We start from the raw sequence: 121896 nt of genomic DNA, 5'->3' as shown, positions 1-121896 counted from the left end.
CACTCCATAGCCCCCTGCTGACTCCTCAGCCCCTATATTCTCCTTGACCAGCAGCCCCTCAGCCGCTGACCTTCCTGCTCATGACGGAGCATGTTTTCAGCTCCAGCGCTTTATTTCTCACCACTTGACAGATAATGGGCAGCAAGGGAATGTGTGGGACAGTGCAGGCTTGGTGAGGTGGAGGGGTGTGTGAAGCCAGCCCGGCTCCAGGCCTGGCAGGGAGAGGGGATGCACAGGGGAGGTGATGGTGGGGTTGGTCACACTGATAACATTCAGGTTCTGGAACACAGAGGTGACACGAGGGGAGCGCAGCTCCACTTGGGAATTGGGGAAGAGCTGTGCTTGTCAAGTGGCAGCAGGACACGGATGCTGCCAGAGCATCCTTGTGGTCCAGCCTGGCTCCAGCTCCTCATTTCAGGCATGAGTGGAGCAGAGCATCTCTCCCCTTTTGGAGATACAGGTTGAGCTCGTAACATCTTCACTGATTAAAGGGATTAGCTGAGCTAAAGGGGGCTGGTGCTCTGAGGCCGAGGGCATGGGCTGGAGCACAGGAGGGACCACCATGAGCTGCCTAAGAGGAGGAGCCACAGTTCTGCAGGGAGAGGCTGCTGTGAACTGCAAAAAACCTGGAGGAATAATCTCCCCAGCACTGCTTAGCAAACAAACACTGTCCGGGGCACAGGTGAGGTGGGGAGGGAGGGAGCCCCATGTCATGTCTTTCCAGACACACAAGGCAGGGGAGAAGCGTGGTGCCGACAGCCCTGCGTCAGCATCGCACCATGGCTGGGGAGGATGGAGCAGCCAAGCGTGACCCGCTGTGGTGCCCGCACTGACAGCATTGACAGCACAGCCAGGAGTTCAGCTGCACGGTTTCAGACCTCCAGGCTGAAAACACAGGAAAAAGGTTTAGGTAACATTTTAGGGAAAGCTTTATGGAGGCACTAGGGGAGGGTACCCAGGGGTGCCCCAGCGGGCTGGGTCCTGGATAGGGTTAGATAAGGTTGGATGGGCTGACGGTTTGTACCCAGATATAGGATATTGTCCATGCTTACAGCTCCTGGCCTCTTCCCTGCACCCCAACAAACAGCTCATACTCCTGATGGGAAGGTGCTCCCACGGCTTGACCGCATCATTCCTCCAGCCTTTGGGCAAGTAAATGTGCCCAGCTCTTTTTGCACCAGGCTGTGGGTTGTTCATCCCCGCATTTAAATGCTCTGCACAGTCTCAGGTCTTTATTTTTGATCTAAAACCTGCAAAATCACATTGTCCCTGCTCATGTGGGGTCTCGGGAATTGCACGGCCTCTTTGCAACAGCCCAGAGCTCAGAGAAGAGGGTGCTTATCCATTTGTACCCATAAATCACCATCCCTGGTCCCAAGCAGAGCCTTTGCTGCCTCTTGGCTGCAGACACAGGGAATAAATCCTCGGTATTTTCCAAGCACTTCTCCTGCCCAGTGCCCAAGGGAGGGTTTGTGCCATGTACCCTGCTTGTTTCTTGTATCTCTAAGCACCCTGTTTGTTCATTCACTCCTGGTGGGAAGAGAGGGGAGAGGAGAACCTCAGAGCACCCAGCTCTGCCCTGGGGTGGGATTTCAGGTACCTGGATGCAGGATGCAGGGCCAATCCCCCCGCAGGGGTGCAGGGCAAGCATGAGTCACAGCCGGGATCCTGGCTGGGGGAAGTAATACCCAGATACCCGGGGTGGGGAGGCCAGGGAGCCCATGTACTCACAAAACTTCATTTTGCTGCTGTGCCATTTTGAAGGTACTCGATCCCACCAGATTAATTCCTCACAGCCCTCAAAGCCCCCGGCTCCAGTCTCAGATGCACTGAGGCTTCAACATGTGCATGAAATGTGAGGAAACTGTTGCTCTTGTTTCCCCAGGTTCAGCAGTGAAGCTGAATGAAGATGTCACACTGCATCCCCAGCCACATCCTGGGCTACTTGTTCCCAGTGATTCCTCCATTCAGTGCACTGGTTTTCAGCCAGGTCCCAGTCTCGTTCCTGGTCGGGATGGGGCTGGCCTTGGGTGTCTCCAGGGATGGGTAACCTGCCCCTGAGCTCCTGCCGTGCTCCAATCCACCAAGGCTTTCTCAGGAGGCTTCTGACAGCCCGATCCAGGACCTGCCTGGCAAATCCGGGGACAGAGGAGGTTTTTTTTCTTGGATGAGCCAGGACACTGGGATGGCATCTGCAGGTCACTACCACATCTTGCAGGAGTATCCAGGTTTGGGGGTCCCACACAGACCCCACTGCAGGAACTGAGGGGGTGAGTAAAGCGCAGTCCTGGGCAGCCTGAGCCAGCATGGAGCCACCTCAGCAGGTTGGGACCATCCTACCCCATGAGACCCACAGCACAGCTGGCATGGGCTGTGGGAGCCAGCCTTCCTGCCAGAGGGGCTGTGGGGCTAATCCAGGATAATCCCATCTTTGGCTGCTCTCCACAGGGAAGCCCTGGGGTTTGTTTGTCCACCAGGACTTCTCTTTTCCAGTAACTCCAGTGCAGATGCCCTGGGGTTGGTGCCATCCTTGCACCAGACAGAAGAGGCTCGTGGACCCTTGCTGTGGTGGGCAGCTGGGGTGGGGAGCGTGAAAGCCTGGGGAGGAGCAGGATTGTGGTGGCTCCTTCCTGAGGTCATGGGGCTCTGACCTGGTGTACCTTGTGACCTGTCCCCATCCCCTTGGTAGATCTGGAAAGGCAGAAGCGGAGCTGGACCCTGAATTTGTGGCTCAGGGAGACTGTGGGGTGAGCCCCATGGGAAGCTGCTGGGGTGCCCAGCCAGCACCCACCATCCTCCGCTGTCCAGCTCAGGGCCATGCCCATGCTTGGTGCTCATGTCACCTGGGGCAAAAGCCACCAGCAAAGCTGCCTGTGCCCAGCCCAAGATAGCAGCAGCAGCACCACCAGCAGCAGCAGCACAGGAGGGGTTAAGGAACAGGCAGCACTGACCCAGCACCATCTCAGTGCGGTTTCCTTCAGATGCCCAGATCTCTAAGAGGGGGAGAACAGCAAGCCAGAAAGATAAGGTGGCAGGAAGATGAAGAACAGGCTTGGAGCTATGAAATACCCCAACATAGAAACAAAAGGGAGGCTCAGCCAGGGCGGGAGAAGACAGCGGGGCCAAAGCACCCCAAGCAGCACCCGCTGCCCCAGTCCTACCCCTGGGCTTGCACCCCAGCTGGCACAAGTGTCTGTGGGGGTCCCTACAGGTCCCCAGCCCTGCCATGAGCCCTTGAATAGGGATGGGAGGGTACCCATGTGGGGTCTGCAGGGCAGGAACACCCCAACCTTGATGGTGGCTCCTCTGCCCCCAAGGAAGACTGTGGGCTGAGCGGAGCCCCCCAGCTCAGACACCTTTGAGGCACCAGGAGGCCACTCAGCTCAGAGGGGGTGGGCAGGGCTCTATGCCTTCCTCCAGCAGCTCCAGGCAGAGACACAGACACCATCATCCCTTTGGGAACTTTATTTCCAGCGTGCTGCTTGCTCTGCCCAGCAAACCCCTCTCCTAGTGTTACAGGTGCTGCAGCACAGGTGACCGACAGTGGCCAAAGTGCAAGTGATGTCCCTAGGAGCCAGGGCCAGGGGTGACATCCCCAGTGTTGTCCCACTGCAGCCATGGCCCCAGAGCCAGCGGGCTGGAGAGAAGCAGGGGAACACGTGTGGCCCTGGGGCAAAAGTCCTGAGTTACAAGTTTTTCTGTGCCAAACACCCACACGTGCACCCACACGTGCACCCATACACACACATGCACTTACATGTGCGCGCGCACACACACACACACGTGTACACACAGTGCTCAGCCCTTGGCTGAGCGTGGTCTCTGTGTCCAGAACGTGGCAGCATGGTACAGTCCATCCTGCCGATGCTGGGGCAAGCCCAGGTCCCTCTGCGGTGGCCTCAGGCCATCTGGTCAGTGCTGTGGAGCTGAGCGATGGGCGTCTGGCCAGGCACTGGCTCCTCCACAAAGCCACTGCTGTCGGACTGGCCACTGCTGGCATGCAGCATGAAGCCTGGAGCAGGGGGACACAGGACATGGGGACACGCGCTGGCACCAGGCACCCACTGGGCTGGCAGCCCCACTGTCCCCAGTGCCCCTCAGGAGGGTGGGGAACCCCCACAACTTACCTTTTTGGATCCTGATGGAGGGATGGAGGGACTGGACAGCTTCATTGCAAGCATCACAGTCGTCATCATTATCTTCCTCACTGGCGCTCAGCACCTGCAGGCAGGAAACGGCAGGGCGGGGTGAGGAGCTGCACCAGGTGAATGTGTCGGTGCACACGTGTGCATGAGGAGCTGTACTGGGCGAGTGTGTCAGTGCACACATGCATGAGGAGCTGCACCAGGTGAGTGTGTCAGTGCACACATGTGCATGTGCAAAAGTGCGTCAGTGCATGTGTGCACCCATGCATCCTCCTGTGTGTGTGCAAGGATGCTTGTACATATGTGCAATGATGCTTGTGCATATGTGCAAGCCCACACAGGCAAGCATGTGCGTGCAGGAGCTGGCCATCATGCCCATGACCCCAGCTCCCCCTTGCAAGAGGCTCCATTTGATGCTCTAAATCATTCAAACCTTAAAAGCCTGAGAATGCTCTGGAGACATTTCCTGCTCCAACTCCTTCCCACCCCGCGCCAGCTCACCCAGCATCACCCGCCAGCTGAAGGGACTCCCTGTACTGCTGCCCTCTGCTCCCAGCCCTCTCCAGCCCCCAACCCTTCTGCACCCATCACCTGGGCATCACCCCTCACCTCCTCCATCTCAAAGGAGTCCACCAGCTCCTGCCAGCTGCGACAGTGGAGCAAGGGGCCCTTCCCAGTGGGCTGCAGCCCCAGTGAATCACCCTGCTGCCGCCCAGGATCCCTCGGAGTACCCCCCTGGAATCGGCCCCTGCTCCACTGAGTCCAGTGGCCTCCAGCTCTTGGTGTGCCTGAGCCAGGGGAATGTACCCCAGTGGGGTCCAGGGGGTCTGGGTGGCACCCATGGGACCCTGCCATCCTCATGGAGGAGGTCCTCCAGGAGCCAAAACCAAAGCTGGAGTCCCCCTCAGATCTCAGCCCCTCTGAGCACTCGGGGGTCACCCACATCTGGCTGGCAGGGGGAGTCAGGGGACCCAGCGTCGTGGACAAGGTGGCATTCACCCATGGGGCAGCAGCATCCAGCCTGTGGTCCTCCATGGTGACCTGTGCTGCTCCCGCCAGGCACAGAGCATCCCCAGCCCCCTGAACCACTGCTGCAGGGCTGCCAACACTCCCCTGGCCATGGGGACAGGACCGCTCCAGGTGTCCCCACACAGCACCCACCAGTGCCCCTGTTGGGGCTGGCTGTGGGAATGGCTCCTGCTCTGCTCCGCAGCATGCTGGGGCATCCACACCACCTTGATGGGAACACACAGGGACACCCTGCACCAGCCATGGTGGTGGCAGCATTGGGGGACCACCCTTTGCTCCCCACTCGTGCTGCACCATCCCTGTGCGCCCACCCCTTCCCCAGCCCTTGAGGACATGGGCTGGGTCGAACCAAAACCTCTCCTCCCGCACCCGCTCCAGCACCTCCTGCACCACCTTCCCCATGGCACTGGGCTGGCTAGTGGGCACGGTGGGCACCCGGCCAGTCCCACGCGGGCTGTCCTCATCCCGCGGGGACATGTAGAGGCACATGGTGGACACAGCCTTCTTCAGACGCTCCACGGGCGAAAGGGTGCTGGGCTTGTTAGGGGTGATGCAGATGTCGGGGACATCTGGATAAGCCCAGGAGAGGTGGGAGGGGGAGATGCGCTGCACAGGGGTCCGTGAGACATAGGAGTAGAGGCAGAAGAAAGCATCTGCTGTGGCAGCCAGAGCCTGGACCTGCTGGAAGCGACCTGGGGGGGATGGGAGGAAATGGGGGGATTGGGGGTGGCTGTGGGCTGAGGGATGCCCGGTGAGGCTGGGAGATGGGGCAAGGGGCTGCAGCAGGGGTGGGGTGGGCTGGCTATGTTCTCCTAGCTCACGCATAGGGAAACTGAGGCACAGGAGCATCTTTCCCACCACCCCGAAGGGGAAAAGCCCAGCCAGCATGGTGGATCCCACTGTGGCTGTTGGCGTCTCCCCAGGCAGGGGGCTTGGGGACTCACTAGCCAGCATCAGGCAGGGGTCCTCCATCTCCATGCGCTGCACTTGGGCCTTGAGGAAGAGCTGGAAGTTGATGCCTTTGGCATGGGAAGGAGCTGAGAAGAAGCGTGCAGGGATGCGGGCCACAGCCCCCGGCTCACTCTGCACAAAGCCCAGGTTGTAGAGGATCTCCTCAGCATCCGCCTGCCACCACTCCAGGACCTCGGAGATGCTGCAGGGTAGGGGGCAGCCCCAGCTCAGCCCCACAGGGACCAGTCTCATGACAGAGTGACCTGACACCCCCCACCAGAGAACCCCCACCTCACTCCTACCTGGAGCTGGTCTTGGTGGTGAGGCTGGAGAGGGCACTGGATGCCATGCTGTGCCCCAGGTTGAGGTGCTTGTCCTGTGGAGCTCTGCAGCAAGGAGATGAGCAAAGGGGATAATGCCAGCAGGATGCACAGGGACAGTGCCCCCAGCCTCACTGCCAGCCTCCCCTGGGACCCCAGACCTCACCTGCCTGTGACCTTGTCGCTCCCTGGGAGCAGAAGAGCTGGAAAAAGGGAGCAGAGAGGCAGCAGGAAATGAGACGGGGTATTTTGGGAAAGGTCCCACACTCACCACCCTGGGAGATGTCCTTCCTGACAGCTACAGCCTGGAGCCTGTGGGGACACAGAGCTTGGGGACAGCCCAGCTCCACCAAAACCCTCCTGGAGGAAAAGCTACCAATGGTGGCTGACCCCCCAGGTCTGCTCCTGCCTGTCCCAAGACCCCCTGCCTCTGCCCGGACAGCCTGGGGACACCCCAGCACACCCAGGGGTGGCTCGTACCTTCAGCTCCCAGGGTCAGGTCATCCTCGAAGCTGGTCCCATTGCTCCCACACACTGCAAGAGAGAAAAGCTTTGCAAGGTGCAGGCACAGAGAGCTGGGGACAGGTCTCAAGGTCCTCAAAGACCCCCTGCTCATCACTCTGCATCTTGCATGCAGCCTATGGGCTGGGTGGGCTTTGGGGACATGCAGGGACCACCAGCCTCAGCCCCCCAGGAGAACCATGGTGGCAAAGCTGACATACCACAGGGGCCCGGCAAGCCCATCTCCTCTGGCAGGACTTCCCCCGATGACCTGCAAGAGAGCAAGACCCCAGTCACATCCCCATGCCCCTGTGCTGGGGGGCTGGAGGTGGAATGGGAGACCTGAGCAGAGGTGGGGACAGGGACACAGACGTTGGGGGACAGGGTGAGAGCAAGGAGACAGTGGCTGGGCTTGCAGGCAGGTGCTCCATGGTGGAATGCTCAGGAGAGGGGGGTCCCCTCAACAGACCCCCAATCCCAGACCCCTGTGAGACACTGGAGACCTCCCAGCATGGTGCAGGGGGGCGATGCTACCAGCCTGTTCTCCCAGCCCAGCCAGGGATTTTCTGGATGCATCCATGTGATGCCAGGCACAGGACTGACACCCCACGCTGGTGGCCCTGGCATGTAGCAGAGCCACAGCCAGGTGCCACCTGCGCTTCCTGCATGGGGGCATGCAGGCAGTGGGGAGGGAGTGACACCGCCATCCCACTGACACCCATGTGCCTGCTCAGGTGCAACTTCCAGGAAGGGCCAAGTGTGACCATGGTCCCACCACCCTCCCTGTCCCCGCAGTGACACCAACATTGTTGTGGGAATGGCGTTACGGCACAGGCACCCCCAGGGCTGCCCCCGCCTGCCGCCCAGCTCACCCACACTCCTGCAGCCACATCTCTATCTTGCTGGAGGGGTTTCCTGGGTGAGGGACAGAAACACCAATGAGATGAGCCAGCGCACAGGGACCCCCATCCCATCTGCAGCCCAGGGCCTCCCCAACCTTCGAGGAAGACATCGTCCAGGTGGGGTGGCTGTAGCTCAGGGACATCCTGCATGGCTGCGGCCGCCTCTTCCTCCACCGTGGTGGTCCGCCAGCACCGGCTTTGTCTGACCCATGCACGACGCTTCTCCCATGAGGAGGGGCTCAGCAGCGATGCTCCCTCCATGGCTGCAGCACCAGACAGGCCAGGATGGTACCTGCAGGGACAGGAGAGCCGTGAAGATGAAGGGTCTCCTCCAGCTCCTGTCCATGGTGTGGGACTATCGGGTGCTCTACAGGCAGGTGCTGGGTGGGCTCTGGGAAGCCCAGGGCTGCTCAGCCCCTGGCCAGACATTTCCCTGGGTGCCAACACTGCACCAAGGGGCTGGAGGGGGACGGGGATGGAGCTGCCGGAGGGAATGGAAGATCTGGTGGGGCTGAGATAAGGCATACAGAGCTGCACCACAGCTGGGCATGCTCCAGTACAGATGATGCAGAGCTCCAGAGTGTGGACCTTCCTCGCTGGCAAACGAGTGCCTCTCCCCCCAGCTCCCGTAGGGAGGTGGCTCTACATCCATCCCCAACCTGTCCTACAGCCCCTGAGCAAAGCAGGGTACCATGTCCCCAAGGAGTTCCCTGTTCCTGAAGGACCTGAAAGATTACAGGCTCCCAGCATCCAGCTCCTCCATGGCACCCACTGAGGACACCTGGTCCTTTGTCCTCTACCCTCCCCAGCACAGGTCCTGGCTGGGGACAGGGACACCCCCCCAGCACAGGCAGAACCCCACAGCACCCCTGCAGCCACAGGGGATGGGGTTCTCAAGCTGTATGCCTGCTCCAGCCACGCATCCCCTTAGCTGAGCACAGCCAGAGCAGGAGCACCCCAGTTCAGCAATCACCCAAGCATTGCTGGAACAGGAGCATCCGTCGAGCCGTCTCCTGCAGCACCAGCATCCTAATCCAGCCGTGGCCCACTGCACAGTTCATCCCCCACCCAACAGCACCTTGCCACAACCCTGCCAACAGTCCCCAGCAGAGGGAGGGCACCCTGTCACCATTTCCCCATTTCCCCTCTTGCCAGGCAGGGTGCAGGACAGGGTGAGGCCCTGGGCAGGACCCGGCAGCACCCACCTGGGCCACCCCAGACCCCCATGATGCTCAGGGCAAGGACATCACCCCCAGGCACCCGGCTGGGGGTAGTCAGGGAGCAGCGGCCTTGCAGCTGGGCTCTTCATCGAGGCCACATCCAGCCTGCCTGTGGCACGTGGCTGGGCAGTCTCCCCATCCCAGCCCCTCGGGAGCTGCAGAGCCAGGAGATGCTGTGACCACCCTGTGTAACCATTAACAGCCTACAGACCCCCTGGGCTGATAATGCTGCGGGGGCAAAGGGGCTTTGCAGAGCCCAGCGAGGGGCTGCGGCACACGGGACTGTGGTTGGGGGACCAAGCCAGGGCTCCTTTGTCCTGCTGCATCCCAGATCATCCCAGCCCCATGCCCTGCCACCCCCAGCCCTGTCTCCCTCAGCCCCTCTGGTCCCTACTCTGCTCCCCATCCCTTTGCTGCCATAAAAGAGTTTTCTATTTGCTCAGAGTAAGGGAATCGTCTCTCCCAAGTGCCCAGAATCCCCATCACACTCATGGCCCTTTTTCTTCCTTGCCCAAAACCCAGGTCCATCCATCTCCCATTCTTCTGCCCTCCATCTCTGCAACCCCCAGGTCCCCCCTACAACCCCTCATGGGCAAAACCACCCTCAAGTCCCCCTGCGTGGCTCTGGCACTCACCGGGGCAGGGGGCAGCTGGGCAGCCCCACCAAGCGCTGCCTATCTCTAGTGAGGGACCATCAGCCGTGGCATCCTGCTGCACCACCACCACACCCGGCCCCCGGCGGCATCTGTCGTCAGCAAGGAGGGAGGAAACTCATCTGTTTTGAAGAGGAAATTAAAAAAATCAACAGCCAAACCTCAAACGTTGACCCACATCCGCTACCACAACGGGAAAAACTTAATGAGCTGCCAGCGTGGGTGAGGGTGGCTAATAATAGCCCAGGCACCAACTGAGCCACACAGGTCACCCTTGCCATGGGCAACAGGGCACTCACCTTCTGGCGGGGTGTCCTGCACCCAGCCTGCCCTGAGGTCAGCTGTGGTACCCCAGTGGGGGTCCCAAGGCCCTGAGTTCCCCACAGAGCACGAGGTGCTGGCTCGGCTTTCCACAGGGGATGTGAGGAGGAGCAGGAGGTTTGCTTCACACCCCACAGCACCTGGCTCCCTCCCGGCTGAGCATCCCAGGGTCTAGCACACTGCCAAGCTGCCAATGCCAACATGCCAGTCAGGGAGTGCGGAATGGGTGTGTGGCACAGGTGGCTTATTGCCTGCTGGCCATGTGAGCCCAGCACGGCCCCAATAAGGGGCTCTGCCCAGGGTGGATGAGCCAGGCTGGGGGGAACCCATGGGGTGACAGATGAAGCCACCCCCGGTTTGAAGGGTGACAAGGGTGTGATGGAGACAGTTTTCCCTGCAGGTTATTTGCCAAGCTGGGCTGGCATCTCCAATCCCACCCTCCAGCGTCTCCTCCAGCAATGGAATGAAAGCACACAGAGGACATCTCCAACATGCAGACAGCACTCACCTCCAGTGGGGACATCACAGCTACCGAGGTAAGATCCCTGGTCCCTCATCCATGCCCTCAACTCCACCAGAAGTTGGGTTTCGGCAATATGGCAGCGAGGAGCCTGGGCACTGCCCCATCGTGAGCCACGATCCCGTCAAAAAAGGCAAGGAAGCTCCCAGCACAGAGCTGGCCAGGAATGGTGCTGCCCGCGGGAAGGATATTTTTAGCCTGTGAGTGCGGGTGAAGCCCTGAATTAACCGTTCCTCCTGCCCGGGGCTTCGGGGGGGGGCAGATGACTCAGGAGTGGCTTCACCTGGCACATCCCCTGCAAAGGGCAGGCATGTAGGCATGTCCCTGCTCACATCACCCCTTGTCTGGCTCCACTCCAGGGTGGGAGCGGGAAAACGGCCTTGTTCTCCCTGATCACATCCAGCACCCGAGATGCCAGGGCCTCGGGGGGGAGGACGGGCACAGAGCCCAAGGGTCGGGTGACATCGTATTTAGCAGCAAAGGGACCCAGGTTGCCACTAAGGTCCAAATATTGGCATTTTTGGCCCTGACAACAGACAGCTTAACCTCAATCCTGGGGCAGAACATTGCCCCCCCACACACACCCCAATTTCATATGCATTGCCATCCTCAAGCCCACTCTCATCACACTCTGCTCTCAGCCGTACACACCCACCATCACCATGCCGGCATCTGGACGCCAAGCAGGAGCCAGCCTGTGGCCCAGGCTCCATCTCTCCACTTCATCCTCCCCCACAAACTCCTCTGCTAGGTGCCTACACAGCTCCAAAGATATTTTTATTTCCCCGCTGGCCCCCAAGACTTTTTTTCCCTGACAGAAGCAGCCCCCGCTGCAGGGAGCCAGGATGCTCAGGCTGGATAGAAGCTGGGAAGGGTTTTCCTGTAAAAGCCCATTGAGGAGCGAAAGGAAATGGCTGTGGGCAGAGCACGGGTGGGCAGAGGGATGCGCAGGGATGCCCCCCCCCCCCATCACTCAGCAGCCACAGGGGTCCCTGGGGAGGAGGAGGACCCCTATCTAGGGGAGTGGGGACTGCAAAGGCAAAGCAGCCCTGCGGAGAGAAACCCAGTACCAGGAAGGATTAAACCCCAGGAGCAGGTACACCCCATGGGGGTGTCACCAAATGCAACCACAGGAGTGAGGGGCTGGGGACATGAGTGCAGGGGGCTGGAGAGGGGCACAGCAGCACAAAGTGGCATTTTACCAAGTGCTTTTTGCATCAGTAATTAATGGTGGCTGCATCACATCGGAGCAGGACACCAGGACACGGCCCTGGGGAGCCACTGGGTTTGGGGATGAGGGGCCGTTCATGCAGGGGTTTGGGTGATCCTGCTCCCATTTCACCCCCTGCAGAGCACCCCGCTTTTCTGGCAGCACCCTTGCCCAGATGCCCAGCGCCCTGTGGCCACACACCGCCGGCAGCAGCATCCCCTTCCCACACTGCCCTGGCCCCGCCATGGGGACCCCCCAGTGCCTGCTCCCTGCCCGGCGGAGGGCACAGCCCGGGCACCCGGGGGATCAGGCAGCCCCTGCCGCTGCCTCCCCTCCTGCCTGACCTAGTTAGTGAGTTCCTCCTGCCAGATCCCAGCAGCCTCCTGCCTGCATGAATAAGTGATGGGACACACATTCATGGCGGCTGTGGCAGGGCGCCCCCAGCCCCCCAGAGCTCCCCCCTCCCTGCCCCAAGTCCTGGGGGCTTTGCTGGGTGGGGGTGCATGGGGTACGGGGGTGCATTGCACCGGAGGGGCGCAGCCCTGTTGCAGGAGACAAGGGGTGGGGTGGGGGGTGGGGGGGCAGCCCCCGACATGGGTGGGGGCACCCTGCAGACCCCCACCCTGTGCCCCCTCCCCCCAGGATGTTGCCCACCTCAATCCTACAACTAAATTTTTCATCCTCTTTTTTTTTTTTTTTTTTTTAGGGTGTCCCCACAAGCTTGCTGCCCACAGCATCCGTGTCCCCGGGATGCCCAGGCCCCTGTGGCCAGCCCGTCCATCCATCTGTCCTGTCCACTGGCACCAGGCTGACCCACGTCCCCTCCAGGACCCACTCTCACCCCGCTGGGACCCCCCCTCCGATGCATCCAGCGGGGGGCTGACACCACACCAAGCCCCTTCCATTGCCCTGCAATTAACAGCCTCATTAGGACAGACAAGGGGCGCAGGGCTGGTCACTGCAGAAGGGGGCACAGTCCCCGAGAGCTGCTGGCTGTGTCCCTGGCCCCGCGAGGCCAAGTGCAGGTGAACGATGGCAAGGCCACCCCGTGTCAAAACAGGTGCTGCCGGACTTTGGCCATCCCTGCTGGCACCCGACGGGACCTCCTGGGAAGCCCCCCCGGGGGAGCACCCGTCCCTGTCCTTGTCACTCCCCCTGACAGGCCCTGACCTGGCTGTGCGCACGTGTGTGGGGACTGCATGTGTATGCACACATCTGCAGGTGCACGCGCACACACCCGCCTGCGTGTCATGGGGTGTGCATGTGCATGCACACGCGTGTCAGCGTATGTGTGTGTGAGCATGTCCGAGCATGCAAGAGCATGTGCCGATCAGTGTCCGTCTGTGTGCCCGCCTGTCCTGGTGTCCATCTACCTGTGCCTGGCTGTCCCACTGCTTGTGTGGCTGTCTCCGCAAGTCACTGTGTGCCGGTGCCCGTGTCCAGGAGTCCATCAGCCCAGGTGTGTGCCTCTGTGTTCACGTGCCTGTCTGTGTGTCCATCCCTGCGTCGTCACCCACATGTCTGTCCCTGCATCCCTTTGCCCACGTGCCTCTGCGCCCCAGCGCCTGTCCTGCTGTCTGTCCATTCCAAGGCCTGTCTGTCTGTCCTTGTTTCTGCGTGTCTGTCCCAGTGTCCTGGAGCTTCTTTTTGTGTCCGTGTCTCTGTCCTGTTGTCCCAGGGTCCATCCACGTGTCCATCCTTGTGTCCAAATCTCTGTCCTTGTGTCCTGGAGTCTGTCCTTGTGCCTGTGTGTCTGTCCCTTTGTCCCAGGGTTTGCCCATGTATCTGTCCTCGTGTCCACGTCTGTCTATGTGTCCTGGGGCCTGTCTATGTGTCTGTCCTTGCCTCCATGTGTTTCTGTCCCTGTGTCCCAGGGTCCATCCATGCTGCCACTGTGTCCCGGGGTCCATCCCTGTGTCTGTGTGTCTGTCCCTGTGTCCCAGGGTCCGTGCCTGTGTCCATGTGTCTGTCCCTGTGTCCGTCCCTGTGTCCCGGGGTCAGTCCCTGTGTCCCCGGGGTCCATCCCTGTGTCCGTGTGTCATGGAGCCCATCCCTGTGTTCATTGCGTCCGTCCCTGTGTCCCAGGGTCCGTGTCCGTGTGTCTGTCCCTGTGTCCCAGCCCTGTCCATGTGTCCATCCCAGTGTCCCGGCGCGTGGTCCCAGTGCCCCCCTCTCCGTCCCTGCGTCTGTCCTGGCGGGTCCCACCGCCCACCCGTGCGCGCCGCGGGCGGGGGCGGGGCGGGGCGGGGCGGGGCGGGGCAGCCCGGGCAGGGCCGGGAGCCGCCGGGAGCCGCCGGGAGCCGCCGGAGCCGCCGCCCGCCATGGAGCCCAACAGCCCCCGCAAGATCCAGTTCACGGTGCCGCTGCTGGAGCCGCACCTCGACCCGGAGGCGGCCGAGCAGGTGGGGGGGGGCAGGCACCGGCGGGGGGGCGGGGACACCGGGTGGACACCGGGGCTGGGGGGCGCGGGGGGAGCCGGGGGGTCCTGCCGGGAGCGGGGGGGACAGCGGGCGGTGCGGGGGATTGCGGGCACGGCAAGGGCAGGCCCGGGGGTGGGGGGGTCACCGAGCGGCCCCCGTGCAACTGCCGTGGTGCCGGGGCGGTGGGTGATAACGGGGACGCGCCCGGGCGCTGCCAGGTGGGTGCAACCGCCCCGGCACTGGGGACACTGGGGGACACCTTCCCGAGTTCCACACACACCCCGCAGAGCAGCCCCCGCTGTACCGCGGCCACCCCCGTGGGCTCGGGGCTGTCTGTGCCCGTAGGGACCGGGTGGCCGTGCCAGGGCCATGTGCTGGCTCAGCGACACCGCGGGAGCCATCCCGGGCCGGGTATAAGGTTACCGCCCCCCCGGGCCCTCCCCCGGGCCCTCCGGCCCTTGCTCAACCCCTGCTCCACTGGAGGGGATCCCAGAATAACCTCGGGGCCGGGGCAGCGCAGCTGGGGGGCACGGCAGGGCTGAGGGCTGCCCGCAGGGGACCAGGAGCCCCTTTGGGCAGCCTGACCCCCCTCCCTGCCCGCCTCGCCCCACTCTGGCAATGCCCCTGCACCCTGGGGGCTGCAGGGGACAAGAGGAGTCCTGGGGGGACCACCTAGCCACACCGCAGTCCCCATCATCGCCAGGCATGGGAAGCTCTGCAGGCGCTTGAGGATGCTGATGGGGTGGGGGGGACTCTAGCCAGTGGTCCCAGCTGAGTTCCCCCACCCAGACTGGGGGTCCCTAGTAGCCAGGTGGCTCCTGGCTGAGTTACATCCGTGTGCCAGCGGCGCCGAGGCACGTGTGGGCCACCTCCCTGGCAAGCATCTCACTGTCGCTAAATACGGCCACGCACCATCTGGGGCTGCTCACAGCTCATTTGCAGCACGGCCCCCCCAGGAGGGGAGGGCAAGAGCCAAGGAGGGGGTGAGTGCAAGACCCCCAGCACCTGCCCCGGCTGCAGTGAGGAGCAGGGGTGCTCACGCCCACCTCCCATCACAGCCAGGCTACGGGAGGCCCAGGCATGACCCTGCCCTGGGGAGTCCCCTGCTTGTCCTTGCCTCAGTTTCCCCTCCCAGGGGAATTCAGCCACGTTTCGGCGTCTGTCAGAGCCCTGGTTTGGCAGTGCTTGGTGGTGTGGCAGGGCCCCAACAGCCAGCCCCATGTGGTGGCAGTAGGTGACAATGCTGATGTCCCCTCCCTGCATTTACAGCTCCCCTTTTTTGGGGTGTCCCTGCAGAGGAAGGCCTGATGTGGGTTCCCCTCGTTGGGGGCTTGCGCTGATGGGGAGCTCAGATGTGTCAGTCCCTTGCCAGGCTGCAGCACAATGTCCCTGTGTCCTGCAGAGTTGTCCCCAAGCCTGTCCAGCCCCACCCTCCAAAAGAACCTTGTCCCCATGGACTTTCTTGGGTCTCCACTGGTCCCGCAGCCACTTGACCCCCACCTCTGGCAAGAGCATCCACCTGCCCTGGCACTCCTGGGTGCCACCCACGGGTGCCAAGCCTGGTCCAGGGGTTTGTCCTGCACCTCTGCCCAGGACCCCAGCTCCACCCTGCGCACTGCGTGTCCCCAAGGCTGGAGGAGGACCATCTGGGGGTGTTTGCTCCCATCATGTTGAGAGATGAGCTGGACCCATCCCATTCCCATCCCCGATGATGTTCCCATCCCAGCTCACCCCTGGATCCAGAGGGAGCAGCCCCCCAGCGATGCCATGCCTGCTGCAGGCTGCCAGGGCTGGGACCTCTGCCACTCTCAGTCATGGTGGCTCTTAATCGATGGTGGAGATCGATCTAAAAATAGCAGCGGCAGGAGAGTGCAGCGCCCCAGCCGAACTGGGGATGGAGGGAGGGAGGAACAGAGGGATGAAGGATGGACAGACCAGAGCATCCCTTCCCAGGATGTTGGGGTGGGAGCTGTGTCGACGCCTGCATCCCCTGCCTGGTCTGGAGCAGGAAGGGGAGCACAGCTCAGGGGGCTCAGCTCCACCTGGGTGACCTTGAGCAGGTGGCACCAGTGTCCCCCACCCCATCCCAGTGCTGGGTGGCTGCACCATGGGGCACAACCCTGCCCCACACCTGGGGGAGGCTTCCGAGGTGCTAGAGCAGCCCGGGGGTGGCTCTGGCTTCCCCCAGTCCCTCACCAGGAGCTGCGGGGCCGCATTCAGCCCCGGGGGGAGCCCAGTGCAGCCCAGCCCCATCGCTGGGCTGGGGGGGTGGGGCGCGGTTGAACCCCAGCCTCACAGTGCAGGCTGATCGGTGGGTCCCTGGCAGGGCCAGGGCGATTCCCGACAATTCCCAGCTCCCTGTAATCTCCGTTTAAAATCCAGATCGCAGGTTTCTATGGCAACGGGGCCGACACAGAGAAGATGCGCTGGGGGGGCCGAGGCTGGGGGAGGTGGGGAGGGGGCTCCCTTTCGCCCGCCCAGCTGCTCGCCTGCCTCATTAGCATCTCATTAGGCATCCCGCCTTGTTAGGGAATCCTCGCTGGGAAATTCTTTTTTTTTTTTTTTTGAGCAACTCAGTTAGTGGGTCAGTGGGGAAAGGGGGCGAGGGAGCGCCTGTGGGATGTGATGTCACTGCTGTCACCACTGCCAGCCCTGACACTGGACAAAGCTACTGAACCCTCCAAATGGGCCACCAAACCCCCCTGATGGCACCGAGAGGGGGAACATGGGGTAGGAGCAGTGCAGGATGCTCGAGGTGACCTTGGGCAAGGACACAGTGCCCACAGAGGAAGGGCAGGTCCCCGGCAGTGTTGCCGTACCGATGTCCCCGCGCGCTTCCTGGGGCTGGGGTATAATTAGCTCCCAGCTGTCATTAGGGCTGGCCAGGAGATGTTGATTTAAAAGACACGTGTGTCCAGGCACGGGAGCCGCTGGGTTCAGGGCCCCAGCCAGCAGCCTCCGTCCCCATGGGGCTGCCACTGCCCCAGAGACGAGGACGTTGCGGGGGGGTCTTGGTGCTGGTGGGGCTCTAGGTGGGTGTGGTGGGGCTGGGAGTGCAGCTGCAGGTTCCAACTCTCTCCTGTTGTACCCTCCCAGATCCGGAGGCGCCGACCGACTCCTGCCAACCTGGTCCTGAGCAGCGACCAGTCATCCCCAGGTGGGTCTTCGCAGGTATCACCCCGCCACCCCAGGCTCCAGCCCAGCCAGGGAGCCCCCCAGCAGGGTGCTCAGGACCACAGCACACTGTTGCAGTGGGACTCATCCTTCACCCTGGCACAGCAGCACCCCATGTCCCCCACCCTGGAACTGTCCCCATGTCCCACCCAGCCCCGCTCAACCCCCACCCACTCCAGGGCTGCACTCCCAGGATCGGGCCCCAGTATCACTCAGCCCATCCATCTCTGGGGGAAGCAACTGGCTGTGACACTGTGCCAGGAACACTGGGGTCGCCAGCACAGGGCCACCCTGCTGGCACAGGGAGCAGGGGACACCAGCTGTGACATTTAAGTGCTCCTTGGTCATCAGCCCAACCTGGCATGTGGCCTTTGGGGATGGGCTCCTACATGTGGCTGTGTCACAGCCTCCCTGCCCCACCCAGCTGGGTGGTGTCATCTGTCCCCTGCTTTGGGGACACCCCAGTGGATGGGACATTGTCCCCAAGTGCCACCTCCAGACCCTGCACCCACTCGGGGCAGCAGCTCTGGCTGTGAATAAACCAGCTCCATGTGACTAAGCATCATCCCAGGGTGGGTCAGGATGTGGTCTAGGGGCTGCCAGCCTGGCCCTGGCCCTGGTGCGGGGACACTGCCAGCCACCCTAGCACGGCAGGGGATGGGATGCAGGTTCCTGTGGCAACGCAGGGGGGTGATGACAATGCTGGGGCAGGGAGCAGGACTGTCCTGACAGCACCCACAGCCATGCTGAGCACCTACGGGTGACAAACAGACCCAGTGGGGCCGAATTCGCATTGGGGGTGCAGGATGGAGCACAGCACCCCACACCTTCTGCTGAACCGTGGGTCCTACTGCCACCCCCTCTGTTGCTCCCCCAGAGATCGATGAAGACCGGCTGCCCAACCCACTGCTGAAGGTAGGTGCTGCTGTCACAAGGGGCTGTGGGGGAGCCCCCAGCCCCTCGGTGTACCCCAGTGTACCCCTGGCCCCCACTCACGCACCTCGCCTTGCCTTGCAGTCGGGTCTGGCCATGTCGCCCCGGCAGAGGAAGAAGGTTTCCCGCACCACCCCGACCATGAAAGGTATTTGGGGGGGGACACAAGGTGACGTTCCCCCCAGAACCGCAGGGGACGTGCAGCTGGGATGCCACCACCTTTGCGCTGGCCTTGGACCTGCCCAGGGCAGAGCATGGCCGTGCCTGTGGGCATGGCAAGTGCCACCAGAGGGGACAGGAGGCCACCAGGCTGCATCTCCTCATTGTCACCGGGAGCATGGGGACGGTCACCACTGCCCCCCGCATCCCCCACAGCACCGCTCCCTGCCTGGCAGAACTGCAGATGATGGTGGAGCATCACCTGTGCAAGCAGGCGCAGGGTGAGGAGGAGGAGGAGGTAGCTGCCACCAGCCAGGAGCGTGGTCCTGGCCACTGCCACCACGGTGACACCGAGCACAGCCACAGCCCTGGCGGCACCTGCCCGCTGGCGATGCACGAGGGTGGCCCTGGCCCCGGTGGCAAGCGTGAGTACCAGCACTACCCTGGGAGCCTCCACACACCCGGAGCCAGGGGGTTTGGGGGGGCTGGGGGGTGCGGTGAGGGGCTGGAACTCAGCCTCTGCCCCACAGTGCCCGCAGGGACCCACGGGGATGGGCGGCAAAGCCTGGCTGAGGAGGGCACCCATATAGCACCAAAGGAAGGCGCCAGCAAGGGCACTGCCAGCAGCCAGTAGGTACGTACTGGGGCAGTGCGGGGGCACTGGGGCAGTGTGGGGGCACTGGGAGGCACTGGGGCACTGTACTGGGGCAGTGTGGGGGGCACTGAGACAGAAGGTGGTACTGGGGCACTGTATTGGGACACTGGGGGGGCACTGGAGCACTGTCCTAGGACACTGAGGGGTTACTGGGGCACCATGGAGGTATCCTGGGCCCTGGGCCAGGGAAGGGGAAGGTGGCACGGGGCGAGGGTGGCTCTGGTATTGCTGGGGCCTTCCTCAGTAGGGACCCCCACCACAGATGCCATCCCCAGCGTGACTGTCCTCTGTCCCCAGGTGCCAGTGGCAGCAGGAGCGTGGCCGCGGCCAGGTCGAAGGAGCCAAACACCACGTTGTTTTTTTTTATCCAATCGTTTTCTAAGATTTTGGCTGTTTTGGGGCTTCCAGAGGATTTTTTTTTTTTTACTGCTGTGGGCAGGTCCCCGCCCCGGGCAGGGGCTCTGAGGAGAATGGCGAGCCAGGCTGCCTGCCCTGTCCCCTCACCCCCCTACAAACAAGTCCCCAGGACAGGTGACACTGGGGACACCAAGCAGCACCCTCCCCAGCATGGCTCATGGCCGCCCCTCTCCCCCCCCCCCCCGAGCTGTCCCCAGGGTCACATCCCCAGGCGTCCCACTGTCACCAATCCCCCCAGGCTGGGGGACATGCAGCCCTGTTGCTCCCAGGCACTCGGGAAGCTGCACCCCATGTGACACACACATGTGTGCATGCACACGCAGGTTGGTGTGCATGCTTGCACATGTGTGATAGGGGTGTGCACATGCATGCACCTGTGGGGGAGACCCAGGCATTTGCACACACCCCCTTCCTTGTGCACACATGTGTGTGCACACATGGACATGGGGGGGCATGCCTGTGCACTTTGCACATGTGATTCGCATGCACGCCCATGTGCATACACGTAGAGCACGCGTGCACACCTGGGTGGGCACGGGGACCCCCCACCACAGCCGGTATTAAAGGGATCCCTTCGCCCCGCTGCCTCCTACTTGCCTTCGCGCCGGGGAGAGGGGGCAGGACCCCTCCTTGGGTGCTGGGGTGCAGCACCCACCTCCAGGCTTCACTCCCTACCCCGGGGGCCTGATCCACCTGTGCCACCCGGGCATCCCAGCCCCCTGCCACCCCCCCGGGGTCAGGTGTGGTGCCCAGGAACAAGGGTGGGATGTCCAGGCTGGTGGTGGTGTACGGTTTATTAATTGCTTATTAGTGGCAGCGCTTTGTTTCACATGCGTGGGTGGGTGCGACGTGGAGCTCTGCCAGCAGTGACCAGGTGGGGACACAACGGACACGTTACTGCAGGGTAGAAAAGTACAAACACAGAGGGGCTGTGCCGTGGCGGCCAGGCGCTGGGCAATGGACGCAGCAGGGCAAGGCGGCCCTAGCCGGGATGCCAGAGCAGGAGGATGCTGGGGCTGGAAGATGCTTGAGGCATGCTGGAGCCAGGATGCCAGAGGACACTTGAGGCACACCAGGATGCCAGAAGATGCTCAAGGCACACTGGGATGCCGGAGGATGCTCGAGGCACACCAGGATGCCAGAGGATGCTCGAGGCACAGCAGGGCCAAGAGGAAGCAGGGGGAATACTGACAGGCATGCTGGAGCCAGAGGATGCTGGAGGCACACTGGAGTCACGCTGGAGCCAGCGATGCTGGAAGCACACCAGAGCCAGAAGGTGCTGGAGGCCCCCTAGAGCTGGGGGATGCTGCCACCAGGGAATGCTGGAGCCAGGGGCTGGCACCACCACTTCAGGGCCCGATCCTGCCCTCCCACCACGTCCCAGCCCCAGCCCCCATCACCACCTTGCTGCCCCCCAGCTCCCAGCCTTGCACATGTAAGGCAGGACCCCCCGGGGTACCTCTGAGGTGCCCTTGGGGCCAGCAGACCTGGGGACAGGGATGGGCAGGTGGGGCAGGATGGGGATGACACAGGGGAACAGTAGGGGCCACCCATCACGGTGTCACCGGACAGACCCAGCAGGCACAGAGGGGATTGCGGTGGCCCTCAGGGTGATGGTGTATCCCACATGGCTCCTCCATCCCTTGGTCCCCTGCTATCCCCAGCGTCAGTGTCACTGTCAGTGTCTCGAGCACCAGGCTCCCCAGTGGGGTGAGAAGAAGCTTTTTTAAAAAGCCACCAGGACAAAACCTGGCAGGAGGAGGCCGGGCAGCGGCTGGCATGGCAGTGAGAGGGTCAACATCACCGTCACCCGTGGCCCGAGGCCATGTGGCTCGGCAGCCAGCTTGGCACAGGCAGCTGGAGCTGGCTGGGCTGGGGGGCTGCCGGGGGTGCCAGCCCCAGTGATGCTCCTGGCACGAAGGCTGGCATGGATCCTTGTGCGGCCCCAGGCGGCTCCTTCCCTGCAAATGGTGCTGAACTCGATGGCATTGAAGACTTTGGGCGAGACAGTGTCACTCGGCCAGACAGGGACCTGCCGTTGGGGTGGGGGGACAGTCATGACAATGCCACCTTTTCCCCCCCCAGCCCCAGTTTGCCCCCTGGGCCCACCTCACTCCTCCCAGTGCTATTCCACATCCCCGTTCTGCCTGTGCTGGCTGGGGACCACAGGCGGTGGCTCCTCACAGGGTGACAGCTCCTCGATGGACACCTGGTTGGTGATGCCTGTGGCAGGACACGGGGCTGGGGGGGGTCACTCCTGCCACCCACAGGGGCTGAGACCCCCCAGCTCGTGTCCCTCTGCCCCACAAGTCTGGGGGCCACCATCCTGTGCTTGGGCCACCTCCCCACCCAGGGATGCTTGGCACAGACATGGCCCCATGCATCCCGTGACAGTCCCCATCCCCTCCCTGGTGGCCACAGTGGCTACCACCTACCACTAGCTGCCCGCTCCTTCCACTTCTGCTTGTTCTCCTGGATATACTTGGCCCAGGTGGAGCGGAAGCCAGCCAGGTCAGCTTTCATGTCCCCCAGCTCCAGGTGCTCATCCAGGGATGGCTGCCGCCACTGCGAGCTGCAGGTACAGGGACAGATGGAAACAGGGCAGAGCCACCACTGCCACCTCCCAGGACCCAAAATAAGTGGGTGCCCCCACCACCTCCCCCTGGCGAAGGGGAATCTGAGGCAGGACGCCATGGCCGACCTGGCCTGCTGGCTGGCCACTGGGTTGCCCTTGGCTTTGGTGCCATCCTCAGTGACAGGCAGCACCATCTTCTCAGCCACATCAGTCAGCACCGAGAAGGTGGGCTCCACGATGAAGTCAATGAAGCCTGTGGTGGGGAAGGGACACAGTGTCAATGGGGACACCCCCTGCCTGTGGCAGGGCTGGTGGCTGGGGATAAGGTGGGGACGGGAACGGACCCACCACCACTCACCAATCTGGGACTGGGCCACCAGTGTGGAGGTACGGTCGCAGAGGGGTGAGAAGGGCAGCCCCAGCTCAGCCTCCTTGTCCCCCTGGCAAGGCAAGGGAGACATGTCCCCAAGGGGTGGTCCCCATGTCCCACCACCTGTCCCCTGGGACACAGGCACCCTACCTGCCTGAAGAACTCCTCCATCAGGGCTTTGGTCCAGCGGCTGTGCACCGACCACTGCTTGGTGGGGTGGCTGATGTCGGCCGCGTGCAGCAGCAGCGACAGCACCTTGGACTTATCAATCCTGGGGAGGAGACCCCGGTGCTGAGGTTTGTCCCCAAAACCACATCCCCTGGGCCAGGTGGGCATCCACACTCACCTCTCCAGCTGCTGCAGGGACGTCTTCATGGACTTCACTTGCTGGAAGTGGCAGGACATATCAGTGGCCAGGACCATCTCAATCACCAGCGCCCGCAGCTCCCTGTGCCCCGGAGAGGGTTGTGGGGAAATGCCATCAGGGTCCCGTGTCCCCGCTGTGGACAGCCATGGGGAAAGGGACAGGGACCTTACGCAAACTCATCCTTGGTGAGATTAACAAAGATGTTCATCTCATCATCCTGCATCATGCGGAAGACAGCGCTGATGTGGTGGTTCTCCAGCACCGAGCGGTCGTTGTAGAGGATGGCACAGTCTGACCTGCGGATGCAGGGGAGGGTGGGACACCAGCACGGTGGCAGGCAGGGGAGCAGGATGTCCCCAGGGTGCCAGCACGACTATATCCCGGTTGTATCAGCAGCCCTGGGTGTCCCCAGGGTGCCAGCACATCTATATCCCAACCATATTGGTGGCCCTGGGTGTGTCCTGGGTGTCCCCAGGGTGCCACTCAGTCCTTTCCGTGCCCCACATGTCCCCATAACAGGTCCCCAGCCCTGCCTGCTCTGCCCATGCTGTGCCATGCCACCAATGCCGCGCCATCTGCACCATGCCATGCCACCTGTGCCACGCCATGCCACGTCACCTGCACCATGACGTCACCCATACCATGCCCTGCCATGCCACCCGTGCCATGCCGTGCCATCCGCCCTCACTTGGTCTGGATGTGGAAGCTGTTGGTGGTGCCTGTGTGCTCATAGTCGTGGATGGCAGCAGCGAAGATGATGGCCAGGACCTCGATCTCCGTCAGGTAGTGCTGGGGGGACACAGGCATCAGGGGGGTGGGGACCAGCACTGGGTGCTGCGGTGCCACCCCGTGAGGGACACGAGGCCGAACGGTTGTGAGGTCCTCTGTGTGTTTGTGTTTGCACAACTGCATGTGCGTACACACATGCACAGCCACACATGCCTGTCACAGACACGCATGTGAACATGCCGTGAGTGTGCGCATGCGTGTCTGACAAGTATGACAGCTGTGTGGGGACAGCAGGGCACACGTGTGCTGCAGGCGTCACCCCACGTGTGCCCACACATCCCCCAGGCTGAGGGCACCCTGTCCCCCCATCATCCTGGTAAAGTTTCTATGGCAACAGCGCAGTCGCTAGGTGGCGACATCTCCGTGGCAACAAGCATCATCTGGACCAGCCAGACGGGCACCGGGCACCAACTCGGCACCCAGCCAACAGCCCGGGACCCCCGTGCCCCACCCCGCGCCCCCGTACCAGCATGCCGGTGCGGAGCAGGAAGCAGTGGACGGTCTGGGTGACATCAGCGGCATGGACTTGGTTGTGGTAGGGGTTCCGGTACTTCCCATAGCCAGCCTCCAGCGCGTCCAGCAGTGTCGTCAGGAAGACGGTGGGGATCTAACGCACGGGCACACACGCTCACAGATGCAGTCACGTGTGCAAAGCCACTGGCACGTGCCAGGCACCCAGCCCTGGGGGCACCCATGGGTGAGCATGGGCACACCTTGAAGCGGCTGTTGAGGTTGTGTCGGGTGAAGAGCTCGAAGACAATGGTCCTCAGGGAGTGATCATCTGTCACCCGGTTCAGTGCAAAGACATCGAAGCACCACAGGTCGAGGCTCTGGGGGGAGATGGGGGTGTTACACCAGCACAGGGGCAAGCCCAATGCCTGGTGACACCCAGCCATGGCTAGCCATCCCCCAGCAATGCCCAGTCAAGCCCAGCGATGCCCAGCAACTCCCAGCGGCACCTAGTCACACCCAGCGATTCCAGGTGATGCCCACTGAAGCCAAATAATTCCAGGTGATGCCCAGAAACACCCAGCCGTGCCCAGGGATGTGCAGGAATGCCCACCAAAGGCCAGCAATTCCAGGTGATGCCAAGGGATGCCCAGTGAAGCCCAGGGATGGCCAGCAATTCCAGGCAAGGCCCAGCCATGCCCAGGGATGCCCATCGATGCCCAGCAGCGCTGAGTGCTGTCTCCCCCAGGCAACCTGGGCCATATCCTATGGAGCCCATGGTATGGATGGAGCAGCCATGCCCAAGTGTTGCCAGGCTGGGGCAGCACGCCAGCACCCCGTGGGGTATTTGGGTGCCCCCCCACCCCCAGTACCTTCAGGCAGTTCAGGACGGAGGTGGAGTAGCTGGGCCCCACGGCCGTGTATGTCCGGCGAAACATCCTGTAGAAGGCAGGGGAGGAGTCTGGGCTGATGTAGGTGCTGGGGAACAGAGCTGGGTGCTGGGGGACCCACCTGGGTGCTTGGAGACCCACCTGACTGTTCAGGGACAGACCTCAGGTGCTAGGGGACAAACCCTGGGGGCAGGAGATAGACCTGGGTGGTCAGGGACTCAGCTGGGTGCTATGGACAAACCTGGCTGCTGAGGACAGTCCAGGTGCTTGGGGACCCACCAGGGTGCCAGGGGACAGACCTGGGTGCCAGGGGACAGACCCTGGCACGTGGGGACCCATGTGGGTCACAGGGACAGTCCGGGTGCTCAAGGATGCACCTGGGTGCAGGAGACAAACTGGGTGCCTGAGGACCCACCTGGATGTGGGGGACAGCTCAGCTGCTTGGGGACAGACCTGGGTGCTGAGGACAGCCCTTGGGTGCTGGGAGACCCACCTGGGTGCTTGGGGACCCATCTGGGTGCCTGAGGATATCCCCTGAGTGCTCAGGGACCCACCTGGGTGCTAGGCACAGTCCCTGGCTGCCACAGGACAGCAGGGGACTGCCCTCCCACCCCCTCTCTCCATCCCAGCCATACCCCCTAGACCCCTGCATTACCCAGGGCGGGTGTCCCCCAGCACCCACCTCTCCACAAAGATGCCAGCCTGGACAGCGTGAACGATGCTGCGGAACTTGGGCTTCTCCTCTGCGCGGCGCCCCTTGGCCCGTGCCTGCTGGGTGAAGGTAGCTGCCAGCCAGTCCCGCACCTCCGAGGGCACCGCTGCGTCCGAGCCCATCTCTCGCAGCTCATCCTCTGTGTCCAGCATCTGCCTGCAGGCCGGGAACAGGATGGGTGGCATCAGGATGGGCATCATCCCCCACGTCCCCCTGCCGCCCTCCAGCTCTCACCCATACCTCGTCTCATCGATGTAGACGGCTTCCAGCAGCGAGGCGGCATATTCCAGGTTCCTCTTCAGCTCCTCCACATTCACCTCTCCTGTCTCCAGCTGCTTCACCATGTAACGCAGCCTGCGGGCAGCCGGGCACCGCGTCACCAGCCCCCCCAGGACTGGGGCAGTGGGTGGGGGTCCACAGCAGCAGGGCCCCGGCTGCCCTGCGGATGGATGCACACGCCCTAACACACATGGGCAACACCTATAGGTGTGTGTGCATGTGTGTGCGTGTGTCCCACGCTGGTGCGGAGTGGTGAGCATCCACCCAGGGGACCCCCCACAGCAATGGTGGCAGCCACAGCATGGCCGGAGGAGTGTGGGGGACTGCCAGCAGCCAAAGCTGACCCTGCAGCACCCTGCACCCAGAGCCCATCCTGCACCCGAAACCCTTCAGCCTGCACCCACACAGCACCCAGAGCTCATCCTGCACCCAGCACCTGCAGCTCAGCACTTGAGGAACCCAAAAGGCCACAGGGCTCCCCCCAGCACCCCGAGCTTGGGGGTCACCCCATCCCCCACCCAGAGGGCGGCTGTCCCCACCACGTCACTCTTGTGGGAGTGCTGGCGCTGCACAGGGCCCTGGGTGACACCAGGGACAAAGTCCCTGCCAGCCCATGGGGTCAGTGGGGCCACAGCGGCAACTGGGATGTCCCTGGGGACAGGGACAAACCCAGAAAGGTGGGAGGGTGCAGCCTGGGGTACAGGGGGCTCCACAGCGGGGTGGCTTCACACCCTGGGGACCCACAGTGGGGTCAGGGTGCTCAGCCCCCACCCAACACACTGCCATGCCTCAGTTCCCCCCTAGAAGCCTCCCTCGTGCTGGGTGCCAAAGGGCCAGGGGTCCCTGGGGACTCACCAGAGGATGGGGCCCCACAGGTTGTCCCTGCACCCAGCTCTGCCATGGCAGAGGGGTGGCAGTGACACCCACGGGTGCCCGAGCAGCATGGGGACATGAGGACAGGAGCCCAGTGTGGCCACGCTCCCCTGCTGGCTTATGACACCCACACAGGACACAAGGACACAGAGCCATAAGGACACGGCAGTGTCCCAGCAGGAGGGCCCTGGGTGGCACGGAGAGACGGGAGAGCACCCAGATCTGTGCACACACCAAGTGTGCACACATACGTGCCTGAATGCAGGTGTGTGCACACAGGCATGCACACATATGTATACACACATGCCCAAACACACGTGCAAGATGCATGCACACCAGCATGCACATATGCACACATACATGCACACACACGTGTACACAACACATGCACACATACAGTGCACACAAGCACACATATGCACACTCAACACAGCTACACACATCACATGTCCCAACACCTGCAAATACCCACCCACAGTGCACACACACACACGCATGCACATATGCACACATGTGCACACCTTTCCACTACACACACGCACGCCGCACATGCATGGGCACAGAGGGACACTCTCTCCCCAGCCCCCACCCTGGGCAAGCCCTCCCTGTTGGAGCACGCATGTGCCAGCCGGCCGCCAGCCATCTGTCTGTGTGTCCGTGTGTCTGTCGGGGGGAGGGTGGGGGGATGCATGGAGGCGGTGGCAGAGGGGGGAAATCCCGTCTGGCCGCCTGGGGAAGCACCTCCCCCGCAGCCATGTCTCCCACTATAGCCGCCTTGCTCGCACACCGGCTGCCACAGGTCCCCATAGGCCCCCACGGCTCCACCAGCTCCCCCTGGGAGCAGGGGAACAGGGCAAATGCCAGCCCTTGGTGGGACACTGGTCCCTGTCCTGGTCCAGCTCAGCCCTGTGGCCACCCTGTCCCCTCCCAAAGACCTCACTGTCACTGTCATCAGCGCCCAGCAGGTCCCTATTGGTACCCACTGGTCCCCATCACTGCCTACCTGGCACCCACTGGTCCTCATCACCACCACCAGCACCCAATGGGTCCCGATGGGCACCTGCTGGTCCCTATCGCTGCCACCAGCACTTAATGGGTCCCCATGGGTCCCCGCTGGTCCCCATCACTGCCCACCTGACCTCCACTGGGTCCCCGCCACCTGGCCACACGGTCCCCAAGGCTGGTGGCACATGTCCCCACTGCCAGCAGTTTCCCGTGACGCTGCCAGTCTGGCCCCTGGCTTGGGGGACACCTCAGGGTGACCCTGACACCCAGCCACGGGAAGGGGACAGCACACAGTGACAGCCCCGTGGGATGGGGGGACACAGCGCTGGGGCAGAGGTCAGCCACCGCCTGTGCCGCTCCCATGGCCGCCCCGAGCCAACCTCTGTGGCAGGATGCGGCGTCCCTGGCACCATCACCCTGTGTCCCCGCGGTGGGGACGTCACTGTCACCGTGGCCACAGCCCCAAGTGAAAACCCCGGAAGATCTATGCAGCAGCAGCTTCTGGATGGCTGCTCCAGCCGGTGGCTCCCAGTGGTCCTGTGCCTCGTTAGCACTAACAAGAGCTGGCAGCAGGAGTGAGGGACCTGCCAGGCGGGTGTGCGGGGGCAGTGAGACCCCGCAGGCCTGTGCACGCTTGTGCAAGGCTGCGCAAGGTCACGCACGCCCGTGCAACACCATGCGGGTCTGTGCATGGCCATGCAGGGGGCATGTAGCCATGCGTGTCTCTGCCAGCTGGCCCCCAGCCACCCTGTCCCCACCAGCCTGGTCCCCTGGGGAAACTGAGGCACAGAAGGGGCCAAGGGTCATAGGCACGGTCCCAACTGGGGTCACAGGGTCCCTGCCACACCGGCTCCTCAGGGACCAGCCCCAAACCCACAGGTCACCAGCTGAGAGGAGACACCATTTCCCCTGTCACCCAGCACTGGGGACAGCCACTGCCAGCTCAAAGCCCCACGGGAAGGACACAACCAGTGGTGACCCTGCAGGTGCTAGCACTTGTCCCTGACCCAGGGGACAGTCCCCAGGCGGGGGCACTGCTGTGACCCCAGACAGCCCAGGAGGGACCGGCACCAGCACGGGGGCCAGCAGGGCCATGGGACCCTGTGGGAACAGGGATCCTGGTCACAGGGAGGGGACAAGGGTCCCGCCACCACTCTGGTAAGGGGCAAAGCCACTGGGTCCCCATGGCTGGGGGTCACAGGGCACTGGCTGTGGGGAGGATGAGGAAGGCTGGCAAGGGCCAGCATCCACCCTAGCTCCAGCAAGATTTCCTGCCTACTGATGGCAATTAGTTTTAATTAGCGGCTGCCACCCCTCACCAGGGGACCCACACTGCAGCCAGGCTCACACCCTGAAAGCATCCCCAGGTCTCCCCCAGGGTCCCCCTCTGTGTCCCACCCTGTGTCCCACAGCCTCCATGCTCCCCCCTGCCCCTCCCAGCACCTAACAACCTCCCAAACCTTGTTAGTGCCATCCCAGCCTGGCCACACAGCGGCAGCAACCTGTGCACATGTGTGTGCACACGGCAGGGGCTGGAGACCCCCATGTGTGGGTAAGTGTGTAAATGGATGCACAAGCCCACCCATGTATGCACATCTGCATGTGTGTGTGTGTGTGTGTGCAAGCATGTGCAGCTGCTCGCAGGTGCCCGCACATGGCTGCAAACCAGAGTGTACGCAAGCAAGCGTGGACTGTGCAAGAGCACATGTGTGGCTGGTGCACACCCACACCTCGCCCTGGTGCAGCTTCGCAGGTGGGGGCCACCACATCCCGCAGCCAAGGTGACGGTGACAGTGACAGCTGCCAGCGAACGAGCGAGTAAGGGGGGCCGGGGGGGGTGGCCAGACGTCACGTTCAAAGTCAGCATGAAGCTCCCAAGCCCGGCGGGCTGCGGGGGAATGTGACCTTGGGGAAGGTGGCTGTCACCTTCCCGCGCCCTGCCACCTATCCCTGGGGACACCCACCCCCTCAGGGACACCCATGCCTGTGGACACCCACCCTCGGTGACACAGCCACGGACGACCTTTGTGCCACTTGCCCATCACAGACCCCCAAGTGGTGCCCTGGGACGAGGGACTGCCACCACCCAGCAGCGGGAGCAGGAGTTGGGTTTCGTCACGCTGCCAGGTGGGTGCCACCCACGCCCACGGTCCCCACGGGCTGCCTGTCACCACCCACATCCCCCTGCTGCTGCCAGCCCCCTCCTGCCACCCCCTGCCATGACCCAGGCCTGCTGTGGGGATGATGGTGCTTGCAGAGCCACTGCCACCCCGTAGATCCCTGGGGTGACACCAATGTCCCCAGGGCCACCCCATGCCCAGGGCGGGCTGCAAGTTGGCCTCAGGGTGCAGCCAGTGCTGGGGAGCTCCCCAGCACAGACACCACCGCCCCACGTGCACCCACAGGTGTCTCCATTCCTCCATTGCCTCTCCTGCTCCCTCCCACAGGGTCCCCCATCCCAGCTGATCCCCACGCTGGGGACCTGCCACCAGTCCCCAGTGCTCGGGGGGCCGGGACCCTGCAGCCAAGGGACAACTCGCTGCTCCCTCCTGTCATCCCAACTGGGAGCTGGGGACCATCCCCAGGCTAGGGTCCCCACTGCCCCCTCAAGGCTGGCAGGGAGAAGGGGACATGGGGGGATGCGGGCCGGGATGCCCAGCCCCACCATGCCCCGCAGCAGGGGCAGCCACCAGCGATTTCTGGGAGGGGGAGGTGTGTGGGGGCGGGAAGCAGGAACACAGCCCACGCGCTTGCACACCTGCAGGTGCACACACTCCCTAGTGCTCACTCAGGTGTGCTTTGGCACACGGGTGTGCACACACACTCCCATGCATGCTCACCAGCTCCCGTGTGTGCCGCATGCAGGGACCCCTGCCCCCATCCACACACACGCTGCTCGCACGCACCTCTGCACACACATGTGCACACTCCCACCTGATGCTTGCACACCCACTGCAACATGCACAGCTGGTTGCATGCTCAGGCTTGCACCACACCCTGAGAGCTCTGGCACCAACGTTTCACACCCTGGTGGAGTCCTGCCCTGCCCTTGGGTTCACGTAAAACATGCTCACCAGTGAGTGTGCAACACGGGCACCTGGCTCCTGTCCTCGTCTCCGTGTCCCCCCTGGCATGCCAGTACCGCACACACCCCTGCCAGCATGCACCCCTGCACAAGCGTGCCTTCGCCGGCCGCCACACGCGTGTCAGTCCTGCACACATGTGCACACACAGCCACACACGTGCTTTGCACGCCCACGCCTGCACCCGCTGCACGAGGACCTGCATGAGTGCACGTGCCGCAGGTTCGCAAGGGGGCACATGCACACGTGAGCCCATGCGTGAGCACAACTGCACACAGGAGAGGGGGTGGCACCCCCGAGGCCACCAAGAGCTCCCCAGGGTGGGGCGGGGAGTGCAGGGTGGCACCCTGGGGTGTCAGGGGGTTGTCACCGCTCCCCAGGGCTGGTTGGTACCCTGGCATCCACTCTGTCCATCCCCCCAACCCGAGTTGGGGGCACCCCAGCCCTCTGCTTGCCCCACAGTGCCACCTGGGTGAGGGGTGCTCCAGCACCCCCAGAGCTGCCCCATCAGACCCACCCCAGGCTTATGGGTGCCCCCAGCCCGAGGGGGTCCTAGTGCCCCCAGCCCGAGGGGGTGCAATATGTGCAGGGAGATCCCAAGGGTGACTGGGGGTCCTACATGAGGGTGTGGGAAGCAGTGCATGGGTGAGGGACACCTGGGGGGGGTCTGGGGGCGGAAGGATCCAGGGGTACCTCGGTGGCAGCTGAAGTGGGTGCATGCTGGGTGGGGGGCACCAGGGGGCTCTTAGGGGAAGATGAGGGGGTCTTCAAAAGGGGGTGTTGGAGGGTTCAGCAGAGTGCAATGCTCAGGTGGGCTCAGGCGTCCTGGTTTAGGGGTGTCCGGGGGGGGGTCCCGGTTATGGGGGGCTCACTCACAGCGCACGGAGCTTGACCCAGATCTTCTTGCTGGGGACGGACTTGATCTCCAGCGGGGACGGGCAGCCGCCGGCCGGGTCCAGCCCCTCGCGGTCGGGATCCAGCCCCGGGAGGCTCCGCGGCGGCTCCATGGCCCCTGCGGTGGCGGGGACGCGCCCTCAGCCCCGTGCCGGTCCCGGGGCCCGGCGGGCCGCGGCGGAGCAGCCGCCGGTACCGCCCCGCCGCCCCGGCAGCGGCCTCCCCCCGGCCCGGTACCCGGCAGCTGCGCAGGCAGCACCGGCCCGGGCGGCGGAGCTAAGATGGCATCCCGGGCACCGGGGGTGGGAGCAGCGGGATGGGGAGCAGCGGGGATGGGGGGAACCGGCAGGGAGCACCGGGGATTGGGAGAACCGGGGATGGGGAGAACCGTCGTGCGGGGGGCGGGGGGGACCGGGGGACGGGGGGACGGGGGGACGGGGACACGATCGAGGATGCTGCGCGCTCCTACCCGGGGATGCTCGGCCGGGAAGCGCCGGTGCTGCCGTGCTCCGGTGCTGCCGGTGCCGCCGTGCCCGGTCCGCCCGCTGTTGCCGGCTCTGTCTCCGCCGACCGGGGCTCGCCGCAACTTTCCCCGAGCCGGCACCGGCGAGAGGGCGGGGAGGGGCGGGGGGAGCCGGGGGCGGGGGCCGGGAACCGGGGCCGCCCAGCCCTGCCGCCCCGCTCAGCCCTGGCCCCGGGACCCCCCCAGGGAGGGCGGTGTCATGGCCCCCGTAAGGGCTGTGGAAGAGGAAGGGCCCCCAGGACCCCTATGGGGCTGAAGGCGTGGCACCCCAGAACCCGTGGGGGGGGGTACCCCAAGACCCCTATGGGTCTATAGGGGTTGTACCCCAGGACCCCTATGCAGGGGTGCCCCAGGACCCCTCTGGGGCTATAGGAGTTCCAGCCTAGGACCTTTGTGGGGGTGGTACCCCAGGACTCAATGGGGCTATAGACTTCGTACCCCAAGACCCCTATGGGGGGTACCCCAGGACCCCTATGGGGCTATGGGGGAGTCAGGTTCCCCAGGTCCTTTGGGGTTATGGGGGGCAGGTGCCCCAGGACTGCCATGGGGTTATGGGAATGTCACGGGGTTTGGCAGGCCCCACAGAGGGGCCATAACCTCTCACACGCCACACGGGGGGTCTGCTCCAAGCAGTGGGTCGGAGCCTGCCCAGGGCGAGGGGCACCACGACCCCCACCTCCCCCAGCCCCACCGCCAGCCCTGCTCCCCACGAGGCCGGTGACACACGCACACTGTCCCCTCCTGCCCAGATTATTGTAGGACCTTCCCAAACCTGGGGGGGCTGCTGGGCCCCTCATGCCCCTGGGCTGGTGGTGCAGGGGGGGTTAGGAGCAGCCTGAGCTCGAGGGGACCCTGTCCCGTGGGCTCACAGACATCCCATCCCTGCCCCGCGGCCCCCTGCACCCCTACCCCACACACAGCTTGTTCCCCACCCTGCGGCCCCCTGCATCCCACCAGGAAACCTCGGGGTGCAAAGGCCGGTGCTGAGGGCCCCAGGGGCTCCAGGCACACACAGGGAGCGGGGTGCCAGAGCCCCGAGTGGGTCCCAGACAGCCGGGGGGGCACAGCAGCACCCGTGCTGCCTCCCGTGGCACGCGCTAAGCCGCAGCCCCCAGGAAATATTAATAAGCCCTTATGTAACGCCGTAGGTGTGTGCAGCACCCACTACCGCAGCACCGGCACCGGGGAGCCAGGTGGGGCCCCCCACTCTGGGCACCATCCCTGAGCCCCCACCTTGGCCCAGCTGCCCCCAACAGCTCAGCCAGGTCCCTGCCTGCTAGGCCACGTCACCTCCCACCCTTTACCACCTAGCACCCATGGGTGCTGCCTGGGGATGCATCCACTTAGCCTCCAAAAGGGGGTCTGTGCTCCCTCCCACAGGGGTCCTTTGCTTTGATGCAGGGTGTAGGGGGCACCCATGGGACTTCTGCCCGAATACTGGGGTCAACAGTGTGGGCTATAAGCCCCCGCACACAGCTAAGGAGTTCCCATACCCCACTGGGAACATCTTTGGGTCCTCAACCTTTTGGGGGGCTCAGAACCCGGCTGGGGGCAGCGAGTTGAACCAAGGGGGGGACCCCATGGTACGGAGCAGCCCAAGGCAGGGGGCCAGGGGGCAGTGGGTGCGGGAGAGGCTGTGGGCTGGGATGTGCGCGAGACAAAGCCGCACTGCCAGCAGGGAGCCTCAGCATCTTGTTACCGCTTAATATCATGATTGATGAGCGCGAAAATAGACTTTTGCAGCAATCTGGAATAATCAGCAGGTTCTGGGCGTTAATTCGAGGGAGTTCAGCCCCCCTGGGAGCACAGCCGGTGGGGGGCAGCGGGGGAGTCCAGCCTGCTTCAGAGCAGTTTTTTCACCACCACCCCCCCCGGAATAAAATAATGAAGCAATTAGTGCCAGACCCACACACTTCAGGCTTGGCCATGCCATTGTGGCTGCAGTTCGGTGTGGCTGCCAGGACTGCATGCTCAGCCTCCCCCAACTGTGGCACCACCAGGCCCTGCCAAGGCGGCTCTGCTGAGGGGGGGCTCTGCCGAGGGGGGCTTTGCCGAGGGGGGCTCATGGCCGTGGCAGCCACCGTCCCCCCCACCCCACACCAGCATGGCTGGTGACTCATCCTGGAGCAGCTGGCCGTGAGCGGAATGGCAACGGCCGCCCCGCCATCTCCTTCCCTCGCCCCATTAATTTTCCCCTAAGATGCTGCATGGGAGAAAAATAAACACCCTGAGAGTGCCGGGGGGTGGGGGGGTGTAGGGGTGTGCGGGAAATGTGATTTGGAATGTCCCCGGCCAGGCAGGCAAAGGGAAACTGAGCCATGTGCCTGGCCAGGATCAATGCCATGAGAAGAAGCAGCTTTAATTAAAGCTGGTAAATCCTGCCAGCAGCTTCAGTCCCTTCACGTCCCAGCACCCCAAGGCCTCCGGCACCCCCAATGCCCATGGGGGACCCACGGAGGTTATTTCTGCTGGAGACACGGGGCCAGGCACCCACTCTGGGGTGCTGGAGCAAAGCCAGCCCAAAATATTCCCTGCCCCCCCCCCAGCCACAAGTTGGACGCAGACACTGGGGGAAAAAGTGGTTTAGTGAAGGTGGCTAGGGCTGGGGGACAGGATGGGAACAGATAGGGACACAAGTGGTGGCATCCAGCAGCTGAGGGAGGCCCAGGGGTCCCGGCAGGGCAGTTTGAGAGGTGTGAGGGCAGGGGGCAACATGGGCACTGGGCTCAGTGCAAGTGGACCCTGCTGAGCATGTTCTCGCGGCACACCTCGCGGTAGGCGTTGCGGAGCAGGACATAGGGGAAGCAAGCCTCCAACATGTCCACCGTCAAGAAGGACGACTCTGCCACGATCTGAGAGATGCACACACCATCAGTGACCGCCCCTGCCTCAGTTTCCCCCTGTTGCCTGAGAGGGGAGTCAGTCCCCAGCCCCTCCCTGGCAGAGCTGGGTGCTCCCTCCCCAATGGCTCCTGTACCCCAGCTCCAGACTGAAATATTTGCATTTAAATTGCTTTGCAGCGAGAACAAGCGTTCCCTGAATATCAATCCTGGGTGGTGGGTGCATGGCCCCCACCCTGTCATCCCAGCCTCTCCCTGGGGGTGTCAGAGCTGGACCCAGCCCCCACAGGCCCAACTGGAGCTGGGTAAGGGCTGAACCCCCAGAGCTGGCTGCAGTGTGAGGGCTGGAGCAGCCTGGACAGGAGAGCTGAAGCCCAGCAGAGACACAGAACTGGGATGTGCACACTCAGAAGCACCCCACAGCCAACCCAGGGGTACACGAGGGCCCACCTAAGCAGCACCCAAGGGTCCACCCAGGGGCACCCCAGGGCCCTGCCGTCACTCACCAGCTGCATGAGCAGGGAGATGGAGTCACGGTTCCTGGCACGCACCTTGTCCATCTCCTGGCCCAAATGCAGGAGGCTGACAGAGGCCAGCTGGGGACAGATCCTGATCAGCACAGGGGACAGTGTCCACCCTGAGAGGGTGCCACCCCCAGCCCGGCACAGCCCTGGCCCCTGGTCACTCTCACCAGCAGGAACTCCTTGAGGTGAGTCTCAATGTTCTTGTTGTGGACAGTGAAGAGGGCGGCTGACACATGGATGATGGCCTTGGCCAGGCAGTGGATGTTGTTGTTGTAGCCTGGGGACACAGGAAGGTTGGGGACAGCACAAGGTCTCCGCTGTGCCCACCTCCCTTGGCTGCAGTTATGGGGCACCAGCCTTGCCAGGCCTGGGGTCCTGCTGTCCCACCAACCCTCAGCTGTGGGGACCGATGGCCTCGGGGGGTGCCAGCACACACAAGGTGTGACACCAATGGGCTCAGGGTCATGGGGACATAGTCACGACTGGGGACATGGGGACAAAGCTGCTGGGGTTGTGGCCAAGCCTCACCATCCATGTCAGTGTTGTAGATGGATGCCGGGTCAGAAGCAAGCAGGGGCAGGGACACGGCCAGGAAGACCAGGAGCAGGCAGGCCACTTTGTAGTCCTCCTCCGGGGATGAGCCATCTGCCAGGGAGGGAAGTGGCACTAGACAGAGGTCCAAGAGGGGGCCCTGGGGGACCCAGGGAGGTGACACAGGGTGGGGGAAGGTGAGCAGGGCTGGGGGTCTGTGGCAGGGTGCTGGCTCTCAGGGACAGCTTTCTGTGACCCCAGCAGACCCCCACAGTACCTGTCTTGCTGGAAGCCAGGACGTTCACCAGTGCGGGGTCGACCTCGCAGGGGATCCCCGTGGCCGAGGCCAGCTCAAAGATGCTCAGGGTGACCTGGGTGGACAGGGACACACAGGCTCAGGGCTGGGGACACAGGGTGCAGCCAGGCACAGGGAACTGTGCAGTGCCACAGAGTGCTATGTGATGCCACACAGTGTCCCATAGCACCAAGCGGTGCCACACAACATGGCAGGACAGCTGTCTCAAGCACTAGGGGTGCCACCCCATCCCCGCCCCCCTCAGGGCCCACCTGGATGTCAGTCTCAGGGGTAACAACATCCGTCAGACACTCAATGGGGCCCATCAGGAAGGGGCAGTGGTGGGAGAAGACCTGCAGAGAGAAGGTGGATGCTCATGGGGCTCCTGCTAACCCCTCCAGGCTGTGAGGCTAGTGGGTGGGGGTCCCAAAGGATGGAGGACCCATAAGGTGGGGGGCACCCACCTCCCGCAGGCCCTGCTGGGCCATGGCACGGAAGCTCAGGATCTCCCCGATGATGGTCATGCGCTTCAGAACATTTTCGGCTGCTGTGGGAGGAGAAGGGTCAGCGGGGACATGTGTGTGTGTGTGTGCACGTATGTGTGCATGTACACCCACGTATGCCAGACCCAGGCTTCCCCCCGTGTCCCCGGTGTCCCCCTGTGACTCACAGGTCAGTCGAGGCAGCAGAGCCGCCATCTGCTCAGGCTTGCAGGAGCTGGAGCGCAGCTGCACCAGTGTGTCCATGTTCTCATTGACCAGCTTCTGCAGGGGACATGGGGCTTGTGGCGCTGGTGACACAGCAAGCCCACAGCCAGCTGGGGAAGGAGAGGGGCACCCTGGCCCCTCTGCCCCCACCTCCACACTGGATGGCAAGCCCGAGGGACAGGCAGGGTGCTGGGACGGTCCCCAGGGTGGCCCTGCCTGCCCTGTCACACTGTGCTCCAGAACCTGGTCCCAGAAGCCTGACCCTGGTCCCGGTCTTGATCCCCCAGCCCTGGTCCCAGTGCCCAGCTCTACCTTCAGCTCAGTGACCTGGGAGCCCACGTGCCACATGAGGTTGTCACTCAGGAACTTCATGCCGTACGGCCCAATGAGCTCAGCCAGCGCCCGCATCTCTTGTGGGGAGATACACAAAGAAGGGGATATCAGCAGGGTCAGGGGGTGATGATCCTCCCCCACAGCATCCCTGCATCCCTCACCTGAGACATCAGAGAATTCGGCAGCACTGAAGGGGGGCTCGCCCTCCCGCGGCACTGTGGTGAAAGCCTGCAGGGCGGGGGCCAGAACGATTGCCCCTGTGCTGGCCTGCCGCAGCAGGGCCTCCAGGTACCTGCAGACACCGACCTGCTGCCACCACCTGGCACCACCACCCACGGCACTGCCACCCATGGCACTGCAGGGCCACCTCCCACAAGAGAGGGAGGGTGCTGGTCCCAGTGTGGCACCTACCAGTTGGTGTAGATGGTGGTGAGCGTCTGCTCACCGGCTGCATCACGGGGCTGTGTCTGCTGCAGGAGGACACTGCGGATGATGCGCCCTGTGTCCAAGCCCACAAACTGCCCCAGTGACTGGATGAAGGTCATGTAGGCGCTCAGCCCCGCCAGCACCTCCGAGGGCCGCACCACCTCCTGCGTGGCCTGGCTGTAGCCTGCCATGGCCACGATGGCCCTGCAGGGACAGAAAGGGGCTGTCTGGAGAGCCGCTGCCAAGTGTCCCGTACCCAGCAGCACCCACAGCCCACCCTTGCTGTGTCCCACATCCCTAGCATGATCCCTACTTGGTGAAGCGTGTCTCCAGGTGGCTGCTGAGGTACTCGGCTGGCGTCACCATGTGCTCAAAGATGGTGAAGTTGGGCACGTGGTTGAGGCTCAGGGACAGCTCGGCCAGTATCAGGTGCAGCTTGTCCATGCTGGTGTGGGTGTGATGGGCACCGTCAGCCACACCAGAGCCCCATGGGGACAACCCCATGATCACACTGTGCCCCCACATCACACCATTGCCCACACCCAACATCTGGTGACCACTGCTCCCCACCAGCCCCCTGCCCACCACTGCTAGCCCCAGGTGGCTCTCACTTGGTGGTCAGGGTCCGGTCCTTCCTCTGGCTTTCAGCCCCTGGCTTGTCCCGCTCAGGCTCCCCCTTCTTGGCTGACTGCTTCAGAGTCTTCTTGTTGCGGGCTTTGCTGACGGTAGAGGCACAGTGCTTGGGCAGCAGCTGCCAAACACAAGCAGTGGGTTACCACCGGCCATGGCACTGACGACAGCCCAAATGGGGCCTCCAGGACCAGAAGAGACCATCCCCAAGGTTGAATTGACCCTGGCAGGTCTTCCCCACCGTGGCCTCTGCTGTCTCAAGGCTTTGGAGAACATGGAGGCCAAGGAGGTCACAGAGGTCCAAGAGAACAAAGAGGCCACAGAGACCCTAGAGGCCACAGAGACCCCAAAGGCCACAGAGACCTCAGAGGCCCTGGAGACACCTCACCTGCTCACTGAGCTTGTGCTGCTCAGCACAGACATCCATGATGCAGGTGCTGGCCTGCCAGGCCATCTCCTCCAGGAACTTGTTGCACAGCCCCAGTGCTATGGCCTTCAGGTGGGGATACTGAGGGGGGAAAGCCACGGCACTGTCACAGCACATGGCATGCAGGCCACGACCACATCTGTGGCATGCCACCAGCTGTCCCAAGGCCATGGCACTGTCATTGTCCCCCACCCACATGTGCCTGCCCCAGCCCCTCCACAGGTGGCAGGGCAGCAGCCAGCCACAGTGCCCCTGGGTCACCCATGCCCCCCCAGGCAGCAGGACCCACCTCCTCTGGGCACATGGGATGGACACAGTGGGAGAAGTGGCTGCAGAGCAGAGGGAAGGCAATGCTGTAGCGCAGCATCGAGGACTCCTCCATCGTCGCCACAAACATCTTCTCCACAGGGCGAGGGTAGAAACTGCAGGAGTGAGGGCATAGGGGCAGAAGAATGGGGCAGAGTGGGCAGGAGAGGGGATTTGTCTTTCAGGACACACTGATCCTGTGCCATGTGTGCATTGTCCCTGTCCCCATATCCATGTGTACATCACTTAATCTCGCCCAGCCTCTCCCATGGGTTACACATCCCCCATGGCCATCTCTGTCCCTTCCCACACCCATGACCCAGCACACACAGGCACCTTTCCACGTGTGGTGGGGTGCAGGACATGGCTTGAAGACCCCCAGCCAGGGTGACCCCCTGTGACTGTGGGGAAACTGAGGCAGAGCAGTTGGCTGTGCTCACCACAGGTCGGAGAGGTCAGAGGACTCAGCCAGTAGCTCCTCCAGGGAGTCAAGCAGTTTGGTGTGGAAAACAATGAGGTTCATGATGCGACCCACATCAGGGTTGGAGCCCAGTGGCAGCGAGGCCTTCGCCACGCTGGTGTAGGCCTAGGGGGACAGTGGGCTCAGGGGTACGGCAGGGCAGGGAAGAGGACAAGGACAAGAACAGGGATGGGGACAGTAAGAGGGAAGGAGACTGGCATAGGGATGGGAACAAGGATGGAGACTGGGATGGGGACAGAGACAAGGACAGGGACAGGGTCAGCACCTGCAGGCGGAACCAGTCCAGGCGGAGCGGTGTGAAATCAAACTGCTCCTTGTCATCAACTGCAGTGAAATAGAAACATGGGGAGACATGGTTGTGGGGAATATCAGTCTGGGGCTGATAATCTGGAACTACTCGTCCTGGGGGTGCCAGTTGTCAGGGAGCTAGTCTGGGGTGGCAGTGCTCACCCCACAGGACCCCCAGGAGCTGCCATCTCCATTGCCCCACAGGGCCATGCCTGGGTGCCCAGTATGGTCCAGGATGGCTGCAAGGCTCCCCAGGCAGGGGGGACATCAGTCCCCAGGCAGTGCCACAGACATGCCAGGGGGGACATAGTCTGTACCTTCCTTGACAGAGAGAGCCGAGAGAGAGCTGACGAAGGACGACAGAATGATGGACTCCTCCTCGGGGCACACGGAAAGGTTCTGTGGGGCCAGGGATGGGGTCAGGATAAGGGACAGCCAGGATAGGGCCCAGGGGACAGGGACAGTCTAAACAGGGGACACAGATCAGCCCCTGCCAGTGCCCTGCGGTACCTGGATGACTTCGCTGAGCACCAAGGCATCGAAGCGGGCTAGGTACTGGACGTGGTAGCGCTGCAGCACCCCAACCCGCCGCCGCACCAGGCTCCGCAGCTGCTCCATGAGAAAAAGCAGCTCTGCGACGTGGCTGCCACCCATAGCCACCAGTCAGAGTCAGGGCTGGCTGCACCCCCAAATCCCCCCCATGCCGGCTCTGTCCATGGCATCCCAGAGTTGCCCCAGAGCAATCCCCACCATGAGGCCAGCCTGCCAATTTCTGGAGGTGCCCCCCATGGGCATGGATCCCCTTGTGCAGTGCTAGTGCCCACACACTACACCAACCTGTCAGCGAAGTCCTCAGGTGTCTTGGTCTTGGTGACATGCTCAGCGTGCCGCACCAGCCAGCTCACCTCGTCCCGGCAGAAGGAGAGTGCCATGAAGACAAAGAGGGCCTGGGCAGAGCGGAGGTTAGAGGGCAGCAGGCACAGGGTGCTGCCACCAGGCACTACCACAGGATTGGCACCAATGGCTCTGGGCACTGTCACTGCATGGCACCAGGCTGGCACCAGCTGTACCCCCATGCAGACCCCACCCACACCCACTGCACACCCCCAGGAGCATGCAGAGCCCAGCATCCAGCCTCCTGCACCCCCAGCACCCACGCCCTGGCACCCCGGCCCCCATGCTCACCTTGGGTCCCAGCAGCCCAGGCTGGTCCTCCAGCAGTGCCTCTAGCTCCCGCACGGCCCCACGCAGGTACACCCGCCGGCCCCGGTGCAGGGAGCCACTGCAGGAGGCGTCAGGATGGGGGTCAGGGCCATGGCCACCCAACTGACCCCCCAGCCACCCCTCTCACCCAGTGGGGACATCACAGGCACCATGTGGCAAAGGTAGGGGCTATGTCACAGAGCTAGTATGGACCCAATGAGGTACTCCAGCCCTGCCACCCAAGGTGCTGACACCCCCAGGAGCTCCTGAGACACCCCGCACTCTCTGGGATTCATGTGACCTCCAGGATCCTGCAATCCTTTGGGGCATCCTGGGATCTCCCAACTCCCCAGAACCCCTGGGACCCTCCCCAGCACCCCCAGACCCACTGTCCCCGCATTGAGTCTCCAACCTGTGAACCACAGCATGTTCCTTGCACTCCTTGAGATCAGCCACCCGCTTCCCATACCTGCAAGAGAGTCACAGCCAGGAAGCACCAAGCACTGCACCTAGGAGAGCCCCAGGCATCCCACAGAGACCCTGGCACAGCCCCCAGCCCCCAACACAACTCCCTGGCACCCTACAAACTCTCCTGGCACCCAGCAGAGCTACTGACAGAGCCCCTCTAGCCCCTGGCACCCATTGTAACACCCCCCTGGCACCGTGCACGGCCCCAGTGCTGGCATGGTCATTACCCTTTGAGGCTGCTGAGCAACTCCTCGGTGACCTTGTGGATCTGGAGAGCTTCATCACGGAGGAGGGTGATGTAAAGTGAGCCCTGCAGGGCCAGCCGCCACAGCTCCAGGCACTGTGGGGACGAGCTCAGCGCCCCTGGGCACACCAGGAACCCCACTGCGGGCACAGGTATCAGGTGGGCAGGGGCTGCCTGCACTGCTGGCCCCACAGTGGGCAGGGTGACAGCCCGAAACCAGGAGCCAGGCTGCCCACATGGGGCTGGGGACCTGCGTACACTGCAGGGACTCACTGAGGATCCAGCGCTCCATCACCTCCAGGGACAGGTACTCACAGGCCATCTGGGGACACAGGCATGACCATGTTACCATCCTCAGGCCTCCCACAGCCTCCCCCAGGACCTGCCCTTGGTTCCCCTCACATGGTGGCACTCACGGTGTCAGAGCTGGCAGGGCTAAGCATGGTGCTGGTGGTGCTGAGCAGACTGAGGAGCTGGTCGCTGCGCCACTGCTCAGCACCCTGGTTCCTCCGGGCAAAGAGGAAATGGAGGGACAGGAGGGCACTGGTGACAGCCTGAGGAACAGGGGGACATCACAGGGGGGTTGTGGGATGGACTGGGGAAGAAGTGGCCCTGCTGGCTGGGGGGAGCCCCATCCCACCTTAGTGTGTGGCCCAAATTCCTCCATCAGCTTCTTGAGGGGGTGGTCGTACTCCAGCACCATCTGTCCCAGGCGGGTGAAGCTGGGGTCACTGTGAGGATGGCGGCCCAGGGGTCAGGAATAGTCCTCAGGGACAGTCTCAGTGGGAATGGTCTGTGAGGACAGCCCTGGTGAGGACATCCAACCCACCTTGAGCCATGGCTCATCTCGTGGGCACAGTGGTACAGGCCGATGAGCAGCCGGCGGTCCTCAGTGCGGGCCAGCAGCAGGACAAGGGACACATAGGTGACAACCAGGTCCAGGTAGCTCTTGGTGAAATCATAGTTGACATGCTGGGGAGGGAACAGCCATGAGCACAGGGGCACAGCTGTGGCACACCCAAAGTACCCACCCAGGACCCCCAGTGCCCCACTCACGATATCAAAGAAGCACTGGTTGGCATCGATTGTGTTCAGTAGCTCATAGACGTGGTCCTGACAAGGAGGGGACAAGGGGCTGTGTCACTGCTGTGCCCCCCAGGCCTGAAATTCTGGCGCTGCCACTCAAAACCCCCCTCTGCCCCCCACCACACACCCCATCTCACCCTGAACTCCAGGACATCCAGGAAGGAGTGGTAAAAGGGTCCCAACGCCCGGGTAATGTCCCCCTTGTCCTTGTGCACTGGCCCTAGGTGTTGCTGCAAAGGGACAGGGGGGACACCCAGGGTGAAGTGACACAGGGGGGACACCTGGAGTGGGGCGTCATGGGGCAGGGATGGCAGGATTACCCTGAAAGGGGGACCGAGGGGAAGCCAGGTGGTGGTGACACAAGGTGGGGTGACACAGACTGGGCTGACACATGGGGGACAGGGTGGACACTGGATGGTGGGACGACACAGGGTGGGGATGGTAAGGACAGTAGGGATGGAGTGACATGGGGTGTGGGGCAGCAGGGATACCCACGTAGGTCTGGGGGGCAGGGGAAAGGGACAGGGGGTTAGGGACAGAGGGGACATCCTGGTCCCTCACTGTGCTGCTCCGCACATCCAGGTGAGGAAACTTCTTGCTGATGAACTTGATGGAGGACTCCATGGCCTTGTCACTGAAGAAAGGCGGCCGTGTCTTGGGGTCGGAGCAGGTCTGTGGGGACCACCCCCGTGTCAGACCACCCAAAAAAACCCCTCCTGGGCTCAGACACACCCCCCACATAAGACCCATCAACCCCACCACCCCCCCAGTGCCGCAGGGGGACACCCCGGCATTGTGTGCCCCAACCCGCCCCTCCAGGGGACCCAGGCACCCAGGCCCCACCCTGCAACCACCTTCTTGATGTTGTAGATGCGGACAAGGACACCCTGTCCCCGGTCATTGAGGATCGTCAGCTTCTCAGCAAACTTGTTCTGGTAGATGGAGGGCAGCGACATGGCAGCAATGTGCTGGGGGGCCACTCGATGTCCCCCACCGCCCCCCGATCGGCCTCCCAGGCCCAACACCCAACTTCCCCTTCCTGGGCTTCCTGGGCTGGGCCCCAGGAAGGGGCCACCTCCACGTGACACCGACACCACCCCATGACACCACCAGTGCCTGACGCCATGGCTGTGTGACACCACTGCCATGTAGGTGCAGCCATGGCTGTGCCACGCTGGCCGCAGACCGGAGACACCATCCACAGCCATATGACACTGGCTGTGGCAGGTGACACCACTGACAGTCGGTCAGCGCTGGCTACAGCCATATAGCACCAGTCCCAGCCCCCAGCCGTGCTATGCCAACCAGGACCATATAGCACCAGCCACCAACTACATGACACCGGCCACAGCCACGTACACAACCCTAGAACAGCACCCAGGGCTCTACAACACCAACCACGACCGTGTAACAACAGCCAAGCCCATACAATACCATGCAAGGCTCTATTACAGCAGGCAGGGTCCATATAAGACCACCCAGGCCGATATAACACTCCTCAGAGCCCCTATAGCACTACCCAGGCTCACATAATGCTACCCATGGCCCATATAACATTGCCTGGGCCCCTATAGCACCGCCAGGCCCCTGTAGCACTGCTCATGGCCCCTGTAGCACCACCGGACCCATATAGCTCTGCCAGGCCCCTATAGCACTGCCGGGCTCCTATAGCACTGCTCAGGGCCCCTATAGCACCGCCGGGCTCCTATAGCACTGCTCAGGGTCCCTATAGCACTGTTCAGGGCCCCTATAGCACCGCCGGACCCCTATAGCACTGCTCAGGGCCCCTATAGCACTGCTCAGGGCTCCTATAGCATTGCTCAGGGTCCCTATAGCACTGCCGGACCCATATAGCTCCGCCAGGCCCCTATAGCACTGCCGGGCCCCTATAGCACTGCTCAGGGCCCCTATAGCACTGTTCAGGGCCCCTATAGCACTGCTCAGGGCTCCTATAGCATTGCTCAGGGTCCTTATAGCACTGCCGGACCCATATAGCTCCGCCAGGCCCCTATAGCACTTCCGGGCTCCTATAGCACTGCTCAGGGCCCCTATAGCACTTCCGGGCTCCTATAGCACTGCTCAGGGCCCCTGTAGCACTGCCAGGCCCCTATAGCACTGCTCAGGGTCCCTATAGCACTGCTCAGGGCTCCTATAGCATTGCTCAGGGCCCCTATAGCACTGCCGGACCCATATAGCTCCGCCAGGCCCCTATAGCACTGCCGGGCCCCTATAGCACTGCCGGGCCCCTATAGCACTGCTCAGGGCCCCTATAGCACTGCTCAGGGCCCCTGTAGCACTGCCGGGCCCCTATAGCACTGCCGGGCCCCTATAGCACCGCCGGGCCCCTATAGCACTGCTCAGGGCCCCTATAGCACCGCCGGGCCCCTATAGCACTGCTCAGGGCCCCTATAGCACTGCTCAGGGCCCCTATAGCACTGCTCAGGGCCCCTGTAGCACTGCCGGGCCCCTGTAGCACTGCTCATGGCCCCTATAGCACTGCTCAGGGCCCCTATAGCACTGCTCAGGGCCCCTATAGCACTGCTCAGGGCTCCTATAGCACTGACGGGCCCCTATAGCACTGCTCAGGGCCCCTATAGCACTGCTCAGGGCCCCTATAGCACTGCTCAGGGCTCCTATAGCACTGACGGGCCCCTATAGCACTGCTCAGGGCCCCTATAGCACTGCTCAGGGCTCCTATAGCACTGCTCAGGGCCCCTATAGCACTGCCGGACCCATATAGCTCCGCCAGGCCCCTATAGCACTGTTCAGGGCCCCTATAGCACTGCCGGGCCCCTATAGCACTGCTCAGGGCCCCTATAGCACTGCTCAGGGCCCCTGTAGCACTGCTCAGGGCCCCTATAGCACTGCCGGGCCCCTATAGCACTGCTCAGGGCCCCTATAGCACTGCCGGGCCCCTATAGCACTGCTCAGGGCCCCTGTAGCACTGCCGGGCCCCTATAGCACTGCTCAGGGCCCCTATAGCACTGCTCAGGGCCCCTGTAGCACTGCCGGGCCCCTATAGCACTGCTCAGGGCCCCTATAGCACCGCCGGGCCCCTATAGCACTGCTCAGGGCCCCTATAGCACCGCCGGGCCCCTATAGCACTGCTCAGGGCCCCTATAGCACTGCTCAGGGCCCCTATAGCACTGCTTAGGGCCCCTATAGCACTGCCGGGCCCCTATAGCACTGCTCAGGGCCCCTATAGCACTGCTCAGGGCCCCTATAGCACTGCTCAGGGCCCCTGTAGCACTGCCGGGCCCCTATAGCACTGCCGGGCCCCTATAGCACCGCCGGGCCCCTATAGCACTGCTCAGGGCCCCTATAGCACTGCTCAGGGCCCCTATAGCACTGCTCAGGGCTCCTATAGCACTGCTCAGGGCCCCTATAGAACTGCTGGGCCCCTGTAGCACTGCCGGGCCCCTGTAGCACTGCTCAGGGCCCCTATAGCACTGCTCAGGGCCCCTATAGCACTGCTTAGGGCCCCTATAGCACTGCCGGGCCCCTATAGCACTGCTCAGGGCCCCTATAGCACTGCTCAGGGCCCCTATAGCACTGACGGGCCCCTGTAGCACTGCTCAGGGCCCCTATAGCACTGCTCAGGGCCCCTATAGCACTGCTCAGGGCTCCTATAGCACTGACGGGCCCCTATAGCACTGCTCAGGGCCCCTATAGCACTGCTCAGGGCTCCTATAGCATTGCTCAGGGTCCTTATAGCACTGCCGGACCCATATAGCTCCGCCAGGCCCCTATAGCACTTCCGGGCTCCTATAGCACTGCTCAGGGCCCCTATAGCACTTCCGGGCTCCTATAGCACTGCTCAGGGCCCCTGTAGCACTGCCGGGCCCCTATAGCACTGCCGGGCCCCTATAGCACTGCTCAGGGCCCCTATAGCACTGCTCAGGGCCCCTGTAGCACTGCTCAGGGCCCCTATAGCACTGCTCAGGGCCCCTATAGCACCGCCGGGCCCCTATAGCACTGCTCAGGGCCCCTATAGCACCGCCGGGCCCCTATAGCACTGCTCAGGGCCCCTATAGCACTGCTCAGGGCCCCTGTAGCACTGCTCAGGGCCCCTATAGCACCGCCGGGCCCCTATAGCACTGCTCAGGGCCCCTGTAGCACTGCTCAGGGCCCCTGTAGCACTGCTCAGGGCCCCTATAGCACTGCTCAGGGCCCCTATAGCACCGCCGGGCCCCTATAGCACTGCTCAGGGCCCCTATAGCACCGCCGGGCCCCTATAGCACTGCTCAGGGCCCCTATAGCACTGCCGGGCCCCTATAGCACTGCTCAGGGCCCCTATAGCACTGTTCAGGGCCCCTATAGCACTGCTCAGGGCCCCTATAGCACTGCTCAGGGCCCCTATAGCACTGCTCAGGGCTCCTATAGCACTGACGGGCCCCTATAGCACTGCTCAGGGCCCCTATAGCACTGCTCAGGGCTCCTATAGCACTGCTCAGGGCCCCTATAGAACTGCTGGGCCCCTGTAGCACTGCCGGGCCCCTGTAGCACTGCTCAGGGCCCCTATAGCACTGCTCAGGGCCCCTATAGCACTGCTTAGGGCCCCTATAGCACTGCCGGGCCCCTATAGCACTGCTCAGGGCCCCTATAGCACTGCTCAGGGCCCCTATAGCACTGACGGGCCCCTGTAGCACTGCTCAGGGCCCCTATAGCACTGCTCAGGGCCCCTATAGCACTGCTCAGGGCTCCTATAGCACTGACGGGCCCCTATAGCACTGCTCAGGGCCCCTATAGCACTGCTCAGGGCTCCTATAGCATTGCTCAGGGTCCTTATAGCACTGCCGGACCCATATAGCTCCGCCAGGCCCCTATAGCACTTCCGGGCTCCTATAGCACTGCTCAGGGCCCCTATAGCACTTCCGGGCTCCTATAGCACTGCTCAGGGCCCCTGTAGCACTGCCGGGCCCCTATAGCACTGCCGGGCCCCTATAGCACTGCTCAGGGCCCCTATAGCACTGCTCAGGGCCCCTGTAGCACTGCTCAGGGCCCCTATAGCACTGCTCAGGGCCCCTATAGCACCGCCGGGCCCCTATAGCACTGCTCAGGGCCCCTATAGCACCGCCGGGCCCCTATAGCACTGCTCAGGGCCCCTATAGCACTGCTCAGGGCCCCTGTAGCACTGCTCAGGGCCCCTATAGCACTGCTCAGGGCCCCTATAGCACCGCCGGGCCCCTATAGCACTGCTCAGGGCCCCTGTAGCACTGCTCAGGGCCCCTGTAGCACTGCTCAGGGCCCCTATAGCACCGCCGGGCCCCTATAGCACTGCTCAGGGCCCCTATAGCACCGCCGGGCCCCTATAGCACTGCTCAGGGCCCCTATAGCACTGCCGGGCCCCTATAGCACTGCTCAGGGCCCCTATAGCACTGTTCAGGGCCCCTATAGCACTGCTCAGGGCCCCTATAGCACTGCTCAGGGCCCCTATAGCACTGCTCAGGGCTCCTATAGCACTGACGGGCCCCTATAGCACTGCTCAGGGCCCCTATAGCACTGCTCAGGGCTCCTATAGCACTGCTCAGGGCCCCTATAGCACTGCCGGACCCATATAGCTCCGCCAGGCCCCTATAGCACTGTTCAGGGCCCCTATAGCACTGCCGGGCCCCTATAGCACTGCTCAGGGCCCCTGTAGCACTGCTCAGGGCCCCTGTAGCACTGCTCAGGGCCCCTATAGCACTGCCGGGCCCCTATAGCACTGCTCAGGGCCCCTATAGCACTGCCGGGCCCCTATAGCACTGCTCAGGGCCCCTGTAGCACTGCCGGGCCCCTATAGCACTGCTCAGGGCCCCTATAGCACTGCTCAGGGCCCCTGTAGCACTGCCGGGCCCCTATAGCACTGCTCAGGGCCCCTATAGCACCGCCGGGCCCCTATAGCACTGCTCAGGGCCCCTATAGCACCGCCGGGCCCCTATAGCACTGCTCAGGGCCCCTATAGCACTGCTTAGGGCCCCTATAGCACCGCCGGGCCCCTATAGCACTGCTCAGGGCCCCTATAGCACTGCTCAGGGCCCCTATAGCACTGCTCAGGGCCCCTATAGCACTGCTCAGGGCTCCTATAGCACTGCTCAGGGCCCCTATAGCACCGCCGGGCCCCTATAGCACTGCTCAGGGCCCCTATAGCACTGCTCAGGGCCCCTATAGCACTGCTCAGGGCTCCTATAGCACTGCTCAGGGCCCCTATAGCACCGCCGGGCCCCTATAGCACTGCTCAGGGCCCCTATAGCACTGCTCAGGGCCCCTATAGCACTGCTCAGGGCTCCTATAGCACTGCTCAGGGCCCCTATAGCACTGCTCAGGGCCCCTATAGCACTGCTCAGGGCCCCTATAGCACCGCCGGGCCCACCCAGGCGCGCTGCGGGCGCCCCGCGGCGGCCGGCCGGCCCTGTTGCCATGGCGATAGCGCCGCGCAGGCCGCGCCGGAAGCCGGGCCCCGTTGCCGTGGCGACGCGGCGGCGCGCGAGGCCCGTTGGGAGCGCGTGGTGCTGAGCGGCCGCGCTGGGCTGGGGTCGGGCCCGCCATGGAGCCCCAGGCACTCGTTCAGTGTCCCTACGACAGGAGCCACCAAGTCCGGGTTTCCCGCCTGCCCTACCACCTCGTCAAGTGCCAGCGGGTGAGCGGGGGCCGGGTTGGGGCCTCCCGGGGCCCTGCCGGGGCCCGGGGCTCAGCCAGCTCTGAGGCAAAAGCCCCCCGCCAACCCGGCGCCTCTCGCCTCTCTTTGCCCCCCAGAACAACCCGCAGGTGGCCCGCAAGCTGGCCACCTGCCCCTTCAACGCCAGCCACAGGGTGCCCCAGGGCAAGCTGCAGAGCCACATCGCCTCCTGCCCCGACCAACGCCAGCCCGACCTCCCTCACGGTACAGCATGGCTCCCCCCTCACCACCCCGGTGGCTACGCTCAGCTCTGCCCTCCCCAACAACTGTCTTCTCTGTCCCCTCAGGGATGGAAACACACCTCAGCTACAGGATGAAGCAACCAGAGGTCCTCGCAGCCTGGCAGGACCCCCTGTCCCAGGAGGACTGGGAGGCTGGTGAGTGTCCCCGTGATGCCAAGCAGTGCTCCCCACCCTTGCCATGTCACCTTAAGGCTGGCATTTCCCCATCTCATCACCTTTTGCAGAGCTGGAGGACCTGGAGGACCCCTCACCATTCATCCTCAATGTCAGGACGAATGACCTGTGCCTCCCGTGTGACAGGTAGGAGCCCGCACGGCTGGGGACATCCCCTCCCTGGGTGCCCGTATTTGGGTGTGCCCCCCCGAGGGTGCTGCCCACCCTGACACCCCTGTTCCTCTCTTGCCCCCCAGCTCGGCCCCGGCAGCACCCACAAGCCAGAACCGAGACAGAGGAGCTGCAGGAGTCCCTGCGGCAGGTGCAAAGTGGCAGGCACAGGAGTGACCACCAACGGTAGCAGCAGGACCAGGGTAGTGCCCATCTGTCCCCCAGAACCAGGGGGACCACGGTGCCAGGGGGGCAGTGCCCCCTCAGCTGAGGTTGCGAGGGTGATTCTACCCACAGGTTTTAAATGCATGTTGCAAATAAGCTGCTTGCAAGTGTGCATGGTGCCCCGTCACCTGAGGGGGACAGAAGGAACGTTGGGGTGGGGACCGGGCCACCCACACAGGCAGATGCTGGGGGTACCCATGGGATGGGGACCCAGGGGACCATGTGACCTGGGCACAGGGGCACCCCGAGGATGGGGACCCAGGGGACACCCAACGTGAGTTTCTAGCCCACCCCACTTCCCACATGCTCCCTTGGCTGTGCTCCCAGCGTGCTCCATGCTGGCCCTGTCCCTTGTGGCACAGACGAGTGGGGTGCAGAGCATGTTGCCCCTGCTCCAAGGGAGCTCTAGCACCATGGCAGGGGAGGAGGGGCAACAGCTCCAGTGCACAGCAGGCTATCAGCCCCCAGGCCTGTCTGTGTCCCCATAACCTCCTCAGTGTGTCCCTCTAACTACCTGGGCCAGCCCATGTCCCTGTTGCCTTCCCCATTGTTTTCCCATAACTCCCACAGTGTGTCCCTGTACCTCACCCAGGCCAGCCCATGTCCCTGTCACCCCCCCAAGTGTGCCCCCATACCTCCCCAGTCAGTCCCCAACCCCCCTCAGCTCACCTACACCCTTGTAACACCCCAGTGTGTCCCTTTATCCCTCCACCGTGCCCCTGTAACCCCACCTGCCCTGCTTGTGCTCTGTCCTCCCCCACAGTGTGTCCCTGTCACCCCTGTGTCCCACTGTCCCCCTCATCCTGTCCCCAGCCACTCCTAAACTCAGGCTCTGGAGGGGACAGCACCAAAGATGATGACTGGGACCATCTGGCATGACCAAGCCAGTTGAAGGTGAACCCAATCCCCCCTGGTCCTGGTGCCCGGGGGGCTGCTGCCCCCAGCTCCTGCAGAGCACCAGGTGTCCCCCCGTCTCTCTCCCACCAAAAGGGGCGTTTCCAGGCGGGTGCTGTCCAGATTTTTGGGCTGGAGGGGAGCTATTTTAGTGCTTCTTGCGTAATGTGGGTACCTCATGCGCAGGCTGTGTCCCCAGGGCATCAGGCTGTGGGTTCCCCGCCCAGGAGGGGGGGGGGGGGCGGGGAGCAGCTGGGGAAGCATCATTAACCCCCCCACCCTTGGCATTCCTCCAAAAAAATGTCACTGTTGTCGTCGTTGTCCCCCTGCCAGCCTGGTGGTAACGCACACCCGTCACACCCAGGCCATGCTCAACCCCAGCATAGTGCCAGGATCCCCCAGTCCTTCACGCACACCCCAGTTCCTTCTCCCCTTCTCCTTCCAGTGGGATGTCTCTGGGCATGGGTGACCCCACAGAGCCCCTGCTGCGCCAGGAGGTGAGAAGAGCTTGGAGAAGCCAACGGATTTGGAACAGTACATGTGGAAATGGGAACATGTGTGTCATGCCGCCTTCCCCAGTCAGGCTCCCTGCCCACCACTGCTCTCTCCCCAGCTGCCTGCAACACCCCATCATCCAAGGCAGGCCGTGGGGACCCCGCAGGGCTGAGTTTGGGGGGAAAACTTGGGGGGTTTTCCTTCTTTCCAGCAGTTCACGGGGAGGTCAGATACATATCTTTCCCAGTCTGGAGGGGGGGGGGCGGGGGGAGCATGCAGGCGGGGTCGTACCGGTCCCTCCTGGCCAGGCAGAGGAGGAGTGATCTGGTGTTGTAATTAATTCCTCCCTCACCAATGCCAGAAATGCAGCTGCAGAGCGGTTTTTATGCAACTAATAACTCCCGTTAACGTACATCTGGCAGGAGCCGTACATCCTGGGCTCAGCCCATGTGGGAGACGCTTTTCCTCCCTCCATCTCCGATCCAGAGGTTGAACATGAATCTAGCGGCGGCTACTCCTTCCTCAGGCTTTAACCTGCCAAGCACTAACCTTCATCCGAGGCTGCCTTTCCCCCAGCACCACCCCCAGACATGTTTTAAACCCATTTATTTGGTTATGGGGGGCAGTTATCTCCACACAGCTCGGCGCAGAGATTTGGGACGTGCGCCTGCCTGGATTTATCTCAGCAAAACTCTTTCCCCACACATCCTTCTCAGCCACAAATCCCATCCCCACACAGAACCGGTGCTTCTGTGGCAGTGCCTGCTTCCCCTGGCCAGACAGTGGAAACATTTACACATGCTGCCCGCAGGTAGAAAGCCATCCCAATCCCTCCCTTCTTCGTAAGGGTTAAGGAGGAATTTCTCCAGTTTTGTTGCCTCGCTTGTTTAAAAGCGTCTGACTGCTTCAGCTTTGCCTGACATCTCTCCCCTGTGGTTTCCAGAGCAGTTTCATGTGTGCTTCGAACCGTGCCAATAACGGCCTTGCAACACTTGCCGGGAGTTTTTGCTCAGAGGGTGGATCCAGCCGGGTAGGTTGGAGGGCTGGCTTATTTTCATCCATGAGCCGGATGGGAAACAACAGGCGTTTTCCTCCTCTTTTCCACCTATTTTGCTGTTATTTTTCTCTTGTCAAGAGCAGTTGCAGATACCAGAGAGCACAGCCCCCCTCATGCTGCTCCTCAGTGGGAGCTGCCGGGTTTTCCCCTCGATGAGGAGGTGGGAAGGGAGAGTCAGGCTTTTTTTGGTGGCAGCGCAAGATACGCGTCACCTTCATTGTCCCCTGCGGTGTCCAGCTGCCACCATGGAGCAAGCAAGCCATGCCATGACACAGCCACACTTGTTGATGGCAGCTCCTGCTCCCCCTTTCCAGGAGGGTCCCACCACATCACATGGCCTCTCTGCACTACGCATTTGGGGAGATTTTATGCCTTTTTGGCCTTGCCCCATGTACTTTAACCACTTCTCCCTCTTCTGTTCCCATGCAGCGATGAAACATCCCATGTGCACCCACCCTTGCACAGCTGCTGCAGCAGGGGATGCCTGCCGAGACCCCCTGTCCGGGCAGGGGTGACCAGTGCCACGTGGAGATGCAGGGTCATGAGTACCAGCTCTGCCTGAGCAGCCAGGGTTCCCATCACGATTCCCAGGACAAAATTCCCCTTGTCTTAACCCGTGTCATTCCCCTGCTGTGATTCAGCGCCCAGCATCATGCTCTGGCTGGTTTCTGCTGAGGAGGACGACACACACACACAAAAAAACCCCAAAAACACCAAAAAAACTGTTTATCGTCAAACTGCATCTGAAAGTGGCAGGAAAAGGAACTGGGCAGGAACTGGCAAGCGTCTGGCAGCCACAGGCAAGGCTCACCAGGGGCTTTGAAGTCACCGGTGTGGGAGCTGCAGCCGGGGGGCTTGGAGAAGCCCTGTCCCCTCAGCATCCACCCCCCCGCCACGACCCCCAGTAGCACCCTGGCCCCAGCAGGGAGGGGGGAAGCCCTGGCAGGAAGCCCTCCCCGTGAAGCTCTTTCGGGGTGTTTTTAACACTTTTTTTGCTTTTTTATCTCCACAGCTCCTCAGTACTCCTCCTTCCCATTGAGGTTCAGCTTGTACCCACTTGGTGACAGATTCTGCCCGGGCACGGGCACCTCCAGGGCTTGGCCTCAGCTCCGCCAGCAGCCAGGCTCCGCAGCGCGAGCGGGACTCATTAAGGCAGGAAATTAGGTGGAAAAACAACAAATGCTGAGAAATCGCAGGGCCGGGTGAGAAGGGCTGGGCAGCGTCTGGCCCCCGCCTTGCTGCTCAAGCACTGAAACTGGCCTCAGTGCCCGGCACCCGATTCCAGGTTATCACAGCCGTGTTATGGGGGCGTTTCACCCAAGAAAGGGCAGCGCCAGGGCCAGCAGTGCCACGAGCACACGTGTGTGTCAGCCACCACAGTGCCACCTCTACCCTGCCTGTGTTGTCCATTGCCCCCCCAGCGCCGGGGCCCCCCAGGGCTGGCTGAGTGCCCAGCTCCCCAATGCCTGCAGCCACCAGTGCCTTTTTGGGAAGCAGCCGGCACGCAGGGCCGTGTTCGCGCCCGTCCCCGGGCTCCCCGCCAGCCCCGGGGCGCTGTGCCAGCCCTCGCACCCCCCACCGGGGGAAACTGAGGCAGGACACCCAGCAGATCCCACCTGTGCCCCTTCCCATGGGGCATCATTGTCCTGTGCCCCCCAAACTCATCAGGGTGCCACGGTGTTGCCCTACAGCCCCCCAGCCCCTGGGGGTGCCACCCTATGGCTGCCCCCAGGCTCTCCCCCCCCCCCCCCCCCCGCTGCCCCAGCCTGGGGGGGAGGGTGCCGGGGGGGGGGGGGGGGGGGTGACGTGGCCCTGCTGTCGGCCCAGGCTATATAGGGGCTGGTGGCGGCAGTGAGTCAGGCCCAATGCCCCCCCCACAGCCCCCGCAGTGACTCAGGGACGCTCCCCAGCACTGGCCATACTTAGCCGGGAGCATCCGAGCCCTGACCCCCCACCCGAGGTGGAGCCGTGGGGGTGGCAGCCATGGGGTGTTGGCAGGGGGGGGTGTGGGTTGTCCTGGGGGTGGGACTATGGGGCTGGCACCCGATGGGGTGTCCCCAGAGGGGCTGGGGGACCATGGGGACAGCATCCACAGGGTGTCCTGGGGATGGGGACAGTAGGGGTGGTGCCCATGGGGTGTCCTGGGGGTGGAATCTGTGGGGACACACACCACCTAAGGGGCTGAGTGGCCCTGGGTCAGACTCTTCCAGGCCTGGGGGGGGCACAGAACATGGGGGAAACCGAGGCACAAGTGGGGCAGTCTGTGACCACAGGCACCCACAGGGGGACATGGGGAAAGTGTGAACAAGGGGACAGGGACAGGGCACGCGTGTGTACATGAGGAGGTGTTGTCAGGACACACGTGTACAAGGGGACGGTGTCAGGATGTGCATGCATAAGGGGACAGTGTCAAGACATAAGCATATACACAGAGGGCAATGTCAGGACACGTGTGCACAAGGGGACAGTGTCAGGACACATGCATGCACAAGGGGACGGAGCTGGGACACACATGTGTGCACAAGGGTGGTGCCAGTGCAGGGCCAGGCATGTGAGGGCAGGAAGGGCCCCGGCGCCGGCGCATTGTTCGCCGTCCACCCGTCACTTCCCCCCACACGGCCACGGAAATGTCCCCATTGTCCCCACGGGCACTGTGCCCACGGGGGGCACACGCACCCGCTGCACCCCCGCGCATGTGCAACCTCCCATGCATCTACCCACCCAGCCGGGGGGGGGGCAGTGGTGGTGGAGCACCCATGGCAGGCTGCTGGGCAGGGGACCCAGGCTTCTAGACAGGGGTGGGGTCACAGAGGGAGGACCCTGAGCCCCCCGAGCCCCCAGCCCAGCTGTGGCGGGCGCCATTGCATCAGCGGTGCAGGAATGCAGCTGGCCCCGTGGCAGGCGTGCGAGGCCCCCAGCCCCCTGCGCACGCCCCCCGGCCCCTCACACACCCGGGCACCCGCCTCGCATGGGGGCCACTTGGGGCGGGGGGCGGGTCCCGTCCCCCCCATCCCACCCTTTGCACGAGCATGTGGAGGGGTGGGCAGCTGTGCGCACATGTGAAGGGGCCAGTGAGCTTGTAGCATCTGCATGTGTGGGTGGAGAGGCCGGGGGTGCACCACTTGCACACTCAGAGGTGGTGGGCGTGCACGGTTTGCACACTCATGGGGAGCGAGAGGCTGGTGTGCACCATTTGCACACTTGTGGGGAACAGGACCCTGTGAGTGCAGTCGTGTGGAGACAGCAAAGGTGCTGCCGGGGGGGCACCACCCCCCGTTGCACGCAGACCCCACTGTGGGGCAGGGGCCCGGGGTGCTGGTGGCCACCCCATGACCCCCCCCCCGTGTCCCCTCGTGGGGGGTCCCGGCCCCTCTGTGCAGCCGCGTGGGAATGGCTCCAGCTCCGGCTGTTTCCGCTGGTTCCTTCCAGGAAGCAGCAGCCGGATCCGGCCCCCCCGCCCCCGTCCCCGTCCCCTTCCTCCCCGCTGCGGTCCCCAGCCCTGCGACCGCCCAGCCCTGTCCCTCTCCTGTCTCCAGGTCACATCCCCAGTGTCCTGTTGTGTGTCCCCCCCGTGTCATCCAGTGTCCCACTGGTGTCCTGTGTTCCGCAGTGCCCTGTGTCCCCACGTGTATCCCCGTGTCCCCTTGTGCCTGTCCCACCCGGGTGCCCCATGGTGTCCTGTGTCCCTTTGTCCTCTCAGTGTCCCAGTACTCCCAGTGTCCTGTGTCCCAGTGTCCCAGCATGCCCTGCTGTCCTGTCCCTACCCCCATCACCCCCAGGTCCTCTCATCCCCCCCATTGTCCCAGTGTACTGCCCGTCATGTCACCTGGGGTCTCGTCCCCTGTCCCAGTCCCTTCACTGGTGTCCTGTCCTCAGTGTCCTGTGTCCCCTCATCCCTCCCCAGTGTCCCCGTCCCCAGTGTCCTGTTGCCACCTGGGCACCCATCTCCCCTGGTCTCTCGCTGTCCCCACAGTGTCCCATTCCCCCTGGTGAGGCCCCAGTATCCCAGTTCCTGGTGTCTCAGTCCTCTCCAGTGTCCCAGTACCCCTAAGTGTGTTGTGGTCCCCAGTGTCCCTATTACCAGTGTCCCCATCCCCTCAGGTGTCCCAATTTCTGGTGTCCCGGTCTCTCCAGTATCCCCCCAGTGTCCATGTTCCTGGTGTCCTGCCCCCCCTGGGGATCCCGGTCTCTGGTGTCCCTGTTCCCAGTGTCCGTCCTGGTGCCCCTCAAGTGCTCTGGTCCCCAGTATCCAGTGTCCCGATGTCCCTGTCCCCGGTGTCCTTGTGCCCTCAGGGTATCCTGTTATTCCCTGTCCCTGATGTCCCGGTGTCCCTTGGGTGTCCTAATGCCCCAGGGTGTCCCCATTCCTGATGTCCCGGTATCCCAGGGTGTCCCGGTGCCCTTCAGGTGCCCCGGTGCCCCCGGGTTGTCCCGGTGCCCCTCGGGTGTCTTCATCCCCGACGTTCCGGCCCCTTCGGAGCGTCCCGGTGCCCCAGGATTATTCCTGTCCCTGATGTCCCGCTCCTCCCCGGCCTCTCCCGGCGCCCCGTGCCCCCGGTGTGGTGTCGGTGCCGGTGTCCGACGGGGCTCTGGCTCCTCCCCGGTGAGTCACGGCGGGGCGGGGCGGGCCGGGCCCCCCCGGGCATTTTCCGAGGGGACTCGGGAGCGGGAGGCAGCGCCGAGCTCGGCCAGCCCCGCTCCGCCATGGCCCCGGCCCCGGCCCCCCCGCGCCGCCCCCGGTCCCGGCCCCGGGCGCTGCTACCGCTGCTGCTGCCGCTGCTGCTGCCGCCGCCCGCCGCTGCCTTCAACCTGGAGGCGGCGCGGCCCGTCGCCTTCCGCGGGGCCCCCGGGTCCCTCTTCGGCTTCGCCTTGGACTTTTACCTGCCCCGGCCCCGCAGGTATCGGCGGCGGCCCCGGGCCCCGCGACGGGACGGGACTGGGAGCGGCACCGGGACGGGTCCGGGCACCCGAAGCGGCCCCGTCAGCCGGGACGGGGACGGGCACCGGGCACCGGGCACCGGGCGGGGACGGGGAGCGGGAGCGGCCCAGCGGGACGGGGAGCGGCCCCGGGAGCAGGGCGGGGGCGGCAAGTGGGCAGCAGTGAGACCGGGAGCGGGTAATGGGAACCGGGAGTGGGCGGTGGACCGGTAACGGGACACCGGGGAGCGGGAACCGGCAGTGGGAAACGGGACCGGGGACCAGGACGGGGTAACGGGAATGGGACATCGGGGCGGGACCGGGACGGGGTAGCGGGAACGGGACATCGGGGCGGGTACCGAAAACGGGGTGGGACCGGGGGCTGGGCCGGGGTAACGGGGACCGGGACCGGTCCAGCCCCGGGGGTGTCCGGCGGGGCTCAGGGCGCTGGGCGGGGGCTGAGCCCCGGCTCCGTCCCCGTTCCCCCCCGCCGGCCCCTGCCGGGGGTCCCGGGGCCCCGTTGCCCCGGCCGGAGCGTTTCCTGTAACCGGAGTCAGGAGCTGCCCCCGGGGGCGGTGGGGGCTCGGGGGGACCCGGTCGTCCGAGAATGGCCCTGCCCCCCACGCGTGACCCACACCCGGGGGGCAGGGGGGGGGCAGGGCAAACTGGTGTCCCCCAGCTGCGGGGCCTGGGTGCCCCATGGTGGGTGGGCCCCCTCCCCGGACCCCCCCTCCCCGCCCCCCCCCTCCGGCCGTGGGTGCTTTCAGCGCTTCCTCTCCCACAGAGCCGGAAGGGGTCACCCAGGCTGAGTCAGGGTCCCGTGGGACCCCGGGGGGGGGCAGGGGTTTCCCTCCCCCCAGGACACGCCCCACCAGGGTTCCTGGGCCCCCTCCCTCCTCTGCGAGCCCCCCCAGTGCCCCACGGGTGACAGCCACCGTGTCCCCATGGGGACAGCCACCCCGCCGAGCATCCCACTCACGCACACCCCCCCCAGCGTCAGCATCCTGGTGGGTGCCCCCAAAGCCAACACGAGCCAGCCCAATGTCACCCAGGGGGGGGCAGTCTACCACTGCCCCTGGCCCCCCGGTGATGACTGCACCCCCATCGACTTTGACCACATCGGTAAGGGGAGGGGGACACCGATGGGGACAGGGACACGGGTGGGGGCACGCCCCCTGGGCATGGGGACAGGGGTGGGCACACGGGTGGGGTCAGGACCCCTCCGGTATGGGGACAGGGTGGGGATAGGGGCATGGGGACATAGGTGGGGACGGGACCCCCTGGGCATGGGGACAGGGCACAGCCAGGCCTGGGGACATGCACTGCATGGCGACAGGGGCATGGCCCCCAGCACCCATAGGACGCAGTAGCCCCCCGTGGGCCCTTCGAACAGCCCCCCCAGCCCCACGTCATCATCCTCAATGCCACCCCTCTTGGCCCCGTGGCCTTGGCACTGCCTCTGGGCTCCTGTCCTGCCTGGTTAATGATAAACCTGGGGGGGAGCAGTGGGTGCTGGGGCAGGGGTCTCATGGGTGCTGGGGCAGTGAGTGCTGGCCTGACCCCCTGCTTCCCCCCTCCTCACAGGAGCCCGCACCCATGACTTCGGGGGCAACAGCACAGAGACCCCTGACCCCGTCGAGTTCAAGTCCTTGCAGTGGTTTGGGGCCACTGTGCGGGCACACAACGCCTCCATCCTGGTATGGGGGGCACAGGGGGTTGGGGGGGAAGCAGGGGGCAGGGTTCTGTCTGTGTGCGGACCCCCTGTGCCCCCCACCACTCACAGACCCCTCTTTCCCCCCTGCCCCAGGCCTGTGCCCCACTGTACAGCTGGAGCCCCCCCAAGGAGGAAGGGGGGGGACGGGAGCCAGTGGGCACCTGCTTCCTCTCCATCGGCAACTTCTCTAAGTTTGTGGAGTATGCACCCTGCCGCTCAGGTGGGACCCCGCCCCCTGCCCCCAGACCCCCCAGCACCCCCTAGCCCGGCATCCATAGGTGGCACCACTGGGCATCTTGGTTGCCCAGGACCCATGGATGACATCTCCAGACCCCCCCTGCCTGGTGCCCCTGGGTCCCTGGACATCACCTCCTGTGCCTGATACTGCCAGGATGACCCCCCTGGATCTTACCTGGCACCCAGGGACGCCCCCCAGCATCCTCCCTACCTGGCGCCTCTGCGGGGTCATCCCCATGGCCCCCAGGCTGGCACCCATGGGACCCTGGGCACCCCCAGCCTGGCACCCCAATGAGTGACATCCCCATAGCCCCCCAAATAGCACCCATGGGACCTCAGCCCCCCCCCCCCCCCCCCCCAGGTCCCCCAACCATTGCCCCCCTCTCCCCACAGACCTGAACTCTGCAGCGGGGCAGGGCTACTGCCAGGGGGGCTTCAGCGCGGAGTTCACCCAGGTGGGGACATGGGGGGCACCGGTGGGGCACAGGGGATATTGGGTGACATGGGGGGTATCATGGCGGTGGGGGGGTAAGGGATAGAGGCTATCATGGGGATGGGGGGGTGAGGGATGGGGGGCATGAAGAGGCAGGGGTACATTGGGGCATTATGGGGGTCACATAGGGTATGTGGGGGTGGGGGGTGTATATAGGGGTCTGGAAGCATATAGGGGGTGCTGACGGGTGCCCCAGGCTGAAGGCTCCCACCCCCGGGTCTCCCTGCAGACAGGACGGGTGCTCTTGGGGGGGCCTGGCAGCTACTTCTGGCAAGGTGAGACCCCAGACCCTGCCTCACCCTGCCTTCCCCTGAGAGACCCCTGCCTGTCCCTGCACCTCCCTGCCTGTCATTGCCTGTCCTTGAACCCTCTGGTTGTCCCTACACCCCCCCCTGCCTGCCCCTAAGTACCCCCCTGTCTGCCTCTGCCCACCCTGCCTGCCAGCCCGGCACGGTGGGCAGTACCCCTGGGTGCTGAGGGGCCGCCCGTGCCCCCAGGGCAGGTGATGTCGGCGACGCAGGAGCAGATCACAGCCTCCAGCTACCCGGAGTACTTCATCCAGGAGGTGGCTGGGCAGCTCCAGACGCGCCAGGCAGCCCCCACACACGATGACAGCTACATGGGTCTGCCTGGGGACAGGGAGTGTGGGGGACACGGGCGTGGGGACGTGGGAGATGGGAGGGGGACAGGGACAGGGGCATGGGGACAGGGGAGATTGTGGGGGGCAGGGACAGGGGCATGGGGACATGGGAAATGTGGGGACACAGGGGCATGGGGACACAGGGGCATGGGGACAGAAGGGACAGAGGAAACAGGCATGAGGACACAGTGGCACAGGGACACTTGGGGCATGGGGGTGTGGGAGTCATGGTGGGACAGGGACATGAGGTGTGAGGACATAGGGGACAGGAACACAGGGTATGGGGACAGGGGAGAGAGGGATGGACGTGGGGATATGGGGACACAGGGGCTTAGGGATACAGGACAGGGGCACAGGGAGACACAGGGACACAAGGGACATGGGGACACGGGGGGCACAAGGGGACAGGGACTGGGCACAGGGTGGCATCAGTGGCACAGGTGACAACACAGTTGACACCTCTCCACCCCACAGGCTACTCCGTGGCAGTTGGCGAGTTCAGCGGGGACACAACACAAGGTGGGTGCCACTGGGGTGCCAGTGGGAGAGTGACATGGGAGTGCCACAGCCCCCCCACCCGGACACCCCCCTGACAGGATCACTTTGTCCCTTGCAGATTTTGTGGCTGGTGTCCCTAAGGGCAACCTCACCTATGGCTACGTAAGGCTGCAGGGACGGGGGATGGGGGGGGGACAGGGGATGGGGGGGATGGGGGTCGTAAGGGACATGGAGGGGACAAGGGACACAGGTACACAGGGGCCATTGGGGGGACAGGGGACATGGAGGGGCACAGGGGGCCCCAGCTGATGAGGCTCCCTGGCCACTGCCACAGTGTGTCCTGTCCCCTGTGTCCCCAGGTCACCATCCTCAACGGCACCAACATGAAGTCCCTGTACAACTTCTCAGGGGAGCAGGTGGGGCTGGGGGTGTCCGGGGGGGCCCAGGGGGCGTCCAGGCAGCTTGCTGGATGCCCCCGTGGGGTGCTGGGTGCAGGGGAAAATGGAGAGTGCGGGGGGTCCCCCCAGCACCCCCCATTACCCCGCTCCCCACCCATCAGATGGCAGCATATTTCGGCTACGCAGTGGCAGCCACGGACGTGAACAACGACGGGTGAGTGCATGCCCCCAGCCCCCACCCACATGGGTGCTCCCGCCGGGCACCCATGGGTGCCCCCCCACCCATGCCGTGGTCCGCAGGCTGGGGGCTGACAGCCGCTGCCCGCAGGCTGGCCGACCTGCTGGTGGGGGCTCCCCTCTTCATGGCGCGGACAGGGGAGGGGCGCGTGCAGGAGGTGGGCAGGGTGTACCTGTACCTGCAGCTGCCCGGGGGGGCCCTGCCCACCCCCGCCATGGCCCTCACCGGGCCCCAGGAGTTCGGGCGCTTCGGCAGTGCCATCGCCCCCCTGGGGGACCTTGACCTGGACGGCTTCAACGGTGGGTACCTGGGGGGGGGCGGGGCACGGGTTGGGGGCGGGGGGGGTCAGGGTGGGAGGTGGCACAGGGGGTAAAGGGGTGCCTGGGGGTGGGGAAGGGGGTGCGCCGGGGGTGGGGGGCATGGGGGAGTCAGGGTATAGGGCGACACGGGGAGTGTATGGGGTGCCCAGGGTGGGGGTGCCTGGGGAGGGGGCACAGGGAGTGCATGGGGTGCCCAGCGCAGAGGGGGGGCACACAAGGTGCATGGGGTGCCCAAGTTATAGGGTGGCACAGGGGCCATACGGGGCATGGGGGGTCCCTGCACCGTAGGGTGGCACGGGGGGGTTGCCGGGGCTCTAGGGGGCCACAGGGGTGCCCAGAGGGAGCGTGGCCCCCCGTGCCCCCTCTGAGCGGCATGGTGCAGACGTGGCGGTGGGGGCCCCACTGGGCACCGAGGGCCGGCAGGGGCTGGTGTACATCTACAGCGGGCGGGGGGCTGGGCTGCACCCCCAGCCAGCCCAGGTGCTGCGGGGGCACTGGGCGCCTGGCCGGCACCCCGACTTCTTCGGAGCCGCCCTGCGTGGGGCCACGGACCTCGACGGCAACGGCTACCCAGGTAAGTTAGGCACCCGCCGGCACCCCCGCGTGGGCTCCCCCCCCGGGTCCCACCCCAGGGTGCTCAGCGGCTGGGGGTGCCCAGCCTGTCCATGCCATCCCGCGGTGGGGGACACCCCGACCCATCTGTCCTGCCCTGTGGGTGTCCAGCAGTTGGGGACACCCAGCTCTGTCTCTGCCACTCCATCGGTGCCCAGCAGCTGGGGGGGGACACACACCCCCAGCCTGGTCGTGCCACCACATGGAGGGGACACTCAGCCCCAGATGTCCCCATGGTGGGTGTCCCATGGTTGGGGACCCTCATCCATGGCCATGCCACCCCATGAAGGGGACACCCATCCCCAGATCCTCCCCCCACGGGTGTCCCACCACCACTGCCACCCCTTCTGGCTGTGTCACCCCATCTCTGGTGACACCATTGTCCCCCTCTCCCCGCAGACCTCCTCGTGGGTGCCTTTGGGGTGGATACAGCCGTGGTGTACAGGTGGGTGCCACCAGCCTGGGGGGGTGTCCCCGGGTGTCCCTGGGCTGTCCCTGATGCCCTGTCCCCAGGGGCCGTCCCATCGTCCACGCCAGCGCCATGCTCAGCGTCTTCCCCACCATGTTCAACCCGGAGGAGCGCAGCTGTGTCCTGGAGGGCACCGGCCTTCACGTCCCCTGGTGCGTGACACTGGGGGGCACTGGGCACGGGGACAGGCACTGAGGGGTCATGTGGGGGGCTTGGGGACATCGGGAACCTTGGTGAGGAGGGACTTACTGGGGCAACCCAGTGGCTGAGGGCACTGAGGGGGGTTTCTCCCTGGGGAGGTTGCACCGAGGGGGTTCCTGGGGACATGGGGACGAGTAGAGGTATGGTGGCCTTGGGGATATCCCAGGGATAAGGAGGTAGAGTGTACTTGGGTGGGGTCGCAAGCAGTCTGGGAGCAGCAAGGGGGTACAGGGGACACCGTGGGGGGTGCAGAGTGGGGTCCATCCAGAGCTCTTGGGGACAGTGAGGGATGGGGGGCACTGAGGGGGGCACAGGGAGATGGGACACACACATGTATGCTAGGGCACCCATGGGGCAGGCAGGGGGGTCCCATGGGTGTCCCCCCTTCCCACCCCCCCAGCATCAATGTCAGCTTCTGCCTCAACGCCTCGGGACGTCACCTGCCCGGCCCCATCGGTAAGTGGGGGGGGGGACAGGGGACATGGGGGGGGACACATGTCAGGGACCCTTGGCCACCGGGGGCCCTGGATGCCAGTGGCCCTGACATGGGTGTCCCTCCTCCAACCCAGGGTTCACGGTGGAGCTGAGCATGGATGGGGCGAAGGCTGGTGGGGGGCGGCGGGCGCTGTTCCTCCCAGGGGGGCAGCCCACCCGCACCCTCACCCTGCCTGTCCCCAATGGCGCCGGCACCCGCTGCCACACCATGGCTGTCTTCCTGCGGGTATGCCAGGAGTGGAAGGGGGGCACCTAGTGGGACCCCCCCCCCCCCACCTTGCTCATCCCTGTGTCACCCCCCCTGGCAGAACGAGTCAGAGTTTCGGGATAAGCTGTCACCCATCGCTGTGGGGTTGAGCTTCGCTCTGGACCCCCACGCGCCCCCTGATACCCATGGGCTGCATCCAGTCCTGGCTGCTCATACCCACACCCGACTGGAGACCAAGGTACACCCAGCACCCCCTGGCACCCCCCAGCACCCCCTGGCACCTAGCGTCACCCCGTGGCACCCTGTGCGAACCCCCACACCCTGTCCTACCTCGTGGTACCTACTGTCACCCCATGGCACCTTCTGCCATCCATGGCACCCAGTTTTACCCTGTGGCACCCAGTGTCACGCCTTTGCCAGCCATTGTCTCCTGCATCAGCTGTTGTCCCACATCACCCGCTGCCCATGTCACCTGCTGTCCCTGTGTCACCCACTGTCCCCTGCATCCCTCTGTCACTGTGTCCCCATCGTCCCTGTGTCCCCCATGTCTCCCATCACCCTCGTGCCCCCCACTGTCCCTGTGTGCCTTTTTGTCCCCATGTCCCCTATGGCCTCCATCACACTCATGTCCCCCTTTGTCCCTGTGTCCCCCATGCAGGCTCACATCCAGCTGGACTGTGGGGAGGACAACGTCTGCGTGCCTGACCTGCAGCTGGAGGCATCTGCGTAAGAGGGGGGCTGGGGGGTCCCAAGGGACCCCATGGGGCCATGGCACAGGGTGGCTGTGACACAGGGTCCCCCACAGGGACCGCCACGCCGTCTACCTGGGAGACCGCAACAGCCTGAACTTGACCTTCAATGCCCGCAACCAGGGCGAGGGGGGGGCTTACGAGGCCGAGCTGCACGTGCGCCCCCCTCCCCACGCCCAGTACACCGGGGTGCTGCGCCCACATGGGGTGCGTGTGCAGGGGTGCTCCAGAGTGTGGGGTGGGTGCATGGGGGGTCAGGGGGTGCCCCCTGGGTATGGGGTGGGTGCCCCTGGGTATGAGGTGGGTACCTGGGGGTGTCCCTTGGATAGAGGGCAGGTGCCTGTGAGTGCCCCCACACATGGGGTGGGTGCATGGGGGTGTCCCCAGGTACATGGGGGTGCCCTCAGACATGGAGTGGGTGCATGGGGGTGTCCGCAGGTGTGGGGTGGGTGCACAGGGGTGGGCATCTGTGGGTGCCCCGTGGGCCCCCCCAGTGCCATGGCTTCTGACACATCCCTCCCCCCCTCAGAACTTCTCTGCACTGAGCTGTGAGCTTGGGGTGGGCAACAACTCGAGCCCCCTCATCTGCGACCTGGGCAACCCCATGAAGGCGGGTGCCAGCGTGAGTGGGGGGCACGGGGGGTGGGGGCATGTGGGGGTGTTGGGAGGCCCAGCGTGACCCCTTCCCTTCTGCCCGCAGATCTGGGGGGGGCTGCGCTTCACTGTCCCCCACCTCAGTGACAGCAGCAAAAGCATCCGCTTTGAGCTGCAGATCCGCAGGTGAGGGGACCCAGCTGGGGCACCCTGGGGTGGGGGGGTCCTTTCTGGGGCATCCTGGGGTGGGGGGTCCCCCCTGGCGCATCCTGGGGTGAGGGTCCTGGGAGGGGGCAGTCCTAGCTAAGGGATCGCAGTGGGGCATCCTGGTTGGGGGGGGTCAGGGGAGATCCTACCGGGGGGGGCACTCTGGAGTGGGGGGGGCCACCTTGGGCACCCTGGGGTGTGTGGAGGTCCAACCTGCCACATCCCATCTGGGACCTTTGAGGGGAGTCCCAAAGGTGTGTGGGGGTCCCATTCAGACTTGGGGAGAGGGTCACACCAGGGCTCAGGCTTGCGGGGGTTTCTGGGGAGGGGTGTGCCCCCAGTGCCAGCAGCCGGGGGGGGGCATGCCGTGACCCCTCCCTGTGTGCCGGCAGCAAGAACGCCAACAACTCGCAGAGCGAGGTGGTGACAGTGCCACTGGAGGTGCGGGCAGCCACCCGCCTCTCTGCCTTTGGGTGAGTGCCACCCACGCTGGGGGGTCCGAGGGGAGCACGGGGTGCTGAGCCCTGTCCAACCCCCCCATGCCTCTCTGTGTCCCCAGGGTGTCACGGCCTGATGTTGTCATTGTCCCTGAGGGGGGCTGGACACCTGAGCAGCCACCCCGGCAGCTGCAGGACCTGGGGCCGCCCGTGGAGCACATCTATGAGGTGGGGGGTTCCCTGGGTCTCCAACCCTGAAGGTCCCTGTCCCTGACCCCCGGGGGTCCCTGTGTCCCTAACCCCGGGGGTCCCTGTGTCCCCGACCCCGGGGGTCCCTGTGTCCCCAACCCCGGGGGTCCCTGTGTCCCTGACCCCACGTGTGTCCATGTCCCCGTGCCCATGGGTGCCCCTGTGGGCGCCACGTCCCCATGCTGTGGGTGTTACCCCACGCTGCCATGTGTTCCCCCCCCCTCGGTGCCATCAGGTAGTGAACGAGGGTCCCAGCGCCATCAGCCACGGCACCCTGGAGCTGAGCTGTCCCCTGAGCTACCGGGGCCACCCCCTCCTCTATGTCACTGGCCACTCGGGACCCCGCAACTGCTCCACCAGTCACCCTCTGGACAACCTGCGCCTGGCGGTGCGCCCGCAGGGAGGGGGACTAGGGTGCTGGGGACATGGGGTGGCACTGGGAGATGGAGGACTGGAGAGTACGGGGGACACTGGGTGGCACTGGGAGATGGAGGAATGGAGGGCACTGGGAGGTGGTGGGGATGTTAAGTGACACTGGTGACACTGGGAGATGGAGAACTGGGGGGCACTGGGGGCATTGGGACGTGGTGGGGGCATTGGGTGGCACTGGGGACATTGGGTGACACCGGGAGATGGAGAACTGGGGGGCACTAGAGGGTGCTGGAGACATTGGGTGACACTGAGTGGCACTGGGAGATAGAAGACTGGAAGGCACTGGAGGGTGCTGGGGACATGGGGTGACACTGGGGACATGGGGTTGCACTGGGACACCAGTGGCAGGGGGAGGTTGAGGGTGGCAGGGCCTGGCCCTGGGTGCCCGCAGGGGTGGCCGCAGGACAGGGCTGTCCCCAGAGCTGTGCCCTCCCACAGGAGCAGGAGCAGAGCCCTGAGGCACACGGCCTGCAGCGCCGGGACACAGGGGACGTGGTCACCAGGGACACGCGGGGCAGCAGCCCCCCTGCACCCCCCTACACCCTGGTGAGTGCCCGCATGTCCCTGTGCCCACGTCCCCTCTGCCTGCATGTCCCCATCCATGTGTGTGTGTCCCAGCCCTGTGGCACCCCCAGCCTGGCATGTGCCCCCCGAGGTGTGCTGTCCCCACAGTGTGGCACTGCTGTGCTGGGTGTCCCCAAGGCAGAGGATGTCTGGGGGGCCGGGTGTCCCCAAGGCAGGTGACACCTGGGGGGGCAGCTGTCCCTGCTGTGGATGATGTGGGGGCGTGACCTGGCTGTGGGTGACATGGGTGTCCATGCTGTGGGTGACACGTGGGGGTCACAGGGGTGCCCCGAGGCCGAGTGCTTCCGCCTGAGCTGCCCCATGGGGGGGCTGGAGAAGCAGCAGCGGGTGAGCCTGCGCCTGGCCTTCCGTCTCTGGGCCCCCTCCCTGCGGCAGGTGAGACCCCGGGACCCTCCCGAGACCTCCTGGGGCCCTCCCTGGGACTCCCTGACATGAGGCCCCCTGGGACCCCCCCAGGCCCCCCCCTGGATCCCCTGACATGAGACCTCCTGGGACACCCCCCCCAGGCCTCCCTGGAACCCCTGGGGACCCCCCTGGGACCCTCCAGGACCCCAACATATGCATCTGCCTCCCAGCACCCACACCAGCCCCTGGTGCCTCCCGCATCCTGAACCCATCCTGGGACCCACCTTGCGCCGCAGCCCCCCAGGGTGGGTGCCCTTGTCACCAGTGGGGGGGAGGGTTAGCGGCTGCCCTGGCACCACAGTGCCCATATGGGTGCTGGATGCAGGAGCCTGTGAGTGCCCTCGGGTGCCCGTGGGTGCCTTTGGATGTCAGTGGGTGCCCCGTGGGTGCCCGTGGGTGCCATATGGGGGCCCTCGGGTGCCCACGAGTGCCATGTGGGTGCCCGTGAGTGCCCAAGAGTGCTGATCAACGGGTGCTGCAGCGGGAGACGCGGGTGCAGGCGCTACATTGTGAGGCTGAGTACCGGGTGCTGCGGCTGCCGTACCGCATCTGGCCCCAGCACTACCCCAGCCAGCGCCTACAGGTGATGGGGGGGGGGGATGGGGGGGGACGGACACGCAGGGGGCACCCTGGGGGTTGGGGTGGGGGATGGAGCTACCATGGGTGTGGGGTGATACTGTGGGTGGTGGGTGGTGGGTGGTGGGTGACCCCATGGGTGGCACTGTGCATGATGCTGGGGGTGGCAGGTGGGGACAGGACTGGTGTGGCCATGGGGTGACACCATGGATGACACTGTGGGTGGCAGGTAGTGACAGGGCTGCAGTGGGTGGTGGGTGAGTGTGACCCTGTGGGTGATGCTGGGGGTGGCAGGTGGTGATGGGGCTGCAGTGGGAGTGGGGTGACCCCACAGGTGACCTCATGGGTGGCGCTGTTGGTGGCAGGTGTTGACAGGGCTGCAGTGGGCACGCGCCGAGGGCGGCCATGGGGTGCCAGTGTGGGTGGTGGTGCTGGCAGTGCTGCTGGGACTGCTGCTGCTCGCCCTGCTCTGCTACGGCCTCTACAAGGTGGGTCTAGGGGGGGGCACGGGGGGGGCACAGGGGCCATGGGGGTGCCAGGGCCATGGGGGACACAAGGGACATGGTCTTCACGAGAGGGCACAAGGGACATTGGGGGGGGGGGACGTGGGGGGGTGGGTCCAGGGACATGGAGGGGTGCAGCAACATGGGGGGGGGGCACAAGGGACATGGTGGGTGCACAAGGGACTTGGGGGTGGCACAGGGACATGGGGAGGGGGGGGGGGCGCCGGTCCATAGAGGTCCCAGGGGACATGGGGGGCAGGGGTCCACCCTGACACCCCCCCCCAGCTGGGTTTCTTCAAGCGCTCGGGGCCCTATGGCACGGCCATGGAGAAGGCGCAGCTGAAGCCCCAGGCGGCCTCGGAGGCCTGACGGGGCCCCGCACCACCGGTGTCACCCCACCGCACTGTGGGCCACGCACCGCCGGGCACTGCGCCAGGACAAGCACTGCTGGGCTGGGCACCGACGCACCGGGTACCCCCGTACTGGGCACCACCAACACGCTGGCCACCATCGTGCCGGCTGGCAACAGTCCCAGCACTGCTGGATTGGGTCCCACCAGGACAGGCGTCACCACTGGACTGGGTACCACCAGCACAGGCGTCACCAGCCGGCTGGGTGCTGCCACCACCGGCACGTGGGGTCATGCCAAGACGGTCACCGACACGCTGGACACCACTGTGCTGAGCGGCAGCAGCCCAGGCACAGCCACCACGCTGGGCGCAGCTGCCATCAGCTGGCACAACCTGCATGCTGGGCACAGCCACCACACCGGACACCGGCACACCACCGCCATGGTGTGCACCGCCGCCGTGCCAGTGGCATCACTGCTGTGACTGGCATTGCCACCCCGGGCACCGGTGCCATGCCAGTGACATCACTGCTGTTACTGGCATTGCCACCCTGGGCACCAGCACCGCAGCCAGGACACCGGTGGGATGGACAACACATGGCCAGGCACCGTCACCGCGCCGGGCACTGGTGCCAGCATCATCACTGCGCCTGGCACAGGAGTGGGGGACACGCACCATGTGGCAGTGTCACCCTCCGGCAGTGGTGCCTGGCCACGGTGGCACCCAGCACGTGCTGCACTGCCCGTGCCCCCCACCATGGGCACCTCACTTTGCACTGACCCTGCACCCGGAGGCAGGGGGGGGGACGACACATGCAAAGCCACCCCCCCATGTCCCCGGGGCGTCCCCGTCCCCTGGCCGGGGGGGGGGGGGGGGGGGGGGGGGGGGGGGGGGAGGGATGGGGGTTGCACTAGCGCTGGGGGGGCCAGGGGGCACAGGCAGGCGCCGGGGTGTGTGTGTGTGGCTTCAGTTTGTATTTAATTTGGAGGGGGGGTAACCTCAGGCCCCCCCAATAAATGTGTCCAACCCAGAGCTGTGGCATGGGGGGGGCACATGCGTGTGTCAGGGTGGGGGAGCACATGCATGTCATGGGGGGGGCCGTGTGTGTGTGTCAGATCAGCAATGGGGGGAGCACACACGTGTGCCAGGTCAGACATGGGGGAGCACATGCGTGTGCCAGGCTGGACATGGGGGAGCACACGCGTGTGCCAGGCAGGGCACGGCTGAGCGCCCACGCGTGTGCTGCGTGTCGGGTGACACCATTACTGCCCTCATTAGCAGCCGGGACGCGTCGGCATCAATAATTCATCCCCCCGCGGCACGGCGGGGGGGCCCCGGCGCCACGAGCCCTCCCAGGCCTGTGCCCTCTCCCTGCACACCCCAGCCCCCCCCCCAACACCCCAGCAAGCACCCCCAAAACCCCGCCTGCACCCCCAGCCCCGCCAGACGCCCCCAGCCCCCCCTAGACACGCCCCCCCCTCCCCCCGGTGACGCAGCAGCTGGCCGGCGCGCGGCGGCGGGGGGGGGCGGGTGTTGGTGTCGTCGCAAGGCGCATGTGCGGGGGGGGTCCGAGTCGGGGGGGGGGCACGTGCCCACCGTAGCCCCACGCGTGTCCCGGCCCCGCAGGCTGAGGTCAGGCGGGGGAAGCGGGAATGTGAGCTGGGGGGGCGGGGAGAGGCACGGGGGGCTGCGGGGGGGGGCACGGGGCTGTTCCCCTCCGCCGGGGCTCCCCGCGGGGCAGGGGTGGGGCAGGGTGGGGGCCCGTCCCCATGGCAACCGACCGCCCACGCGCGGCCCGCCCACGCGTGTCCCGACATGTGCGCGCGCCCGCGCGCCTGTGCGCGTGCGCGGCGGGCCCGGGGGGACACGCGTGGCGGGAGGACGCGCCGGGACACGTGAGTGACCGCGGGAACGCTGCGGGGGGGGGGGGGGGGGGGGGGGCGGCGGGTGGCGAGGAGGGGGGAAGCTGCGGGTGCCATGCCTGACCGGCGACACGCGTGACCGGCGACACGCGTGTACCACGCGCCTCCAGCTGCCCCCCCCGCCGCTGCCCCACTTCTGCGCGGCGCCATTGGCCGGGCCGGGCGGGGGGCGCCAGGAGCCGCGGGGGGCGGGAGCGGCCACCCCTCACCCTGTGCCCCCCCCCAGGCCGGGCCGGGCGATGCTGCGGGCCCCGGGGCCGCTGGGGGCCCCCCCCGGCCGCCTCCTGCTGCCCGACGCCGCTGCCGCCCTGCGGCTGCTGCCGCCGCTGCCCGCGGTGAGTCCGGCGGGGCCGGGGGTCCTACGGCGGCCGGGAGGGGTCACCGCGCGGGCCCGCCCCCTCCCGGCCGCCGTACCACCCCCCATCCCCCCCCCATCCCCCCCTCCCCCCCCCCCCCCCCCCCCCCCCCCCCCGTCGCACCGGGCCCGCCGCCGCGCCGGGGGGTAAGGGGGAGCGGGGGAGGGGAGCAGCGGCCGGGACCCCCCCCGGGCTGGCGGGGGGGGCACCGGGGGGAGCATGGCGGGGCCGGGCGGGCGGGCGAGGCCGGTCCCCCGGGGTTGGGCAGGGAGAGATTCCTGAGTCGCTACGGAACAGGGCGGGGGGGGGCTGCCCGACCCGGCAGACACAGCCCCCCCCGCGCCCCACAGCCTCCCCCCGACGGCACCCACCGTGCCTTACAGCCCTGCCCAGCACCCGCAGCCCCCCACAGCACCCTCTATGCCTCACGCCCCCCCCAGCACCCACCGTGCCCCACCACCCCTGTCCCAGCACCCACAGCCCCCCCCCATGCCTTACAGCCCCCCAGCTGGCACCCGCAGCCCCCCACAGCACCCCCCGGCAGCACCCCCCATGTCTTACAGCCACCCTCCCGGCCCCACAGCCCCCCCCCACACCAGCCCTCTGCCCCACGGTGGCCCCAGCACCCCCTGAGCCCCCCATCGCCCCATGTGCCCCAGGGGTGGCTGGGGGCTGCTGGGCACTTGGGGGGGCTGAGGGCTTTTGGGGAATTTGGGAGTGTGGCTGCCGGGGAGGTTTGCGGGTGTGGGAGGGCTTTGGGGAGGCTCTAGGAGCTTTGGGGGGTGCGGGTACTGGGGCTTTGGGGGGGTTGGGGGTGCGGGTGTGCCCCCCCGCAGGACGTGACCCCCCCGTGCGGCAGATGGAGCCGGTGCCGAAGGCAGTGCTGGGGGCGGCGCTGGGCAAACCCCGGCGCCCCGTCATCGCCTGCAGTGTCTGCCAGATCCGTTTCAACTCTGAGGTGAGACCCCTGGGACCCCCCGCAAACTCCTCAGGGCCCTCCCCAGATACCGGGAACCCCCTCAATCCCCCCGGGAGCCCCTTCAGCACCTGGGACGCCCCCCCCCCCCAGAACCTGGGAACCCTCCCAGGCACCCAGGACCCCCCATCCCAGGTGCCTAGGACCCCCTTGGGCACCCACAACCAGACCCCTCCCGTGTCCTGTGTCCCCAGGGTGGGGGGTCCGCAGGTTGGTGGTCCTGGGGTGCTGTGTCTCCAGGGTGTTCTATGTCCCCAGAGTGAGGGTCTCTAGAGCTGGGGGACCCTTGGGTGCAATGTCCCCCGATTTGGGAGTCCCTGGGGCAGGGGTTCCCAGAGTTGGGGGACATGTGGGTGCCATGTGCCCAGACTTGGGGGACCCCAGGGCGGAGGGTGCCCAGGTTGGAGGTCCCCAGAGTGGGGGTCTCTGCAGTGACCCCCGGCGCCCCTGGTGTCCCCAGAGCCAGGCGGCAGCACACTACCAGGGCAACCGGCACGCGCGACGCCTGAAGGGGCTGGAGGCCACCCGTGCCCGCCGTGGGGGGGACACCACAGGGACCCCCGGCCCCATGCCCACCGCAGCTGGGGAGATGCCTGACAGCACAGGTGGGTACCTCCGCCCCTTGCCCTCCCACCTGGGGGTCCCCAGGGTACCCTGTTAATTCTCTCCATGCCAGCAGGTGACCAGCCCCCAGCACCTGCAGCCCCCGGTGCCCCCAGGCCACCCTCGCCTCCCGTTCCCCCCCCGGCTGCAGCTGCAGAAGCAACAGGGGGGGCGCGGGGGGGGGCGGGGGGGTCTGAGGAGGAGGAGGAGAAGGCAAAGGCGAAGCGGCTGCTGTACTGCGCCCTGTGCAAGGTGGCCGTCAACTCCCTTTCGCAGCTGGAGGCCCACAACAAAGGTGGGGGGACGCGGGGTTGGGGGAGCACGGGGGGTCTGGGGGACACAGGGGGCACAGGGGGGGTCTGTGGGATGTGGGGTGGGGGCACAGGGATGATTGTCAGGTGGCACTGGGGGATGCTGGGGGTGCAGGTGGGTCCTGGGTGTCCAGAGCAAAGTGGGGGGCACAGGGGGCTCTGGGGGACACATGGTCCTGGAAGGTGCCAGTGGGGGTATTTGGGTGCAGAGGCTCCTGTGGGGGTGTCCCAGGAGAGTCTCTGGGTGCAGGGGGGTCTGGGGGGGAGGTGGTGTGGTTCTGGGGTGCAGGGGTTCCTGGGGAGGTCCCAGCGGGTTCCTGGGGTGCAGGGGGTCCCAAGGGGGGTCCGGGGCACAGGGTGACACCCCCCCCTGCCATGCACAGGGACAAAGCACAAGACGCTGGTGGAGGCACGCAGCGGCCTGGGGCCCATCCGCGCCTTCCCGCGCCTGGGGGGGGCTGCGGGGACCCCCCCAGCTGAGGCCCCCGAGCGCTCCTTCCACTGCCAGATCTGCAACGTCCGCCTCAACTCTGAGCTCCAGCTCAAGCAGGTACCCTGGGACACCCGAACCCCTCCCCCTGGGCCCCCCATACCCCCTCCTCAGGCCCCTGTGAGGACCTTCCCAAACCTCCCCCATCCCATTGGGACCCCCCCCCAAGAACCTCATGGGACATCTAAAACCCTTCTGAGCCCCCTGGGACCTCCCCCCAAGCCCCCTCCAACCCAGCTGAGCCCCCTAGGACCACCCCACCTCCCAAACCCTTCTGAGATCTCTCCAGGACCTTCCAAACGCCCATGAGACCCCTAGAACCCCCACAGACGCTCATGGGACCCCCCAAACCATTGTCGGACCCCAGACACACCCCCCTCCAAATGCTTTTGGCACCCCCTAGCCCCACTTGGCTCCCCTAACTGCCCCCCTTGGAGGACCCCCTGCCCCAGCATGCCCCCCTGCCAGACTCCTGGCCCCCTGCTGAGCCCCCTCTGCACCCAGCACATCTCGAGCCGGCGGCACCGGGATGGCGTGGCTGGAAAACCCAACCCGCTGCTGAGTCGCCACAAGAAGCCCCGGACCCCCACGGAGCTGGTGAGTGGGAGGCTGGGGGGCACAGTGGCCATAGGGTGTCCACAGGGTCTCCTGGGGTCCCCATGGGGGAGTGGGGGCCTCAGGTTATCTATAGTGTGTCCTGGGGGCGTCCTGTGGGGCAGGTGTGTGTGTGGAGGTATCTGTAGGGTGTCCTGGGGGTGGTAGTGGGGGTGGTGGGTGGGCCGGGGTATCTGTAGGGTGTCCTGGGGGTGGTAGTGGGGGTGGTGGGTGGGCCGGGGTATCTGTAGGGTGTCGTGGGGGTGCTGTGGGGTGGTGGGTGGGCCGGGGTATCTATAGGGTGTCCTGGGGGTCACCTAGGGGGCAAGGGTGTGCTTGGGTATAGGGTGCTTAGAGCTATCTCTAGGTGACTATAGGGGATGGGGGCACTGTAGGGAACGTTGTGGGGCAGAGGAGGCACTATAGGGTGCCAGGGGGTGCCCCCCATCTCTGACACCCCCCCCCCTCACCCCTGCAGGCACCGCTGCCCTTCCATAAGGAGCTGCCGAAGGCACTGGCTGGGGGGGGGCTGCTGCCACCCCCCCTGGCCCTGGCAGCTGCCGCCGCTGCCATGGCTGCCCCACCGCTGGCACTGCGCCCCCCTGGGCCCCCCCTCCTGCCCGGGCCTCCCCTGGCACCCGCCCTGCTGCGCCCCGCCCCCGGGCCCCTGCGCCCCGCCCACGCCCCCCTCCTCTTCTCCCCGTACTGACACCAGCAACCGGTACCCAACCGCCACCCCATGGCAACCACCCAGAAACCGGTACCCAACCATCACCCCCTGGCAACCGGTATCTAACCATAACCCCCTGGCAACCAGTACCCAGCAACTGGTGCCCAATCATCCCCCGGGGCCCAGCGGCTGTTACCTGGCAACCATCACCCAGCAACTGCAACCAGCATCCACCTGGCAACGGTCACCTGGCAACCCCACAGCACAACACGGTGACCGTTGTCAGACAACTGGGCAGTGGTGGTTACTTGGCAACAGCACACAGCAACCATCCCAGAATGACTACCGGCAACAGTATCCTAGGAACCAGCCACCAATGGTTACTCAGCAACAGAACCTGGCAACAGGATCTACCCACCCAGCAACCTGCCTGGCAACCGCCCAGCAAACCCCCCAAGCAATGGTTAGTTAGCAACCCGCCTGACAATGGTTACCTGGCAACGGGACTGGCATCCTGCCTGGCAACGGGCACCTAGCAATGGCTCCTAGCAACTCTCTGAGCAGTGGTTGCCTGGCAACCAAGAGATGTTTACCCAGCAACGGGACCCAGCAGCAGTTGCCCGGCAATGGGACTGGGCCCAGTGCCCAGCAACGGTCACTTGGCAATGAGCTGCAACTGCACCCAGCAATGGTTACCTAGCAACCGTGCTCATCAGTGGTACCTGGCAACGGGACCTAGCAATGATGACCTGACAATGGTTACCCAGCAACCACACACGGCAACGGTACGTGGCAACAGTTATCTAGCAATGGTACTTGGCAACGGTTGCATAGCAACTATGCCTGGCATCCGCACCTGACAAAGGGACCTGGCAACCGTGCCCGGCAACGGGCCTTGGCAGCTGCACCCGGCAACTGAGCCCAGCAACCACTCCTGACAACCACCCCTGGCGATGGTACCCAGCCACCGCCCCAGCAACCACCCCTGGCTACCCTGCCTGGTGATGGTACCCAGCAACCGCCCTGGCAACACCCCCCAGCAACGCCCCCGGTGATGGTACCTACCAACTGACCCCAGCAACAGGCTGCGCCCATCAACTGTCCCCTGGCAACAGCCCCCCGATTTGCCCCACCACCACCCCAGCTGCTCTTTGGGCTCAGCGATGATTTTTTAACTGGAATTGGGATATTTGGCAGGAAAATTATGAGCCCCCCCCACACACCCCCCGGCCCCACTGCACAACTCCCATGGGGACGGGGACCCCCAGCGCCCCGGGGTGGGGTGGGGGGTCCAGGGGGGTCCCCAGTGCCCCCTCCTGGCACCTCAGGGATCTGCTAAGCAATCAGTGATGGCTTGCAGGGCAGGGAGCCCCCCAGCCCCGGGGTGCCCCCCCCACCCCAAGGGTGCCCCCCCCCCAACCCTAAGCCATGACCTCTTGCACTGAGGGCAGTGAGCCCCGCACACGCCCCGGGGGGGGGCACCCATCACCCCCCACCCCGGGGCCCCCCTCCGGGCCCAGCCCATTGCAATAATGCGGGGAGGCTGGGGCACCCCCCACCCTGTAAATAGCACCCACCCCACCCCCAGGTACTGCCCCTCAAGCACTGTGCTCTCCCCCCCCCCCCTCCACCCCTAGTACTGCCCCAGGCCCCCTGGCACTGCCCCATCACTGTGACCCCCCCCCGTCCTTAGTGCTCCCCCCAGCTCAGCACCCCCATCACTGTGACCCTGCCATCCTTAGTGCCCCCCCACTATCACTGTGCCCCCATCCCCAGCCTTACCGCCCATCACTGTGCGCGCTGCTATCACTGTGCCCCTCCTTGTCATCACTACAGCCCCCCTGCCCCTGACTTGGCACTGCCCCTCCCATCTTTATCGCCACAACTGGCACTGTGCCCACCCCCACCCCCCAAACCTTGCACTGCCCCCCACTCACTGTACACACACCCACACACCCTTATTGCCCCTCTCACCCACTTGGTACTGGCCCCCCCATTTTATTAGTGCCCCCCCCAAGTCAATACTGTGATTTAAGCAAAGCAATAGCAAGCCGGGGGGTGGGGGGTGGGGTGGGTATTGAGGGCGGGGCACAGGGCCCTGGTACCCTCCCCTGTATCTCCCTGTCCCCATGTTGCCCCCTGCCCTGGCTTTGCCCCAGTAAATTACAAGGTTTGAGCTCTCAGTCTCGTGTCTGGGGGGTGTCCAGTGGGGTTGAGGGAGTCCCCATACGCATGCCCCCCCCTCCCCCACACATGTGCCTCCCCCCGCCCCAGGTCTCCTCTTTGTGTATCCTCACAGCCCTGCTGTGCCCTCCAAGGACATGCGTGTGCCCGTGCCCCTACCCCTCCTCAGGCAGGCAAGAGACACCCCCTCACTGAGGGGGGACACCAGACCCCCCCATTCCACCAGGACCTGGAGCCCCCACCCCCAACACAGACTGGGGTGGCGCAGGGAGAGACGAGGCGGCAGACAGGAGTTACTGGGGGGAAATGGCATGTTGGGGGACCACGGGGGGCCACGCTAGCGCAGCAGCGACCACTTGATCTGCTCCTTTGCTGACTGCAGCACCTGTGGAGGAGGGTGGCAGCATCGAGTGTGGGGCACCCATGGGTGCTGGCGGGGCCCAGCAGCACCCATAGGTACCAGGGTAGGGAGAGGGGATGTGGGGAGCTGTCCTGGGAAGGGGGGTGTCACTGGGATGTTGGGGAGGGGCCAGGGGCATCCAGGTGGCTCTTGAGGACTAGGCAGCTGCCCTGGTTGGGGGGCTTAGAGGTGGGAGGGGGGCACTGCCAGCCCTGGAGGGGTCAGGTCCTACCTGTGACACCGTCTGCTCCGTGAGGGGCACGTCCTCACCCTGCAACACATAGAGGTGGGTGACCAGGGCAGGAGTGGGGCACCTACTGCCCCCTCATCATCTCCCCGTTCCTCACTGTGCACCCCCCCCAGCCTCCGTGTGCCCCCCGTACCCGCACAGCCACGCGATGTACCACTTGCTGGGGGTCACTCTCCAGGACAACGCTGGTGGGGGAAACAGAGACCTGTTAGCACCCAGCACCCCTTCCCCAGGGTCCCTGGAGGGGACAACAGACCCTAGCAGGGAGCACACAGACACTCACCCGCCATCCACGATCTCGTCCACGGCCAGGAAGAGCCCCTCCATGTTCTCCAGCAGTGCTCGCTTCTCCACGTTCTTCCTGGGGGGGCTCTGCCTGCTCAGCACCCAGAGCCACCCCCCACCCCCCCCCAGGCACCCAGGACCCCCTGAAGTGCCTGCTGGGCCTCCCCAGGATGTCCCTGCTGCGTCCCCCCGACCCATACCGGAGCCCACTAGAGCTCCCTGGGGCCATGGGTGCCTCTCCAGAAATATGGGTCCCCCCCAGAAATATGGGTCCCCCCCAGGACACCGTATACCAGCCCCTAGGACCATGGGTGCCCCTCAGGAACCCCCGGGTGCCCCCCCACCCCGTACCCATCGTACCGCAGCATCTGGCTGAGTGAGTCGAAGAGGCAGTTGAGGACAGCCGTGAGCATCAGCTGGGGGACAGTGGGGTCACATGGTGGCACTGTCTGACGGGCACCTTGAGGTGGCCCCTCACACCTGATGCCACCTTCTGTGTCCCCTCCCTGCCCCAGGACCTTTCTGGGTGTGTCCTCTGTGTCCCCTGCCCTGGTACCTGGTACAGCCCCCACCCTCCCATCCTGTTACTCCTCCATGTCACACACACCCTGCCACCCCAGTGTCCCTGACCCACCACCTCTGGGTGTGTGTCCTCTGCCACCCCTGGGTGCCCCCCCCCAGCATCCCTGGGTGCCCCCCCCAGCATCCCTGGGTGCCCCCATCCACCTCGTTCTCATGGGAGCTGCCGATGACGTAGAAGTAGAGGTCGATGCTGCTCTTGTAGACCACAGTGAGCCCCTCGAGCAGCGCGATCTCACCTGTGGGCACAGCCTGGCGTCACCCCTGCAGGCCCCCCTGCACAGCCCTGCTGTCCACATGGGGCTGGCAGCCCCCCGCAGGGGACACACATCTCCATCCCGAAAACACGCACTGTCGGTGCGGTGGGTCTTGTTGAAGATGTTCTTTTCAAAGGCTTTCTGCTCCTTGGCACTGGGGTACGTGTCATCGTAGTACTGCAAGGACAGCAGTGCATGGGGACCTGGGCCACCCACCCCAGCCCCAAGGAGCCCCCACAACCTGCTGTAGGCCACCAACCCTGTCCCCATGCCCCTGTCCCTGCCCTGTGCCACCAAACGTCCCCCCGTCCATGCCATGTGACACCCCAACAGCCTCCATGTCCCTGCCCTGTATTGCATCCCAGCCCTCCCAGTGCCACCAAGTGTCCCCACACTGGTGCCCCCCGTCCCCATGTCTCCCTGGGGTGGCATCCCCACACTGCCCCCATCCCCACAGTCCACATGTCACCATCACCCCCTCGGGCCCCTCACCTTGGCGAAGAGCCGGTCACCATCATTGTCCAGGATGATGACGGCTTTGACGGTGTAGAGGGACGGCTCCTGCGGGGACACAGCCTCCATCATCTCGCTGCCACCCCGTTCCCAGGGACATGGACACCCCCAGCCCAGCAGGGGGAACACCCTGTGGCACCACAACACCCCCTTGTCCAAACACTGCCTCGATGGCACTAAGGACATTGGGAAAAAGTGTGCCCAGCACCCCTGTCCCGGTCAGGGGGTCCTGGGCGGTGGCTGCTGCAAGGCCAGGCTGGGGAGTCCCTGCCCCCACCTCTGTCCCCATCCCTGTCCCTGTGTCCCTGTCGATCCGGGTGCTCCCAAGCTCCCGGGACCAAGTTCTGTGATGCACTGACTGCCTGTAGCCACAGCCGGAGTGTAGGACAGAACCTCGCCCCGGGCGCTGCTAGGCCACAACCGGCCACCACCGATGGCCACCAAAGCCACCACCAATGGTCGCCACCAGCCACCACCGATGACCACTGACAGCCACCCCCAGTGGCCACGGCCAGCCCCAGCAGGTCCCCGTGGGGTTCGTTACCCCGGTGCCACCCTGCGAGTTGTCACCCCCGAGGCAGGACAAGGCCACCACGGGGGCGGGGTGTGTGTGTGCACTGCCACGCCCACGGGCGGGGAGGAGCCCCCCACTTAGTCCCCAGTTACTGCATGGCGCCCCCCACTGACCCTCTGACTGCCCCCCCCATTCACCCCCCCCATTTACCCCTGTGTCCCCCCCCTTCACCCCCCCCCATTTACCCCTGTGTCCCCCCCACTCACCCCCCCACGTACCGCACTGGCCCCTCCGATTCACCCACTGCCCCGCCCCCACTGGCACCCACACTTACCCGGTGCTCCCCGGCCCCCCCCTTACCCATCATTGCCCGCCCCGGCCACGGCCCCGCCCCGCCCCCTGGCCGCGGCTCTGGCCCCCGCCCCCGGCCCCGGCCCCGGCCCCGGCCCCGGCCCCGGCCCCGGCGCCCCGTACCAGGATCAGCGCCTCCATTTTGCGCTCGCCGCTGCCGACGTGGAGCCGGAAGAGGGGCCGCCGTTCATTGGCTGCTTGGCTGCCAATCACGCTGCCGGGCACCGCCTCTCCGGCCTGACTGGACGAGCCTGGGCCGGATCAGACCAATCGTTGAGCGGCTGCGGGCGGAGGGCGGACTGGTCTTTCCCGCCCTTCCCGAGGCGGTCGCTGATTAGAGACACATACCGTCCGTCACTGCCACGCCGCACTCCCGGAAGCCGAGGGGGCGGGGCAGTTCCCATGGTGACAAGGGAAGCGCTGACGTCACCCCTTTGCCGGGCTCATCCCGTGATTGGTCGGTTTGCCAGACACGTGGCCGGAAGTCCATGGCCACACCCCTAATAGGGTCACGAGCCCCTAATGGGCGGGATGACTTGTGACCTTTGGCCTCTCTGGGGTCGGGAAGGGACACGGGGGGGACATGAGTGGACGGGGGGGACGACACGGGGGGGACACAGAAGGACCGAGGGGGGACATGGGGGATGTGAGTAGGACACTGGGAACACGCGCGAGGGGCACAGGGGACAGAGGGGCTGGGGGCCATGGGATCGCAGGGAGGCCAGGCGAGGGGCAGGGGCTGTGGGGGGGAGGGCACGGGGGCCACCCGGATGCACTGGATCCCGTCGATAGCGATGCCGGGGGGGGGGGGTGCCCTGCCTCCCCACCTCGTCCCCAGTGTGGCCTCCCCTTTATCCCCCACAGCCCCTCCGTGTCTCCAGTGTGTCCCCCTGTGTCCCCCCGCCACACACACCCCGTGCCCCACCCTGGGACACCGCAGGCGGGTTCCTGTCACTGCCCCCACTCCCTGCTCCCCTGGACCCAGTTGTGTCCCCATCCCTGTCCCTGTGTCCCCTTGTACTTGTCAAGCCATACATGTCCCTCCTTTTGTGTCCCCAAGTCTCCAACCCCGTGCCTCTCATCCTGCCCCCAAGTCCCCTGTCCTTCTCCCCCCCCCTCTACTTCCCTCCCGGGTTCCTGTCCCCCCCCCTCTTTGTCCCCAGTGTCCCTAGGGCGGGCACCCACGTGCGGCTGCGCTGGGGGCTGGCACTGCCACGGACTGGCCTGTGTCCCTGCGTCCCCACGTCGCATTTCCGTGTCCCACGGCCCTGCCCTGAGCACAGGGCACCAGGTGGGTCCTGCCACGGGGGCACATGCGCGTGCAATGGGGTGGGAGGCAGGGATGAGGCACGTGTTGGCATGTGCCCAGGGATTGGGGTATTGGTGCACACATGTTGTACAGGGAGGGAGTACATGTGTGCCTGTGTGTTGGGGGGTGTGTGTGTTACACATGAGCCCAGGGGTGTTGGTGCACACATGTGCCCAAGGGTCATGGTATCAGTGCACAAGTGTGTTTGGGGGGGGTGCACACACGTGCCAGGGCACCAGAGAAAGCTTGTGCCCACATGTTGGTATGTTTGTGCATGTGCTGATGCATGTGTGTGCGCAGGAACTGGGGTATCGGTGCATGTGTGTTGCATGGGATGGGCCATGTGTCAGTGTGTTCATGCTTGTGTTGGTAGCCGTGCGTGCCCAGGGGTCGGGGTGCTGGTGCCTGTGGGTGCTTGGCTATCAGCACACATATGTTCCCAGGGCCTGGGGTGTTGGTGCACACACGTGCACTGAGCGGTATTAGTGCATGCCAGGAACTGCTGCATATGTGTTCAAGGAGAGAGCAGGCATGTGCCACTGCATGTAGGTGCTGTGTGTTGGTGCTTGTGCACGTGTGCCCAGGGATTGGGGTATCAGCACACACATGCCCACAGAGGGAGCCAGGGCACCAGAGCACACAGATGCCCGTGTGTTGGTGTGCCAGTGCCATGTGCCTGAGGACCACAGGATCGGTGCGTGTGTCCCGGGAGGGAGCTCACCTGCGCTTGGGCAGGAGTGTGCTCAGGGGTCGGGGTGCTGGTGCTCACATGTGCCCAGGTGTGTGTGCAGGTGCAAGCAGGGTGCAGGGCAGGCAGGGTGCAGGCAGGGCGCAGGCAGATGGAGGCAGGGAGCAGGGTAGGCAGGGCACAGGCATGGTGCGGGGCAGGCAGGGAGCAGGGCAGGCAGGAGACAGGCAGACGCAGGCAGGGTGCAGGCAGATGTGGGCAGGGTGCCAAGCTCCTGTGGGGTGCTGGCACCCAGCCCCAGCCGGAAACAGCCCCAACGGCTGCGGCAAGGAGGGGGGGTAGGGGGTGAGGGGGGCACCCTCACCCAACCCCTGCCTCCAGGGCCCTGCAATGTCATTGCGGGGAGCCCTGGGCGCTGTGTTAAGGGTGATGGGGGGTGACATGGGGTGGGTGACAGCCAGCTGCCCACAGGGGGGACACACACATCCGTTGGTCCTTGTGCAACGTCCCAGCGTTGGGCAACGGGGTGGCGCAAGGTGGGTGGTGCCCGGGAGGGGGGCCCATGGGTTGGGGACATTCCCCCCCAATGTGGGGGGACTCCCCACGCCCCACCCTGTCCCCCGCTGCACCCCGAAAGCAGAACTGGGAGCCGGAAGGGACCCGGGTGCCCTGCGACAGGGATGATGGGGCAGTGGGTCCCCCCCCCTCCCCGGTGATAACCCGTTATCTGGGGTGGCAGGAGGCAGCGGCGACTGCTGCGGCTCCGGCATGGGGGACCCCGAGGTGAGCCGGGGGGGGGGGGGGGGGGGGGGGCGGGGGGCGGGGAGCTGGGGCAGGGGAAGGGACCTGGCGTTCTGGGCGGGGGGGTGGTGTGTGCCTTGGTGGTCACAGGGAGGGGGTGGTCACAGGGGGCTGAAGGTGTCTGGGGGTCCATGGGGAGCCTGAGGGCGTCTCGGGGGATGGGGGTGTCTGGGGATGGTCGCGGCGGCTACCGGGACTCGAAGGGGGGGTGATGGGGCTCCAGGATCCCGGGGATGGGGGGTGGGGGGTGTGGGGGGGGACGGGGCGGGGCCAGCGCCCGCCCGCAGCCAATCAGCGCCAGCAAGGGCCCGTGTCCCGTAGGCGCTGGCGGCGCTCGGGGAAGCGGGTGGGCGGGGCCTGTCCCTGGCCCCGCCCCCGCCCGGCCCGGCCGAGGTGGAGCTCACGTGGCAGGAGATCCTCTCCCTCAGCGAGCTCCAGGTGCGCGCGCCGCCCCGCCCCCTCCCCGGGACCCCTGTCCAGCCCGAGGGCCGCTCCCACCGCGCCCACGGAGAAACCCCCCATGGTACCCACCTTCCCCTGGGAGACCCCCCCCCCCCATAGCACCCAGCTCCCCCAGACCCCATCCCACTGCAGCCCCCTTCCTCAGGAGACCCCCATTGTACCCCCCCCCATGGCACCCACCTTCCCCTGGGAGACCCCTGCTGCAAGCCCCCCTACTGCACCCACTTCCCTGGGAGACCCTCCCTCCATGGCACCCACCTCCTCCTGGGAGACCCCCATTGTACGCCCCACCCCCATCCCTCCACCCACCGCCCCCCATCACGCCCTCCCTCTCCCCCCACAGGGCCTGGACATGGTGGCAGACACCCCCATCGACCCCTCCCCCTTCTGCTCGGTCCCACCCCCGTCCCCTTACACCCCCCTCCCACCCCCACCTCCCCCCCGCCCTCCCCCCGCCCCCCTTCGCACCCCCATTCCCCCCGCCTTTCCCCACCCCACCCCTACCGACATCGTTCCCGGCCGAGCCGCCTGCCCACCCAGCCGCTCGCCGGGATGCCCGGCGGGCCTCAGCCCTGGCACTGCCCATCGGCCCCGAGGCCATTGTCAACCTGCCCGTGGAGGACTTCAACGCGCTGCTGGGGCGGGCACGGCTGTCGGGGCCGGAGCTGGCGCTGGCGCGGGACATCCGCCGCCGCGGCAAGAACAAGGTGGCGGCGCAGAAGTGCCGCCGGCGGAAGCTGGAGGCCATCGCACAGCTGCAGGCTGAGCTGGGCAGCCTGGGCCAGGAGCGGGAGCGGCTACTGCGGGTGCGGGGGCAGGCGGAGCGGGCGCTGGGGGCCCTGCGCCGCGACCTGGCCCACGTCTCAGCCCAGGTGCTGGGGGCGCTGAGGGATGGCGCCGGCAACCCGCTGCCCCCCGAGTGCTTTGGGCTGCGCCTGGCGCCCGACGGGGAGCTCAGCCTGGAGAGCCCCGGGCTGGGGGAGTGAGGCGGGGTCCTGTATCCAACAGGGAGCGAGGGGGGCTTGGGTGCCATCCTGCACACACCCTCCCCCCCGCCTCCACGAGCCCAGGGGGACCCTTCGGTTCTCCCACAGCCCCACCGAGCCCAAGGATGCACCCAGGGTCCTACACCCCACCCCCCCCCCCACCCCCACCCCAGGGGGCATCCCTATTGCCTCCCAGGGCACTCGGCCTCCCCAGCTGCAGGTGACACCCCTGTAGAGGCAATAAACCGTTTGAGGAGGGGCCAGCCACCGTGTTGCCTGTGTCACTCATTACCTCCTGCCCCAGCGCCCTGGGGTGACACCTTACTGCCACCTCCCCTCCCTTGTCCATCCGCCCAAGGCAAGGAGGTGTCCCCGCATCACCTCCCTTGACCCAAATGAGGCATCCCCATTACTCCATTCTGCCCTGGGGTGCCATGTACCCATCAGCCCCATGCCACCTCCTGTCCCTGTCACTGCAGGGTGACATGTGGCTCTCACCTTCCCTGTGGTGCCCCAGTCCTGGTGTCCCCAAGACCATATTCCCCCAGACCCGAGGTCCCCCAGCAGTCACCTCCCCAGTGCCACCCTCTCCCCAAACACTCCATCCCCTCCACCTTTGTCCCCTCAGTCTCCATCACTTACTTCCCCATGCTTGTCCCTATTACTATTCCCTATCCCTATCCTGTTGCCTTCGTCATCCCTTCCCTATCACTGTCCCCTGACACCATCCTGTCCCCTCCATCTCTTCCCCACTCGTCCGCTCCACCTCCATCCCCTTCCCACCTGTCGCCTCTGTCTCCATCTCTTCCCCATCGCTGTCCCCTCTATCCCCATCCCTGTCCTGTCCCAGTTCCATACTGTCCTCCAACCCTATCCCACCCCACAGACAGGACACACTTACAAAAATACCCTTTTTTTATTTACAAGGTCCCTGACCTGTGGCAGTGACACCTCCCAGGTGGTAACAGGCTTCCACAGGTGCTGCAAGGAAGGGGAAAGCCATGAGGGGGGGCAGCCCTGGCCCCAGAACTGTCATATGTGTCCCCTCGCACCCCCCGTTGTGTGTGTGTATCCTGCTCACCTCTGCCAGTGGCCCGCAGGCTCCTCTCCCTTTGCCGGCAGCTCCTACAAAAGTGAAGGCAGGCATTAGTGACCTGGCAGGGGGCCTGGGAGGGGACAGGGACATGGGGACACACACACACACAGAAGCTGCTCTTACCTACAGCGTCCCTGCCCTGCGCTCTGCGGTGCTGCGAGGGGGGAGAGCTTGGGGGAGCCAACGCCAAGGGGACACCCCAGGGACAAGGAGGGGGCAGCCGAGCCTGAAATGGGGGGTTACGGGGCCCATGAAGGGCAAAATGGGGCTGGGGGTACGTGTGTGGGGAGGTGGTGGTGGGAGGGACGAGCCTGAGCTAGACTGTGCTGGGCATGGAGTGGGCAGGGACAGGCTGTGCCCCACAGCAGCTGACACCAGAGTGGCGTAGAGGTGAGAAATGTAAATATATGTATATAAAAAAAATAATTAAAAAAAAAAAAAAGACACATTTATTTAGCGTCATGTTGTGTTACAGTTAGCGATCGACAGCACGGGCGCGCAAATAAAACCGAGGCTCCCGGGAGGCCTCGTCGGAATGCTTCCACGGCACAGAAAACTAAAATAACCTGTTGTACAATTAGTCACAAACACAGTCCTGTTTCGCAAAGGAGACTTCTGTCTAACACACGTCTTCATGGAGCAGCCACCCCCCGCCACAGCTGTGAGTGGGCGAGTTCACAACTGGTGTAACCTGCAGCTTCCCTGTCCCTTCTCTGGCTCGCCTCTCCCGCTAAGCTTTGTTTCCTGTTGAATAATATGGAATAAAGTTAATCTAAACAGCCCCGCTCCAGCTGCCACTTCGAGGGTGTTGGGCAGCTTTTTTTTTTTTATCTTAATCTTTCTTAAAAATTTCTCTAAAGTTTCTCTTCTACAAATTTCTCTTGATTCCCTCCTGGACATTTTTTCTTTTTAAATTTCTCCTCTCCCAAAATTTCTCCTCCCCAGATTTGTTCTCTCCCTCTCCCAAAACTTGTTCTGTCAAATTTGCTCCCTCTCTTCAATTCTCTCCCTCTCTCAAAACATCTCTAAATTCTCTCCCTCTCAAAACGTCTCTAAATTCTCTCCCTCTCAAAAATTTCTCTAAGATTTCCTCCCTCTCAAGATTTCTCTAAAATTTTATCCCTCCCTCTCATGGTTTCTCTAAAATCTCCTCCCTCTCTCAAAAGGTCCCCCCTCTCTCAAAAGGTCTTGCCCTTTTTTTTTTTTTTGAAATTTCTCTGCTAAACTTCATCAGCTGCTGCCAGAACAGCTTGCCTGCTTCATGGCGGACGCCCTTACCTGGGTGTTAAAACCTCCTGCCGCCACCATAGCTGCCGCCGCCGCTCGAGCTGCCGTAGCCGCCTGCGAGAGGGGAGGGTTAGAGAACATTCCAGCAGGGCACTAAGCACCTTCGGGGGCTGCACACAACCCCCCTCGGGGACTTACCGCCACCATATGGCCCCGAGCTCCTGCCCCCGAAGTTGCCCCCCTTCATGGGGCCAAAATTGGATGACTGGTTGTTGTAACTGCCAAAATCGTTGTAGTTCCCCCCACCGCCGAAGTTGCTGCCTGGTGGGGGGGGAGAGAGAGAGGCAGGGTCAGTGCAGGGAAGGTGGCAGCAGCAGGGGGGGTGCAGGCGGTGGGTGTCTGAAGGGGTTAATGGGGAGCCCAGAGGCATCCAATGGCTGGGGGGCGCTTTAATGGGGAGCCCAGAAGCAAGAGGGGGTTTAAAAGGCAGCCTGGAAGCATTTAGGAGCTTGGGGGTTTTAGTGGACAGCCTAGAGGTAACCCATAGTTATAGGGGTTTAACAGGGAGCCCAGAAGCACCCAGGAGCCTTGGGGTGATTCAAGAGGGAACCTGGGGGTCCCCAAGTTGTGGGGTATTTAATGGGGAGGCAGGGGGCACCCCACAGCCAGAGAAAGGATTTAACAAGGAGCCTGGAGGCCGGGGAGGGGCTAACTGGGAGCCCAGAGGCACCCAAGGGTGCAGGGGGGGTTTAATTGGGAGTCTGTATGCACCCCACTGTCAAGAGTGGGGTTTAGCAGGGAGCCCAAAGGCACTGGGAGCCCAGAGGCTGAGGAGCGGGGGTTAACTGGGAGCCCAGAGGCACCCCACGGCCAAGAGGGGATTTCAGGGGCCAGGGATCTCACCTGTGCCTGCTTCAGAAAGGCCATTCCGCACGGCAAGCGCGGGTCCCCGGGCAGGACGCCGTCCTCCGCTGCCGCCGCCAAAGCCCCCCCCGCCGTTATTATAGCCATCATAGGTGCTGCTACCGCCGTAGCCCCGGTTGCCGCCGGAATAGCCGGGGCCGCTGCCGCCGTAACCTGGGGGAGAGGAAGGAGGGCGCTGAGCTCCAAGGGCCGCCCCGGCGGGCGCGTGGGGGCCAGGCTCCGGGTTCGGCAGGGCGGTGGGCTGCGTCCGCTGTCTGGGCCGGGCCACGGGGCCGGCTGGCGTCCTCGGCGAGCGGCTGGGCGCGTTGGCCGCTGCCCGTCGGAGAAATCCCGCTCTGGCCTTACCGTCATTGCCAAATCCATTATAGCCGTCTCCGCCGCCGCCATAACCGCCACCGCGGCTGCCACCAAACCCACCTGAAAAGAACAAACCGTTGTGGTTCAATCCGTCCACGCGGGGCCGGGCGGTTTAGAGCTGCCGGAGAGAAAAGTTCGGGGTGCCGAAATCCCGGCGTGGAGGGAGGAGGAGCGGTGCTCTGGCTGGGCCGAGGGGGGCCGGGAGCCGGAGCGGTGGCAGCCGGAGCGGCGGCGGCGTTTGGGCTAGGTTTTGAGCTGCGTCTCGAGCCGGCGGCGTCCCTTGGGGCTGGCAGCCGGACGGGTCCCGCTGAACCACTTACCACGGCCGCCGAAGTTGCCACCGCGACTGAAGTTGTCGTTACCGCCGAATCCACCTCCGCGGCCGCCGCCGAAATTCCCAGAACCGCTGCGGCCTAGGAGAGGGGGCGGAGGGGGGGGACAGCCTTTAGGAACAGCACAGGCAGCGAGGTCTAGCGGCAGCTTGGGGCAGGTGGGAGCTGGGGGCTGAGCCGCGTGCTCACCTCTCTGGCTGGCTGAGGCGCTGGCCATCTCCTGCTTCGAGAGGGCTTTCCTCACCTCGCAGTTGTGCCCGTTCACAGTGTGGTATTTCTGAACTGCAGGGAGGGAGTGGGGCGAGATTCAGGGGATGAGGGCACAAAGCCAGATGCCCCCCTCTTTTCTGCATACACTGGACTTACTGACTATCTTGTCGACGGAGTCATGGTCATCAAAGGTGACGAAGGCGAAGCCCCTCTTCTTGCCGCTGCCGCGATCCGTCATGATCTCTATGACTTCAATTTTGCCATATTGGCCAAAATAGTCTCTCAAGTGATGCTCCTCCGTGTCCTCCTTGATGCCGCCCACAAAGATCTTCTTGACTGTGAGGTGGGCCCCGGGCCGCTGGGAATCCTGCAGGAATACGGCAGCATGGGCTTGGGGGTCACAGGAGCCCCCCATCCGCCCCCCAAACGGGTCCTGGACTCTGCCAGCCCCATCCGGTGAGGTCTGAGCCCGCTGCCCCTCAGGGCTCCCCCCTACCTCTCTGGATACGGCCCTCTTTGGTTCAACAACTCTGCCGTCCACTTTGTGTGGCCGGGCATTCATGGCAGCGTCCACTTCTTCCACGGAGGAGTATGTGACGAAGCCAAAGCCTCGTGAACGTTTGGTGTTTGGGTCCCTCATCACCTGGGAGGACAGAGACACGTCAGGCTGCAGCACGGAGCCCCCACAGGCGGCAGCAGCTCCCTCTCTGTGGGGGTGCTGCTCTTTCTCCCTCAGCTCCTCCACGTCTTGATCCCTGCAGCCACTCTCCTTGGTACGCAGATACACCTCAAACCCCACCAGTGCAGGTCACCAACAGCTGGTGCCTGTCACCCCCTCAACAGAAATGCTGGGGGCAGAGAGGTGGGGGCCTTACCACGCAGTCGGTCAGGGTGCCCCATTGCTCAAAGTGGCTGCGGAGGCTCTCGTCTGTGGTTTCAAAGCTGAGGCCGCCGATGAAGAGCTTGCGGAGCTGCTCAGGCTCCTTTGGAGACTGCAGGAAGGGGGTGACAGAGGCAGTGAGGGGGGCTTGACACCCCAAAATGCCCCCCAGCTAGAGACAATCTGCCACCCCCAAACCTCCTACACGGGATCCATTTGCATTCTCCCAGCTCCAGGGAGATGCCGACACTCCAAAATTCCCACCCCCCTGGGACTGCCTTGCACCCCTGCAGCTCTACGGAGACCCCATCACCCCCAGCCCCACCTCACTGGACCCACTGCACTCCATCACATCTGTCCTGAGCCCAAAACCCCCTCTGTGGGGCCTCCTCGCATTCCTAGAGCCCCAGGGGGCTGTCCCATCCCCTGCCCCCTCCCCTCAACTACCCCTGCCCCCTCCCACCCTAGAAAGACCCCTATACCCCCAGCCCCCACCTATGGAGCTTACCCAGCCCTCCTGAGACCTCCAGTACTAACCTGTGGGACTGCACCAGCCCCAGGGAGACCCTAGGGACCCCAGCCTACATTTATGGGGCTGACCAGGCCCTGTGAGCCCCCAGCCCCAATTTGTGGGGCTGCTATTTCCTTCAAGGGCTTGAGACCCTCAGTGCCATCCTGTGGGGCTGCCCAGACCCCATGCCAGCCCTCATCTATGGGGCTGCCCAGGACTCAAGGAGGCCCTAAATCTCCCAGGCCCCAACTGTGGGGCCATGTAGGACCCCTGAGCCCCCAGCCCCCATCTGTAGTGTCACTGAGGACCTAAGAAGATCCTGAGCCCCCATTTTTCCCCCCACCCCCTGAGCCCCATCTGTGGTGCCACCTCGGCTCCTGAGGTCCCCCAGCCCCTCCAGCCCCCATTTTCGCTCCTCCCAGCCCCCATCTGTGGAGCTGCTTTGTCTCCCAGCTCCACCTGTGGGGCTCTGCAGGATTTAAAAGACCCAGGAGCACCCCGCAGCCCACATTTTTGCCCCCCCTCCACCCCAGCCGCGTCTGTGGAGCCACTCGGGCTCCCGAGTCCTCCTCGGCTCCACCTCAGGAGGCTCGGGGGTCCTTTGAGTCCTGGACAGCCCCTTAGCCCCATTTTTGTCCCCCCTCCCCCAGCCCCCATCTGTGGGGCCGACCTGGCGCCGCAAGCCCCCTGAGGCCCACGAGCCCCCATCCACCCATGGGGTCTCGCGGTGGCGGTGTGTGCGCGCACCCCCCACCCCCCCGCCGGGCCGCCCTGCGCATGCGCGAAAGCAACGCGGCCGCCATCGCCCACCCGAGCACAAAGGCGTGCACGTGGCCCGGCGCGCGCGGGGAGGCTTGGCGGGAGGGGAAAGGGGGGGGGGGGGGGGAAGCGGGCGCGCCGGGCTGCGCATGCGCCGCGGGGGCCACCCCGGTGTCGCTGGAACCCATCGCGCCTGCGCAGAGGGCAGCGGGCGGGAGGCCCGCGCAGGCGCAGTGCGCTCGGGCCGGGCGGCGGCGAGCGGGGCGGCGGGGGCGGGAAGGCCGCGGCGGGCGCTGGGGGCCGACGGCGGGGCCCGGCGAGGTGGCGGAGCGGCGCTTACCTCGGACTTGGCCATGGCGGCGGCGCGGGGCTGGGCGGGCTGGGCGGCGGGCGGCTCAGCGCGCGATGCTCCCTCTGCGAGGCGCCGACACAGAAAGGGGCCGAGCGACGCGAGCGCCGCTGCCTCACTCCGCCGCCCCCGCCGTCCGCCCGCCCCCCGGCTGCTCCCATTGGGCGGCACCGCCCGCGACGCGCCCCCGCGACGCCTCCCATTGGGCGGCGGGCCCGAGCGGTGCGGCCTCATTGGCAGCGCTTGGCCGCTCCGCCCGCGTTGCCGCCGCCGGTTGGCCAAAATGGGGAAGGTCCCGCCCCCGCGCCTCACGGATTGGGTGAGGCCGCCACGGCTCCGCCCCGTGCAGCTTTTCCCGCTCCGTCCCGGAGACTCCTCGGCGCTCCTCCGATTGGTTCCCTCTCTAGGGGTCCCGCCTTGTGCCTGCCTATTATTGGCTAGCACCGCGGCGCTGCCGTTCCGATTGGCGGGCGTGGCCGTCCCTCAGCGCTGCCCGGCGGCGGGCCAGGCGGCGGGCGGGCGCGGCGCGGCGGGCGGCAGCAGCAGGCCGCGGCGGCGAGTCCCGGCGGCGGCGAGGAAGGGCCGGTCGCCCGCCGGCGCCCGAGGTGGACCCGGTTCGGTGCATGCGCAACGCGGGGGGAAGGGGAGCGGGGAGAAGGGGGGGCGGCGGGGTGCCGGGAGGGAGGCGGGCGGACGCATGCGCAAAGTGGGACCAGCGGCGCCTGCGCGCTGCGGGCGGTTTTGGCGGGCGGAGCGTGGAGCGGCGGCGGCTCGGAGGGGCGGCTAGACCGCGGCGGACGGGCCCGCGCCAGAGCCGCTCCCCGCCCCAGGTAGCGGCGGCGGTCGGCGGATGAATGGGGGGCACGGTGGGGGCGGGCCCCGCCGGCAGGATGGACAGGCGCACCGGCCAATGGCGGCATCACGCTTGGCCAATGGTGACGGCGGAGGGGCGGGCCAGCGCCGGGAGTGACGGCCGGCCAGGCCAACAGCGGGGGAGGGGGAGGCGGGGCGGGGCGATGGGGAGCGGCGGCGCTCTCGGCCAATTGGCGAGCGGACTTGGCGGCGTCGCCGGCCAATGGGGAGAGGTGGCGCGCTGCTCGCCACGCCCCCGCGGCCCGGGCCCTTACGCAGCGCCGAACACCGGCACCGGGCCGGGTCCGCGCAGTGCTTGGGGGAGGGGAGGCCGTGCCGGCTCTTCCCTTCTTCCAGCCGGCTCTTTTCCGCCTCGAGTCCGAGCTTTTTGCCCTAAACCAGCACTTTTCGCCTCAAAACGGCGCTTTTCTTTTGTTCCTCGTCCCGCACGCGATTTTAGGGATGCGGTGGCCTGGGGCTCCCGCCCCGCCCATTTCACACCCAGAACTGCTCCTCGTACTCCCAAATCCATCCCTTTTACCCCTAAAATCCCCCTTTTACGCCCAAACCCTCGCCGGTGCATGTGACCGGTCTCGGCAGCAGACGTCGGGGGGAGCAGGGAGAGGTCCGGGGCGGGACACAGTGGGGTTCAGGGTCTGCTGGGGCTTTTTAGAGCTGAATTGAAAAAAAAAACCAAAACCAAACCACTAATCCCAGGGTTTCAAAAACCCGTATTTTGGCTGCCTGCCCTAAAAGCGGTTTTGGGGAGCTTCTGGCACTGGGGCTTTGTTGTTCCACAGCAAACTCACCCCAAAACGGCAGGGGGAGTGTAGGGTTGCGTGCCCCCCCCGCACCACCTCGGAACTGGCTGTGGACCCCTGAAATAGGGCTGAGGTTTACATCGCTGTGTTGTACATTGGTGGGAACGAGGGCTTCTCCAACAACATGTCTCCCTGTGCCCAAATCCCCACATTTTGTAGGGGGTTTATTCCAAATTTCAGTTCCCTGTGCCTCAATAGCCAATTTTTAAGGGTTTAAACCCAAATTCATCTCCCAGTGCACAAATCCCCACTGGTTTTAGGGTTTTAATCCAAATTATGTTTCTCTGTGCCTAAATCTCTGCTGGTTTTAGGGCTTTTAACCCAAATTTCATTTCCTTGTGCCTAAATGGCCACTGCTTTTAGGGATTTTAACCCAAATTTCATTTTGCCATGCTTAAATACCCACTTTTTAGGGGTTTTAACCCAAATTTCATTTCACGGTGCCTAAATCCCTGCTAGTTCTAGGGGTGTTAACCCAAATTTAATTTCCCCATGCCTAAATCACCAGTTTTTTGGGATTTTAACCCAAATCTCATTGCCCTGTGACTACATCCCTGCCGCTTTTAGGGGTTGTAGCCGAAATTGCGTTGGGAGGTGCTGGTTCCTTCACCGTCATCTCTTGTTTTTAAGGGTGTTGGGGGACAGCGGGTGGCGGGGTCCCCTTAACACCCCTGTGTGTCCCCCAGGACCTGTGGGCACTGCGCTATGGGCAAGAGGAGCAAGCGGCCAGCCGACAGCTCATCCTCGGGAGATGAGGAAGAGTATGTGGTGGAGAAGGTGCTGGACCGGCGCGTGGTGAAGGGCCAGGCCGAGTACCTGCTCAAGTGGAAGGGCTTCTCCGAGTGAGTATTGCCAGGGACGGGGATGGGGATGATGATGATGATGATGATGATGGTGGTGGTGGTGGTCATCGGGTGACAGGGAACACAACACTTGGGAGCCGGAGAAGAACCTGGATTGCCCAGAGCTGATCTCGGAGTTTATGAGGAAGTATAAGAAGATGAAGGAGGGTGACGGGAACAAGCCACGGGAGAAGGCGGAGGGCGCCAAGAGGAAAGGAGGGCTGCCTGCCAGCGGGGAGGACGTCAAGGCCAAGAAGAAGAGGGAGGTGAGGGAGGGTCCCGCCACAGGGACGGGCACCGAGGGGTGGGGACGGGCACCCAGGGATGGGGACAGGCAACCAGCATCCCTATGATGGGGATGGCCACCCAGGGATGGAGACGGCCACTCAGGGATGTAGATGGGCACCTAACACCCCCATAACGGGAATGGGCACATGGGGATGAGAACAGGACCCCAGCCATGGGGACAGACCCCCAGTGCCACTGCAGTGGGGGTGGGTGCCCAGTGCCACCATGGTTGGGACGGACACCCAGCCATGGGGACAGGCACCCAGTGCCACCAAAAAGGGCCACCACCCCCCACTGGCACCAGCCTGGGTAGGGTGGCCCCAACCCTGTGACCTCCAGCCACTACAGACTGGGGCTGTACCCCCACAAGTGTACCCACACCACCTTATCCCCCCAAAATCCTTTTTTCCCCCAAATCTGCAGAGCAATGACATTGCCCGGGGCTTCGAGCGGGGGCTGGAGCCCGAGAAGATCATTGGTGCCACCGACTCCTGCGGGGACCTCATGTTTCTGATGAAGTGGTGAGGCCACCCAGCCTGTCCCCGTGGAGGGGGGGGGGGGTGTGTGTCACACCTTCTGTGTCCCCTCCAGGCCCCCCTGACCCCCCTGTTCATGTGCCCTCCCCCCCAGGAAGGACACGGACGAGGCTGACCTGGTGCTGGCGAAGGAGGCGAACCTCAAGTGTCCCCAAATTGTCATCGCTTTCTATGAGGAGCGGCTGACCTGGCACGCCTACCCCGAGGACACGGACAGCAAAGAGCGCGAGACCCCCAGGAGCTAAGGCGCCCCCCCCTACCTGTACATAGCCCCCCCCATCATCTCGTGTGTGTGTCCCCTGTCCCCAGGGATCACCTCACACCCCCCTACAGCCCCCCTGGGGACAGGGTTGGGGGCAGTCATGCCCTAAGGGGTGCGATGCTCACCCCCCACACCCCTCTTCTTTGGGGATGTTGGGGGGGGGAGGGATATGTCCGCCTGCATGCCCCCCCCCCCCCCCCCCCGCACCCAACAAGGGTGTGGAGTGGCTTTGGGGGGCTCAGCCCGAGTTTTTTGCTGTTTTTTCTAAGGTGGGTGTTTTTAGTTGGGGCGCCCGCAGGTGTCCCTGTCCCGTCCTGTGGTCCCCCTGCGTGTCCCTGGACCGCGCTCCCCCCTCCCGGGTGCTCCTGGACTGCCCTGTGGCCCCCCTGGGGTGTCCCCGACCCATTCTGCGGCCCCCCCCCGGGGTGTCCCCAGCTTGTCCTGCAGCTCCCCTGTGTCTGCTTCCAATAAACGGTCACTTTTCAGGAGCTTCCGCTTTGTCTGGGGTTGGGGGGGATAATGGGGGCCACAAGTAGCCCCAGCATGGCCCATTCACAGCCTATCTCCTCCCCAGCGCGCACCCAGTACGGCCCAGTTCACCCCAACCCGAGACGCAGACACCGCTCTATTTCACGAGAGACCCTGCGCTGCCGCCCCCCCGCGCCCGGACGCCTGCGTACCCGCGGCCGCGTCTCTGGCGCCACCTGGTGGGCGCGTCGCGGCGCTGCAGCCCGGGGAGGGGGGTCACCGGGAGGGAGGGCACACACACCAGGGGGAGAGGTGCACCGGGAGGGAGAGCACACACACCGGGAGGCGGGGGGCACCGGGAGAGGGGGCACACCCCATGGGCGGGTGACCGGGGGGAGCCGTGAGGTGGGTGGAGGGACACGGGGGTGCCCCGCGAGAGGAGCTGGGGGGGAGGTGGGGGGCCGCAGCCCAGCCCCCCGCCCGCGGACTCCGCCCCGCCGCGGTGCCGCCCGCCGTCGCCAGGGTTCGCCCTTGTGCCGCCGGAGCCCGCGTGTCACCGCCCACCGGAAGGGGCGGGGCCCGCGGGCGGGGCTCGGTGTGCCCACGGGCCCCGCCTTGGTGTTCGGGGATCACGACTCACCCGTGTACCGCCCCCTCTCCCCGCGTGCTCGCGCCCCGGGGCCACCCACGGCGAATGGGGGGCGGGGCGGGACGGGGGGGACACCACCACCCCCCGCGAAGTACCATGGGAAACTCCGCGCGCCGCCCCGTGATGTCGCGCGGCCCCGCGCAGACAAAGGGCCCGGCCCCGGCCCCCGCGTGGGGCACGTCGGGAAGGGGGCGGAAGGGGCGGGGCCCCCTGGTTTCCAGCTCCCGGCAGGCGCGGGGCGGGTCAGGGGTGAAGGGGTGGGGCGGGCGGCCGCGGGGCCGGCGGGGCTCGGTGCACAGGTGAGCCGTCGGGGGCGTCGTGGCGTCTTGTGGCGCCGTGTGACGTCGTTAGGGGATGTGGGGGCCCGCGGGAGTTGGGAAGCGATGGCGAGGGGGTGCTGGGCCGGGCCAGAGGGGCCCGCGGGGGAGCAGGGCCGGGGTGGCTGGGGGGCCTGTGGGGCAGCCAGGGGCGCGGGGGGGTGAGGACGTGGCTGGGGGCAGTTAGGGTGCCCTGGGGGCACAGGGCAGCAGTAGAGGTGCCCGGTGGGGGCAGCTGGGGAACCCTGGGGGTACAGGGCAGCAGTAGGGGGCAGTTAGGAGGCCCTAGGGGGGATCTGGGGGTGCAGGGCTGCTTTGGGGGGCAGTTGCGGGCCTTGGGGGTGCAGGGCTTGAGTAGGGGTGCCTAGTGGGGTAGTTGGGTGGCTCTGGGGGCACAGGGGGGCTCTGGGGGCACAGGGCTGTTCTGGGGGGCAGTTGAGGGCCTGGGGGGCACAGGGCTGGGGCAAGAGGGCAGTTGGGGGGCCCTGAGAGGGCAGTTGGGGGGTGCAGGGCTGCACTTCAGGGTAGCAGGAGGCCCTGGGGGTGCAGGCAACGGAGCAGAGTGGTGCTGGGGCTCTTCCTTCCCCGTTGCAGAGCCCGGGAGGCACAGGCTGCCCCCTCCACCCCAGCCCTGGGGTGGCGCTGGGGGGCCACCCTGTTCTCCCTGGGGCTACCCTGTCACTCGTCTCCCCTCCACAGGCACGAGGTGATGGCAGCATGGAGGAGAGAGAGGCTGAGGCAGCAGGGACGGTGACGGAGCCAGCAGCAGTGGCCAAGGCTGGGGAGGATGAAGGCGGCCTGGCAGGGCGGTTCCTGCGGCTGGAGCGGGAGCAGAGTGTGCTGCTGCAGGCGCTGCCACCCTTTGGGGAGCCTGTCAGCCACGTCTACCACCCCCTCGACTATGCCTGGGAGCCCCACTGCGACTTTGTGCGCCGCTACTGCTGCACCCCCAAGCGCGTCCTGTTCCTTGGCATGAACCCGGGCCCCTTCGGCATGGCCCAGACCGGGGTGTGGCACTGGAGGGACCCTGGTGGGGAGGGAAACCAAAGCACAGGGGTCCCAGTCCTTTCCCATGGGGCCTCAGGTGGGAGAAACTGAGGCACAGGAGTGCCCAGGGTTCCCAGTCCCCATCCCAGTGGGGCATCTGGTAAGGGAAACTAAGCCATGGAGGCAGCAGAGTCAACTGCAGGGCTGTTCTGGGGCGACCATTCCTCAGGGTGTGCCACCCAAAACCGTTCTTCATCTCCCAGGGAGGGGAAATCCTGCCCAGGATGGGTGATTGCAAGCCCCCCCTGAGCTCCCTTCCCATCTTGCAGGTCCCATTCGGAGAAGCCTGGCACGTGCGGGAGTGGCTGCAGGTCGCTGGCGGGGTGAAGAAGCCGCCCTCAGAGCACCCCAAGCGCCCGGTGCTGGGCCTGGCCTGTCAACGGGCGGAGGTGAGCGGCGCCCGCTTTTGGGGGCTGGTGCGGACCCTCTGCCCAGACCCCCATCTTTTTTTCCGTCACTGCTTCGTCCACAACCACTGCCCCCTCCTCTTCCTCGCCTCCAGTGGCCGGAACCTGCCCCCCACTGAGCTGCCCCCAGCCCAGCGTGACCGGTTGATGGTGCTGTGTGACCGGATGCTGGCGCGAGCTGTGGGGCTGCTGGGTGTGGGGCTGGTGGTGGGCATCGGGCGCTATGCTGAGCGGCGGGCACGGCGTGCCCTCGCGGCCTCCGGCCTGGCTGTCCGCGTCGAGGGGTTACCCCATCCCTCGCCCCGAAATCCCCGCGCTAACCGGGGCTGGGAGGAGCTGGCCAAGGCACGACTGGGAGAACTGGGAGTGCTGGAGCTGTTGGAGGAGGGGGTGAGGAGGAGATGAGGGAAGCTTGGAGGGAAAGGATGGATCCGTGCCTCAGTTTTCGCTGCTGGGAACAAGGGAGGGGGTTAGTGGGTCTGTGCCTCAGTTTCCCCAGCTGGGAGCTGTGTTGGGACACTTCAGGGGGGGTGGGGAGGGGGGGGGAAGATCTGTGCCTGTTTCCCCCACAAGATCAAGCCCAGGGTCTCATTTTGAGGGAGAGGGTGGGTCTGTGCCTCAGTTTCCCACACTGAGAGCAAAGTGGGGTTCCATCGTGCAGAGATGGGGCAGTGAGCCACTCCCCCGTGCCTCAGTTTCCCCTTGCTGCATGGCAGACCCCACCCCAGGGCTATTTCTGCCAGGGGGCCCAGCCAGCAGCCTCCAGTTCTCCCAGTTAGCCAGTTGAACACTAAATGGGCTCTGGGGGCAGGGTTAGTTGCCACATCCCATGGTGGTTGCTGCTGTGATCACTCCCTGTGCCTCGGCTTCCCCGTTGAGGTGCCTGTGAGCCCTGGGCTTGGTCCCCACTGGATTTTGGGGCTCCTTGCCCTTTTATTTCCCTTAAAATCGCCCGTTTTGGGGTTGTTTTTTAAGCTATTTAACCCAAGGGGTCAGTGGCCCTGCTCGCTTTTGGCAGGGGAAACTGAGGCACGGGCACATACCCTGGCAGCTGGTGATGGGGCACGGCGGGGTCCCCCGGGCGATCTGTGGCTGTCCCCGTGCCTCAGTTTCCCCTGCTGGCAATAAACACTACATCCTGCAGGGCTGTGGCCTCTGTGTCCTTTAGGCGCCGTCCCCTGGGGCTGGGAGGTCCCCTGGGTGGGCCTTGATGCTGGCCCCAAGGCACCCATGGATTTGGGGGTGCAGGTGGGGGGATTTAACTGGAGTTTAAGGGTTGAGGGGGGTGCACCCTGGTTTGGGGGTGCAAGGTTGGGGCAATAACCTCAAAGACTGATTTAACCCTCATGGGGCGTTTTGGGGGTGGGGTGGGGTGTCTGGTCTTACCCAAAGCCCCCCATAGTTCCGATGTCCCCCCCAGGGCCAGCAGCGGAGCCAGGTGCCTGGGGAGAGCTTGGCAGGGAGAGGGCTGCATCCAGAGGTCTGCAGGGAGACACCCCCAGCCCATCCCACACACCCCAGTGCCCCCCCCCCCCCCCCCCCCCCCCCAGGCCCCCTCTTCCCTCCAAGGGCCTGGGGAGGCTCTGGCATACCCAAGGGACATCCCTGTCCCCCAGCTTTCACCGGGAATGGGGGGGCTGAATTTCTGGTCCCCCTCTTCCCACCCCCCACCCCAGCAAGAGGCCTGTACTCAGCTCAGCCTGCCTAATGACAATGCATAATTTATGTGGCTGTTAATGAATCAGCATCTTTACGGTAAGAGGCTGTCCAGGGACCCAGCACCTTGATGGGGACACGATGACACAGAGGCTTTGGGGGGGGATAGAGGGGGACTGGGGGACCCCCTCCTATGGTCCCCCATACGGGTTAGGTCTGAACCCCCACAACCAGCACCTGCTGCCCTAATGAGTTGCCCAGCCCCCCCAACCCCACAGCATGGCAGCTCCTGCCCCAGCGCAGCCTGTGCCCGCCCCTGCCTCCCCTGCCCCTGCCCAGGATGGGCCTCATTCCCCCCTATTCCCTTCCACCATTTCCCTCCATTTTACCCCCCTATTTCCCCCTCATTTCCCTCCATTTCTCCTCCCAGATCCACAGGAACACCCATCCCAGGGACACCCCCATCCCTGATTTAAGCCCCCAGTGACAGTTTGACATCCCCCTGCCGCCCCAGCAGCTTTTCCCTGCGACCTGAGCCATGCAGCCAGAGCCGGCATTCCCGGGGCTGGGAGCAGCTGCTACATTAAATCACGCTGCCACTTAAGAACTAAAAGTTCCTAATAAATAATTTTTTACAGGGAATGCAGTCCCGCCATTCCGGAGGGCTGGGTGCTGCCGTATTTCAAGGCAATTGTCACATTCGGTTTCTGCGCTCCGATGCCAAGTGAGCGCTCGGGTATCAGAGCTGTTTGGGAGTTGGGAATGGGGGGCTTTCCAGGTGGAGGGGAGCGGGGAAGGGCCTCTTGACTGGCACCCAGCATCCCGGTCCAGCCCAGGAGCCGCTCCATGGGCATGTGGGGAGGTCGGGTGTCAGCCCCGGAGATGGCGGGATGAGGAGAAGGATGGAGGGATAAAGGGATGGGAGAGAGGAGGAGGCAGGGAAAGAGGGATGGGGATGCAGGCAAGGAGGGATGAGGTAGGGATGGAGAGATGGGATGCAGGAATGGGGGGATGAGGGAAGGAAGGATGGGATGGAGGGATGGGATGGAGCAGGGAAGGAGAGAGGGAGCGATAAAAGTGGGAAGGAGGGATGGGATGGTATGAGGAAGGGATGGAGAAATGAGGGGGAGAGGGATGAGGCAGGCATGGAGGGATGTGATGCAAGAGTGGAGGGATAAGGGAGAGGAGGGATGGGAATGGAGAGAGGGATGGGATGGAGGAATAAGGGATGGGATGGAGGGATGCAGGGAAGGAGAGATGGGAATGGAGAGAGGGATGGGATTGCAAAGAGGGTGTTTGCAGCTCCTGCTGGGTTCTCCCCTGGTACAAAGCACGGGTGTAGCAGAGGGGCAAGTTTTGGCACTTACGGATACCCGGAGCTGCAAAGCAACACCGGCAGGTGGGCACAGGGATGCAGGGACGGGTGGGCAGAGGGACACACAGGCAGATGGACGGATGTGTGGGTGGATTGTACCACGTGGCGGGGGCAGCTGTGGTGGAGATGGGAATGGGGATGGGGACAGTGGTGGGGTCGGGGACTGGGACAGGGTGTCTCAGTGGCGGCCGCCCCAGAGCAGGGGCCAGGGTCCTGCATCAATCCATCTGCGTGTGGTAGCAGCAGCCTGTGTTCCCGCAAGAGATGAGCTTCACCTTTCTCGGATTGGGAAGGGGCACATCCTGGTCTTTCCATCTCGGATTTGGGGAGAAAAGGGGCTAAAGGAGTTTTTAATTTTAATTATGGAGGTTGGAGTTCACTGGCGACAAGAGGGGCTGGCTCAGCGCATCTGGGGCCGCTCCAGAGCGGGTTCATCCTCCTTGGCCATCAGCTGGGACCCGTAAGGTAGGATGGAAGGACAGACAGACAAATCCACCTCCCTGAGACAGGCAGGGAGATAAAATGTGCTCCGTGGGGCACAGGGATAATCCCAGAGGTGGAGAGATGGAAAGGCAAACACCGAGCGAGACTGGGAAGCAGTCGGCCAGATGGAGGGATGGACAGATGGACATATGGCTGGAAGGACGGTGCGGGTCCCACCGTGGGCTCTGCCAGCACAGCATGCTTACCTGGGTAAAAAAAAAAAACTTTTTTTAATACCTACTGGACATTCCCAGTGGGAAACAGCCAGTTAATTCCCTTTTTCCCCCTCATTCCTGGGATCCCTTTGGACAGAGGGGCATGGATTTGGCAGTGCCAGAGGCAGCACATGGCAGGTTGTGGGTTTTATTTAATTACTTTAAATAAAAGACAAAAAAAAAGAAGAGAGGAATTAAGGGAAGTGAAAGGCTTCGGATCCATCACTGGGAATAAACAAGCATCTCCAACTCAGCCTTCCTCCTCCTCTTCCTCCTTTCCCTCAGCAGTTGCAGCGACCACTGGAAGAGCTCCATCCTTTGGAGGCAGCTCTTCTCTCCATTGATGTTTATAGGGAGGTGGGGGCCTGGAGGCTAGGCGAGGGGGCTTGTCTATGGGGCCTGAGGTGGTGGCTCCCCTCAGCTCAGAGGGGTGGCTCTGTTCCCCCTTGTGCAGTGCAATCTTGGCATCAGGGCGATGCCTTGGCATCCTGAATCCCGGCAGGATGTGGCTGCTCTGGTGCTAGCCCAGGGCTGGTAGCTCAGGTACGGGCACTGGGGGGGCTGGGGTGCAGCGGAGACACAGCAGTGCTCTGCGCGTCCCACGGCCACCCTGAGGACCACCCCTTCTACCCTGCCAGTGCCATGCGCCCCCCCAGGGACACCCTGGTGTGTGCGGTGATTCCCGGTGAGCCCCCCCCAATGACCCTGGTAATGCCCCCAGCTCCTGCCTCAGTTTCCCCCTGCAGAAGAGGGGCTGCACAGTGCAGCACCGGCGTTTGGGGGGGGGGGCAAAGAGGAATGGCAAAGCTAATTGAAAACGAAGGGGAAATTTTTAATCAGGGCGAATGTAATTACTGCAGCTGGAGTTGGGCCAGGGGCAGCGGGTTAATGGCCCCACGGCTTCAATTCCATCTTCCCCTTGGCTCGGCCTTGCCCTCCTCCTGTGCTGCCACCCGCTCCTGGATTGGGATCGCTGGTGGATCCCGGGAATGAAGCCTCCTTCCCCCCCTCTTCCCTTTTCCTTTCCTCCATCACCCCCTGTCCCGCCAGCCCCTCGCCTGCGCCCCTGCCTGCCCTCCCTCCCTCCTTCCTCCCCGTCATCCCTCCCGCCTACCTCCCTCCCTTATCTCTCCATCCCTCCATCCCTCCTTCATCCCTCCGTCCTTGCTTCCTTCCGTCCTTCCCCTCTTCCTTCCTTCCTTCCGGCGCCAGGGCACTGGGAGGCACTGGGAGGAGCACTGGGCTGCCGGCGGCCGCCGCAGCCGGTTGTGCGGAGCCGCGGGCCCGGGCGAACTCTGCGGGGAGAAGCCGCTAGAGAGAGGCAGAGAGCTGCGGGCGCGGCCCCGGCCCGCACGGCGATCCGCACAGCGATCCGCACAGCGATCCGCACCCGCACCAAGGGGGTCCCCGGAGGTGGGGCTTTGCTGCGGAGTCGGGATGTGCGGAGCTGGGATGTGCGGGACTGGGATGTGCGGAGCCGTGCGGAGCCGGGGTGTGCGGGACTGGGATGTGCGGAGCCTGTGCGGAGCCGGGATGTGCGGGATTGGGATGTGCGGGGCCGGGCTGTCACAGCCCGGGGTCCATGCCCAGCAGAGGGCTGGGGACCCGCAGGATCAGGCCACGATCCCCACCCGCAGGTAGAATCCCCTTCCTGCCCTTCCCTACCACTCGGAAACCCCTCCCCAAATTTTGGCAAGAGGCGTATTTATTCTTCCCTATATTTTATGTATCTGTTAATTAGATAATTAATCTTTATTGGCTTCTTTTATTTTTTATTGCTCCCCCCCCCCCTCCCCCTGCCTTCCCTGTGCTGTATTCACGCCTCTCCCGGTGGCTGCATCCCAGCTGCCAGGCAATATTTTTCTAATAGAGTGTTTAAAAAGGAAATGTGGATATGAAAAAGGGGAGGGGGGGGGATAAAAAAAAAAAAAACCAAAAAAAACCTCTTGGAAAAATAATTTCACTTCTGTTACCAGCTAAAATAAAGCTGGAACTGGGTAATAAAAAAAAGAAAATAGCACAATACAAGAGACAATAAAAATGTCATCTTTTCCAATAAAAAACATCTCTTTTTTTTTTTCCCCTGGCTGACTGCTTTGCATGAGATGGGGTTTGGTACCCTGCTCGTGACACGGGGGAGAAGGAGCAAGTGAGCGACTGTTGGGGAGCAGGAGCAAGGCAGAAGGGGGGAAGGAGGAAGGAAAGGGGGGAAAAGCCCTTTTAGAGGGAAACCCAGCCCTTTTGCGGGGGGGAAAGCCCTTTTGGAGGGGTTAAAGCCCTTTTAGAGAGGAAAAAGCCCTTTCAGAAGGGAAAATAGCTGTTTTAAAGGAGGAAAAGGCATTTTAAAGAGGAGAAAGACCCTACAGAGTGAAAAAAAGAACTCTTGGAGGGGAAAAAAGCCATTTTAGAAGAGAGAAAAACCTTTTTAAGAGGAAAATGCCCTTTAGGAGCGGGGGAAAAAGCCATTTTAGAGCAAACTCAGCCCTTTTAGAGGGAAAAAACCCTTTTAGGCGAAAAACCCTCCCAGTTTGGGGCTGGTGAGGTCACAGCTGGTCCCAGGGGAGCAGCTGGTGCCACTTCTCCCACGGGTCTGGATATGGCCGGGGTGTTTGGGGGGTGAATCCCACCCCATCCCATCCCCAGCATGGGGGGAAAGGGGCTGGGGGACAGGCAGTGTCACCCCAAAAGGCTGATTCTCCCCTGGAGGGGTGATGCTCTGGTGGGGCTGGGCAAGATGAGGCCCCTTTGGGAGGTGGGTGTCTCTGGGAAGGGGGAGGGTGGACATGGGAGCTGAGAGGGGTCCTCCATGTGAAGGGGATGTGGCACCTGTTGGTGGGAGTTTGGGACCGGAGGAGGGAATGTGGGGCTGGGGAAAGGAATTTTGGGGTTAGAGAAGGGAATCTGGGGTTTGGGAAGGGATTTTGGCACAGGAGAAGGGAACGTGGGGCCGGAGGTGGATGCTCTGGCTGCCCGTGCAATGGCCACAGTCACTGTGGGACAGGGATAGGGTTTGGTGGCCCAATGCTGGCGTGCCCCAGCTGTGCACCCCCATCACTGGGGCCTGACCACAGGGGCCTTTGGGGAAAAACAAAACCCCCAAACCTGAGCTCACTAGGATCAGGGATTCACACCCACCACCCAAAATAGCCCAGAAAAAAGACATTATTCTGCCTGTCTGCAGCCAAGAACACCCTAAAACCCCACTTTTCTCCCCAAATCCCCCTTGCAGGGATGCAGAAGTGACATGGGAGCAAATCCTGTATCCATCACCCCTGGATTTACACCCCACCAATGGAGTCACTGTTCAATCGTCCTTTAAGGCCATTGGGAGAGGCATGGATCCTGCCACCAGGGTTTCCACCAGGATTTATATTTTTTTGGGGGGACGGGGGCTGTCAGCACCTGTTTTTCTGTTTAAAGGAGAAATAATCAGGTGCAGGTGTTTGCATTTCTGCCTGGGCCAGAGGAAAAAAGGCGGCGGTGATTTATAGGAGTGATCATGCCCGTAAATCTCCCCGTGGCTGGAAAGGAGACCCAGGGAGGGAGTTTTGGTGTGAAATTCCCCCTTTTTTGCCCCATTTCTGTGTCATCTTTTATTTTTTCCGAAAAGAAGTCAGGCTGGGACACCCCCACTGCTGGGCTTGGCCACACGCGGCTCTGTAAATGGGGTCGGATTCAGCTCCAATCTGCACCCCCATCATGACCCCCCCAGAGCAGGATCTGACCCTGGGTCACTGGGCGCACTGGGAGAACTGGGAGTGATGGGCAGCTGGGTGGTACCCACTGGGTTTCCCCCCCCAGCCCAGCACCCGATGTGGGACCCCTGGGGTGAGATGCTGCTTTGGTGCTCCAAGGTTAGAAAGTGCCAAAAAAAGGGAAAACCAACCCCAAAATCAGCTGGGGGAGATCAGGTCCATTTTTATTTGAGGTTTGTGTGTGTGTAGTGGGGGGAGGGTTGCCCCCATTTGGGGTTGGGGAGATGGAGGGGGGCATCACTCTGGTTCCCAGCCCCAGGGCCCAATCCTGACCTCCATACCCTGTCCCACAGGGAGGAGGAGAGGAGGAGGAGGAGGAAAGAAGCAGCTGGCAGGAGACAAAGAGCCAGTGATGGAGAAACAAAGAGGGATAGAGGGAGCGAGGCCCAGACAAAGAGAAACGAAGTGGCGGGAGGAGCCTGGGCACGAAGGCTCCAACCCTGCTCATCTTCAGCCTCATCTTCGGCCTCAGCCTCAACTGTCTCCGCACACCGGGCCAAATCCCCCGGGAAGGGGCAGAGCAGGATCAGGAACACCCCTGGCAGCCGCCGACCCCCAGCCCCCTTACCCTGAATGTTAGCTTCCTTTTTCCCCCATCACCATATTTTAAAATATCTGCATAATTTTTACATCTGATTTTTTTAATATCTGAAATTTTATATATGAATATTTTGATATCAAAATAATTTTTATATCTGATTATTTTATAATTTATTTTTACCTGCATTTTTAATATCTGCATTTTTAAATATCTGAACATTTTCAGATCTGAATTTTTTGTGTCTGGGTATTTTATGTCTAAATATTTTTATATCTGAATATTTTTTTATCTGAATTTTTTTATCTGAATTTTTTTAATATCTGAGGGTTTTATATCTTAATATTTTTGCATCTTAATTTTTTTATATCTTCATGGTTTTCTCTTCACATTTTTACATCTGAAGATTTTTCTGTCTGAATAGATTTCTATCTTACTATTTTCCTTTTAATGTTTTTATATCTGAATATTTTTATATCTGAATTCTTTTGTATTTGAATATTATTTCTTTGAAATTTTTAATAACTGATTTTTTTTTTCTAGCTGAGCACTTTTCCCCACCTGAACACTTTTCTATATCTGAATATATTTTTTCCCTATATCTGAATAATTAAGTCATCTGGATTCCTATGATTTCCCAGCCCCAATGATAAATCGTCATTCCAGGACTGAGCCAGTTGGCAGATCTTTACCTCCATGCTCTCATTAATCACCCTGCCACCAGATTCATGCTTTATGCTAATGCCGGCAGACTTATTGACTCGGGGTTAGTCAATGACCGGGTCACGCCTGGCCCCGGGCCAGCCGGGGGTGAAAAGGGCAGGGGGTGAAAGGCACAGGATGGATTTTATATAAAATACCTTGAATTTTATAATAATAATTTTAGATTTTTTTTAATTACCAACCCGCAGGAGGGGATGGGTGGCATCACGTCGGTGTGGGTACCAAACCGCTACTGCATGGTCTGGTACCCACACTGATGCGATGCTGTCCAGACAGCATTGAGCGCCAGCTCCTGGAGTCATAGGATTTTCTGTTTCTCACCTCATTTCCAGCCCTAGGAAGAAAGCCCCAAAATGGCCTCAAAATTTGCACTCAGATGTTTAACTCCTGTAAAGAGTATTATTTATTCTTTTAGTAATAAATTATTGTTATTATTAATTTATTCTCATTATTATTATTCCTATTCCTATATTTCTAACATTATCATATCCAACCCTAACCCATCTCCTCCTGCATCCCCCAGCATCAAGTGCCAGCTCCTGGGGTCAGGGGGTTACCCATTTTTCTTGCCTCATTTCCAGCCCTATAAAGAAAACTCCTCTTTGGGGTTAAAAATGATGGGTTTTCTCCAAATCCTCAGTGATGTAAGGCTTCTAGCGCCTACATGTACATAGGGGGCACATCTGCAGGGATGTCCCTATGTGCATCAGTAGGATTGTGGATGGTAAGACTATATAGATCTGTCTATAAGCACCCAATATACTGATCTCTGTGCCTCACAGAGCAGTGGGATGGTATATAGGTCTATACGCAAGGCCCTCACCCAGCTCTGTGTATCACTAGCTATAGAAGTGTATGAATACATATATATAGGCATATAGAGACATATGTGCACCCCATGTATCCAGCTCTACACACATCATTATAGGAATAGGACTGTATATATGCCTATATGTGCCTCATAGACTCTGCCCTACATGTATCATTATAACAGCAGGACCGTATACATCTATGGGGAGAGGGCTGTATGTGCTTCTGTAGGCACTTCATGGATCCTGCTCCATGTGTGTAGGAGCAGTAGGGCCCTATAGGTGTCTATAGAGGACACTGCTGCGTGTCCCTCTATACGTATCTATAGGCACTGACAGGGGTCAGAGGTGCTGCCTGGGCTGGAGGGGGCTCAGTCTGGTCCCGCGGGGGCTCGGCTCGGTCCTTCCCGGGAGACTCAGTCCGGGGAGGCTGGGGCTGCTGTGGTGGGAGTCCCAGGGGTGTCCCGGGAGTGCCCCTGGGAGGCAGGTCCGGGGGGGTCCCACGGAGGGACCTGCTCGTGGGTCGCGGGGGTGGTTCCAGGAGAAGCCTCGGACCGCGGGGGAGGGGGGGTGGCGGGGCGGGGAAAAAAAAGGCAGAAAAAAAGCCAAATCTGCCCTCGGGGAAGGGCTGGGGGCGGGGCCGGGGGCGGTGCGGGCCGGGGCCGCCTCGACGGGACGGGACCGGGGCTGCGGGCGGGCGAGGCGGGCGGCGGGGGACGGGGCTGCGGCGCCGCTGGGACGCCCCCCGGGACGGGACGCCGGGACAAGAACCCCAGCATCCCCGGCACGGGACCCTCCGGAGCTCCCCCGGGACCCCCCGAGCCCTCCCTGGCCCCCGGCTCCGTCGGCCCCGTCGGGGAGCTGCGCCTGGAGCGGCAGGTAAGCGGGGTCCAGCTTTCCCAGCCCCTTTCCATTCCCTTTCTTCCTCTTCCTTGTTCTTCCTTTCTCTTCTTTTCTTTCCCTTTTCCCTTCTTTTTTCTTTCTGCATTCTTCCTTTCTTTCTTTCCCTTCTTGTTATTTTTATTTCCCATTTTCCCCCATTCTATTTCCTCTTTTTTTTCCTCACTTTTCTTCTCATTTCTTTTTCTTCACTTCCTTCCCACACAAACACACACACCCATTTCTTCCCTTGTCTCTCCTTTTCCTTCCCCTTTTTTTCCTGTTTTTTTCCCTTTTTATTCCTCTTTCTCTCTTCCTTCCTTTTATTTTCTGTCCGTCCTCTCTTTTCTTACCTCCATTCCCCTCCTCTTTCCCTCTTCCTCCCCACCTCCCCGGAAAGGGGCAGCAGCAAACTTTGCCCACTCCCCCATTGTCTCTAGAAAACAGCCTGAGAAAGTCGGTATTTTGGGGGTACTTCCTCCATCCCCACCCGAGATGCCAGGGTGGGGTGCAGGGTGGGGGGCTCACAGTTGATGGTATTGGGGGGGGCAGCTTTTCCCATCAACACAATGAGGGTCCTGCAAGGGATGCTTGGGCCAAGCTGGGACACTCCGCAAGTGTCCCAAGCAGGACCCCCTTTTGCCACACCCCTCTGCTAAGAAAAGAGCCTCTGCCCCCATTTTGGGTTGAAAAAGTGCGAATTCAGCTAAAAAATAACAAGGGCTCCACCACACTCTGGTATTCGAATCACGTAGCCCCAAGCCCTGCATTCCTGCTTCCAAGAAATATTAATCTAAATTACTATTAATAAGGGACAGCTACAAGTTAATTGGCATTAAAATAATTCATTTCAATTTGTTAATATTAAATGAGCAGATAGCGCCTTTGCTCCAGACGTACTTGTAATGCCAGGGGGTGTGGGGGTCCTGGCCATGGGACCTCCGAAACACTCGTGGGAATTCCCAATGCCAGAGCAACACTGGATGCAGGATCCTGCTTCTCCCCTTCTATTTCCCCCCTCCTTTTTCCCCTTTTCTTCCAGCTTTCCCAGGAAAACACCCCCGCTCCACTGAGCATCAAGGCCTCTGCTCCCACCCCATGTGATTCCCCCCTGGATAGAGCCTCACTGTCTGCTCCAGTCCCTAATAAAATATTTACACCCTTGTATCCCATTATTGATTTTATGGAAAACCGCTCCACTGCAGGAATTCATTAGGTTTGAGTTACCCCGCTCCTCGGCTGGGTAAAAAGCCCTCTCGTCTCCCATCTGTTTGCATCCCGCGGAGCTAAACAGAGCAAAAAAAGAGCAATTTGATTAATATTTACAGGGCTCTGGTGCCTGCATCCGCGTGGCAGCTCGCTCTGGGAGTGGATGGGACTGAGCCAGTGGGGAAAAAGAGAGGGAAAATTGGGAAAAGGGTCCTTTTTTTTCTTTTTCATGGGAATTAATATTTTTAATGGGGTGGGGGGGTGGGGGATAGTGGTTTCACCTGAGCCTCAGCATCCCCTTTCCGATGAAAAAAGGAGGGAAGATGTGGTGCTGATCCCACAATCTTTTGGGGGGCTCAGGGACTGGGGGGAGCAGGATGTCGTGTTTCTTTCAGCTCATTTTCATCCAGATCAGCTCCTGTATCAGCTGGGTGGGGAGGGGGCGATGAGTCCACAGGCCAGGCCGTGAAGGGAAAAGGACCCCAAAAAGCCCAAAATAGTCAGTTTCCCCAAGAGGTGACGCTGCCAGTCACCCAGTTCAGCCCAGTGCACAGCCTCCAGCGGGAACAAGGCACTGGCCTCGGTGAGGGGAGCAAGGTGAGTGCTGCATGCAGGGACAAGTGGGTGCCAGGGGGGCTCTGTGGGTGACAGCAGCTGCTCCCACCTCTGGGGACATCCAAGGGTGATGGGGTAGAGGGCTGCCAAGCTTCCCACTGCACTCCCAAAATGCAACTGCATCTCCAAAGTGCACTTACATCCCTCAGACTGCAGCTGCATCCCCCAAATTACAACCCCCCAAAGTGCAGTCACATCCCCCAGATTGCAAATGCATCCTCCAAATTGCATCCCCCACATTCCAAATGCATCCCCAGATTGCAAATGCATCCCCAAACTGCAGTTGCATCCCCTAAATTGCAGTTTTATCCCCACGCCTGCAGTCTGAGGCAGCTCTAACCCCCAGCAATGCCCTGCAGTGGGCTCTGCTGATGCATTCATTCCCCTTTGCTCCTGCGAGGTCTGGCTGCGAGGGTGGGAAGGGGATGGGGCTTTGCCTCTCTCTAGGTGGTCCCTCTTTGGCAGGAGCTGGGGGGGGGAGGGGGGAGTGAGGAGGGGATGGTGGTGGAGGCTGCAGGGGCTGAGATCGGAGGCAGAAAGGGCTGGGCGTGGAGCAAGGGCAGGGGTTTGTCTGCTGGAGGACAGGTCAGAGCATCCCTCTGCCTTGTCGGAGCATCCCAGTACCTTGGATCACCCCACTGCCTCATTGGGGCATCCCTCCACTGCATCCCAGCCGAGGACCTGGGTGGGAGATGCCAGAACTAGGGAGGCGATGGGATGGGGAGCTGCCACACACTCCCTCCACAAAGTAGGGGTTTAGGGAGGACCAGCTCAAATATAACTCAGCAATGGACACCTAAAAACGTCTTTTCCAATAAAAAAACCCCAAAATACCCCATTCAAGGCTCCAACACCTCTCTGAACTCCCAGCCTCTGCCCCACAGTGGAGGATGCACCCTCACCAGAGCCAGTTCCCCTCCCTACAAATGGCCCATGGCGTTGCAGGAGGGCACACACCTTCTGCAGAGAGGTCTGGGGTGCCCTCTTCCCCCCAAAATCCCTATGGTCGGGCTCCTGGCATGAGTTACGGCATCGCTTCCCCGATTGCTCCCCTCCTGCCTTTGCATAACTCATGGCGCTTGGCACTGGGCTCTTTAGGAGAAGGATGCTTCGGTCAGCTGCAATAATAAATAGATAAATAAACCCCTGGAAAGTCTCCGGCTGGCCGCTTAAATACATTTTATGGGGTGATTAGAACAAGGGCCGTCTGTTTGAGTGGTTTATTTGTAGCTTCGCTTTGCGCCGGTGAAGGTGTTGGAAGTATTTCGCATCCTTGTTCGGCACTGACAGCTCGACAGGCACTGCAGCCCCCAGCAAATATCACCTTCCCCACGCAAACCTCTTGGGCTTTTTGCTTTCCAGGCCTGGGACCTGCTGGAGAGGAAAGCAAGAGCATCTGGGGGGCTGAGGGTGTAAAATAAATGAAGATACTCCCCAACTCACAAAAAAAATATCTGTTGCAAATAGACATTTTCACCCTTAATTAATTTTAGGATGCAAAAATTGCACCGACTCACCCCAGTGTATTTCCCCCCCTCCCTGAGAGAATGGTTTAGAGGGTGGTTGGGGAAAATACAGCCCCCCCTCCAGAGCCAGCCACCTCCCCAATGTGGTTCCATTACCCCTAAACCATCCTCGACGAATGGGTCCCCTGACAGGAGCATCTTCCCCTCCCACGCCCCCTGAACAGCTTCCAGCCGCCTGTTCCTCCCTCCCAAAAGCCCTTCCAGAGCCGAAGTCACGCCTAATGTTTCGCTTAATTTTTCCCTGCTGCAGCATCAGTCCCTGCTCCTCTCGCTCTTCCCAGTTGCTAATGAGTGTAACGAGTTGCTGGCCTCATTGTAACAACCTTTGCCATATTAGCGGGCTCTGCTCTGCTGGCTTCCCTCGAATCAGAGCATCCTTGCTTTTCCCAGCAAAATTGGGCTTTAGTGAGGTTCCAGCCATGGTTATATTGTGATCACCCACATTTTGGTTTTTCTCCTCTCTGCAGCTGGAGGAAAGGTGAGGATTGACCAGGGACATCACCACCAGCAAAGCCCACCTGGAAGACCACGGCCCTTTGCACCAGGGGCTTTTTGCTCGCTTTGCTTCACTGTCCTTCAGGGCTGAACATTGTATTTGGGCACCAAATAAAAGGCTCTTAAGACCTTGAGGCCTGAGGCGCAGACCCTTGAGAGTGATGAGCAAGTACCTCATGGCAAGGTGGGACACAGTCACTGCCATTGAGTGGCCTTGGGGCACCTCTGGCCTTGACTTTGCTGTTGAGACCCAACTCAATGGTTGGGTTGGGCCACAGGGAGGTGGGACCATGACACTGCCATTGGGTGGCCTTGGAGCTCCTCTCACCTTGACTTTGCTGTTGCGTTGGGCCACCACTCTGCCAGACCCAGCTTGGGTAGCTTTGAAAGGGAAAGTGTCACTAATTTTTCTTCCAACCTTTAATTTTGGTGACAGAAATGATAAAACGGTGCCACTGGAAGGAGAATTTGGGGCTGGAGGCGTTGGGGCGAGCACAGGGCTCTGGGAATAAACTACCCTGGAGCTTAACACTGCACTGCCAAAATTTACCCTTTCTTAAGGATTTTGACCACCTCGCTTAACGCATTTCATTAGCTGCCAACCCTCAGTTAAACCCAGGGTCCTTCCTGACTTCCTACACTTCTTTATTGCGTTTCTTTATTTTTGTTGCTTTACTGGAGGCGTGCGGAAGAGCCAGGTGCCGGCAGCGATTCAAACCTGCTCCTGGCAGCGCCCAGGAAAGATGTGGTTAAACCCCTGCCAGAGTTCAGGGGGATGCAAAGAGGCAGTTGCAGGGTGATGGCAGGGAGAAGGAGCCATAAATTCCTGGTATTTACCCAGGGCTGCATGGCTGTGACGCATCTTGCACAGAGCGAGATCGCCTTTGTGCTCCCGGGGCCGCACTGCATGGGCTCTGCTCCCTCTGGGGCTCTTAGTCAGCTCTGCCTTTCTCTCCTCACCTTATTTATTTGTTTGGCATCGGAAAGGGCAGCCGGCAGGACTGGGAATTGTCTGAATCCAGTGGCTCCTCACATCCCCTTCTGCCTCCCGACCCCTTCTGTGGGGAGCCGGATCTCACGGCATTGGAGAGGGTTTGGGGTGAGCTTTGGTTGGTTTTGCATCCCTCCCTTCTTACCTCCAAGGTTTAGGAATACACCCAAGTGGAAGAATTCCATGCACACCCTGCCACGGTGCTGGCTAGGGCAGAAGGATTGTGGGTACAGGCTCATGCTGGGCTTAAAAATGAACAAACTCCCCCAAAATAAATAAAAATCAGAAGGGAGAACCAGGTGGCAGTGGCCACTCTGCACCCATGGAGCTGGGTCTTCTGGGAGCTGGTGATGCCTGCAGCCCCTCAGCAAGAAGGGCAAGTCCACGGTGTTCAGACCCACATATGGGCTTTCATGGTCTACTGGAAAAAAACGAGGTGAGGACTTTCCTGTTGGGATGCTCCTCTCCTATCCCATTTATTTCCTTGGAGGAAGTTAAACCCATCAGCATCAGGGTGACGTTTCCCTCCTCTGCTTTCCCATATCCCCCCGTTACATCCTCAAACTGAAGCAGGGCTCAGCAGCACAGATGGCAACTCCTGAAAACACCCATCCCGGCCTTGAAATTTATGAATGCGTTTATTGGGGGTGAAATTTCCAGCCAGGGTTGCTTGTGCTAGATGAAAAATCTCCCTGGGGAAAGAGTCTCAGATTTGGGATGAAGGATACAGCACTTCTGCCCGATCACTGCAAGCAAGAACTGCCAGGATAAGTGTGTGAAGGGCCCTCTGTGCCCCCTCCTCCCCAGTTTCCACTGTCCCTTTTGTTTAATACTATTTTCCAAAGGGAATGCCCAAGCTGAAATATTTCGCATAGGCTTTCCCACATCCAGCATCGCCCTGGATGATCCAGCCTGTCCCACGCCCCCACTCCTAAAGGGATGCTGAGAAAACAGTACCTGCGATGCAGCAGCATCACCGTGGAGATACATTTGGTACCTGCAGGTTCATAGGGTCACTCTGGGGGACTTTGCCCCCAACCAAGGGATTTGCAGAGCATCCCGCATTAAAGGGGGTTCTGACCAGTAATTATCCTTCCAGCTGGGTAGGAAACCTTAAGGAAACTAGTCGAGCATAGTCAGAGCACCGGTGCCGGAGGCAGGAGGCCGTGGATCAGTGTATTTATGGCTGCAGGCAGTCCATTCATCTGCAAAAGCCTTATAAAGAATCCCTTGCAATCACCTACAAGCAGCGTTGCTTGTTAATGGGTATTAGCTCTGACCTCTAGATTTATGTCCCGCTCCCCGCAGGATTGCCGAGCCTTTGCCAGCCAGGGCAGGGAGACACAGAGAGCCAGGGCCAGGCGTCGGCGGCAGCTGGAAATCACTGCCCGGGGCAGACCTGGCTGCCCAGGTCTCCTCCGCAACAGCTCCAGCCTGGCCAGGCTGGGGGGCCTCCCGGCTTTGGGGATGGATGAGATTTACACGTCCCTTAGCGTCATGAATTTTGTCTGGGCAGCAGGAGACAGTGATGGAGAGATGGAGGGAGGCAGGGGCGGAGGAGGGAGGGAGGGAGAAGTCACCATTCACATTCCTCCATGGGGTGCTGGAGGAAGAACATCTCATCAACCCACGAGCAGCATCCTCCAGTGAGGAGCCCCAAGGGGTTCCCACAGGCGGAGAGTTTTAGGGTTTCCTCCAGCTCTTGGGCTGCCCCATCCTCAATCCCACTGTCCCAAAGCACCCCATTCCCACCTGTGAGGACTCACGGGCCCCCCTTCATCACAAGGGGCAGTTCACGGCAGGAGCCTGGCCAGGGGCTTGCGCCAGCACCCATGAGGGCACATGCCAAGGACAGGCATTCGGGAACAGTATTTTGCCAAGCAAGGCAGGAGGGGCGGAGGGTGCTGAATGCAAGTTCTGCTGCACGGACCATTGCTCAGGGCTGGTGTCTGCCCGGCGGAGAGAAAGCAAATTGCAAAGCAGCAGCAGAAAAAAAAATATACTGCAGTCTTCTCATATGTCCATTTACAGAGCAAACTGACTCCCGGCATATTAATATCAGCCAGCCTGGGAAGAGGAGAGGGAACATCTTGATCTTTTCCATTAGATGATACCTTGTCCTCTCTCTCTTTTATGGCTCATGACTGGTTTGCTCCTCTCTGCAATTCCCCGCTTTGTTCAGCTCCATGTGCAGGAAAAGCCACTGAAGCATCTCAAAATATAATTAGAAATCTAAATATGACATCGCTGTTACACTCTGAGACCCAGCACCATAAAACACCCGGGCTGTGATTTGTAAAAGCCATAGCAAGTCGGACGGAGCAGTATATACACCCAAGCATCCCGACAGATGAAGTTCATGATTGCTTAAAGATTACCCATGAGTTTTCAATTACCTCCTATTAATGTATTTACTCTCTGTATCTTTTATCAAGCTAAAAGTTGTTTTATTTTTTGCACGGGGATGGCTTCAGTTTCCTAAATGGCACATATTTCAATATTAAAGCCGCTTACTATCATCGTGGGCATGAGCAATGCCTCCAGGGAGCAGAGCTGGAGCCAGCTGCGTCTCCATCCTCTCCGGGAGTTTAATTAAGTGGGTGTTTGTCTTCACCTGGAGTCAGACATTATGGCTGGTCAGTGCAGATGCCAGCGAGGGGTAGACCTATCCAGAGCCAGGTGGGATTCAGCTCCAGGTGAGCCAGACCCTTCGTCCTGCTTGTCCTCACTGGGAAGATGCTGGCAGGCAGGGATGGGTAGCAGAGCAGGGGAGATGCCTCCTTCCCCCCCCCAGAAGTCAGCTCCCTGCCTCAGTTTCCCTTGGGAAGCGGAACTGAGCCAATGAGACACCTTTTTCAGGAGCGAGTCCCACCTGGGTGAAGTCCACACGTGCCCTGGAGCCTCTCTGCTTTGAGCTGAACTAAGCTGAATTCTTCCCAAAACGGAAGAGCTCGCACCCTGACCCCGACATCCTGTGGGGCAGCAGCCACCCTTCAGGGCTTGCTGGCAGGGTGATGGGAGAGGTGCTGGGTGGGAGGGAAAGGTCCTTACAGGTCTCCAGAGACACTTCCACTGCTCTGACAGCCCAGGACGCTCCCCTGTACAATCCTGGGGCCCTTTTACATCATCCCAATGCATGAATCTTGTGTTTTCTCCTGAAACCCATGAATTTCCATTACCTCCTTGTGCATGGTGCAACTCCTGCATGAGAGCTTCCCCCCTGCCCCAGCTAGAGACTCCTATTTTTGAGTTGAAACCCAGCAATTCCAGTAACAGCAGCATGGGCTGGGGACCAGCCCAGGCCCACATCACTTCCCACCCTCTCCCCACTCAGAGGGAAGGTCCCAAGGAAGGATTTTCCGTCCCCTCCTAACCCAAGGCTTGCTGCTGAGTCACTGGCAGCCACACAGACATTTTTTGGACAATTCTCCAAAGAAAGGGGCTGAGGACCACATGTGGCTGGCAGCAACGTGCAGAGCCATTGGGAAATGATGTGTTGAAAGCCCAAAATGGTTCTGGTGCAGGTTTCTGGAGAAAGAGCAAACATCTGGGATGGGGCCAGGAGTGGTTTCTGCTTCCAACCATGGGAGGCTGTTGTCTGTGTCCACTTCCCATTGGGTCTCTTCTTTGGGGTTTTGTTCACAAATCAGTGACTTGGGTTTTTTTCTGGGTTTGCTCCACATCTTCATTTTTTGAAGCTGGCTCAAAATGTCAAGGTCAAGAGCTGCTTGACAGCTGCGGGGAATGGTTGCCCTTGGTAGAACCCAACCATTATGCCTAAGCTGACCTTCAGGAGAAGCTTATTCTGGGGCTCAGCGGGGTGGCTGGGCATTGCCTGGGAGCTGCACGATGCTTGTTTTGAGCCAGCTGGAAAAAAAATCGCCTTTCTTTGGGTGCAGTGAGAGAAAAAAAAAAAAAAAAGAAAAAAAAAAAAAGAGTTGTTTCCTCCAGGACATAGCATGCCATCCCATCCCTTTCTTGCCTGGCCAAGTGACTGCTGAGTCTTGCCGTGCTTCTGCCACACTTATCTGTTGGCCAAGTCTTCCTGGAGGTCTCCACATTCATGCCTGTATACCTGTATGTAGATGCTTACATAGGTGCCAGGCTTCTCGTAGAACCTATAGGGACTCAACCAAGCTGTTGACTTTGCTAGTGGTCAGAAGACCCTGGCACTGTTAGAGATGCCCTGGGGCTTCAAACATCTGCAGAAGGCTGGCAGATGTGAGGTGCTGATGGGGAGCAGCTGGGAGAGCCAGGCGGGTGCCAGCAGCATCTTGGATGGTGCTGGGCACCCTGTGTGACACCAGCACGGACCAAGTGTGTCTGGGGACATTGCTGTCCAAGGCAGGCTGGTGTGGAGCTGAACTGCTGAATTCCCTTCCTGTGATGTCCCCATCTGGTCCATGTATTTAACTGAATGAGCCATGGGGTTTTTTTCTAGGTGCTGTTTGAAGCCATTGCCTTCTCTTTTTCCTTTCCTTTCCCTTTCTTTTTCCCTTTTCTTCCTCTCCCTTCCCTGCCCTCCTCTCCCCCTACCTTCTCTCCCTCCAGGCCCTATGACCCCACCTCCCAGCACCCTCTCCTCCGTGCCCCCCGCTGTCCCTCACCCCAGCCCCACAGCTGGGTCCCTGACCAGGCGCTCCCTCCTACATGGGACGCCAGGACCCTCCTCCCACCAGCGCTGGGGCTGCTCCAGGCCGGCAGCCAACTCTCTGATATGGCAGGACCCAACATGACGATGATGGGCTGGGAATGTCGGGTTGGCCCCTTTCCTTTCCCTTGTTTTTCCTTGGCTTGTCTCTCCTGGCTGGGGCTCACAGGCTTGGCTCTCCCCGAGGAGGGGGATGCCGCAGCCGGACACTGTTCCAGCAGGGTCACCGATGGGGAGCAGCCTCCCTTTCAGTCAGATGGGTTGTTCCATTTTATATCCCAAAATTGCCTGGATGGGGTTGAATCATCCCGAAGAGCCCTGGGGCCTGGCCCAGCTCAGAGACCAAGTCAAGGTGCCAAGCCATGGACAAGTCCTTGGACCTCCTGGATGCGTTCAGCATCTTGACATCCCCCAAAGTCCAGCCCAGCCACCAGACGCCCAGCCCCATGATTGTACAGGGGCTGACGCTGGGCAGCACCCCTCGTTCAGGGGGTGCCTCCCTGCCCCCCATGCTGCATGGGGTTTCTTCAAGCTCTCAGCCCAGGAAAACTTCCTGAGAGCTGGGGGTTCCTGCTGCTGGTCCCACGCTTGCTCCAGCCCTGGGGAAAAAGTTCACCAACAGAAATAATTAATTAGCTCCTGTCTGAGGGTCTGGTTGAGGGCTCCAGGGGAAGATCAGCAGCTCCAGGGGCTGGGCTGTCCCCCTGGGGAGGCATACATGGGGTGTAGATGAACCGCCCCTGCAGGCACCAGCTTTCTTCTCAAGGTGCCCAAATCAGCAGGGGGCACCCCTCCGTGTCCCCAAAGCACTCCTGCAGCATCTCCCCCTCAGACACCCACACCCTGGACCTGATCCAGCCAACACTGCACTCAAATCTGAGTAAAAACCTCAATTTTTAATCCCCAGAGAGTCACGATTCTGACCTGCTACCAAAATAGTGGCTTTAAGGGCTTAGCATCACCCAAAGGCTGGATTTTAGGTGTTTGAAGTGCCTAAACTGGGGATAGGACTTCTGAAAAAATGGAGGTGACAACTTGTCCTGGTGTCCATGTGCACACATGTCCCTGTCTCTGGATCAGAGTGATGCTACAAGGGTTTCTCCACCCACCTGTATGGGGCTGGAGCTGGGAAGTTATGGGAAGAGCATCTTCCACAACCCTGTTCTCTCCCAAAGGCCAGCTCTGCCGCTCTCTGCCAAAGTCTTCCCTCCAGCCAAGGAAAATCCATTAATGCCTCCAGGAAAATGATTCCAGTGTCCGTGAAGGATCCATCAGAGTTTCACGCTCCTCAGCTTTTGGCCAGGTTTCATATTCATCAAAAAGATGGAGCAAGAGGAGACAGGGAAAGCATGTCAGAGGGAGCTCCTTGGAGCCAAATTCAATAAGTGCTGCTCAAACAGCCTTGAAGGGTATAAAATATTGTTCATTCAGAGAATTTTGGGAAATGAGGAAGTGGCATCTGCCTCTGAGAACAAACAGCTTTCAGCTGCCTCCTGGCCCCAGGGAGGCAGTGCCCAGAGGATGTCAAAACATCCAAGATCCATTCCTATAGGATCTATTCCTACAGGATCCATTTCTCTAGGATGAATTCCTATAGAATTGTTGCAGTTTGAGTCCAATTCAGTTTTTCTCACATGGGGCACCAATTGTCACAGCACAAACAAAACTAGCAAGATGCAACAAGACTTTACTGGAGGGGGGGGGTCAGATTCTACTGTCCAAGCTCTTTTTCTCCAAAGGGCCAGGGCCAGGGCCAGACTGCTCCTTGTCTCTGCTAGGCCCAGGTTTTTCCTTCTCCTGCTCCTCCACCCAGCCACCTCTCCCACCCTCCTCAGGGCTATGTAACCACTTAGCAGGAACCAGCTACACCTGCACATCGTCCATGTCAACCAACCCACTGCCTCTGAGGCAAGGCCACAGCTGCACATTATCAATGTCAATCAACCCAATGCCTTCATTTCTCTACATAGAATCTGTTCCTACAGGAACACATTCCCATGGGATCTATTCCTGTGGAATCTATTCCTATAGGACCCATGGCAATAGGATCTGTTCCTATAGGATCCAGGTTGCACTTCCTTGGGAACTATTCTTACGGGACCTCTTCTTATGGGATTTCTTCATATAGGATCCATTTCTATAAGATCCATTCCTATCAGGTGCTTTCCTATAGGATCTATCCTCCCTTCCCATCCTCATCCTCAGGGGTTTTTATTCCTGCCCACCCAGGGGAGGTGACAACGGATGGGGACAGGTCTGGGAGCTGGTGGGACCCCCAGAAGAGGGGGAAACAGGATTTCACTGTGGTTTTCCCAGGAGACCAGCACAATCCTACCCACAACTTCCCCCGCCATCCGAGGAGCACAGCCAGGTTCGCCGGCAGAAGGCTCCGTAAAGATCCACACATGACTGTTGCTGTTGTTATTACCTTTATTTAAGGGCCATGGACACCACAAGGGAATAACATCATCCCGGTGCCATAATATGCAAAAAACTGCCTCGGTATTTACAGTGCAATTGTGTTGACTCTTCAGCTGGCAGTAACTTCCATGGCCGAACAAGAACCTTTCTTTTTACACTAGCAACAATTATGCTAACAATAACGTTATTAAGCTGCAAGAGAATGACCCCTAAATCAACCCAGAAAGTTTCCCCTTCATGAAAATCAGACCATTCAGTCCCCAGATAAATTGATTGGTTGAAGAAGTCCCCCAAACACTGCAAATTCATCGGATCTCTCTCTTTTTTTTAAGAAGATTATTTATGGTTTATTTTAGACACCAGATCATTTGGCGCTTGTTTCATCAATTTGTCACTGTTTTTATTGTCACCAATTGCCCATAACTGGAGTGCATTTAAAATGTCATTGATCTTGATATTATGGTGTCATAATATGACAGTAATAGTTGTATCTTGTACAGAAAGCCCACTTCCTAAGATTGATGGCTTTCACCGTACCAATTATATTCTGTCCATCTAAGTGATAAAGAGAGCGTTGGAGGCATTCAATAGATAAATTAGATATCTTTTCAATTATTCCCTTTATTTTATAGGGTCACGTGCCTGATTAACAACTTTTTACTTCTGTTATTAGCTGGTGAATTTTCGATGCTCAACTCCCTGCGTTTTAATTTTGCCGATATTATGAAAGATGTTGAGGGCTTTGTACCGGGCTCTGTAATTGTCTCCAATCTTTCTTGCTCTCCCTGGAAGTATGTGAGGGTTACTCTCTGGGGTTTTGTTTGTTTGTTTGTTTGTTTTCTCAGGATTCAAGGGGGAAAAAAATGTTAAACTCCTTTTTCCTGGAATCCGTCCTGATCTGCGAGCTCAGCCCAGTTTTCTGAGGCTTCGCTTTCCATGTTGTCTTAATTAAAGGGAGCTTTGGTATGCAACATGTCCCGTGTCAGGGAGTGGACAAGCCTCATGGGAGCCCCAAGATGAGCGTGGGGAGCTCCAAACCTCCTCCAGAAGCAAATGCTCGTCCAAGGGGCAGTCACTGGCCCCACGTTGCTGCCTCTGCCCCATTCTGGGGGGACATGAAGTGGGTCGGTTCAAGCCCTTGCTGGGATGGAGCTACCCCAGTCCATAACTGGCCCTTTCTGGAGGAGAATGGGGTGGTTTTAGGTGGAATTTGGTCAACTCTTTTTGGCTGGGGAGACTTGGACACTCCTGGGAAGATGTTGCTGCTGCCAGGGAGAAAACACCCTGCTTTTGCCCCATGCCCACCCGAGGATGCACCTACCTGCCTAGGGGATGCTCCCATCACTCTCCCATGGCCACCAAGTGGGAC

The 121896-nt window shown here is 62.7% G+C and overlaps 12 protein-coding genes across 35 annotated transcripts; 7 read left to right on the top strand and 5 right to left on the bottom strand.

Moving 5' to 3' along the window:
* Positions 1-3450: 3450 nt before the first annotated feature.
* Positions 3451-10664, bottom strand: TESPA1 (thymocyte expressed, positive selection associated 1). Of its 5 annotated transcripts, none has more exons than XM_037371304.1 (12): positions 10551-10664; positions 9704-9843; positions 7944-8140; positions 7819-7861; positions 7168-7217; positions 6926-6979; positions 6612-6648; positions 6428-6511; positions 6119-6327; positions 4755-5866; positions 4128-4221; positions 3451-4012 (listed from the first exon to the last, which is right to left on the bottom strand). In XM_037371304.1, exons 3-12 carry the CDS (start codon positions 8107-8109, stop codon positions 3900-3902), a joined length of 1962 nt encoding a protein of 653 aa, XP_037227201.1. In that variant the 5' UTR covers positions 8110-8140; positions 9704-9843; positions 10551-10664; the 3' UTR covers positions 3451-3899. The 5 variants fall into 5 exon arrangements, with proteins under 5 accessions (XP_037227201.1, XP_037227205.1, XP_037227206.1 ...); XM_037371308.1 differs by having other exon boundaries at positions 5544-5866; XM_037371309.1 differs by having other exon boundaries at positions 5556-5866.
* A 3365-nt stretch (positions 10665-14029) lies between these two features.
* On the top strand, positions 14030-19708 carry PPP1R1A (protein phosphatase 1 regulatory inhibitor subunit 1A). 2 transcript variants are annotated; one of them, XM_037371356.1, is made up of 7 exons: positions 14031-14174; positions 17289-17349; positions 18244-18281; positions 18384-18447; positions 18695-18883; positions 18998-19092; positions 19411-19708. In XM_037371356.1, the coding sequence occupies exons 1-6, from the start codon at positions 14094-14096 to the stop codon at positions 19090-19092; spliced, it is 528 nt and encodes a 175-aa protein (XP_037227253.1). In that variant the 5' UTR covers positions 14031-14093; the 3' UTR covers positions 19411-19708. The 2 variants fall into 2 exon arrangements, with proteins under 2 accessions (XP_037227254.1, XP_037227253.1); XM_037371357.1 differs by lacking the exon at positions 18695-18883 and having other exon boundaries at positions 14030-14174.
* A 529-nt stretch (positions 19709-20237) lies between these two features.
* PDE1B (phosphodiesterase 1B) lies at positions 20238-32410 on the bottom strand. 2 transcript variants are annotated; one of them, XM_037371337.1, is made up of 16 exons: positions 32287-32410; positions 31800-31935; positions 25924-26037; positions 25654-25839; positions 24954-25020; positions 24345-24461; positions 24098-24238; positions 23531-23631; positions 23013-23138; positions 22822-22923; positions 22626-22746; positions 22464-22545; positions 22232-22358; positions 21966-22102; positions 21640-21771; positions 20238-21562 (listed from the first exon to the last, which is right to left on the bottom strand). In XM_037371337.1, the coding sequence occupies exons 2-15, from the start codon at positions 31928-31930 to the stop codon at positions 21656-21658; spliced, it is 1668 nt and encodes a 555-aa protein (XP_037227234.1). In that variant the 5' UTR covers positions 31931-31935; positions 32287-32410; the 3' UTR covers positions 20238-21562; positions 21640-21655. The 2 variants fall into 2 exon arrangements, with proteins under 2 accessions (XP_037227234.1, XP_037227235.1); XM_037371338.1 differs by having other exon boundaries at positions 20240-21562; positions 21640-21753.
* Positions 32411-34906: 2496 nt separating this feature from the next.
* NCKAP1L (NCK associated protein 1 like) lies at positions 34907-44175 on the bottom strand. 4 transcript variants are annotated; one of them, XM_037371208.1, is made up of 31 exons: positions 43984-44175; positions 43691-43801; positions 43267-43359; positions 43100-43156; positions 42873-43015; positions 42684-42774; positions 42460-42597; positions 42317-42365; positions 42027-42183; positions 41744-41800; positions 41314-41410; positions 40966-41075; positions 40639-40771; positions 40446-40527; positions 40106-40164; positions 39800-39945; positions 39343-39475; positions 39015-39134; positions 38608-38747; positions 38310-38441; positions 37982-38200; positions 37732-37862; positions 37550-37647; positions 37201-37294; positions 36995-37077; positions 36803-36883; positions 36513-36606; positions 36233-36349; positions 35872-35981; positions 35687-35776; positions 34907-35192 (listed from the first exon to the last, which is right to left on the bottom strand). In XM_037371208.1, exons 1-31 carry the CDS (start codon positions 44083-44085, stop codon positions 35067-35069), a joined length of 3393 nt encoding a protein of 1130 aa, XP_037227105.1. In that variant the 5' UTR covers positions 44086-44175; the 3' UTR covers positions 34907-35066. The 4 variants fall into 4 exon arrangements, with proteins under 4 accessions (XP_037227105.1, XP_037227106.1, XP_037227107.1 ...); XM_037371209.1 differs by having other exon boundaries at positions 43706-43801; positions 43984-44165; XM_037371210.1 differs by having other exon boundaries at positions 43691-43763; positions 43984-44124.
* Positions 44176-49591: 5416 nt separating this feature from the next.
* On the top strand, positions 49592-50690 carry GTSF1 (gametocyte specific factor 1). The gene is made up of 5 exons (XM_037371332.1): positions 49592-49748; positions 49865-49991; positions 50075-50164; positions 50254-50329; positions 50440-50690. The coding sequence occupies exons 1-5, from the start codon at positions 49656-49658 to the stop codon at positions 50528-50530; spliced, it is 477 nt and encodes a 158-aa protein (XP_037227229.1). The 5' UTR covers positions 49592-49655; the 3' UTR covers positions 50531-50690.
* Positions 50691-57057: 6367 nt separating this feature from the next.
* ITGA5 (integrin subunit alpha 5) lies at positions 57058-69603 on the top strand. 4 transcript variants are annotated; one of them, XM_037411648.1, is made up of 30 exons: positions 57058-57922; positions 58896-59063; positions 59526-59638; positions 59749-59875; positions 60286-60347; positions 60615-60660; positions 60883-61008; positions 61500-61544; positions 61642-61685; positions 61883-61939; positions 62083-62135; positions 62250-62458; positions 62862-63053; positions 63491-63536; positions 63605-63712; positions 64162-64217; positions 64331-64482; positions 64565-64702; positions 65123-65190; positions 65270-65420; positions 65743-65835; positions 65914-65993; positions 66407-66487; positions 66574-66679; positions 66936-67088; positions 67571-67678; positions 67979-68092; positions 68604-68705; positions 69064-69186; positions 69487-69603. In XM_037411648.1, exons 1-30 carry the CDS (start codon positions 57175-57177, stop codon positions 69568-69570), a joined length of 3753 nt encoding a protein of 1250 aa, XP_037267545.1. In that variant the 5' UTR covers positions 57058-57174; the 3' UTR covers positions 69571-69603. The 4 variants fall into 4 exon arrangements, with proteins under 4 accessions (XP_037267545.1, XP_037267546.1, XP_037267547.1 ...); XM_037411649.1 differs by having other exon boundaries at positions 69502-69592; XM_037411650.1 differs by having other exon boundaries at positions 57714-57922; positions 58936-59063.
* A 1514-nt stretch (positions 69604-71117) lies between these two features.
* ZNF385A (zinc finger protein 385A) lies at positions 71118-75871 on the top strand. Of its 3 annotated transcripts, none has more exons than XM_037411660.1 (8): positions 71118-71183; positions 71700-71808; positions 72689-72787; positions 73266-73410; positions 73482-73703; positions 74103-74269; positions 74714-74806; positions 75282-75871. In XM_037411660.1, exons 2-8 carry the CDS (start codon positions 71713-71715, stop codon positions 75510-75512), a joined length of 1053 nt encoding a protein of 350 aa, XP_037267557.1. In that variant the 5' UTR covers positions 71118-71183; positions 71700-71712; the 3' UTR covers positions 75513-75871. The 3 variants fall into 3 exon arrangements, with proteins under 3 accessions (XP_037267557.1, XP_037267556.1, XP_037267555.1); XM_037411659.1 differs by lacking the exon at positions 71118-71183 and adding an exon at positions 71331-71446 and having other exon boundaries at positions 73485-73703; XM_037411658.1 differs by lacking the exon at positions 71118-71183 and adding an exon at positions 71331-71446.
* A 2079-nt stretch (positions 75872-77950) lies between these two features.
* Positions 77951-81126, bottom strand: COPZ1 (COPI coat complex subunit zeta 1). 2 transcript variants are annotated; one of them, XM_037411662.1, is made up of 9 exons: positions 80930-81126; positions 79921-79989; positions 79524-79605; positions 79319-79410; positions 78953-79008; positions 78591-78668; positions 78441-78492; positions 78290-78328; positions 77951-78042 (listed from the first exon to the last, which is right to left on the bottom strand). In XM_037411662.1, exons 1-9 carry the CDS (start codon positions 80945-80947, stop codon positions 77995-77997), a joined length of 534 nt encoding a protein of 177 aa, XP_037267559.1. In that variant the 5' UTR covers positions 80948-81126; the 3' UTR covers positions 77951-77994. The 2 variants fall into 2 exon arrangements, with proteins under 2 accessions (XP_037267559.1, XP_037267558.1); XM_037411661.1 differs by lacking the exon at positions 80930-81126 and having other exon boundaries at positions 79921-80025.
* Positions 81127-81392: 266 nt separating this feature from the next.
* Positions 81393-85052, top strand: NFE2 (nuclear factor, erythroid 2). Its single transcript, XM_037371300.1, has 5 exons — positions 81393-82097; positions 83543-83586; positions 83926-84042; positions 84410-84530; positions 84607-85052. Exons 1-5 carry the CDS (start codon positions 81842-81844, stop codon positions 85050-85052), a joined length of 984 nt encoding a protein of 327 aa, XP_037227197.1. The 5' UTR covers positions 81393-81841.
* An 897-nt stretch (positions 85053-85949) lies between these two features.
* Positions 85950-91824, bottom strand: HNRNPA1 (heterogeneous nuclear ribonucleoprotein A1). Of its 6 annotated transcripts, none has more exons than XM_037411652.1 (12): positions 91689-91824; positions 90074-90190; positions 89695-89841; positions 89355-89565; positions 89178-89270; positions 88977-89099; positions 88645-88716; positions 88279-88452; positions 87574-87696; positions 87427-87489; positions 86272-86892; positions 85950-86177 (listed from the first exon to the last, which is right to left on the bottom strand). In XM_037411652.1, exons 1-10 carry the CDS (start codon positions 91701-91703, stop codon positions 87434-87436), a joined length of 1131 nt encoding a protein of 376 aa, XP_037267549.1. In that variant the 5' UTR covers positions 91704-91824; the 3' UTR covers positions 85950-86177; positions 86272-86892; positions 87427-87433. The 6 variants fall into 6 exon arrangements, with proteins under 6 accessions (XP_037267549.1, XP_037267551.1, XP_037267552.1 ...); XM_037411654.1 differs by lacking the exon at positions 86272-86892 and having other exon boundaries at positions 85950-86033; positions 86134-86177; XM_037411655.1 differs by having other exon boundaries at positions 88977-89069.
* A 349-nt stretch (positions 91825-92173) lies between these two features.
* On the top strand, positions 92174-95786 carry CBX5 (chromobox 5). Of its 4 annotated transcripts, none has more exons than XM_037411663.1 (5): positions 92174-92302; positions 94057-94212; positions 94292-94478; positions 94924-95021; positions 95131-95786. In XM_037411663.1, exons 2-5 carry the CDS (start codon positions 94076-94078, stop codon positions 95279-95281), a joined length of 573 nt encoding a protein of 190 aa, XP_037267560.1. In that variant the 5' UTR covers positions 92174-92302; positions 94057-94075; the 3' UTR covers positions 95282-95786. The 4 variants fall into 4 exon arrangements, with proteins under 4 accessions (XP_037267560.1, XP_037267561.1, XP_037267562.1 ...); XM_037411664.1 differs by having other exon boundaries at positions 92184-92311; XM_037411665.1 differs by lacking the exon at positions 92174-92302 and adding an exon at positions 92403-92527.
* Positions 95787-97622: 1836 nt separating this feature from the next.
* SMUG1 (single-strand-selective monofunctional uracil-DNA glycosylase 1) lies at positions 97623-99329 on the top strand. The gene is made up of 2 exons (XM_037371177.1): positions 97623-97879; positions 98049-99329. The coding sequence occupies exons 1-2, from the start codon at positions 97805-97807 to the stop codon at positions 98589-98591; spliced, it is 618 nt and encodes a 205-aa protein (XP_037227074.1). The 5' UTR covers positions 97623-97804; the 3' UTR covers positions 98592-99329.
* Positions 99330-121896: the final 22567 nt, after the last annotated feature.

Source organism: Falco rusticolus, chromosome 19 (assembly GCF_015220075.1).
Source record: "Falco rusticolus isolate bFalRus1 chromosome 19, bFalRus1.pri, whole genome shotgun sequence".
NCBI classification, from domain to species: domain Eukaryota; kingdom Metazoa; phylum Chordata; class Aves; order Falconiformes; family Falconidae; genus Falco; species Falco rusticolus.
Note: the sequence above shows the minus strand (reverse complement) of the source record. Positions and strands in the feature narration are given on the sequence as shown.

What these genes read in the sequence shown, in the direction of transcription:
- NCKAP1L (XM_037371208.1), bottom strand. Translation starts at nt 44,085, where the DNA reads ATGTCGCTGCCCTCCATCTACCAGAACAAGTTTGCTGAGAAGCTGACG. An exon ending in TGGATGTGCGGAGCAGCACA is followed by an intron (nt 43,360 to 43,690) that starts GTGAGGGACCAG and finishes GTCCCTTTGCAG; the next exon opens with CAACACCTAGGGCCAGTGCA. An exon ending in CTACAACACTGACATGGATG is followed by an intron (nt 35,982 to 36,232) that starts GTGAGGCTTGGC and finishes CTGTGTCCCCAG; the next exon opens with GCTACAACAACAACATCCAC.
- ITGA5 (XM_037411648.1), top strand. Translation starts at nt 57,175, where the DNA reads ATGTTCCTGGTGTCCTGCCCCCCCTGGGGATCCCGGTCTCTGGTGTCC. An exon ending in GGGTGCTGCGCCCACATGGG is followed by an intron (nt 65,421 to 65,742) that starts GTGCGTGTGCAG and finishes TCCCCCCCTCAG; the next exon opens with AACTTCTCTGCACTGAGCTG. An exon ending in TCTGCTACGGCCTCTACAAG is followed by an intron (nt 69,187 to 69,486) that starts GTGGGTCTAGGG and finishes ACCCCCCCCCAG; the next exon opens with CTGGGTTTCTTCAAGCGCTC.
- HNRNPA1 (XM_037411652.1), bottom strand. An exon ending in CTCCGTCGACAAGATAGTCA is followed by an intron (nt 89,271 to 89,354) that starts GTAAGTCCAGTG and finishes CCCTCCCTGCAG; the next exon opens with TTCAGAAATACCACACTGTG. An exon ending in TGGCAACTTCGGCGGCCGTG is followed by an intron (nt 88,717 to 88,976) that starts GTAAGTGGTTCA and finishes TGTTCTTTTCAG; the next exon opens with GTGGGTTTGGTGGCAGCCGC.
- NFE2 (XM_037371300.1), top strand. Translation starts at nt 81,842, where the DNA reads ATGTCCCTCCTTTTGTGTCCCCAAGTCTCCAACCCCGTGCCTCTCATC. An exon ending in CCCTGAGCACAGGGCACCAG is followed by an intron (nt 82,098 to 83,542) that starts GTGGGTCCTGCC and finishes CTGGGGTGGCAG; the next exon opens with GAGGCAGCGGCGACTGCTGC. An exon ending in TCTCCCTCAGCGAGCTCCAG is followed by an intron (nt 84,043 to 84,409) that starts GTGCGCGCGCCG and finishes CTCCCCCCACAG; the next exon opens with GGCCTGGACATGGTGGCAGA.
- CBX5 (XM_037411663.1), top strand. Translation starts at nt 94,076, where the DNA reads ATGGGCAAGAGGAGCAAGCGGCCAGCCGACAGCTCATCCTCGGGAGAT. An exon ending in AAGTGGAAGGGCTTCTCCGA is followed by an intron (nt 94,213 to 94,291) that starts GTGAGTATTGCC and finishes ATCGGGTGACAG; the next exon opens with GGAACACAACACTTGGGAGC. An exon ending in AGGCCAAGAAGAAGAGGGAG is followed by an intron (nt 94,479 to 94,923) that starts GTGAGGGAGGGT and finishes CCAAATCTGCAG; the next exon opens with AGCAATGACATTGCCCGGGG.
- SMUG1 (XM_037371177.1), top strand. Translation starts at nt 97,805, where the DNA reads ATGGGGCCTCAGGTGGGAGAAACTGAGGCACAGGAGTGCCCAGGGTTC. An exon ending in CCATCCCAGTGGGGCATCTG is followed by an intron (nt 97,880 to 98,048) that starts GTAAGGGAAACT and finishes CCCATCTTGCAG; the next exon opens with GTCCCATTCGGAGAAGCCTG.
- PPP1R1A (XM_037371356.1), top strand. Translation starts at nt 14,094, where the DNA reads ATGGAGCCCAACAGCCCCCGCAAGATCCAGTTCACGGTGCCGCTGCTG. An exon ending in CAGCGACCAGTCATCCCCAG is followed by an intron (nt 17,350 to 18,243) that starts GTGGGTCTTCGC and finishes TTGCTCCCCCAG; the next exon opens with AGATCGATGAAGACCGGCTG. An exon ending in CACCACCCCGACCATGAAAG is followed by an intron (nt 18,448 to 18,694) that starts GTATTTGGGGGG and finishes CCTGCCTGGCAG; the next exon opens with AACTGCAGATGATGGTGGAG.
- GTSF1 (XM_037371332.1), top strand. Translation starts at nt 49,656, where the DNA reads ATGGAGCCCCAGGCACTCGTTCAGTGTCCCTACGACAGGAGCCACCAA. An exon ending in ACCTCGTCAAGTGCCAGCGG is followed by an intron (nt 49,749 to 49,864) that starts GTGAGCGGGGGC and finishes TTTGCCCCCCAG; the next exon opens with AACAACCCGCAGGTGGCCCG. An exon ending in CTGTGCCTCCCGTGTGACAG is followed by an intron (nt 50,330 to 50,439) that starts GTAGGAGCCCGC and finishes CTTGCCCCCCAG; the next exon opens with CTCGGCCCCGGCAGCACCCA.
- PDE1B (XM_037371337.1), bottom strand. Translation starts at nt 31,930, where the DNA reads ATGGAGCCGCCGCGGAGCCTCCCGGGGCTGGATCCCGACCGCGAGGGG. An exon ending in AGCTTCCACATCCAGACCAA is followed by an intron (nt 23,139 to 23,530) that starts GTGAGGGCGGAT and finishes CTGCATCCGCAG; the next exon opens with GTCAGACTGTGCCATCCTCT. An exon ending in GTGGCCAGCCAGCAGGCCAG is followed by an intron (nt 22,103 to 22,231) that starts GTCGGCCATGGC and finishes CTGTACCTGCAG; the next exon opens with CTCGCAGTGGCGGCAGCCAT.
- ZNF385A (XM_037411658.1), top strand. Translation starts at nt 71,367, where the DNA reads ATGTGCGCGCGCCCGCGCGCCTGTGCGCGTGCGCGGCGGGCCCGGGGG. An exon ending in GCTGGAGGCCCACAACAAAG is followed by an intron (nt 73,704 to 74,102) that starts GTGGGGGGACGC and finishes TGCCATGCACAG; the next exon opens with GGACAAAGCACAAGACGCTG. An exon ending in CCCGGACCCCCACGGAGCTG is followed by an intron (nt 74,807 to 75,281) that starts GTGAGTGGGAGG and finishes TCACCCCTGCAG; the next exon opens with GCACCGCTGCCCTTCCATAA.
- COPZ1 (XM_037411661.1), bottom strand. Translation starts at nt 80,013, where the DNA reads ATGATGGAGGCTGTGTCCCCGCAGGAGCCGTCCCTCTACACCGTCAAA. An exon ending in CAAGACCCACCGCACCGACA is followed by an intron (nt 79,411 to 79,523) that starts GTGCGTGTTTTC and finishes CTGTGCCCACAG; the next exon opens with GTGAGATCGCGCTGCTCGAG. An exon ending in GACGAGATCGTGGATGGCGG is followed by an intron (nt 78,493 to 78,590) that starts GTGAGTGTCTGT and finishes TTCCCCCACCAG; the next exon opens with CGTTGTCCTGGAGAGTGACC.
- TESPA1 (XM_037371304.1), bottom strand. Translation starts at nt 8,109, where the DNA reads ATGGAGGGAGCATCGCTGCTGAGCCCCTCCTCATGGGAGAAGCGTCGT. An exon ending in AGCGACAAGGTCACAGGCAG is followed by an intron (nt 6,512 to 6,611) that starts GTGAGGTCTGGG and finishes TCCTTGCTGCAG; the next exon opens with AGCTCCACAGGACAAGCACC. An exon ending in CTCCATCAGGATCCAAAAAG is followed by an intron (nt 4,013 to 4,127) that starts GTAAGTTGTGGG and finishes CCCCTGCTCCAG; the next exon opens with GCTTCATGCTGCATGCCAGC.